General features: G+C 45.0%; 5 protein-coding genes across 5 annotated transcripts in view; all 5 read right to left on the reverse strand.

Moving 5' to 3' along the window:
* The window catches only part of LOC146190630 (alpha-tocopherol transfer protein-like), a 7973-nt gene extending 3450 nt beyond the window's left edge, over nucleotides 1–4523 (reverse strand). Inside the window, exons 1-4 of the mRNA XM_084600219.1 lie at nucleotides 4391–4523; nucleotides 3391–3642; nucleotides 2347–2540; nucleotides 439–549 (exon numbers count right to left, since the gene is read on the reverse strand). Of these exons, the coding sequence (XP_084456345.1) occupies nucleotides 439–549; nucleotides 2347–2540; nucleotides 3391–3642; nucleotides 4391–4523 (690 nt within the window). The remainder of the gene's footprint in view (nucleotides 1–438; nucleotides 550–2346; nucleotides 2541–3390; nucleotides 3643–4390) is intronic.
* A 23685-nt stretch (nucleotides 4524–28208) lies between these two features.
* Nucleotides 28209–45531, reverse strand: LOC146190631 (alpha-tocopherol transfer protein-like). The gene is made up of 6 exons (XM_084600220.1): nucleotides 45410–45531; nucleotides 41830–41982; nucleotides 39270–39521; nucleotides 34646–34839; nucleotides 32220–32330; nucleotides 28209–29183 (listed from the first exon to the last, which is right to left on the reverse strand). Exons 2-6 carry the CDS (start codon nucleotides 41969–41971, stop codon nucleotides 29010–29012), a joined length of 873 nt encoding a protein of 290 aa, XP_084456346.1. The 5' UTR covers nucleotides 41972–41982; nucleotides 45410–45531; the 3' UTR covers nucleotides 28209–29009.
* A 9616-nt stretch (nucleotides 45532–55147) lies between these two features.
* On the reverse strand, nucleotides 55148–76294 carry LOC146190632 (alpha-tocopherol transfer protein-like). Its single transcript, XM_084599820.1, has 6 exons — nucleotides 75921–76294; nucleotides 71774–71926; nucleotides 68376–68627; nucleotides 65279–65472; nucleotides 62687–62797; nucleotides 55148–56973 (listed from the first exon to the last, which is right to left on the reverse strand). Exons 1-6 carry the CDS (start codon nucleotides 75937–75939, stop codon nucleotides 56794–56796), a joined length of 909 nt encoding a protein of 302 aa, XP_084455946.1. The 5' UTR covers nucleotides 75940–76294; the 3' UTR covers nucleotides 55148–56793.
* Nucleotides 76295–80106: 3812 nt separating this feature from the next.
* On the reverse strand, nucleotides 80107–93506 carry LOC146190633 (alpha-tocopherol transfer protein-like). The gene is made up of 6 exons (XM_084599821.1): nucleotides 93452–93506; nucleotides 88445–88600; nucleotides 87422–87673; nucleotides 85557–85750; nucleotides 83482–83592; nucleotides 80107–80453 (listed from the first exon to the last, which is right to left on the reverse strand). The coding sequence occupies exons 1-6, from the start codon at nucleotides 93504–93506 to the stop codon at nucleotides 80262–80264; spliced, it is 960 nt and encodes a 319-aa protein (XP_084455947.1). The 3' UTR covers nucleotides 80107–80261.
* Nucleotides 93507–106521: 13015 nt separating this feature from the next.
* On the reverse strand, nucleotides 106522–117673 carry LOC146190634 (alpha-tocopherol transfer protein-like). The gene is made up of 5 exons (XM_084599822.1): nucleotides 117503–117673; nucleotides 114560–114811; nucleotides 110941–111134; nucleotides 108211–108321; nucleotides 106522–106764 (listed from the first exon to the last, which is right to left on the reverse strand). Exons 1-5 carry the CDS (start codon nucleotides 117639–117641, stop codon nucleotides 106561–106563), a joined length of 900 nt encoding a protein of 299 aa, XP_084455948.1. The 5' UTR covers nucleotides 117642–117673; the 3' UTR covers nucleotides 106522–106560.
* Nucleotides 117674–128572: the final 10899 nt, after the last annotated feature.

The following is a 128572-nucleotide window of genomic DNA, read 5'->3' on the forward strand; positions in this document are numbered from 1 at the left end:
CTTGTTAAGGGTGAAACTAGAAATAACTGTCCACTAAAATCGCATTCGTTATCAAATGTCTTACACAGGGCAGGCGTGGCGGAAATTTGAACCCCCTACATATGTGCCAACTAATCACATTGGAGCAGTTTTGCCCGCGCAGCGCTTTCCAGTAGCGTTCACGCTACAAAGCTTTTAAAGCTTCACGCGGATGGGTGGGGTGGGGGGGGGGGGGGGGGGGGGAGAGAAATGACATGTCAAATAAGGTGCTCAATTAGCCCTTTATAATTCTGAATAGCGTCGCTTGTCGTTGCTTTTACTCCGGAACTAAAAATATTTTTATACAATGTAGAACTGTACACTGATACGAATATTTTCTGCGTATATTGTCCAGATTTCAAATAACAGGGGGGGGAGGGGGGGTCGAAAGAAGCGAAACAATAAAGGAATCATACTCACCCTTCTCACCATTTTGTTCTTCATGCAGCGTTTGGCAATAGCAAGGAAGACGGTAAATATGGAAGGGTGGTTGATAACATAGATTGCCTTGATCCTCAAAGGCAAGCAATCCTACAGGAAAAGAGAGCACACGAGGCGCTATCCCTCAGCCCGTCCTTCTTCGGTACTAAGGGCTATATTTCGGTCCAATAAAGAGACACTCAGAGACATAGAAGTGAAAACATTATCTGTTTCATTCAAGGTATACTGATGTGCCCAGCAGCGAAAGCGTAATTTCTTTGTTGAGAAAATCGAATTCCAATTTTTTTTTTTCGTCGTGGTATATTCAAAATTGTAACGTCTACGCCAAATAAGGGCTCCGTGATCACCGTTTTGAAGTGAATGGCTGTTGGTTAACCTCCGAAAACCGCACCCAAGAACTGTGTTCATACGCTACACAGTTTACTTGCGAAATCGCTCCGGGATAAATATAGACCTCAATTTAATTTTTATGCCTTCTTTCTAGATTACACACGCTTACTTTTAGTTAAAGTAGTGTCATGATCATTAGAATTCAGTAACAATTCTATACAAGCAAATTTTAGTTTTTCCAGAGTATCCCTACACTTGTTAGTTCCAAGTCGTGACAATCGATGTCTATTCAGTAACAGCAGATAGCTGTACACTTTCCACAAGCGTTTGCGCGGTGTGAACACACAAACAGATTACACTGTGCACCACGCAGGTTTATATACAATCAGGAACACATTTTAGATGACCCTGCACTGAAAAGCGAAGGTCGTAATCACGTGGCCTCAGCACTCGTTCTCAAATTTGTTAACGATTTTTCGTACCATACAACTAGTGAATACGTGTAAGCGACTACTTCCATTGTTTGGAAAAAATATATAGTTTGTGAATTTTCTTTTACCCGCATAATTAAAATGCATTTTCCTCTCCGTTTTATTGCCTTGTTTTAATGATTTGGTTATTGTAGTTTCACAAGAATGCAGTTAGAGACGAATTTAAAATGGGTATAAAAAGAGAATACAGTTATGAAAACGTCCCTGGTGGTTACTCGTCTCATTTTATACACGAAGACTATATATAGCTTCTGGGTATGAAATTGTCCAGCCAACAGGATGTTTTCTGCTACCATCATGGCTAATTTTCTGTGGAAGTTACGTGGCAACATGTTGCCTCAACCATTTTCATTCGTGCCAATGCAGGAGCGCTAAAGTTATGCATCATGCGGCACATGAAGTAAGCCTCTCTGGGCTCTATTGATTGTCGGCTGCCTGTGGGTTTTCCGTTTTGTTCATATTGCGCACTGTTATCATTGCGAAGTTCACGGGTGTTGCAACATGCGGCAAGAGCAGCTAGCACCAAATACATTTGATGGTGGTATGGCTGGGCTTCGATGAAGAACAGTAGTACAATTAGCTTGGGGCGCTCAAAAGTAATGTCCTCGAAGCTTACCATCTTTATCTGAAGTTTTTGTTGTCTGGAATTGCAAGTTTTTCCAAGAACACAAATCAAATGATGCACAAATACCGGCTAGCACAAGACAATGTGCTGCCGTGCGCAGCTTCATGAACTATTAGTGACATTTCCGATTTTGGAGGTCTAAGGAGTACTTTATTATTCTGTTGAAACAACCCTACAAAAATAAGTTCCAAGTATAAGTTTGGTTTTCAGAAAAACACAGTATCCAGCGTATCTCAGTGCAGCCTAGATGCTCATTTGAGAAGTACCCCTTCGCTCCTTTAGGCCATCTCGGCTTAGAAAGCAGCAGCACCCAAGATTCTCAATGTGAGAACTTGCGAATTAAACTCAAATCAAGCGGCACGCGTATTTTAGTCCGAAGTGGCATGGTTTGTCAAGGTGAGGCTTCGTGTCACCGCGCGGTACGACACTTCATATACTGACCTGCACAAGTTTAATGTACGTTTTGATAACAGAAGGCGTGTAATGGAGGATATGATGCGGCCCAAGCCCGGCCACATCCAGTACCACCACGATACCCCTGATCCGGGCTTCTTCCTGCTGAAGAACGTGTAGGCAGATCACTACACCGACCCTGAAGAAGTCGGTGAGTGAGCATATGTCCGTGTTCCATGCACCTAGAATGAAAATGCGTAGGTTTTAAAACAAAAATAAATACGGTAGAAAAAGGCGCCCTGAAGCGACATTTTCAGCCGAAAAACTTTTTTTTTGTTTTGGTGTGCGGAAAACAGCATGGCAAGTAAGACACATGACATTGTACACAACGTACTTACACGAAGCTTCCGCTTAAACAATCATAATCAGAAAACGGAAGCTATTGGCTTCACCTGTTGCTGTATACCGTCGGCATACACAAGGCAAGGTGCACCATCCGCATAACACAGGGAGCAGTTTCGCGGTGACCGTTACCGCTTTGCATTTACAGATACGCGGACTGATTAGGAATTTCGAGAGGATGTCGCATAACACAAGTGTGCTGAAAGATATCAACCAAATGTATTAGTCAAACAATTAAACCGTTTGCGATTGGACTTGAAGACGCTCACTATCTTTCGTGACTAAGTGTTTATTAATGAAGGAATTATTTTTACTAGGGTAACGACTACTATCTACTCCTTTTGTGTCGGTATAATAGCTCAGCCTTCATGCCAAATTGCCTTTGGATCCTACAGAAGCTCTACCAAATACATAACTCAAAAGATTCAACTGTCTGTGATTGGACTTGAACACCCTCGCTCTATCCTTGACTAGGAAAATTATCTACTAGGGTAACGACTACTATTTCCTCCCTCTCTGTCCACATATTGGCTTCACCTTCAGGTAAAATTAACTATGTATGCTGCATAAGTTAGTTTTTAATGTTAAAAACCTAATGCTAATCAGCCTGCATTACACACTTCTCGTTCAGGCTAGACTATTGTCGAGACTTGTGTGCCATAACGTGAACACAAGTACAGGTTATCTCACCTATTCTCACCACAGTTGCATGCCTGCCTTGAGGGTCTTTTCCACGAGATGCTGTTGATAGACAGTACTTGCGACAGGCGACGTCGAAAGGGATGTGGTACGGATCCAAAGCGTTAAATATTTCCGGATTGTCTCTTTTAGTCTTGCAGAAGCGCTTGATGTTCTTGAAAGTACACAAGACGTCGTACTTGCGAGCTTGGAGGAGCATGATCAGAAAGGCATCCTCCGTTGGGCAGCAAAGCCGTGGTTCATCTGCTCAGTGCAAAATGATGACAAAAATGTAAATGTCAAATTCTCCTCCCAGTTACCCAATCCTCCACATCAACTTCCCCTTCCCATTCAACCTAAGAAATAGTAAAGGCTTTGCGCAGGGAGTAACTGATAAGATTTGATACTCCCAAAACCATCGGCTGCCCACTAGGTGGTTCTGAGGCAAGGTGAAACATCATTACGGTGAGTCACGCCTCTAGGCTTCAACTGCTCTATCGGTGGTGAAACATCACTTAGTTGGATGGTGTTTGCTATCATCACTGCACTGCAAGAAAAAAAAATCAGTGCTACTTGTTCGGCACATTAAAGCAAAGGCATGGTGCCGAAATATGCAGTCCTCCGAATAGTTCAATAATATATCTGCAAGAAGGCACAGTACCAGAACGAAAAATTTATGTCGATGTTTATTTTTTTTTTTCTCTCTCTCATCGTGACTGCTCTGATTATTCATAAACTACTGTAACGTAAAGCGAGGAGTGGGAGGAATGTTCAAAAATATCTGTGAATCCATGAAACTAGTAAACTGAAAATAGCAGAGTCGAGCGCCACCGCAAGTTTGCGGGCAATTTGGAAATAAGTCATACATATTTTCAACAAAGCTCGTACCGCATCAAAATTTTAGGGTGCAATTAACGGCATTGATAGGAGCACTTATAAGATTCAGTCACCTCAATTAGCTTTTCAACTTCTGACGTATGCGAAATATCATCGTCGGTTGCTGATCACTGACCTGCTATAAGTTGACGAAGTTCTTTCAGAGCCTGCCGTTTTACATCATCCGTTTCTCCAAGACGTGCAATCTCTCGCATGTCCTCCTGCGAGCCATTGGCCGTAGGCACAGCTTCACTGATCTTGCCGGCCATTTTAGTCGTGCTGCACGGGCTGGTAATCGTAACAGTGGCGTCTGTTAGAGGAAGCGTCTTCTGCAGACTGAACAACAAATTCTTATCGGTAACAATGGTTTCAAAGGAATGGGCATGTTATGAACTTTGCTCAAATAAAACATTCAAAGAAAGTATGTGCAGCCTCGTATTTATAGAGGTCTGTATCAGTTCATTGCATCGGATGAGATATATGTGTGTTTGCATTAAGATTATATTCTATCTACCTATGAGCTTTTCAGCAGTTATAAAGTCCGCTACTTGGCAGTTCTTCTAGTTTCACAGTGGGCAACAAAGTTAATATCAGAATGCCCTTGCCCATGAACCCTTTTCTAAGCCTTTTATCTCAGAAGAGCCCAACACTAGGCCGGGGGAAATCTTATACCGACTGAAAAACCTGTGGGTGACCGGCGGCACCAGAGATCGACCTTCGTGCCTCTCGAATGCAAGTCGAATGTTCTACCACAAGGCGACCGCTTCGGTTTTTGCTGTAAACTGATATCCTCCATTAGCATCAAGCAAAATTGAACGCTTGGATACATGCACAGTGCACGGAGATCAATGATGAACATCCCTACAGCAGTATATTTACGGCTGTTAGATTAACGTGCTGTGGTCTTATCTGTTTCCATTTTTTTCTTCTAGCTTTGGCGTAATGCCCACGGCTTTAATAATGTGACTAAACCGGTCCTCTCAGCGCCTTAGAAAGTTTACAGCTAGATACGGTTTAACCGTCATACTTTCTTTGTAAGGAGAGAGTCCTTGCACTGAACGTGAGCAATCAGTATGTCCTCTTTGCAGCAGGTTAGGAGTAGCGGGTGCTTGTCATGGTACTCATTCTCAGGAAATTTGTGTTATGGTTCGGAATTTATTCCGTATCGTAAAGGAAGTAAAGGCGCACGCTATATAACACACGTAGTTGCAAGCGCACTACGATAGGCGAGAGCGAAATGGGTAAATATATTTTTATTTCCAGTTGATATCTGTCTGAATTCTAATCAAAACCTCGTGGTTTACGCACCCTTCAGGTGCGTGTTTTTAGACTCATTGATGTGCTTAGTTAAGCCCTTCATTTGCTAGGTTTCGTGTCGCGCGTCGAAAGTGGCCAGAATTACCAGTGCTGCAGTGCTTAAGAAATCTTCTCATTTATTGTCCTACTTGGAATTCCCTCACCGGCAGCTCACATTTGCAATTTTATAGTACCTCCTACCTGAAATATTTAAAATGTTAGCTAATCTTACTTAATTATATACGTTAATTGACGCCGTTTAGAGCTCCCGACTTTTCTCGACACATACTACAATTTAAAAAAAATGCGCACGAACTTTAAACCTTCCTATTTTTAAAAATTGTGTAATGTCTTAGGTGCAACACTTTATATTTAACGTATACATTGAGCAACGGCGCACGCAGAGTTTGTAGGAGAGCGATTTTCTTTATCGCACTATATATGGTTGGTTGGTTCGTGGTTTAACGTCCCAAAGCGCCTCAGGCTATGAGAGACGCCGTAGTGGAGGACTCCGGAAATTTCGACCACCTGCGGTTCTTTAACGTGCACTGACATCGCACAGCACACGGGCGCCTTGCTTTTCGCCTCCAGCGAAAAGCGGCCGCCGAGGCCGGGATTCGATCCCGCGTCCTTGGGAACAGTAGTCGAGCGCCGTAACCACTGCGCCACCCTGGCGGGTTATCGCACTGTATGTCAAGGGGAAGCCCGTTATACTAAGTGGCATGGGCCGAGGCTCTTTATTTTTTCTTTCCTTTTCTGCCTCAACATAACATATGTATGTCAAGGGGGTTGGTTGGCTGGAGGGGGCACACAGATCTCAGTGGAATTATGGGCTCCCAAAACATTTAGCTCAACTCCAAGTAAAGCCGATTCGTTAGACAGCGGGGACTGCGGCTTTACCCTCTCGTTAGCACTGCAGAAGCCTTTAGCATATTGGATGTAGCCGCTAGCGCCTTTTATATTGCAGGTTTATGTCTTATCCTGTTAAGTATATTTAGGCGCAACATGCTTACCTTCGGGGACATTTTCATACATCATGCACACACGCGTCCTGAAAAGGTCCGTTTTGTAGCATAGTGGTGACCTATTACTTAAGCTTGTCGCTATCCGAACTTTGTGTAAATATTTTCGTACTTGAGCCTCAGAGGTCGCAATTTTGGTTGCAGGAAGTAACTATAAAGATTTTGTACTTCGAAGCTACCTTTAAATCTACAGAAATCGATGCAATGTGTCGTGGGAGGAAGACAACGCATGGCTTCCGCGCTGTTGACTGATCGAAACGCATAGCATCGTGCAACCGATGGTAGGGCTCCGTCAGCGGCCATGTTTTGTTTCATTATACCTTATGAAGTGAAGTTCTATCTAAGAACGATTGATAAACTACTTTTGCTCTGTAAGCGAAAAAAAAAAAAAGAAATTGAGAATTCTTCTATACCTCTCTGGTTTGGACGGGCTTACCGCTCTTTACCTGTACGTCTTGTAAAGCCCGTCATTTCAAATCGTGCCTGCTCACAATATCTCACAAACTAGAAAACAAGTAATACTGCCTAGAGGCAGAATGAAGTGAAGAAAGAAAAAATTAAAGTGGTACCGTTCAGAGGAGGCAACCCGGAGAGCCAGTCAAGCCATTGCTGTTTGCTGCTCACGTTAACCGTCTCTGCCACGTCTTTCTGCTCTGGAAGAAGCTTGTGTAGTATCGCACCACGGCCTAAGAATGATGCTTCGTTTATGGCGAGAAATATTTATATCCGGCGGACCCCCGTGGCAATGGCCCAGCAACAGACAGTGCAGATGCCAAGGCTTAGAGCTCGTATCCGCCTATTATTTCGCATCCGCTCATTGTCATTATTAATGAAGTAACCTGTATGCATTTTTACTTTTTGCCTTTGTCCTAAGGATATTATTTTTTGCTTCTTCTCTGTTGTCACAAAATCGTTGGGACGTTCATTTCCTGGTGGTCTAAATAATATGCAGCCTTCCACTACGCCATCCCTCATGGTCGATGACGATTTGAGAACCTAAGCACCATAATCCAAATGTGCCATTTTTATGATCTGTAACGTTCTCATCTTGACCTTCATACTTTTACCTCTGCTTTTGCAACGAATCCGACTGCTCTTACGATATGAGTTATTGTTTTTATTGATAGCAGATATTTTATCGCTGTTATAGTTTTGTGCCTCCAACTGCCGGTACGTTTACCTTGACTCTGCTTTTGCTACTTTGTGCAAAAATATTCCTTCGGGACTTTATTTTTAAAGATTCCATCAAGGTTTTATACGGATTTTCTTTTTTTCATCCTCATTTTGCCGCTTTTTGCTCTTTATAGCTGCCTGGTAGCCTGGTGAGTCAGTGCCTGGACACACAAACGTGAGCGGCGCGAACTTGTTTGTTTGTTTGTGTGTGTGTGTGTGTGTGTGTGTGTGTGTGTGTGTGTGTGTGTGTGTGTGTGTGTGTGTGTGTGTGTGTGTGTGTGTGTGTGTGTGTGTGTGTGTGTGTGTGTGTGTGTGTGTGTGTGTGTGTGTGTGTGTGTGTGTGTGTGTGTGTGTGTGTGTGTGTGTGTGTGTGTGTGTGTGTGTGTGTGTGTGTGTGTGTGTGTGTGTGTGTGTGTGTGTGTGTGTGTGTGTGTGTGTGTGTGTGTGTGTGTGTGTGTGTGTGTGTGTGTGTGTGTGTGTGTGTGTGTGTGTGTGTGTGTGTGTGTGTGTGTGTGTGTGTGTGTGTGTGTGTGTGTGTGTGTGTGTGTGTGTGTGTGTGTGTGTGTGTGTGTGTGTGTGTGTGTGTTGTAAGTAGTGCGCATAGCTTTCTTCAGTCCTTTTTCGCTGTCGCTGTTATCAGTAATTTTCCTCGCTGTTGTATTTCCCTTTCATTTTCCACCGCCTGCAACTCGAGCAAAAGCAGTTATTCTAACCGGACACATTTTTCCTTCCTTTTTTATTGTTTCATAGTTTTGGTTTGGTTTGTGTGGTTTAACATTTCAAAACGGCCCAGGCTATGAGAGACGGCGTAGTGGAGTACTGCGGAAATTTTGACCGCCTGGGGTTCTTTAGCGTGCACTGACATCGCACAGCATACTGACGTCTAGATTTTCGTCTCCATCGAAAAGCAGCCGCCGCGGCCGGGATTCGACCCAGCTTCCTTGGACACAACACTAGAGCGCCATAACCACTGCACCACAGCGGCGGTGCTGTTCCTTATTAAATCACTGCTAGTGCCGAGTGTCTAGGCGGCGGTATATGGTTATCGCCTTCCCGAGTACACGTAGCCCGTTCACTTCTGCGGCCGACTATACATGAACCGACGGTGCAAGTAAAAGAGTTAGCTGTCCGTAGGCTTTCATCCTCGTTGTTACGAGGGCCTGCGTACCTGCATGCGATAACCGAATATTTCATTAAATAGAAGACACACACACACACACACACACACACACACACACACACACACACACACACACACACACACACACACACACACACACACACACACACACACACACACACACACACACACACACACACACACACACACACACACACACACACACACACACACACACACACACACACACACACACACACACACACACACACACACACACACACACACACACACACACACACACACACACACACACACACACACACACACACACACACACACACACACACACACACACACACACACACACACACACACACACACACACACACACACACACACACACACACACACACACACACACACACACACACACACACACACACACACACACACACACACACACACACACACACACACACACTATAACAAGAATTCTTCTTAGGCAATATCCTTTCAATGGGCTGAAACAGACTTCTTTTTATCTGTCTCTGCCTCTTGGACAAGACATGAATGGCCTGAATTCTTTAGTACGAAAAATATAGTAATCTGAATGCGCCAACGTTACGGCGCGTGACTGAATGGGATATACGTTTTCTGCTCTTTATGAATGTCATGGGGTTTCCTTCCCAAGAACAAAACAAGAATTACAGGATTACACTTAGCTTCACTTAAAAGCTGAAATAATGATGATGATGATGATGATGTCCTCAGCACCAATAGCACATACCCACGGCGGGGGTTTGGCCAGTGTGCATTGCAGATACTAAAGCTATGGCGACAAGGAGTGGAGTATTTAGATGATGATGGTAAACTAAAATTTGAACGAAAAATCAAAAGGAAAACAAAAAGCAATTAATTCTCATTCTAGCACAGGAATCTACTGGATGAAGTTATATAATCCGAAAAAGAATCGCACACTGGTTGCAAGGCATATCCCTTGGTGCTTGCTTCGAAGGAGTGGGGAATGGGAATAGTTAGAGGAAGCCCTATTCTACGGAGAGAAGCGAACCGCCTGCAGAAGCGGAAAATATTGTCACGTAGATGTTTAGGCCCGTAACCATAACGTTGGTTTTAGTGGTGGTTGATACAACAGGAGAGCAGGTCCAGAGCAGCGAGAGACGGTCAGCACCAAACTTCAGCCTCTTCTAATCGAACGTCACGGAGCCACTTCACGTCAGCGCACGGGACATGCGATGGGCAGCTGCCCAGCGGCTGCTGTTGCACACGCTACATTACCCCTCCCCCTTCTCTAAAAAAAGGAAAAAAAAAAGAAACCTTGACTTGATCAATTCGAAAACAGAAAAACAATAAAGCAATCAAGAAACATTCGGTAAGGCGGTGTGCTGCTGTTCTAGGGCAGCTCTCTCGAACAGTACGGCTTTATGCGTACAACGTGAACAACCTCGGGTTTCTGCTGGCGACGAATAGTAGAAAAGCCTTCCGGAAGCACCTCGTACGTGACGTCACTCAGCTGACGGAGCACTTTGTATGGGCCAAAGTACTGGTTCAGAAGTTTCTCGGATAGTCCACGACGTTGAATCGGAGTCCACAGCCACACTTTGTCGTCCGGTTCGAAAGTCACCACACGGTGGCAGTGATTATAACGCTGGGCGACTCGACCTTGCTTGTTCCGGATGCGTGCCCTCGCCAGCTGTCGCGCTTCTTCCGCGCTGAGTAAACTCCTCGGCGCCAACTTCGAGGTCACGGCCGTCATAGGGCAAAATGGCTTCCGGAATTGTCGAAACTTCGCGGCCATATAATAGGGAGAATGACGTCATTTGTGTTGTTTCCTGCTGCGCCGTGACAGATTCCAGTAGCTTGGCAGTGAAAGCAGTGCCTCGGTCCGTTATTATAACTGTCGGGGCGCCGTGACTCAGGACAATGCGTTCGATGAAAACGTTCACTGCCTCGATTGCCGTGCCGCGCTGGAGGGCCTTTGTTTCAGCGAAACACGTGAGGTAATCTGTAGCGACAATTAGCCACCTGTTGCCCGAATCAGAATTTGGAAAAAAACCCAACAGATCTATGCCAACTTGTTCAAATGGGTATATTGGCACTTGAACATGATGCAGAAAACCGGCCGATTTCACAGGCCGTGTTTTTCCGCCGCTGACAATCATGGCATGTTCGCTCGTAAGTCGTACTGTGGCCGCAAGGTTTGTCCAGTAATAACTCTTCTTAATTTGGGCCACAGCTCGAGTATACCCCAGGTGACCAGCTGTAGGCTCGTCATGACATGCCTGCAAGATTTCTTCGCGAAGAGATTCTGGCACGACGAGGAGATTATCTCTTCCCGTAGGAGTGAAGTTGATCTTGTATAACACATTGTTTTGCGTGCAAATGATGACTGAGGTTTGGAGAAGAGACGGGGAATTTCTGTACTACGCGCTTCCAGAAACTCGATGAGTGGTGCGAGAGCCGGGTCGTCATGTTGCTGCTGCGAAACAGTGATCGCGTCGACGGCAGCTATAAGGGGGAAGTGTGATTCTTCGTCTTCACGCGCAGCCTCGACAAGTGAACTGGACAAGCAGTCGGCGTCGTTGTGCTGACGTCCAGACTTATAAAAGATGGTCATGTCGAACTCCTGGTAGCCGTAAATGCCATCGTGCAAGGCGTCCCAGGGGATATTGCAAGTTGATTAACCAGCACAAAGAGTAGTGATTGCTCACGACCTGAAAGTGCCGGCCATAAAGGTAAGGTTGAAATTACATCACCTCCCATACAACAACCAGGCATTCTGCTTCGGTGGTGGAATAGTTCGATTCGGCACGGGACAAAGTCCAGCTGGCGTATGCAATACCTCGCTCGGCACCGTCTTGCCACTGGACGACTCCAGCACCGAGACCCACGTTGCTGGCATCTGTGTGGACCAGAGTCTCGGCACGCGCATCGAAATGGGTAAGCACAGGTGCTGTCTGCAAGCGGTGCCGTAACTCGTCGAATACTTTTTGTTGTTCATCTGTCCAGGTGAAGGTAACATAATTTCGGGTGAGACGTGTCAACGGAGCGGCAATGCGCGAAACGTTTTCAATAAACCTGCGGTAATAGGTGCAGAGGCCCATAAAACGGCGAACTGTCTTCTTGTCGGACGGAGTAGAAAATGTTATGACGGCTGCGGTTTTAGCGGGATCGGGCCGAACATCTCGATGGCTGACAACGTGGCACAAAAGTGCCCCTTTTGGGGTTGTAACGTGAGGCCGGCAGATCTGATAGCCTGTAGCACAGCGGAGAGACGCTGGAGGTGTTCCTCGAAAGTGGCGAAAACACAACGTTGTCCAGGTAGACTACACACACCTGCCATTTAAGAGCAGAAAGAACTGTGTCCATCATTCGCTGAAATGCTGTTGGAGCGGAGTGCAATCCGAAAGGTACGACCTTGAATTCATAAAGTTCATCGGGTGTGGCAAACGCTGTCTCCTCGCGATCACGTTCATCGACTTTGATCTGCCAGTAACTGCTCTTTAAATCAAGCGATGAAAAGTAGCCTGCGTGGCGCATCCGGTCTAATGAGCCATCAATGCGTGGCAGCGGGTAGTAGTCTTTCTTTGTTACCTGATTGAGCTTACGGTAGTCCACACAGAGACTTAAATCTTCTGTCTTTCTTCTTAACGAGAACAACAAGTGAAGCCCGGGGACTCATCGATGGCTCTATGGCACAGTGATTTAACATCTGGTCTACCTGTTGAGCAATGACTTCGCGTTTTTGCGGTGACACTCGGCAGGGGTTCTGTCGGACTGGTCGCGTAAGGTAGTCGGTTATATGCGGTGCTTGGTCAGAGGCGTCGGTTTAACCGCGGAGGCGGACGAGAAGCAGTCTTGAAACTGAGAGCGAGTAGCCCGACGAGTCTGTCCTAGGCCGGCGAAAGAGCGGGGATTCACATCATGGTCGAAGTTGGGCGTTTGGCTGGCAGATGTGTTGGTCTCAACAACAAAGCAGTCGTGAGCTTCTTCTTCGACGCCTTCAATGTAGGCTACCGTGGTTCCTTAACGATGCGTTGACGTTCGCTCCCGACGTTTGTAATTGATACGTGCGCTAGACTGTTGGTCAGATGGACTATAGCGCGTGCAACACAGACGTCATGTAACAGAAACTTTGTGTTCTGTTCGACGACACCGGCAGCACAGTACTGGTCGTTGCACCTGACTGCGAAGGGGGCAGAGGAGCGTGGCGGCATGGACACATCCGCGTCGACGATGCGTAAAAGTACGCGGCGTCATTCGGAGTCTGCGGTTGTCGTTGCAGGCGTCGAAAATGTGACAGCACAGCGAGGATCATTATTAGTGGCACCATTTTCGCGCAGAAAGTCCATGGCGAGTACGATGTCCTTGCAGCAGTGCGGCAAGATAACAAATACAGCAACAAAGGTTGAGTTGACGATGGTTACTCAAACAGTGCACCGTCCGATCGGTGTCATAAGGTGACTGCCAGCAGTACGAATTTGCGGCCCCATTCATTCTGTTTTCACCTTGGAGAGCCGATCCGCGAAATTCTTGCTTATTATCGGGAAGTATGCTCCGGTGTCTAACAAAGCGGTCACTGGGTGCCCATCGACGAGAACGGGAAGGTCAGCGCTAACAATGCGATCGGCATGAGGTGGATTCAGAGTTTCGGATTCATGCGGCAGCGGCGGCATCGAAGTCACAGCATCGGGCTGAGTCGTCGCGGGGGGGGCCTTCGGGTCATCGATTTCGTTCATCAGCAACCTTCCCCCCTGAGGTCGCCGTCTTCACTTTCCCGGGCGTGGGCTTGACGACAGGCGGCGCATCAGTAAAATAATGGCGGCTGTGTGACGAGTAGCGCACTGGAGAAGACTGTGTACGGTCGGTCAAAGAAGCTGCACGGGTTGCCAGGTATTCTTCGATTTCGGGAGGACGTTCGCCGACCCGGGGACGCGGTGAATCACGAGAAAAACCTCGAAGACCGAGTTCACGGTAGGGACAACGACGGTATACAAGTGGTCGCGTTCTCCGCAGTGGTAGCACAGCGGCCGTTGGCGAGGAGTGCGCCAGATGTCTGCTTCCCGAACTGGTGGCTGCATGAAGGGGCTATGCTGGGATGGCGGCTGGTAGAATAGTGGCTGAGGAGCGGGCGGCGGCTGCGATTTGAAAAGAAGCTGTTGCGCGGCAAGCACCGCGGGCCGACGAAGGGCCGCTGCGTAGCTGATAGAATGGGGCTCCGACATCTACTTAGGCGCTAAATATGCTTGACGGATCTCTTCGCACACGGCTTCAGTGACAGCAGCAGCAGTCGGATTAGGCGGTTCAAGACGGAACTAGAGGAGCTCCACGCGAACTACCTCTCGGATCAGCTCACGCAGAGAGTGATGTTCAGTTCAGTTCAGTTCAGGCGTTCAGTCGTGTCCGACTCTTCGTGACCCTATGGACCATGTCACGCCACGCTTTCCGGTCTCTCACTATCTTCTTAACATCACATAGCTTCATCTGCAATGCCTCGAGAATGCCATCTAACCATCGCGTTCGCTGCCTACCCCTTCTCCGGCGACCCTCAACCTTTCCCAACATCAAATCTTTCTCCAGCGACTCCTCTCTTCTCATCAGATGACCAAAGTAGCTGAGCTTTAACTTTAGAATTTGACCCTCCAATGAGCAGTCAGGGTTTATGGTCGACAATATCGACTGATTTGATCTTCTGGCAGTCCAAGGAACTCTTAAGAGTCTTCGCCAGCACCACAATTCAAACGCGTCAATTCTTCGGCGGTCAGCCTTTTTCACAGTCCAACTCTCGCATCCATACATCACAACTGGAAAGACCATAGCACGGGTTATACGGATCTTGGATTGCAGACTAATGTCTCTGCTCTTTACTAGGCGGTCAAGGCTAACCATTGCTCTCTTTCCCAGAAGCAGGCGTCTCCTAATTTCATGGCTGCAGTCTCCTTCCGAGGTAATCTTGGCGCCCAAGAACAGAAAATCTGTCACAGCTTCCACTTCTTGTCCATTGATGCTCCAGGACTTGATAGGGCAAGACGCCATGATCTTCGTCTTTTTAATGTTCAGTTTAAGCCCAAACTTCTCACTCTCTTCTTGTACGCGCATCAGAAGTCTCTTGAGTTCCACTTCACTTTCTGCCATTAAAGTGGTATCATCCGCATATCTAAGGTTGTTGATACGTTTTCCAGCAATCTTCACTCCAGCTGAAGACTCGTCCAGACCGGCCTTCCTCATGATGCACTCTGCATATAGGTTAAATAGGCAGGGCGACAGTATGCAGCCTTGCCTCACCCCTTTCTCAATCGGAAACCAATCAGTAAGACCATGCCCAGTTCTGACTGTGGCCTCTTGCCCTTCATAAAGGTTCCTGAGGAGACAGATGAGGTGAATTGGAACTCCCATCTCTTGGAGGGCTTGCCACAATCTGCTGTGATCTACGCAGTGGACCCATACAAAGTGGCCACATTGCTGAAGGGCTGACCACAGGCAAACTCAGTGCACTGGCATCGTCGCTACAGGTCTCGCTCAATGCGGGTAGCTTCATGGATGAAGTCCGCGACGATTTGAGGTGGACTGCGAACCGGACCAGCGAAGAGGGGTTCTTTTACGCCTTGCATCAGGTGGCGCAACTTCGCTGATTCCGTCATGTCGGATCAGCCAGCCGACAAAGACGGGTCACGTCCTTAGTGAACAGGCAGTTGTACACGAACTTCTATGAGGCGGCGTACGCAATCACGGCGGTCGTGGCTGGCAAAAGTATCCCGCATCTGCTGGCGAAAGGAATCCCAGCTTTGAAGACTGGCCTCCCTATTCGCATACCACGGTTTAGCGCAGTCCTCAAGTGCGAAATAGACATGGCGCAGCTTCTGAGCAGGGCTCCACTGATTTTATTGAGCCACTCGCTCGAACTGGTCGATCCAGTCGTCGACACCTTCACCAGTACCGCCATGGGAACTGGGGGGTACACGAGGCTGCTTAAGCAGCAAGTGATGTTGGCTTGCCTGGGCCATTGCAGAAATCTCGAAAGGTTGGATGGATGGCTCTGGTTCAGGTAGAGGAGCACATTCCGGCGCCAGGCCCCAGAGGCAACGGCTGCAGCGATAGACAGGTGTTGACACGAGCGGAAGCCGGTCGGGACTCGATGAGCGGCTGTGAGAGGCTCGAGCATGGAGCTTAAGGCCGCACCTCCACCAATGTCACGTAGCCGTTTAGGACCATAACTAGAAGGCTGGTTTTATGGGGGGGTTGATCCAACAGGCACAGGAGGGCAGGTCCAGAGCACCGAGAGATGGTTAGCACCAAACTTCGGCCTCTTCAAATTGAACGTCACGGGCCACTTCTTCTTCAAGTCAGCGCACGAGACTTGAGATGAGAAGACGCCCAGTGGCTACTGTGGCACACGCTACAACATGGTTTATGGACTCAGTTTCGTCACATGAGTTATAACGTTGGTAAAAGATAGACGCGAACTGCACAAATCAAGCTTTCGTTGCCTTCTATAGTTAAGTAGACAGCATTTGGGACATATGGGACAATAGGTGCATCAAGGGCGGACTTTGATAAAAAATCTGCTTTCTCATTATATTTATTACCACAGTGGCCAGGGGCCCAGTCACAGACGGAATAAAGTAGTAAAGGGAACGGCTGGGCTGATAATCTCTAGAATTCTCGAGCACTGTCAAGACGGAAAGACTGTCCTAAAGCATAATAACGTTCGAGATATTGCAAGGGATCTTCATTATAGCCAACTGAATGGCCAGAAACTCAGCGACAAAAACAGGCGTATAGTCAGGGAGGGACTCGAAGTGAATATTCCAGTCAAGTGACCGGGAGTATATGCCAATAGTTGCCTTTTCATTCTGCTGGGAGGCATCTGTAAAATGGCAATATGGTTAAAAATATTGTACTCTTCTATAAGGCAATTTAATACATTCGCAGACAAACTCTTAGCATTCCCTGGGAGGGCGTCATCAAATGATTTACAGTAATAGACCATCGGTGGATACCTTGTACTAAACAATTTATTGATACGGAAATTTTTGACAGCAGGGAGTTAGTAAACACAACCTGAGGGAGTTTATATCTAGAGCAAATATTATCAAAGCAGTGAGATGAGTTCGAAGTAAATATGGGATTAGCCAATCCAGAAAGAGGCTCTAAAGACCCTAAAACGGTTCGAACAGCGAGAAGCTTAAACCGCGAACTTAGATTAGGCATCCACGTTTCCAAGCAGAGCACAACATTAGCCACTACTTTCGGCACACCTAAGCAAAGGCGCAGAGCTTGTCACTTCAAAGCAAGCGAGGATTCAAGCTTGTACCTTGTGCGCACCCCCCTCCCCCCCCCCCCCCTCAAAAAAAATAAAAAAGACAGGAAAAAAAGAAAAGAGCGGAGCCGAATTCAAGTTGAAGATCTTAATGGGGAAAGCCTGTCCTACTCTTCTAACTCTTCTGTCTACCTCTTCTCTTCTACCTGTACATTGTGTGTTTGTGTCCCTGTTAAAATTTTATTTATTTATTTCTTTTCTTTGGCTTCGTCGTCAGCAACATCGCCAGCACATGACTCCTACTCGACATTCGAGAATGAAGGCCTAACAACGTGAAAAGGGAAATTATGTCGACGTCAGAACCTATTGCGACGTCTCGCGGGCACATTTCGGGAACGCGAGATTTTTGCCATGAGCCTAGAAAGGTTTTCACCTTAAAATATAATATGTAGTAAGCAGCAAAGAACCAGTTTATTTGATCAGCGCATTCTGTGATGCTCTTCAAATTAGTTGTCAATTTTATGCCCTAAGAGGACAAGACGCAATTACATTGTTTTCGTTTTTTATGCATGGATTGTCACAAACCTCCACCACGAAACGCATTATGTCTATTCCAGAACTGCATTTTCGCATTTTTGCATTTGTAACTAAAGCTAGCGCTTATTGCTTGTGTGTAAATACAGTTATTACTCTCGTAAATTCATGAATGGGGCGTTGATATTACTAAGTTGGAAGTGATGAAGATGTTTACGTGTGCATGTTTCCGTCGCAGTATATTGGTATGGTTCAGAATCTATTCGTACACTGCGCGCAAAGCTGCGACACTTCATCTTAGTCATAAATTATGTCAAAGCCCACCCGACATCGATAAAAAGCCCGCCTTAACCGAGACGTGAGAACGTTCCTGCATGACCTAAGAGAGGCATACCTGACTGGGCATCTAAGGCTCTCGGTGGGATCAATTGCCATCTCACATTGACACCTCAAAGCGACTATCCAAGCTGTCAGCTGCTGCCATGTCACGTGGTATTATGACGTCACACGATCCGTCGGCTTATTAGTGTCCGGCCATATCGTAGGCCAATTACAACCTGTCAGATGCATGGTCGTGGTTTCGTATACTTATTCAATCCCTTCCTGCGTTTGCTAATGTAGCATTGCGTCGCTAGGTAGCGTTGATAGCGTTGCTAGGGCTACAGCTCGAGTACGCTCATCTGAGTACGCTATATCTGCGCCAAGTTGCCCTATAATGGTAACGCATTAAAATTTAAAGGAGGAGCGCTGCTCGATAGAGCGAGCGAGCGTGGCCAAGCCAGGCCAAACAGTATTGGATTTTGGGGGCTAAGCAGCTGGGCAGCAAAGCGACACCAGCTACGGCGTACTGCGCCGACTGTGTAGGGATGGTAAAAAAAATCTGAACACACATAAGCTGCCTACCTTGGTCCGCGTACGTATGCATACCTACTCGATTTATCATTGATTCTTTATTTCGCGGCGCTGTTATCGCACGAATTCTGAATTAGCATACAGTCGTAATGTACCCCATTATGTGAAAGACCACCCAACGCAAATGCACCCCGCTTTTTAACCAGGAGTAGCGTGTCTCATAGGAATAGGAAGAGATTGGCGCGCAATTTGAAAGTGCCAAAGACTAAAATGGGCAAACAAGAAGTGAATTAAGCAACTAGAAGCAACCAGAAGCAACCAACTGCAGCATCCGTGCTTTCGCATTACTCCAATACAGATTTTGCAGTGCTCTTCTATTATTCCTTCCTACCTTCCTCTTTTTTTCTTACGGAATGAATGTGCTTGCGTGGGCTATAGGAGTAACGCGAATACCAAGGTCCTGGCAGGCTTATTCTGATGTCACCCTCCATACGAAAGAAGATGCCCGAGTGGGTGTTACAAAGTCTCCCGTCGGCGGAATTTGTCCGCGAGATGTGTCAACGAGATTCCACGAGTGACAGGTATACTACGAATTTCTTTTCCCGCAAGCCAATTATAGAACGCCGGTGAACTTTGATGCGTTCAACGGAACACTGGTTGTTTTGGACAAGGGACGCGCGATGTACTGTGTGTAGCAGCAACATTCAGGCTTTCGCATTTCATCACTGCAGATTCTGCAGTTCTCTCGGAATTTTTTTTTTTTTCTGGACTCTGGAGGTGCCTCGTAAGAGTTGAGGCATGTTTTTATGCCAGTCTTGTGAGTGATTACCTGCGCCTAAAACTGGACTAGACGCTGGATGAACCATGTTGACAATAATTAGAGTGATTATGGCAGCGGCACAGTAGTGGCCATACGCATTTGGAACGGTCGTGGGGTCTCGTTTCGTTCTTGTAATCAGTTTCACTTCTTTCGCTAGACAGCTGGTTTCTAGTGAAACATAGAGGGTCCTACCTCTTCATCACGGTAGTCACGCCACCGATTCTCAAAAGTTTCCGCATATTGCCAGTTTCAAGCGAAACAACGCAACGATTCGCACTTAGCACCTCTTTTCAAAAAAAAAAAATATTTAGCGGGCATCTGCGAGCCGTTTCCCCATTCGCGACGATGTGCACTGCAAAGCGAATTGCCCCTTTGGAGGAGCGTATCTTCTCCTCCTTATTGCGGCTATATATTTCTATGCTACGTACGTGTAATGCACAATGACGTCAAGCAAGGGCATTTAGGGTTTCACAGCGCCCTTAAATTTACATCTCGGGAAGTTTTTCGAAATTCGCGTATTCTAGTAAAACTTCTACTGTAGGTTTTCCTCTCCGCCCTGATGGGTTGTACAAAATATGAGTACCGTGCGATAACTCATCCTCTTGCAACTCGATTTCAAAACCTGCAGCTCTTGTTGCTTCAATTCAGATGATTTCTGCGGGCAAAACTGTTTTTGGGACGTCACAAACATTATACCCGCGTTACTGCTCATTACCCGCGTGACCATGGAATTATGAGACATGTTTTAGGCTATCCCAGGCATTGACGACCTGTGTCGTGATTTCCAGACTGTTCCCGCCTTCTAACGCGCATGCGAGTGTTTTTCCAATATTTTAAGTGACGTCACCGTTTCGTCAGCAGGAAACCGTTTCTGGCCATCAAGTCAGTTTCGGTATCTTAAAAACAGTTCCACTTGGAATTTCTAAAAACGTTTATTTGTGTCGGAGTCAGGGCTCATTCTGTAATGCAATGCAATCAATAACTCGAAACGTTGAAAAAGAATAAAAACACCGGAGTTTCTCTTTAACCGCACCAATACATGTTTTTACTGGCCAAAAATACGTAACGCGACTCCGTGGTATGTCCCCATCTGCGTGGCATGTCAGCGGTCGAAGCTTCCACCAACCTCTCTGTAGGGTCTGTCGCATGCATCTTGCAATACCCGAGAGAACACCGTAAGAGCCAGTTATTTTTGACCTTCTAGGCCCGTTTTTCCGTTAATCTAGACAACCGATGGGTCATCATGTACGTCGCCTAACCCACTCGTTACTATGAAACTTCCGCCATGCTGTCTGCCACCAATGCAAACGCCTGTAGCTTTGTGCTTCATGCGGCCGTCCTCCATCACGGGCTTCCTCGCTTTATTATCAGTGGTTATCATGCCACTTTGTGTAAGATGTCGAAGAGCTCCCTTCGCCTTTGTTCTTGACATTTCCGCCACTTGATGTCGTATCACTCCAAGACAATAGCCTAATTCAACGTATAAATCGGAAACTTAGCATATGCTTTCATGCAGTCGATTTTCGTAAGAGCCGCGACGGCGTGCTTCCGTTCATTAATTACGCCTACAACGCAGGAAAACGTGAAACAGCTGGTTGTAGGCATTGTTTCCTATTCACTATCAGGTATAGCAGGCGGTGGTAGCGGCAACTCTAAAATGCGGAGACGCCATAACGTTGGGCGGTTCGAAACTAAAAAGCGCCTACGAGCGTCCTTCCTGCTGCGCGCCGCCGTTTGCAACGCCGTCCAACCAGAGCTCGGATTTCACCGACGCCATACCTGATTCGCCGTAGGCCCTCTCTCTCTCTTTCTTTCTCCCTCTCTCATGTTACGTTATGCGTTCGTCTGTGTGCTGTGCGATGTCAGCGCACGTTAAAGATCCCCAGGTGGTCGAAATTACTCCGTAGCCCTCCACTACGGCTCCTCTTTCTCTCTTTCCACTTTCATTCCCACCTTCCTCCCTTCCCTTACGGCGCGGTTGAGGTGTCCAAAGAAAACAAGTGAGACAGTTACCGCGCCTTTCCCTTCCTATAAATAAATCAGTTTAAATCAGTTATTCGTTCCATGGTTGCCAGGAAGGCTGTAATGACGTCAGGTGAATAAGCTCTATATGTCATCATCATCATAAGCCTGACTATACCCACTGCAGGGCGAAGGTCTCTCCCATATTTCTCCACTTAACCCGGTTCTGTGCTAGCTGCATCCACTTGACCACTGCGAACTTCTTAACCTCATCCGCCCACCTAACTTTCTGCCGCCCCCTGCTACGCTTTCCTTCCCTTAGAATACAGTTTGTTACCCTAAGCGACCATCGGTTATCCTCCATTCGCACTACATGTCCGCCCATGCCCATTTCTTCTTCTTAATTTCCACTAGAATGTCGGTAACTTGAGTTTTTTCTCTGACCCACTCTGCACGCTTCCTATCTCTTAATGTTACCCCTACCATTTTTCGTTCCATAGCCCTCTGGGTTGTCCTCAACTTAAGTAGAACTCTCTTGGTTAGCCTCCACGTTTCAGCCCCATAGGTGAGTACAGGTAAGATGCAACTGTTGTATACTTTTCTCTTGGGCGATACCGGTAAGCTGCTAGTCATAATCTGCGAGTGCTTGCCAAATGCGCTCCATCCCAATCTTATTCTTCTTGTTATTTCCTTTTCATGGTCCGGATCTGCGGTTACTATCTCTCCTAAGTAGACGTATTCGCCTACTACTTCCAGTACTTCGCTACATAATGTAAACTGCTGCTCCTTCCCGAGGCTGTTGAACATTACCTTAGTCTTCTGTATATTGATTTTCAAGCCTACCTTTCTACTTTTCTTGTCTAGTTTATCAATCATTATTTGCAGTTCATCTCCCGAGTTGCTTAGCAAGGTAATGTCATCAGCAAATCGCAGATTAGTGAGGTATTCTCCATCTACCCTTATCCCTAACTGCTCCCATTCCAAGTCTCTGAATACTTCCTCTAAGCAAGCTGTGAATAGTACTGAGGAGATTTTGTCTCCTTGCCTAACACCTTTCTTTATGGGAATTTTGTTACTTTCTTTATGCAGAACTATGGTTGCTGTGCAGCCACTATATATATATATAATCTTCCAGCACTTTCACGTACGGCTCGTCTACCCCCTGATTTCGCAATGCCTGCATCACCGCCGAGGTTTCAACTGAGTCAAATGCTTTTTCGTAATCAATGAATGCTATGTATAAGGGCTGGTTATATTCCGAGCATTTTTCTATCACCTGATTGATGGTATGGATATGATCGATAGTAGAGTACCGTTTCCGAAAACCTGCTTGATCCTTTGCTTGATTGCAGTCTAAGGTTGTCCTGATCGTATTGGTGATTACATTAGTAAATACCTTATACGTAACACAGTAAGCTGATTGGTCTGTAATGTACGTCTCCCTCAAAATTCTCACATCATACCGAAACGCTCCGGATGGGGCTGGGACAGGTAAATCACCGCCGCTTGAGGCGGGGGCCAGCCTGCCACAGAATTTTTATCTGTTGTAGGCCGTCATTGCACCCACCAACGTTCCGGTGGGGTACGAAGGCCGCTGTTGCGGCGCGCGTCTTTCTCTCCCTCGTCCTTTTCTTTCTTCTCTATTTTCTCTTCTGTCTGCACGAGGCAGCGGAGGTGGCTCAGCTACAGAGCCAGTGGCAGGCCCGTGCATTTTCTTTTCCTTCTTCCTCCAGCCACAACAACAACAACAACGACATCATCTTACCTTTCGTTCTACACAAAGCCTTCTATCGCAAGCACTATATAGTTTCCTCCACCGTCCATCAGGTATGCACAATTTTCAGCTTGTTAGGTACTGCACATTTCCATTCTTATAAACCAATTTACAATGGAAACGAAACATTTACTTCGCTACGTATAGCAGGTCTTCGAGGCTAGCCCCAGCCGCAAGCGGCGGTGACCAAACTGTACCAGCCTCATCAGGGGGGACAATGAGTTGTCTCCCCTGATGAGGCTGGTACAGGTTGGTCACCGCCGCTTGCGGCGGGGGCTAGCCTGGCACCGAATTTTTGTCTGTTCTAGGCCGTCCTTGCACACGCCACCGCTGGTGGTGGACGGCGGCTGTTGTTGCGGCACGCGTCTTTCTTTCCTTCTTCTTTTTTCTTCTCTATATTTTCTTTTCTGTCTGCACGAGGCAGCGGAGGTGGCTCAGCTACAGAGTCAGTAGCAGGCCCGTGCATTTTCTTTTCCTGCTTCCTACAGCCACAACAACAACACTAAACTTGCCCTTCAAACGCCCTTGACGTAATGAAGTGTGGGTGTCCACAAATCCGTGAACGCCCAAACTTATCGAAATGGTTGGTTGGTTTGGTTGGTTTGTGGGGTTTAACGTCCCAAAGCAACTCAGGCTATGAGAGACGCCGTGGTGGAGGACTCCGGAAATTTCGACCACCTGGGGTTCTTTAACGTGCACTGACATCGCACCGCACACGGGCGCCTAGCTTTTCGCCGCCAGCGAAAAGCTGCCGCCGAGGCCAGGATTCGATCCCAGGCCGTTGGGAACAGTAGTCAAGCGCCGTAACCACTGCGCCACCCCGCAGTATACCTAAATATGTACTACGCCTCTTTCCCCAAAACCTAACTTAAACAGAGGCTTGCCCCGCCGCAGTGGTGCAGTGGTAAGATGCCCGACTACTGTGCAGGAGTTCCCGGATTCGATCCCGACCGCCGGCGGCTGCCGTTTCGATGGATGCGAAATGGAGACGCGGCTGCGTTCCTATGGAGACGAAACGAAGAGGCGTCCGTGTACTGTGCGATGTCAGCGCACGTTGAAGATCCCCAGGTGGTCGAAATTACTTCGCGGCCCTCTACCGCGGCTCCTCTTTCTTTCCACTTTCACTCCCACCTTCCTCCCTTCCCTTACTGCGCTGTGCAGGTGTCCACAGAAACAAGTGTGACATATGCTGCGCCTTTCCCTTCCTGTGAACCAATTATTATTATTATTAATGGAGAGGCGTCCGTCTGCTGTGCGATATCAGTGCACGTTAAAGATCCCCACGTGGTCGAAATTACTCTGAAGCAATCCACTACAAATGGTTTAAAAGAACTTTTAGACGGGCTAGATGGTTTTCAGCTTCAGACGGCATCCTTAGCGCAAAAAAACACGCACACGAGAGAAAAGGCGGGACACGGGACAAGCGCTACTACATCTGGTTTATTGCACTGAAAAGACCTGCAATATATAGGAAAGATCACACATGCGTAGAACAACCAACACACCCCCCTTCACTGAAACTGCTCAAGAAATCGCATTTCTGCCCCCAACAGAGCGACAGACGTGTCACTAACACACCCTTCCCCCCTCTTTCTTATATGAAAAGCTTCAAGGAGTTCACGCGCCTTCTTATCTACGCTTCTGCCCAGAATCCGTATCTCGTTCAGCCGCGGCTCACACCCACTGCATCGAGCACAGTGCTCAGGGAGCCTAGCGCCCTTGTCATAGCTCAAGGAGCGAAAATGTTGCGCCGCGCGGTCGTTGACACATTTGCCTGTCTGGCCTATGTAAACCTTCCCGCAAGTCAACGGGATCTCATAAACGACCCCCCTGCGGCACTCCACAAAACGTTTCTCATGCCTAACACCGCAGGCGGGCCTTCTGTCTTCACGCGTGACACGTGAGCAGAGTTTTGAAAGCTTCTGGGGAGCGGAGAACACGACAGGTACACCATGTCTATTCGCCAGCTTTTTGATGTTGTGGGATAACTTGTGGACATACGGCACCACTTCAGGGTTAATCGCAGCCCTACTCCGCTCTTCCAGCTTTCCTGACATGGCTTTTTTTGTCTTTTTGACCAGACCTTCTATTACCGACGTGACGACCGCGCAGGGGTACCTTGCTGTATGCAGCCGCTCGACCTGTCTCCTTAAACTCGAAGCCATGGCATGCGGGCACGACTTCACGAGTGCGAACTCTAGGCAAAGGCTAGCAATGGCCCTCTTAACTGTTTTTCCCGCCTTTTCTCTCGTGTGCGTGTGTTTGTTTGCGCTAAGGATGCCGTCTGAAAATCCACTACAGCACCTCCTTTTTCTCCCTCCACTTTCACACCCACCTTCCTCTTCCCTTACGGTGCGGTTCGAAACCGACCTCGGCGGCTGCGTTTCGATGGAGGCGAAACGAAGAGGCGTCCGTGTGCTGTGCGATGTCAGCGCACGTTAAAGATCCCCAGGTGGTCGAAATTACTCCGTAGCCCTCCACTACGGCTCCTCTTTCTCTTTCCACTTTCACCTTCCTCCCTTCCCTTACGGCGCGGGTGAGGTGAGGTGTCCATGGTAAACGTATAAGAACCACTTCTCTCTCTCTCCATGGAAAACGAGACAGTTAACGCGCTTTTCCCTACCTATAAATCAATCAATCAGGTGTCCATGTTCATAGAACGCGTGTGACAGGTATTGCCCCTTTCCTTTCCTGTGGACGAAATTATAAGCGTAGATGGCAGCGAAAAACTATTTTCTGGCTTGGATATCTTTAAGGTGCTAGCCCTACGGGGCTGGGACTGGTACTCCACTGATGGGGCTGGGACAGGTGGGTCACCGCCGCCTGCGGCGGGGCCTATCAGAATTGTTATCTGTTGTAGGCCGTCATTGCACCCGCCACCGTTTAGGTGGTAGACGACGGCTGTTGTTGCGGCGCGCGTCAGTCTCTCCCTCTTACTTTACTTTCTTCTCTATTTTCTCTTCTGTCTGCACGAGGCAGCGGAGGTGGCTCAGCTACAGAGCCAGCAGCAGGCCCGTGCATTTTCTTTTCCTTCTTCCTACAGCCACAACAACAACTGGATATCTTTAACGTGCGCTGACATCGCACAGCACACGGACGCCACTTCGTTTCGCCTCCATCGAAACGCAGCCGCCGTGGTTGGGTTCGAACCCGGGAACTTCGACACAGTAGTCGGGTGTCTTACCACTGCACCACCCCGGCGAGGTGGTCGAAATTACTCCTAGTCGTCCTAGTTTGTGATGCGGTGGGCTTCCACCAGGTCGCTGAAGGTGTTGTGAACTCCCATGCTTAAGAGTCGGTAAGCCAGGGGCCGCCTTATACGCCTGTCTGATGAGAGCATCCACCTTGTCTGTCTTTGTTTTTGTTAGATATAAGTACGGCAGCAAGTAGAGAATGCCGCATGTGATGAATGCCCGTACTAAGCATAGGGGGTCATGCCCGCGCATTCCACGATTACGACAAAATTATCCGCTTCTTAAGAGATACCTCACAACAATGCCGAAGACACCTTTAATGAAATACTTAGGAGCCCAATACCCTGAATTAGACGAAAGCATCTCAAAGTGTGAAGTCAGAGCAGCCATGCTCCAACTCCTCACAACGTCTGCTCCAGGAACCGATCAGAGCACGAACAAAACACTCAGAAACTTTGATGAGAACTCCATCCAAGCAATAACGGAACTATTCAACAAACACTGGCAAAAGAAAACGTTTCCCTCAGAATGGACTCACGCTCAGGGTACCTTTATTTCTAAACCCGGCAAGCTGCTTACTCTATCGAACCTTAGACCTTTCTTGCTGACTTAATGTGCGTCTTGGAAAACTTTTTGACTGTCTTGAATCCGCTATATGCACACATGCAAACCCTCGACCTTTTTCCACACACAATTCTGGGTTTCCGTAGCCACCTATACACCCAAGATGTCATGCTACAGATATCCGAAGGCATCCTCCACCCCTGAACCTGCAAACGCACGAGAGCGTTGCTGGTTCTAGACTTTCAAAAGGCATTTGAGAAGGCCTATCAAACAGCTTCATTGGATGCATAATCCAATCTTGATGTGGGAAACCGAACACACGCTCACATTTCAGTATTTCTCCGGGATCGCACAGCAGGAATTAGGTTCGGTTGCCTAAACTTCCCCACATTTAGCCTTTTAATAGGGGCACCCCGCAGAGATCAGCACTTTCCTTTTTTTTTTTTAACATCACACTCATCCCAATGGCTCAAACTGTATCAGATCCCAAACCTCTCCCATTCTTTATATGCAGATGATATATCACCTTGTGGACCACCACTGGGAATATCGGTAGCATGGAAGAAACTCTTCAGGAGGGGGCGGACATGCATGGTGTTCAGATGTGCAGCCTCAATAGGTCTTGTACGTTTACTAAATCCGAGCTCCTGTAAGCCCCGGAGCAACCACTATGTTCATCACCATAGATGGTCAGCCAGTACCATAGGTACAACAACTTCGAATACTAGGTTTGTTTATGCAAGACAATGGCCTCAACATGGATGCGCTATACAGACTCACTACCACAACATATATCAGACCGCCCGCCTTGTCAAACGTATATATAACAAGCACCGTGGAATAAATGTAGAGGCAGCCCTGAGTTGTGCGATGTCACCTTGAAAACGGTGAAGGTCAAACAGATACTGGTCTTTCCTTTCTTATAAGCCAATGTATATTATACAGAAAAAAAATATGAAAACATGATATTGACCTGGTTAGGTGTAGGTGTCCACAATCGCTGACGTCAATATCGAGTGCTTAGCCACGCCACAGACTCGGAGTACGTGAAGTTCAAACCAATACGAACTTCGTTACGGATCACCGGTGTCTTTCTAGCTATAACCAAAGAAAAACTCCTGCTGAATAAATAGCTTTACCATGTGTAACCATACTTTTCGCTTCACACTAGATTTAACCGAAGCAAAACCACAGCCAATTTTTTTCTCGTTGAAGAAGGCTGTAGGCTCGCCAGGCTGCTCACCCTGGCCTCGCAGCAGCGTTCTAGTAGCGCCACGGTCGACGGCGCAGGTATGTCAGCTACGTACCTGATAATGTTTTTGGGCTGTGGACGCCTGTCTGTAAACGCGGTTTGTCCCAGGATTGCAGTTCTAACGTACGGGCGACACTTGCTGTGGCTTGAGTTTGACGCAGGTAGAGAACTACCGAGCGCTGAAACAGTGAAGCGCTTCATTCTTTGTGACAGCCTTCCTTGAGAAGCAAGTCATTTAATTATTTTATGAAACAGAGTATCTTGAGACAGTGGAGCATCGGACCACAAACGTGCCCACGTATCCAGAAGGAACAGGCCGAAATACTGCGAACACTATGTATAGCATGTGGAACGGTAGCGACCGCTTTAGTACTCGGGAAACGACCGCACTCTTTGAGAAACAGACTGGTCTAGTCACACTTCACATGAAATAAGATGGTATTAGTCGCAAGCACTAAATTCAACAATACAGTCACATTTTTGACAACTGTGAAAGCATTTTCATATGAAATGTATGTGTGATCCGTGGAGACTATGATCGCTATGTTCTCCACGTCAGCATACATTTGGCTGAGCTGCATGCAAAACTCCACAAGCGGAAAGCACTGAAACTGTGCTGCGATTTCATGAAGGCGATCAACAATAGTAAACAATCTGGCAACGTTGAGTTCACAGTAGGTATCGATGTATGATGCTGAGATCGGCACAATGGCACCATTCGAATTAGCGATTATGACGTCCACGTGTAATGCATATCGCGACCCGAGGTGGTCTTCACGGGGCTCTGAACTTCAGCTCGCTACAGTTGCACAGAGAGCTTCAGCGGCAGTCTCACTGTTAAACAGCTAAGATTAAAGTATTTACAGCACGTTCAAATAACTCCCGCATCATTCAGACTTCGGGTGGTGTTCTTAGTCGCCTTTAAATGTCCTCAGGAACTCTTGGAACCATTTTTCATCCTTCTTCAGCTGCATCTCCAGCTCGTCGTAGTCGTAGCTCTCGTGGGTACCCCCGTACTCCCTTGTAATGAGGTCATTCGGCACCAGGCCCTGCAGCTTGCTCGTGTCGTAGCCAAAAAGGTGGATCTGAAATTCGCACGCGCGTATACAGTGAGCATTCACCACATGCTTCAGAAAGCCATTTAACATTGGTGATACAGAACCTGTAGCATTTGGCGATCACTTTAAAGTGACTTCTATTGCCCTGTGGTTGCCGGGATGAAGGCATGGTTGCAGTGCCCAGTCGACAAGTTAATGATTGCGCCAGCTGAATTACATTTCTCTACAAGGAGTGACAGTCTCTGAGGAGCAGTGGAACCGAAATAAGGGGAACATATTGTGAACCGGCTTAGGTTTACCTTGTTTTTTTTTTTCTTCTTTTTTTTTTTTTTTTTTTTTGAGACAGCGCTTGTAAGCAGAGGCGGCATCGTATATGTACAGCCTTTGTCAAAAGTGTACAGCCCAGGGGGTCTACTTTTGAGCGATACTATGTGGTTCATAGTGCCTTCCAAGGTTTCCATACTTGCTGAAGGTAAAAAGATTTTACGTTCTATATACCCTCTCCGATGGCTAGGACTTCAACGGTTATTACAGAAGTCATATTATACCGCTTAAAAGCAAACCCTCTGGGCTGTAAACTTTTTATAAAGGTTGTGCATACATAATTTCAAGCGGTTACCGGCCCTATACTCCGTTTCATACATCAAGTGCAACACTGCCAAAGCTACAGCTCTTGTTTGCGCTCTCCGCATCCGCGATGAAATATAGTGCCTGCTCTTGACGAGAGGAAATGATAGTTGCTTTGTCTGCAAGCTTAATGCATCTTACATTTGCCATCAACTTCATGAAAAGCACCATTTTTTAGGGAGAAAGGGTCGGATTCGGGGAATTTGTATGTTTGTTATGTCATTTCCGTTCGTGCTGCGTTTTCGCTGCCCCGTAACCTTGCCAGCTGTGCCACTAGATGGCGCTGGCTGTGCCCTCCACGCTGCGCATCTCTTTTTGAAAAAATGATTCTTCGGTGCGCATTTTTTCTATAAGATCTGCACTGCTAAGATCTCTAGGCATGCGAAGCAAGTTATTGCAAACGTGTATGCTCGGAATAGAGCCCGTTTCCGCAGGAACCACTCGGCCACTGAACGAGCGCGTAGTGATACGCCTCCTGTTTTTTTTTTTTTTTTTTTTTTTTTTCTTGCGGACTACTTGCGTAGCTTTCGCTGCGTTGCACCTGATCTATGAAACGGAGTATAGGCAGGCACAATCTTTTGCCAGTTGCAATGCCTCGCTGCCTACTTGCGTTCCCGGAATGTTGCACATTACTTGAACAAAACGTTGCGGGCTAGTTGGTTGCACATTACTTTAGTTTTCTTCACGCTGATGATATCTAGTCGCAGTGTTCTACTTTGACCAATTCAGTTAGTTATTCAAGCAATACAGACGCTCAACACGCCCCAAAATGCTTGGCAAGCCTAGATAGATTCATGCTCCCAGGAGTTAGGCGAATGCGACAAAACCAGCAACACACATTCCGCCCCCTTTGCTCTTGTACTGTACTTCACACTGCGCTGTCGCCGTGTAGTTAGGGCAGCTTCTTTACTCGCTTACAAAGGAAATCGTGCTATAGTAGCTGTACTGCCGGCAGGAAAAGACGTATGAATTAACTAAACTGCTCTGCCGCTTCATTTTCGTTGGTATTTGCGGTTAGCAGAAGCCCAATATGCCAAAGTGAAACAACTGACATGACTAAAAAAATCCGAGTTCTCTCCTGCTACCTGCATGCTTGAGCCGCCGTAACTTGGCGGCACGAAAAGGTGTCACGACGTCTTTGCATGAATGGGTACAAGCAGCAGATATTCTTTACACGTAACTTTTCAGGGAAGCCTATAGCTAATGTTTTGAAAATAGGCTTCTAAGTTAAAAAAGAAAAAAAAAAAGATGACGTGGCTTCAGCGGCATATTATTACAAGTATTGGCGGACATTACAACACAGCCAAATAGTAAACTATTTAACTAATTGGCGTTAGATGCCTTTCTATTAAATTAGGCGCTCGGTTAAAAGATATACAGCCGGCGCTAACAGAAAATATCAGTGTTTAGAATTACGAATACCTTATTTGCCACCGTCCCTGTGGCTCAAAAAACTTCTGCCGACATTCCCACTTCTCTAGCCGGTGTATTCTGAATTCGCGCCTTTGGGGCGTTATGCAACTGACGGAGGGCGCTGCCATTTTTTACTGGTACCGTGAAGCACGCGCTCTTAATTTACTAGAACACCTTGCGCGTTTAATATCAGTACGCAGCTCTTGCAGATGCCTAGTTGGAAAACACGTGATGTTCTCCTATTCGGAGTGTTAGCAATGTAAGATTGGGTACGGTTCTCAAAAAATCGGTGTGGTTTTTCTCCTATTCTTCGGCCGTGACGCATCATTGAGCTGGAGAAGAGAGAAAAACTGGGTAGTATCTTTCGCTGTTTGAACTGCGGCTATTGCTACATAGGTAACGAATTGAATTCGCCAATGCCGCATTTGCATTGGTTGGTTGCATTTGGTTGGTTGGACAACTTCTATTTCCACCGGAAAAGGTCGTCCTCTTCCCCGCCCCCGGCCGGGCCGGGGAAGAGGCGGGGCGGGAGGGGACAAAATATAACAAGTAGAGAATACTGGGATACCCCACTGCCGCGCGCCCGGACGCAAGCGTGCGCAAGCTCTTACTCAGGTTGTTGTTGTTGTTGTTGTTGTTGTTGTTGTTGTTGTTGTTGTTGTTGTTGTTGTTGTTGTTGTTGTTGTTGTTGTTGTTGTTGTTGTTGTTGTTGTTGTTTTTGTTTTTGTTGTTGTTGTTGTTGTTGTACTTGCTTTGTAGCTGAGTCACCTCCGCTGCCTTCTTACTCAAGTGCCTCGATGCGCGTGCTCTCTTCCTCCATAGAACGGCAACGGGGGGCGCGAGCATCGAGATACCGTATTCTTACCATAAGGACCACACCGCAACAACTGACTGAAGAGAGGCGTACTGACGGCTCCTATTGCGAAGCAGGCGATTCGGTTGGAATTTTTAAATTAGGAGAGGCGCTGCTCTGGGTAAACCCTATAGATACTATGTAAAACGAAAATTTTAAGAGATACTTACCCTCTTTATTAGTTTAGGCTTTAGAAATGCCTTGGCAATTGTGAAGATAACATTAAACAATGCAGGGTGGTTGACAATATAGATGCCTTTGATCCGTAAAGGGCAGCAGTCCTGGAAGAAAAAAGAATAAACCGGAGTAAAGTTCACCTACTGGCCGTAGGAAAGTCTTGCTCATTTGGCAATGACAAATACATCTCGATTATAAGGAACTCGGTTTCCTCACAGCATACAACAACGAGAGCTCACACGTAAGTGTTTAAAGGCGACTGCATTTCTTAGAAAATTTGTGTGATTGGTTCGCACCACATATGAGGTCAAATGTGCATGCTTAAGATTCCTTAGTTTGTACGGGCTTTAGAAAACCGCATCTAAAATCTAACTTACGGTTGTCTGCCCCGCCGTGGTGGCTCACTGGTCAAAACGCTCGGCTTTTGTAGCGAAAGCTACACTAGGCTACTCAGCGGTGCATTTCGGTTAAGCGTCGCTAGTCACTACTGCGCATGGGCTGTAACCATGGCAACTAGTTGCTCGGAGCCACAGAAAAATGGAAGAGAGAAGAGGCAGGAAGAGAAGAAGCCGGTCAAATGGAGCAAGAAGAATCGGAATGCGTCAAGACGAAGAAGAATACGGGAAGGGAGAGAAGAAAAATCCACTTAAATGGAGAAAGAAGATTCGGAAGACAAGAAGAAGACGCGCGCCGAGTTGCCTACTATACCATACGGTTTGCAGCAGTGCATCGGCGTGCCATATATCAAGGCAGAAGAAGAAGAAGGAGAAGAAGAAGACGAGAACGTTCGAGTCGGACTTTATGAACAGTGCGTTTGATAGCCTTCGCTGCGCAAAAAGGATACGGGTTGAACGCCGGCCGCACTGGTCACAATTTGGTGGAGGCAAATCGCAAGACGCCCGTTGGGCTAATTAAATCTGCGTTGTTTTAAACTTGGCGCCGCATTCTTTGCGACATGTCCCCAGCGGGCAATGTGTTTGCGCCATACTTCCGGCGCTGCTCGTGCGCTCGGTTTTGCTGCGTGCGGAAAAAAACGTTCGATTTCCTGACGCTACTGCACGATAGAAAACGAGTTTTTCTTCGTTTCAAAAACTGATATGGCATCGCCTCGTTCACAGCATCGAACTTCCAATTGGAACTAACCACCCAATTATTATAATTTTAAAAATAATAAGTGTGTTTTGTTAATTACGTAAATAATTAGAGAAACTTTGCAGTATATTATGTCCCGGAGAGTGTGCTCCTACAAATACTTTTGTTTTTATTGTGCACCCAATCATTTCAGCTTATTTTTTTGTGTTCGCTGAAACTCGATAAATGCATGTGTGTGTGTGTGTGTGTGTGTGTGTGTGTGTGTGTGTGTGTGTGTGTGTGTGTGTGTGTGTGTGTGTGTGTGTGTGTGTGTGTGTGTGTGTGTGTGTGTGTGTGTGTGTGTGTGTGTGTGTGTGTGTGTGTGTGTGTGTGTGTGTGTGTGTGTGTGTGTGTGTGTGTGTGTGTGTGTGTGTGTGTGTGTGTGTGTGTGTGTGTGTGTGTGTGTGTGTGTGTGTGTGTGTGTGTGTGTGTGTGTGTGTGTGTGTGTGTGTGTGTGTGTGTGTGTGTGTGTGTGTGTGTGTGTGTGTGTGTGTGTGTGTGTGTGTGTGTGTGTGTGTGTGTGTGTGTGTGTGTGTGTGTGTGTGTGTGTGTGTGTGTGATGCAAGTGAGAGAGCATTTTAATAAAATCACACAAAAGCAGCACAGAGCTTTGGACTTGTGAATGTAAATTATGAATAAATGTCGTGTAGAACCCGAAAACAGTTTTAACATAACGAATTCTTTGTCAGAAGTCGCAGAAACAATTAACGCTAACGAAAAACCCTCAAGTAAAGGAAATTTTGGTGTACGAATATACGACATCTGTGTGATTTTGCGAATAGGCTGCTCAGAAAGACGGGTGCAGTTGTTGTCTGAAAGGTAACATTTCTACTTCACTTGGTCTTATATATTTACACATGCATTTTTTTTTTCACATAGCTCACCTGAAATGCGCACACCAAAATAAAGAACGAACATTTTTTGGCTAAAAAGAGACGCAGTCCGCAAGCTTTAAATACTAAAAGACCTGAAAGTTTTGGGGCTTCTTACTAAACATTCGGGTTTCTCATTGAGATGTTATATCATTCTAAGTAATGAGCGTCAAATTTTAATGCGGCTAACAGTAGTGCGATGGAAACATCCACTACCCTTCTATCGTAATTTTTGCTGCTATGACCATTTTCAGGTCACAACACTCCTACGGTTTCGCATCCTGAGGATGAAAACGGAAACATGACAATACCCACATGCAGCTTAGCTGACATTTGGTACCCAAGAGAAAATAAATCATTTTTTTGGCATGACAACGTGCTATCTGCTCTCCATGTATGTCCGACCCTCCACTCACCTGGACTAGCGTGATGAATTTTCTGATAACAGAAGGCGTGAATTGAATCAAATGATGCGGTCCGAGGCCCATGAAGTCCAATACATAGACTACGCCCCTTATCTGAGACTCTTCCTTGCGAAGAAGATGCAGAACTAGCAATATGCCCACTCTGAACATTTCGTTGATAGAGCAGATGTCAGTGTTCCACTTTCCTGGAAATAGAATACATATAATATACAAAATATGCAAAAATTGTTTCACCAAAAATATTTTTTGTTAGGTATGCCTACAGCATAACTAGCTTCAAGACTGAATATTCCAATCGGAAGTATGTAGCACTTTCTTCGCAAGGCGTTTACTGAGCGGTTGATGTAGCATGTGGCCACAACATACCCAGCAGAAAATCCTACAGAACCGTGTCAGAAATGCGGCAAAATATTCCGTATTCTGTCAATAAACGTCAGATTTTTCTGTAGTTCTGTAGTACTTTTCTGTAGTTCTGTAGTTTTTCTGTACTATATTTCTGTTGTCTGTAGTTCTGTAGCACTTTTTGTTGTAGCTACAGACATTTCTGTTGTTGCTACAGAACATTATGTTGTGACAACAGGTTTCCCGTCAAAAACCGTACAGGAATCCTCTCGTAACAGAAAATTTTCTGTGGTTTTTTCTGACTACGTAATGTAAGCGAATAGAAAAAAATACACGTGAAGGAGGCAGATGCGCCCAGAAATCAATATTTAGCTCTCTTGAGTGCTTGAAGTTTTCTGGCGGGTATACTAAACAGAAATTAGAAATGTTTGTTGGCGTCGATCGTTCGCCGGCTACATTTGCTTACATATGCAGTAGCATCCTCTTAAATTTCACTGGGTGGGGCGCGAGAGGAGTGTGGTCGCAGCAACATTCTCGGTAGTGTTATGCCCGCGTCTGTTCAAGCGGAGCGCAAGGCCTCTGCGTCCCCAGTAAACGGAAGTGTACTTCGATATCGCAAGCGCAGCTCCAGTTGCCGGTTTTGTTTTTGCAATCATAAGCGTCGGTGGCTCGGAATTAGGCAACTAATTACCTATACGCAATTAGTAGCCTCAGTAACCACCTTCAACTATATATACAGTTGCCTATGTGACTGGAGGCGCGCACGGCCGTGCTTTGACTGAGAGATAAAAATAAAAAGGCAAATTCATGTCGGTCTAAAAATCGTTGTCTTAAAAACATAACATTAAAACTGCAGCGGACCATTTCCCTACAACTCTTTGCACAGTCGAGGATACGCTCTGTCATAAGGCGGCGTCGAGGACGAAATGCAGTGATCGTCACTATGCATTTTCTCCTTGCAGAGCGCGGAGAGTGTCGTATTTCTTCGTCTTTCTGATGAACGTCTTGAGCTGCATGGAAGCACGAATTTAGGGCTGGACCATATGGGTGAGGCGTTTCAGAGGTCCCGTCCGCTTCCCTTCTACCGCAGTTGTCGATCATTACAGGTTCAACAAAATTCTTCTAAATATTTGTATGCTGTTTACCGTGTTACTTTTCCGCACGCACATAGCGCATGTGAGGCGTACGCGTACAAAGAGAAGCCAGTGGAGGACGTGCTTACTGGGACGCATAGAAATCCAATGCCATATAGCAAGCACCGAGACATTTAGCACTTGGTTGCTACTTATCTTCGTAAGAGATAAATTGGAAACGGGGACGCAGAAGAGTTCGTGCCAAGTCTAGCCGTGCACAGCAGCGTCGTCGTTTTTGCCTGTTCCTATCTCGAGGAAGGCACGCTTTTGTTCTCTCTGCTGCTTTGCGTTCGTTGGTCACGTCGTCAATTAACTTTTGTTGTGCCGAAATTCATCTACGCCCCCCAAGTCTTGCTCGTCCCTGTAGATATCGAGATCTCACTGAGTGACTGTGCTGCCTTTTTTGCCATTATGTTTTTATATATAAAGTGGTTAAAGACTCATGGAATTACGGAATTAGCCAAGGAAATCATCCATCAAGGGTCGCTAGAACATTTACTGCTCGCAAAAGCAGGAATGCGCGAGATCCGGGTTGCCAGACCATGCCAGCGCATTTCCCTATCGAAGAACGATCTTTCACATGAGAAAGACAAAGGTTTTGGAGGCAAAGGAGCTAATTGGTAATGCTACGGATATTGAAACGTTTGAGTAGTGATTAGATATGTTTTAGCTTGCCGAATAGATTGTCAAGCAGTTCCTGAAACTGATCGAGACACTCAACGGAAGGCACATTCGACCGAGCATGATAATTTATTAAAGACAGGCGGTTAGAATATTTCGCGTGGAATCGGGGCAGGGAACAGGTCGAAAGAGAAACGTCATAAAACAACTTCAGTAAAAGTGATTCCATGCTATATACTGGACGAAAAATAAATGCTCATCTCGCTTGCTTTCTCTACGATGTCGTCATCCTCTTCGCTTCATGTAACAAGCCCCATAGATCACGAAATATGCAGCACTTCTCACTTTCTTGTGCTCTATTTCAGAAATAGCGCACCCTAATTTAATCAGCGTCTATTAGGAATGCTGTTTGAAATTTCCGTGAATCTAGTTATTTGAAAAAGCTCCGATTGCCTTTTCTTAGCTGTTTTTAAAATCTTGCTTATCTATTTTTGTCGAAAATGACCAGGCTTTGCAAAACATGACACACCCCTCGGAAGACAAAAACAAAAGCAGAAAGCATTTGTACTACACCTATTCTGTAGTTTCTTGCGGCCTACGTGTCTTTCTTGCTGTTTTTTTAGGGCGATACCGCTGACATCCCCAATCCCGCATTTCAGAAATGCTTGTCCGGCCTTCATCATGAGCATATCTCCGGCAGGCACAGCCGAGCACTGATTAGGCGGCTGGTTTTGTGACGTCACGAGGCTCCTCGTCGTGGCCGAATTGACAGGAGCTTCTCACTTCGGCTGCAGCTCTTGTGCGACAGGATTCAAGCGAACTCACCGAAACCGTGGGATCCCGAGTCAGACTGTTGCTACTGCCAAGTCATTCAGACTGGTTGGTACGGCCTAGTTAAAGCGGGGCTTTATATCTATGTCAGATTTCCTTTCTCGTAACGCGATGAGCTACGACGGTATCCTACCGAATATATTCGCCCCGAAACCGAAGTGAAAAACTGAAATGCCAGCATACTTAATTCGCATTTGGCGTAGCCGCGCTAAGACGGCCTTCATTTTTTTTTTCTCTTATACAAACAATGCCAACTCGCCAGACATGACTGGCTCGCTTGCGCGTAAGGCCTACATATGTTCAACACAAGAAAGCGGAAGTCCCAAACCACTATCAATCGGCCGACACTTCCATGTAGAGAACGACTTCCTTTCCTGGCGACGTGGAACTGAGATGACCTGTCATTACAAGGTGCAGGGTGGATGAACAGGGTAGTTCTACTTTCATCTCTGCTCTTGCAGCCGTATCCATTCTGCTGAATAGAAGCACCGTCACGTACGGAAGCTTTTCGAGGGGGCCGCTTTTTAATCGTACATCAGCTGCTGCTATGGTTTCCTTACAAAACACTATCGCGAATCTCCAAGAGTAAAGCATCGAACAGCATTGATAATGCAAATGTGGCTATACCAATGTGTGGCCAGACTCTAAACCTGCGTTCGGGACAGGGATTAACTCGGTAAAGAAGCGATGTAGCTGGCGATAACTGTGTTAAGCTCTGAACGAGGAGTTTCCTTCTAGGCGAACTACACGTGAGGAGGAGTGGTGGTGATGGTGGTAGTGGTAGTGGGGAAACCTGATTCGAGTAACAAATGCGCTGCTAAAAACATTGCTCCAGTCCTAACATAAAATAAGGGTTCTGCTTTCGATGCTACAGGTCATGAACATAATTCATCATCTGAGCTATACACCACCATCCGTGGACAGCTGAAAATTTTCACGTTGCCAACAGTAAGCTAACGCAACTTTGACTGCCGTAAAGGGGGTAAAAAAAAAGTTTTTTTTTTTTTTCAATAGCCATGGCTATCTATACAACCAAAGTTTGATTTTATCAGTCCTGTTAGGATCAGCACTTAGGTTTGGTAGATTTGGCAAATTATAGCAGATTGATGCGATTAGTACTACCGTTCTGCAATTCTGTCCCGACAGTTATGAAAATTTTCGTGTCAGAATGTAAAGGTTATTCCAGAGTCTTGTCATGTGAAAAGCTAAAATATGAAGGTGGTCACTGCACTGCAGTGTAGTACCAATCTTTTCCCCTCAGAACTCAGACATATTATCAGAAGACGTTGCATTTCAAACCAACAAGGAACTTTAATAACGCGTTAAGAGGCCAGGCCGCGGTGCTCCCGCAAAGAAGAGTCCATCAGGTAGAATACGCGCTTTCTTTTTTTTTTTAATACAGTGCTGTTACCTGCGGTAGTCTTAAGCACTTTCCGTGCTCCCAGTATCCTATTCAACTTTCACTTTCTGCGTGGGCGCTTGCTTAAAATATGTGTCCATTAATGGGCACCCACCGCAGCTTGGCGAGCGTAGTCCCACCTCGAAAACATACAAAAGCTTTTCGTGTAGACCAGCCCCTAAGAAATTCATCAGCATGGACATCATTTATTACGTTACTCTTTACTGAGGATTATAGGGTAAACTTTCGAGCATTTCCACTGTGACATGAGGGAGAGGTTTCATCTTACCTAAGTGCAGCCTTGCTGCAGGTCTCCCTTGAGGGTCTCTACCTTGAGACACCGTCCAAAGTTTGCACTTGCGGCAGGTGATGTCAAAAGGGACGCTGTGGATGCCCAGATCTTTGAACATCTCCGGATTGTCTCTTCGTGCTTTAAAAGCGCCCTTCACCCTATGAAAGGCGCTCAGGGTGTCGTACTTGCGAGCTCGGAGAAAAACGGTTAGGAAGGCTTCGTCCGTGCCGCAGGGCAGAGAAGGATGTGCTGATAAAGGAAAGAATGCGAGAAAAGAAAATGTTATTTTTTTCTGCCAATAGAGACACTGTCTCATCCAGCTTTCAAAGCCAGAACAGCATATGACGTCAGTCCGAAAAGTACTCAGCCACAGCAGATGCTGCCGAAACTATTCATCTGATTGCCCTGGGTTTGCTACCTTATCCTCTATGACTCGGCATGGTCCGGTGGGACTCTAAACCGGGATAGACATAAAAGCTCGAGAGCTTTTTTAAATGGGCAGGAGAAAGGAGCGGGGAATTATTTGATTCGCTAATTTTGGCACATATGACTTAAATTGATACACGGCCGAAATTAATAGAGATGCTGCAATAACGCATGGCGAACATGTCTTTTTTTTGTTCTTTTCAGAAAGCAGAAAATATTGCATGTTCATGTAAACAGCAATGACTGACTTAAAATTTTTTAAATTTTTTTTCAGACTAAATTTTTTGTAGAATTCGATTAATGATAGTGACATAAAAATAACGACAATAATTATGGAATTATTTCTTAGTTCAGACTCTGCGCGCCGTCCGGGTTTATTCGTCAGGGAAAGGCTTCTCATACTCTGAATCATGTTATTGCACTGAGTTTTCTCACTTTATCTTGCTATCACGAAAAACAAAATAAGCTTCATGATAGCTGTCATGACTGCAGGGAGCGCAAGGTTATAAAAGCTCACAGAAGAAATTCTGAGATAAAATTGATGTGCACTCGGCCTGTGCTGGTAAATTTTACAAAATTAAGAAGTGAATTGTATGAGCAATTTCCTGGCAACCTTCGCGAAACGTTTTAGCCACACTATTTTAATAGTGGCATACATGCTAGACGACACAGTCATATGATAGCAAGCGCCAAGCTTAGTTCTCATAGCAACCGTCCAAATTCTGTCATAAAGAAGAATGAAGGGAAACACTACGTTCAGTAAAGCACCACGATTTTTTTTCTTTTTTTTTTCGAAGAGCTCTTTAGCATTTAAACGCGTGATCATATTGGATTGATATTAACTGACATGACCCGTCCCGTGGGCACTACTAGTCAACTTCGGGCTGGCATCGTTGTTTTTTTTTTTGTTGCTTTTTTCCCCAAAGAAAAAAACTTGACAGAGATTAGGTTTGGGTGAACGAAAAAGCAGTCTAAAAGGAGCGAAATTTGGGAGCCATATTTTACCATAATGTGCATTTAAACAAAAAATTTGTTCCCGTTACACGTAGTATTAATTTATGCAAATAGTTATTGGTCTTATCTGATGCAGAATTTTAAGAAAGTTTTTCGCAGCATATAGGCTAATCAATAGGGAATTACTTTAGCGGCAAACTGTAACACGACGTTTTGGCGTACTTCGTCCAATAAGGTATATATGAATAGTTTCTGTTAGCTTTTTTCTTGTTCGCGCATCCTCTGTAAAGTCTGAAGCTCCAAAGGAAAGATTCATTGATAATAGCCGTCATCAAGACATGAAGAAAGCACTGGAGACACCAGTCAGAGCCGCTGACACCGAACGTTTGGGTCTCTTCGAAGACTCCCTTCTCAATTGAATGAAGAAAGGCGGGGATTATGGTGGAATGCGAACAAACTAACTTTCTTTAAAACCTAAGGGTCGTCATTTTTATTTTACAAGCAAGGTGGACACTTGCAGAGCACATTTAAGAAGTGAACCAACGCTTCTCGGTCTGATCTAGTCACATAGCACAAAAGGTCATGTTGAGGTATTCGAAACAGAACCGAATAGCACATACATTTGACGCGGTGGAAGCAAACCAGTATCAACCTCTGTGATAATATTGGAAAAGGTGGGAATAAGGGAGAAAACTAATAATAGCCATAGACAGGCTACACTCAAAGCGTGGCAATAGAATGTGCTAACCCGTAACGGGCCATGGAAAAAAAATGGTGTCCAGGTTCTCTCTAGATTTAATTCATATCATACGGACAGCTCATAAAAATTGTGTTGCTGTCAGTGGCGCCAAAAATGAGTGCGCTGTTTTGTTTTCCTTAGAGTGCATTCACTGCAAGCTTGTGTAATATCTTGATTTTAAAATGCCGCTATACATTTCCCCCAGCGCAGGACCAAACTCCGGACATAAGTTCGGATATTTTAAACGTTCCAAAATCATAAACATGCACTGTGTTCTGGTTGAGCTGTGCATTTACATTACGCACTGAGTGGAATGTCATGATGATATAACACGATGTTTGTGGATGCCTAGCAACATTAAAAACAAAGCCATGATTTTCAATCTGTGTCGCGTTTGTACCAACGCTCAAATTGAAGTATGTGGCTGATAAGACTTACCCGCAATAAGTTTTCGTAAGTTCTTCAAAGCCTCCCGCCTTACGACGTCTGTTTCTCCTAATTCATGCCGTGCAAGGTCTCGGAGGCCGTGCGACAAGTCACCGCCAGCAAGTGTCGCCTGGCCATCCACAGCGGTCATCATAGCGGCGCACTCTGTTGGATGAAGCGTTTGATCGTCACCCTCGCCACTTATTGTTTTTCAAGGCTCCATTAAGACATAGCATAAGCGAAGAGGTGGAGGAAGGGTATGAAGCGATAGTATAGGCTACCAGCCTACATATAAAGCCCCGCTTTAACCAAGCGGTGTGAACGTGCCTGCGTGGTCTAGGGGTAACATGTCTGTAACAGAATGTAAGGGCCTTGGCAGGCTGATCTTGAATCACCCTTCCGTATGTATATAGGAGAAGTCCTAGTTGACAGCTCCTGCCAAACGTAACGTCCGGCAGCCCTACGAATAGTCAGTGCGCGGCCGTGGCAGCTGCCGTGCTCGTGAGTTTCCGCTCACAACACCAAAGCCTCATTTTATGGTGGACGGGGCCTTTAACACCCTCGCGTTAAAAAGCCGCAGTGCTAGCGCACTGGACTGGGCATCGAAGGGTGGTACTTCGAGTCATCGCGGGGACACGTTTCAGTTATTTTTCTTATTTTCTTTCCCGTGAGGGCACATAATGTCCCCGCCACTCATGAAGCAAGAAATGCTTTCGCATTAATAGATAGGTCAAATATGAAGCATGGGGCCCGTTTCTGGGTGACTTCGAATGAGTGAATCAAGAAAGTCTGGTGTAATTGATAAGTCGTGTTCTAGTTCATCGCGTATGTATGTTTTTTTTTTCTTCTAGTTGTCTGTTGTTTTAATTTGTGGGGTTCAGCGCCCCCAAGCAGCCTTAGATATATGAAAGAATATGTAATGAAGGGTTCCGGATAATTGATCACATGGGGTTCTTTAACGTGCATTGGCGTTGCAGAGTACATGAAAACCTTGCGTTTCATCTCCGCTGATCCACAGCCGCCGTGGCCTGCATCGACAGCGGGTCTTCCTATTCAGAAGTCGAGCACCCTTACCACTGATCGACCTTTGGAAATATAAACGCTGTAAACCGAATCTAACAACTAAGCCTCCAATGTGAATAGTTGTCGGAAGGGTGGGGAGGATATTTCAACCGCTCTTGCGATGAAGCCAAGGGATTTTAAGCTCCTATCAATCTTTCAGAGTACCGCTTAATTTAGAAGATATTTTATTTCTTATGGTTGTTTAACTATGCTGCATGTTAAAACGATTACGCTGGAAGAAATGCTACGGAAATGAACTCATACACACTCGCCAATTTTCCCCCTTCATTTCTGATAGTATCGTCTACAAAGTAACAATAGGTACCGTCCATTATTTGCCGATATCTTGATTTTAATAGGCGCCGCCGCTGCCGCAGCTCGTCATAAGTCAGCTCACGAGGACTGCTAAACTCTCGCCAAAGCCATTTTCTTGTCATCCCCAAAATGCACCAAAGGGTAATGCCTTTTGGCCGAAAAGATATCGATTACGACGCAATGTACGCGTTGAATGGGCGCCCTTCCAGCAGCAGTGTCAACAGGTATATTATCTAGAAATAGATTGTCATCAACGCCTTGTTACAATTAGGCGACTTAGCAGTGGTTTTATCGCTGTCAACATGCAGACGTGTGATTCCTCGCCCTCTCACTCGAGCTCACGCGACAAACGAACAATAACATGTTAAGCTATTGGTTAGCAGTGAAACACAAGTGCGTTTTGAATCAAGAGCTTTAGCTCTGCGGTTGAGCAGAGAGCCTACCGTCATCCCGTCGGCGTGCAGCATCATATCGCGAAAGCCCTGGTTGGTCAAGAGGGCGAAGACGTAACAGCTACTTGACTTCGCGCAGAAATTCCAAATAACCCGAACGCTTAAGTGAAACTTCACGTTATGCGCGTGGAACGGTAGCGATTAAAACATTACATGTAATGCGAATTAATATTCCTCATGACGTAAATGGTTTCTTTGTAAAGAGATCAATTTCACTTCAGTAAAAAGGTCCAAAAAATTGTTTCGAGATGGTATTCTAACCCGGAGCTTTTTGGTTCCGATTCAGACAGGCTACCGACTGCGCCTCACAAGGCCCACTTGCGCGGCTTAGGAAGAAGCGAGAGTTCTTTGTTGGTCCTGTATTTTTTGCACGTAAATTAATGTCTTATGTATTTGCTAATCACAATATGTGTAATCAGAGAGGACAACAGGCAACTATCGCATGCATCATATCATTAAGGCAGAGCTTGAAGGTCTCCCAAATGTTTTCCTTTTCCGGCTATCTCGTTTAATTTCCGTTGCCCTTGAAACGATGATAGCAATTCCTCCAGGAAGCACTTGCAGTTGTTTCCACATTAATTACTGACAAATACACTGGTCATGCTGGCAAAATACCGAGATAGACACGAAATGTGGCTTTTGACCACTCACGATTGCCTCAATAAATCACTGAAAATTCCGTCATTCCTTCGTCAACAATAATATTCGGCAAAACGTGCGTACAAAAAAAAAAAAAAAAAGTCCACCCAGTTTGCTAAAATTAAAAATTGAAAACTCCACCCTCAGTTTTTCTTCCTTCATTAAGCTATCAAGATTAGTAAATACAGGAAGTCTATATATACTGAAGCAAATATTTCGTGTGCGAATATGCTCACCCCTTTATGACTCTTGTGTTCTATTAAATCTAACAAGCGCATGTTTCCTTCGTTTCTTCCTTCGCCGCAATAAACTCTAGACTAACTGCTACCGGCCTTACAAGAATGCAACTTCGTTCAATGCGTGCCACCCCAAATAAATTGGCTGCTTTGTCGCAAAACAATGCCCCAGCAGTGGGCATATCGACAAGCCAATAATCAGTGAAACTTCAGCAACACTGTTTATGTGGCGAACTGGCTTCCTGTGTGACCAATCTAACCTATTTGCAAATATCGCAGCGTCGACCATATCTGATGTAGTAAATGGTGTTTTGGGATGTACAGCGCTGTGTTTCTACATAAAGGTTGGTCGGTTGTGTAATTTTCAAGTTTTTTTCCTCTTCTGGGTGCGTCTATTTAAGCAGGACTAATTGCTCTTTATTTTTCAGATATATATTTAGAACTACTGGAGGTATACGCCTTGTTTCGTTCTCAAAATTGAGTGATTCCACTGATATATTATCATAATATGAGCAACTTCGGCATACATTCAGCACATTGAGGGGAGAAAAAGTAATATATAAAGAAAGAAAGCTGGCGCATCACCTTGGAATATTACAGAGAGCGCGTGAGAAATTATCCAACCCTGCATCATGGTCTCCTTCAAGCCTGAGTTACACTGAGACCCTAAATGCCATAAACCATAAAAAAAAAAAAATGCAATGCATTTTCCTACAACAAGCACCTTTAACACCACACCCCCTTACAGAACAAGGAATAAATTCCATAATTTCAAGCAGACCTTCCGCGTCACAGTACCTCTTTCAAGTATTATAACTAAGAAACATAAATGATTTCTGTGCCAATCATTACCAGCCCATTCAGCAATGGAAGTGAATATGAACATACCTTCAATATCAGTGCCCGACTCGGTGCTTGGCGTTTTCACTCCAAAATTCTATCCTCAGGTCACATGAATAGTATTCCGTTTTTTGTAACAGAAGTTACTCGTGCGCGCCGCTTAAACACCCTTCCTAATGCACTGCCACTCTCTGTTTCCTCCCTCTTAAGCAGGTCGGTGTTGAATGCCTTGACCGGGCTGGTTTGCGAAACGGGCTCTAAACGCTATCTGCATGCGGCCATATCGGCGCAAAAAAAAGAAACATCTCTTCCCCTCCGGCCTTGAAATCAGTCTCCCTCCGTCTCTCAGCAGCAGGCTCTGAGGCCTCATAACAACGCATCAGCGTTCCCTCTCGGATAAGAAACAACAACACAGCTATTTTACGTACAACGGTTAAACAAAGGAGATCATTTTTCCTTTTGGTAACATAAAAGAGAGCTGTTGGAAGCCGTGAGATCACCAGGGTAGATAGGCAAACGCAGCAGGATTTTTAAAGACGTAGAAAAATAGATATGCACACATCTACGCGAGCCAGGATACATTTTTTTTTTTTTTTAATTCTATATTTGACGTGTAGGTGTTATAGGTGTAGGTGTTTATAGAAGGCTACGTCTGGGAAGGGTGCAACAGAACGAGAACGGAAAGAAAGGGTGGAGGGGTAGGTATGTTGATACACCAGGGAACAAATTGGCAAAGAATTAAATCATCTTGTAAAGAACATATCTGGGTTTTAGGAACCATTGCCGGCATAAGTACATGGATAGGGGTAGTTTATTTAGGAACAGGACATCAATGCAGGCAAGAAAACAGGGATGTTGTTGAATGTCTCAGTGACGATATAAGCCAGTTTAGAAACGGGGCCAATATTATTCTGCTGGGGGACATGAACGGCCACATCGACGATCTGAATGGATACACGGATTGTAACGGGAAGCTAATGCTAGATTTCTGCGAGCGACACGATCTAGTTATAGTAAATAGAGAAACAAAATGTGAAGGCCAAATCACGTGGGAATTCCGCAACTGGCAGACGACCATTGACTATTGTCTAATGTCGCAGGAAATTTATAGCAAGGTCACAAAAATGGAAATAGATGAAGAAGGGGAGTGTAGTCTGGGAAGTGATCATAAACGTATTAGTCTGCAGATGGGGCCCTTGATGAAAAGAGAAATGGAACTTAGACAAAACGTAAACGCAAAATTAAACGACGATCAAATAGCGCAGATAGCAGCAGACATAGAGGAAGCAATAGAGAAAAGCCCCATGGAAGACTGGAATTATGAACAGGTAGAACTACTCATAAGGAGAAGCCACGGAGCTGGTGGAATAAGGAAATCAGGGAAGCTATTGAACAACGACGGGCTGCTTCAAGGGAACACCGAATGGAAAAGAAAGTACAGGCTTCTCAGGAGGAAATCGACCAAAAATGGGAATCATATCGACAAAAGAAACTTCAAGTGCAGGCCCTCGTCCACAGTAAAATAAGACAGTCCACCGATCGCTGGATGGCTGATATACACGATGCCTCTAGAGGCGGAGCAAGAAAATTCTGGAACCATATAAGCTGGCTAGGGAAGAAGAATCAAAGAAAGCAAGATCGGATTCAAGATAACGAGGGAAATTGTTTAAAGGGAGACAACGCAGTGAACTACATTACATCAGTTATAGCCGAGTCATTTAAGAACGACGATAGGGTAATCTCCGCAAATCAGGAAGCAACACAAGGTAGCAGAATACAAAGCACCTTAGAACTGAACAATCTAAACTGGAAAAAGGCAGAAAAAAATATTCCTAAAAACACATCTACAGGAATAGATGGAGTTCCGATCAAGCTGATTAATGAACTCGGTCCAAAAAGTAAGGAAACGTTGTTAAAAGATTTGGAAACAGTCATAGCGAATAAGCAAATTCCGGACAGCTGGCGGCAGAGTAAAATGAATTTGATTTATTAAGGGAAAGGAGACAGGATGCACATAAAATCCTACAGGCCGATTACCATAACATCTGTAATGTACAGGTTAGCCATGAAGGCGGTGAAATTAAAGGTGCAAGCATGGGTTGAAAGTAACAAGATACTCGGAGAACTTCAGAACGGCTTTAAAAATGGTAGGCGCTTAGATGATAGCCTGTTCGTGCTTACCAAATGCATCGAAATATCTAGAGTGGGAAATAGAGCTTTGTATTTGGCCTTCCTGGACATAAACGGGGCGTACGACAACATAAGCAGGGAACTCCTGTGGAACATATTAAAAGAAGAAGGTATCGGTTATGGGATAATAGAGTTCCTACAGGAAATATACCGGGATAACAAAGAAGAAATTACGTGGGAAGGGATAAGAAGTACGGAGGATGTCAAAGTATGCAAAGGATTAAGACAAGGCTGTCCTCTATCACCGGTGCTGTTCATGCTTTATATGATAAACCTGGAACGGAGGATACAAGACAGTAACCTAGGTTTTAACCTGTCATACAGATTAGGTGGAAAGGCGGTAGAGCAGCGCCTCCCCGGTTTGATGTATGCAGACGATATTGTGCTGCTAGCTGAGAGTCTGGAAGAATTGCAAACTCTAGTTAAGTATTGCGGAGACGAAGGGGACGCTCTAGGCTTCAGTTTTAGCGCCGTTAAGTCGGGTCTGATGATTTTAAACGGCTCAACTGATCAGGGTCGTAAAATTCAAGGCCTTGAAATACCTAGAGTAGCAGAATATAAATATTTGGGGGTATGGGTAAACGAAGGTTTGGCATACATTGGAAAGCATGAGCAATCACTTAAGGCCAAAGGGCGAAGGAATGTCGGGATAATGAAGCATAAGGCATTGTGGGGATACAATAGGTATGAGGTATTGAGGGGTATTTGGAAAGGAATTATGGTGCCCGGACTTACTTTCGGAAATGCGGTTTTGTGCCTAAAATCAGAGGTACAGTCGACATTAAAAACAAATCAGAGATCCGTTGGACGATAAGCACTAGGTGCCCACGGCAAAACTACAAATGAGGCGGTACAGGGAGATATGGGCTGGGCATCTTTCGAAGTACGGGAAGCTCAGAGTAAAATATTATATGAGGAACGCCTGAGGAAATTGGACAGTAACAGATGGGCAGCTAAGGTATTTAAATACCTGTACCTAAACAGCGTTGACTCACAATGGAGGAAAAGAGCTAGGAAACTAACTAGTAAGTATGCTAGTAACAAGGACGGAGAAATAAAGAGCATTAAGCAACAGGTGAAAAACACAGAAGGTAAAAATTGGATAAATTCGATGAAAAAAAAAAAACAGAGTGTGGAATTATACCGAAAGGGGAAAATGCAGATCAGGAAGGAAGATTTCTTTGATAACTCAAGAGGCAGCGCCCTACTTTTTGAAGCTAGATCAGGGTGCCTTAGAACACGCAGCTACAAAAAGAAATTTAACAATGGAGATGACGCATGTGCTGTATGTGGAAACTCCAGTGAAACAATTGACCATATTATACTCGAATGCAATGGTATCCATCCGGAAGTTGATGCAGGTGCAATCACTGTTCCTGAAGCTCTGGGGTTTAGAGATAACAGTGGCCGGGTGAATAAACCGGCGGTAGAAACTAGCAAAAAACGGCTGGGAGATTGGTGGCTTAAAAGCAGAGAAGTGACATAATGTTAGTAATGTAGGAGCAAAATTTAATAAATAGAATGATGGTTTAGTTAACCATTCTAAATCAATAATTAAGATATATGGAGAAAAATGAGCATGATAACTACTGCTACCACCCCGTTTCAAAGGGGACGCTCCTATATTCCATCCATCCATCCATCCATCCATCCATCCATCCATCCATCCATCCATCCATCCATCCATCCATCCATCCATCCATCCATCCATCCATCCGTCCGTCCGTCCGTCCGTCCATCCATCCATCCATCCATCCGAGCGTTTTCATCCTTTTCCCAAAGCACTCTCGCGGCACATTAAATCTATCGTGGAGGATGCAAGGTGTCAAAAAGCTTTTCTTTCTCTTGGAATTTTTCCTTTACCTAATCCCGCGTCTTCGTCGTAAATATTGAGGGCAGGTGCGGTTCTGTCCATTGTACTGCAATCAGTAGCCTTCTCTGAGTGTTCTTTCCCGCCTTCTCTGTCCTTATGGATGCTGTGACGTTAGCACCCTTGTGTACCTTGGAGCTGCAGGGGTATTGACTAGCGCCATTTCACTCTAAAGTGCGTCTACTTCTTGCGCAGTCACAACACACCGTTACACCAGCGCCGCTTGCACAAACATTGGTAAATTCACTCTCACAGGAAAATGACGAACGGTGCGTAAAATTAATTAATTAATTAATTTATTTATTTATTTATTTATTTATTTATTTATTTATTTATTTATTTATTTATTTATTTATTTATTTATTTATTTATTTATTTATTTATTTATTTATTTATTTATTTATTTATTTATTTATTTATTTATCTATCTATTTATTTATTTATTTATTTATTTATTTATTTATTTATTTATTTATTTATTTATTTATTTATTTATTGATACTGCAATCCCAGTGTTGGGATTTTAGCAGGGTAGGAATTCAAACTAAGCAGTTTAACAAAACTGGAAAAAATAAATTATAATTACAGTGGAAGTTGAAGCTCTTCTGCACAATTAGGAATAAAACCAAACATATGCAACACAGCAGTGAAATAACAAATGCAATAAAAAGAAACTAGGTGATATGTTGCGAGAACAACGTCAGTGATGACTGCAGCACTTCATTGTTAGTGAGGTTATTCTAATCGGAAATAGTTCGGAAATATCTTCGTCAACCAAGCGCGATTTCGCTATCCTGCCTCTCTCGCGTAGCTGAAACAGGCTGGCGCCCGACGAAGCGAGAAACCATCCACTTTACGACGGGTGTGCCTTCGTACGCTTCCTTCCCATAGCGCTAACATGGAGCGTTGGTACAATGAGAGTTTTAGAGTGTTCGCTACGCTGTTCAGGTTCGTCAAGGTCGCTTTATTCCACAAAGTATAAACAATGACAGTCGCCATGGCAAAGACGCGAATTCATCGCATAGCAACAGCGCGTACCACGTGACCTTGGTTAAGAAAAGAAACATTTGTGAAAAAACATTGCTTCGGCCTAATAGTGCGGTTCAGGCGTTCACAGAAAAAGTGGGACAGATACTGCTGTTTTCCTTTCATCTAAGCCTATTATTATTATTATTATTATTATTATTATTATTATTATTATTATTATTATTATTATTATTATTATTATTATTATTATTATTATTATTATTATTATTATTATTATCACTACATTATCAGCTTATCATATTGTCAGGCAGCGCAGAGGCGAGGCCAAGGAAGTGCGAAAAAGAGGCTCGCAAAAGGAAGGACGAGAAAGAGGAAGCTCGGCAACCTTCAGTGAACGCTGGAGTCATCTCTGTAAATAAACTGAATGTTATCAGCTATTACAGGGGATTGCACTGCGGTTCACAACATCATGATGGCGCGAGAGTTCATCACGGATGATTTGGCGAATAATGTCTGATAAATTCGGAGGCTCATGACAATCCACGCTTGCAGCAATGGTAACATAAGGCCAACGGCCGAACTTCGAGGTTATGCGACGCAGCCTTAGAGCTTCGAACGTACGACAATGCTTGATCACAGCCATGGCTGAATCCAAGCTATCTTTTGTAATTAAAAAGTTATGTACGTCCTCCTCGATGCTCTTTAAGAGATGGTCAACTCTATCGTCTTCAGACATGCTCGGATTCACCGCTTTGCAGAGTTTCAGGACCTCTTGAATGTACTACGTTGTGCATGTTTCTCCAGGCACTTGCTCGCTGAAGTAAAGTCTGCTCAGCGCATTTCCGTTTTGCCGCGGTATCCCAGAAACAATTGCGAATCTCCTCTTCAAAACGATCCCAGTTCGTTAGGCACGCTTCACGGTTCTCAAACATGTCATGACTGTGGCATCCAAGAAAAAAAAAACATTTGCCAGCTTTACTGGGGCATCCCAGCGATTGTACCTGCTCACCCGTTGGTAATCGGTGAGCCACTCGTCCCCGTCTTCACCAGCCTTGCCAGAAAATGTCTGCGGCTCGCGGTTGTGCTGCGAAGCGGGTGACGCTGTGGCTTAGTGCCGTGCGTCGCTTTCCTGGAGCATGTTCAAGGGCAAAGATGGAAGACCAGCAAGTCCTCTGCTCCAGCGAGGTCGAGAAGGGTCCCTGGAGATTGTTCCAGCACCTACCACGAGGTGACTCCACTTTAGCTGGTGCGTTCACTGAACGTTGGCGAGCTTCCTCTTCCTCAACCTGCCTTCTGGCGAGCATGTTTTTCACACTTCCTTGTTCTCTTCTCTGCGCATGCCTCAGATTATTATTATTATTACTGGGTTCGAAACCTCGCCAGAACGGCGAGGCTCTAGAGCACTGGGCTATCGGCGTTTTCTTTGTTTTGTTTTTTGCGCTAAAAATATAAAAAATTTACACAAGAATGCTCAGCCTTATTAACTAAGGTAACATGACTAAAATTCTTTCAATTACTTTAATGTTAAATTTTGTGAGAACCGGTGTGGTGCTGGTGCGTCGCAGAAATCTAGACGCATGGCCAGTGAGAAAATACTTCAACGAAGCCGTTGTAAGTTCTCAAATCTATGCTATCGCCGCAGCCGATCACGCCTCGTGTGAAGCTGCAACACACCCTCGCGCTGTGCACTGAACATCGTCGTCATCATGAATTTCCATGTGCACTGACCCTTCATTTAATCCAGGTAAATGCGCCATAAACAGATGAAATCTTGGGTAGTTCGGTCGAGACTGTGAGGGTAATGTATAGGGTGAATCCACCAGGCGGCGTGACAAAAATAACCGGCGGGGAGTAGAGCAAGCCATTCTCACTAAACACCGAGACCGCATCCGCGCCAGTCAGACGGCCGAGGCCATCGAACAAGGAATCGCGCCAATCGATGGGCGTGCAATCGAGCCACGATCTAAACGGCAGCAGCGAATGCAGCACCGGCCGATGGCTAACGCTCGTGACTTGGTTCAAGGTTAGTTGCCATCTTTATTTATTGAGGCGAAAGCCTTTTTTGCCTCATCGTTGTCGTCAGCAAAAATTTCACGCTTTTGCGGCGGCTGATTGGTCGAGACGGGATAACGTCATGGATGTATGGACCAATCACAGAGCCCCACCACAGTATGCTCGAATGGGTGCTTTATATGGACAATCAACGATAAATTACTCATTAATGACTAAATAATCAATTGATACTAATTACTCAATAAATATAATTACTACATAATGCCTCATCGCTATTGCTCACTAATTAGTCGTAATTACATCATTATTTGTTATTTACTAATTAGTGCCATTTGCGTAATTAATAAATAATTACTAACCAATGCCGAGCACCCGGTAAAATCAACCACACAACAGTAAACGCAGAACTGCGAATATACAAGGAGCCCGATGTCGTCGCTGCCAAGCAGAATTCACTGCATAGATGCACTCGTATAATGTGAAAGAGTAATCGCTCGCTTTACTCGTAGCAGCATTCATCGCTACATGCGCAACAGTCACGTAGCAGAATGCAGCGCTCAGGCTTTCGCCTTTCATCACTTTAGTCGCCAAAGTGTCCTCGAATTTTTTTATATGAAATGGCTAAGGTCTGATATGTATTTCCCCTCAAGATTGCGTTTAATAGGATGTCAGGTACCATAGCGATGGAAACGATGCCTGAGAAGCACCGGAGTATTAAAATACTCTCTTTCTTCGAATAGTCGTTCTCGGCTTGTCGTCTCTCCTATGCAAAAATTCCTTAAAAACTACTTTGACTAAGCTAAAATCATTATGTTTAATCAGCGTCTAGTACTGAACCACTGAGAAATTGGCTATCAACATACTGGTAGAAATTGGTCAAGTGCAATTTTTCTGTAAGATTGTTCCTTTTTCTTTTTTTTTTTTTTGAGACAGTCTGACTGTAGCGTCAATCAATATAAAATTTTACATCGACAGATAGTTTTCTGACAGGTTTGGCTGCTGCAGATGTATTACTACATAGTCCATTTCTTACCTGGCTGTCTGCGTTGAGACGGCTCACAATAAGAGCTTTCTGCAAATAGCTCCGGCTCTCCATGAAATGCAGACTAAGACCCATGACAAAGCTGCACAACTTTTCAACATCAGAAGACAGATTTATGCGGCTAATGTTTAGCACCGTGCGGCCGCTGCACTTGGGGATAACGACGACAAAGCGGCTGTTCGTTCTAATAGCTGCATTCTTTTAATTTTTTACAATCTCGCTTTGCAACAAGCTTGTGCTTGTAATTGAGGCTGTGGACGACACCACACTTTGGCCATCCCCCATGGTGGGTACGTGTCATTTTTCAAGAGGCCAACAACAACAACAACCGAGAGGCGCGCTGGGGCTGAACTCTTACATCAGTGCTGCAAGCCGACATTATTCTCGGGTTCTCGCCTACGCGTCCTTGGGGCTTGAGTCGCGACGGTATAGACATTCCGAATGGTGCTGACGTAGTAGGTTACGATATGACAATTTTCACTCTGCCTGTGCGCTTTGCGATTTTTTAATCAGTAGATGCGCGTCTTTGTAGCTAGAGGCTGCAACGAGGAGCTGTGATCAAGAGACACAACTCAAGGCCGTCCAGCAGGTCTCGGCAGCTCTAGAGAGGCAGCGACCGAGCGAAACCGAGGAGAGGGGGGGCAGCACCCCCAAGAAGGGGGCGGCGGCCCTCTCGAACCCGCGGAAGTAGCGAGGGACGTAACAAGACCTCAAGGAGCACAACGCACGAGACTGACGTAGTGGCCGCGTCGCGGTAAAAGCTTGTCCTCCCTGCTTGGAGGGAGCCTAACCGATTCTGCAGGCATTTTAAATAAAAGTTGTTCTCTCTCTCTCTCTCTCTCTTTGTATCATTACGTCGACTGACAAGATGTCCCTGGGATTCATTTTCGAGGCGTAGTTTTGTTAAGGTCAATTGTTTAAAGATATCCCTGGGAGTAAACTCGAGGATGCGAATCATTTGACTAGGGCCGAATGAAGGGAAAATATCTCGCAGCTCAGACCGGAGAAAGCAGTGAAGAACGAAGAGTCGGCGCAGTACGGTAGATCCTACGAGACTTACTGAACTGCGCATATAGAGGAAAAGAAAATGCGCGTGTATGGGTGGTAAGGGGTGGCACTTAAGCTCCGCTTTTTAAGGGTGTGACGCGACAGCGCTAATTAATCCCGTCTGAGGCATCCCTTGCGGTTTATCGTTCGAGTGTGCGTGCACTTCTCTAATCGCTTAATCACTGATCACTTAATTTGCGCCTCTGTTATCTCGCGCATACTGGTAAGCACGCAGTGGTAGGCTACCCAGTTATATGAAAGACCACCTGGCATGCCAGCGTGGCCTATAGGAGTAGCGTGTTTTACTCCTCGCTCAAGAGTCCTGGAAAGTTCGATTCCCATATTGCCCTCCCTCCTCGAAGGAGAAGCCTGAGTTGGAAACCCCTACCATGTCATGTGGGCTGATGGCGTCACACAATCCACTGGACAACCAGCGCACGACCAAGTCACCTGTGCCAACTACAGCCTGCCAGAACCATATATCCTTGCTCCTGAACAACGCCGACAGCGCTCGATGTTCTGCAGAACGGTAGCATTTAACGTGAGCTCTAACTTTCTGCTTTGAAGTAAAAGGAATCGCGCAGCTCTGAGAAGGCGGGAGCCAGGAGAAAGCAGAATAACACTGCAGTGGGGTATTTTTATTCAACTCAGAATAAGCTGCAGAAAGGAAACAAAGGTTGCGACGCCCACATAGTGCCGCAGCCAAAAGCGATTCTTTACCATGCAGCATCCTCCACGGAATGACATCTGAGCATCGAAGCAGTGCTGTCGCTGTTCGTTATATATTGCTAATATTGCCAGAAAGTGTGTTACACTTTTAGGCCTCAGGAGATTGTTGCCAATTGTACATAAAGTGGTTTCCAACTATCGCAAAACCTACCGCAGCTCTTACCTTATAAAGCGCCCCATCTGACTACCGCAGTTTCCGTGCTTTAATCCGCGGTGACATTTAGAACAGCTTCGCAGCACACAGTTTGCTTTTATGCAGCATGTTCGGTCACAAAGGGTGCCTCAAAATGACCCAAATTTTCTGAGAAACGCTCCATTTGTCCTGATTATAAAGAACTTTGGATTGGACCACCAGAATTTGGAAAGAAAACGATGTGATGGGCAGTTTTCAATGTGGACATTTAAAATCGCGTCAACCCGTGTATTCGCAAAGCATTAAAGACAATTCGTTCATTCAGGTTTACACTGCCCGCCTTCCTTCTTTCCTAAATTTCGCAACAGGATATGGGCTGGCAGTGGGATATACGTTTTCTCAAAGAGAGAAAAAAAATGAGAGCACTGTGGAATCTACACTGCAGAAATGCGAAAGCTGGAGTTTTGGTGCTGCATACGGTGCATTACGTTTGCTCTCATCATTATTATCAACTAAACGCACCGCCATTATCAATGTTACTGCCATACAGCTGTATAACATCACAACACCTGTGGCGCTCCTGGCGGAGAGAGCGGTAGTTAGGCCGCCGTTCATGCGCACCGCCGTCTCTCACAGACGGCGCGAGTTGGTCGCCCAGCTTTGAGGCGTGACGTCATAACACCTGTGGCGCTCCTGGCGGAGAGAGCGGGAGTTAGGCCGCCGTTCATGCGCACCGCTAGTTCACTATAGCACCGCCGTCTCTCACAGACGGCGTGAGTTGGTCGCCCAGCTTTGAGGCGTGACGTCATAACACCTTTGGCGCTCCTGGTGGAGAGAGCGGGAGTTAAGCCGCCGTTCATGCGCCCCGCCGTCTCCCACGGACGGCGCGAGTTAGTCGCCCAGCTTTCAGGCGTGACGTCACACAGAGTTCATGCGAAAGGTCATTTTATGTGCACCGCCGTCGCACCGCAAAGGCTTGAAAGTGAAAGTAGTATTGCTTTCGCAATAAAAGGCAATATGATGCGACCAGCGAGCTCATGTTGGCTCAGCATCACCGTTATGACAGCTGAAAAGCGTGACACTGGTTCGTATAGTTCGTTGGAAACTACCTCGTAATACAGCTCGCGGCAAACGGCAACAAGGACAGCGCACTGGCACCACAGCGTTCGCTTTACTGATGCACGATGTTGATGATAGCTGAATACCTCCTCTTCCTGCGGTGAACACGACTTCAGCGAGCATTATAGTAACTGTCCGTGATCGTCGGCATGATGGTGGACATTCCAGCTGGGCAGCGAACAGTGTTCATCGCATTGCTTTTGGAGAAGAGATCCAAATGAGCGACCCCATGGCCAGTCAACAGCACAATTCAGGGGTAGCCCTCTCCGTGGAAAACACACGCTTGAATGTTCAGGTGGCGTTCACCGTTGTCTTCCATAGGTGTACGATTTGAATTCCTCGAAGAATGCCTGCATAGACTTCATCTCCATCTCTTCCTCATCACAGTCGTAGCTTTCATGCGTGCCCCCGTACTTCTCCGGAATCAGGTCGTCGGGAACGAGGCCGCGCAGCTTGCCCACATCGTACCCTAAGAGACGAATCTGAAAAATACGTGGGGATTTAGTCAGTTCTTGACGACCTATCAAGTGCTTGTACGTTTATTTAGTCTCCTGCAAAGTTCAGCGGAAAGTTAAGCAAATTATTCAAGCTCGCGCTTTCTGGTTAAAAATGAAGGTTAAAGTACGGAGGAACCATACTTCGTCATAACATGTGAATGATGCGACAAAAGAAATTTGAGGGTCGTATATAAATTGCTAAGAGCTCGTGCTACACCGTATGCCGTAAAGCCACATCACACAGCGTAATACTTTGCTTATACGTGTTTGCAGCTGTGAGATTCAAATAGCCTTCCTTTTTTCTCGTCAATTCACAACTGTAGCTCCGACAATTGGTAAGTGCCACTAGTATAGTACACATGCCGAAGAAGTAAGTTTAAAGAACTTTGTCACTCAAATTTAAAGCAAGTTTAGTCCTAACATATACACAGAATTTATTGAAGTTAATCTTTCCCCTCATATAGCTGGCCAGGATAAGAAATGAAGCTCTAGGGTTTCGGTGAGGGCACGCTTTCACGTGTTCAAAAGGCATATATATATATATATATATATATATATATATATATATATATATATATATATATATATATATATATATATATATATATATATATATATATATATATATATATATATATATATATATATATATATATATATAATGTAAAGAAGACAAAGAACAGAAAACGCTGCGGCATCGCCATCACCATCGCCTGTCTCCGGCGCCCATCTCGCTCGCGCTGAAGCTGTGCCCTGCGGCTGGTAATTCGATCCCTTGTGCCCAAAGTACTGCCAGCGCTAGACGTTCCAACCAACCATTAAATCCACATTACACTTGGTGGAGGTGCGGGGTAAAGATGGAGTTCTGCCTGATCCTGAGAAGCTGCGCGCCGTCGCTGACTTTCCGAAACCGACCACTTTGAAACAACTGCGAAGCTTCGTGGGCCTCTGCTCGCACTTTCGTCGTTTTGTTCGGAATTTCGCAACCATCATAGCCCCCCTTACACAGTTCTTGAAAGGCACCCCTAACCTCTCCTCTTGGTCGTCAGCCTGCGATGATGCATTCGCGACACTGCGCAATGTTCTGACGTCACCACCAATCCTTCGCCATTACGACCCTACTGCACCTACAGAACTTCACACCGATGCCAGTGGTGTCGGCCTCGGCGCCGTCCTCGTCCAGCGCAAGCCTGGCTTCTCCGAATACGTTGTCGCCTACGCAAGCCGTGCTCTCACCAAAGCCGAGTCCAACTACTCCGTTACCGAAAAGGAGTGCTTAGCAATCGTGTGGGCTGTAACGAAGTTCCGCCCTTACTTATACGGCCACTCCTTCGAGGTAGTTACAGATCATCACGCTCTCTGCTGGCTCGCGTCTCTCAAGGATCCGTCTGGCCGCCTCGGGCGCTGGGCTCTCAGGCTTCAGGAATACGACATCCGTGTAGTGTACCGCTCTGGCCGCAAGCACTCTGACGCCGACGCTCTTTCTCGGTCACCGGTGCGCTCGCCTAACTCATCGTCCTCTCCTCAAGCATTCTTGTCAGCACTCACCATTGAGGATATGCCTTTCGAGCAACGACAAGATCCTTGGGTTTCTAACCTGCTGGATATCCTTGGCACTACTTCCGCGGCTACGCATCCTCGGGCACTCCGCCGACAGGCCTCCCATTTCGCCATTCGGGACGGCCTTCTCTACCGCAGGAACTACAACTCAGACGGCAGAACGTGGCTTCTTGTCATTCCGCGCCACCTCCGCTCCGAGGTTTGTGCCCACCATCACATTGACCCTCAAAGCGCTCATGCCGGCGTCCTCAAAACCTATGATCGAATTCGTCAGAGGTACTACTGGCGGGGAATGTACAATTTCGTACGGCGCTACATTCGCTCTTGTGCCGCCTGTCAACAATGCAAGATTCCTCGCCACCCCGCTGGCCCTCTCCAGCCTTTACCTTGTCCAGCTCGCCCGTTTGATCGCGTGGGAATCGACCTTTATGGTCCGCTACCATGCACTGCCGCTGGTAATCGATGGGTCATCGTCGCAGTCGATCACCTGACCCGTTACGCCGAGACTGCTGCACTTTCCGCGGCCACAGCCCGAGAGGTAGCCCATTTTCTTCTGCACCACTTCATTCTTCGACACGGCGCCCCTCGCGAGCTACTGAGTGACAGAGGTCGTGTCTTTCTTTCCGAAGTAGTTCAAGAGCTCCTGTCGTCTTGCAAATCGATACATCGGGCTACAACCGCGTATCACCCGCAAACAAACGGCCTCACGGAGCGCTTCAACCGTACGCTTGGGGACATGCTCGCAATGTATGTTACATCTGAATCGGGAAGCTCCAACTGGGGCCAGGTACTGCCATTCGTAACGTTCGCGTACAACACTGCCACCCAAGCAACAACTGGGTTTTCGCCCTTCTTTCTCTTATATGGCCGTGAACCATCTTGTACTCTGGACACAATTTTGCCATACCATCCAGATGCCTCTGAGTACAGTGCCTTGTCAGATATTGCACAGAAGGCCGAGGAATGCCGTCAGCTAGCTCGCACGTTTACCTCCAACACTCAAGGCTATCGCAAAGATCAGCATGATACCGATACCTCTGCTCCCACGTTCCTGGCCGACAGCTTCGTTTGGCTATGCGTTCCTGCCACCAACAAACTAGACACCAAATACCACGGCCCTTATCGCGTCTTGGAACGCACATCCCCTGTGAACTACGTCATCGAGCCAGTCACCCCTTCTTCCGACCACCGCCGTCGCGGCCGCGAGGTTGTCCACGTTAGCCGCCTCAAGCCATATTACAACCCTCTGGTCGTCTCTTCTCCCTGAGTCGCCAGGATGGCGACTTCTTCACGCGGGGGAAATAAAGAACAGAAAACGCTGCGGCATCGCCATCACCATCGCTTGTCTCCGGCGCCCATCTCGCTCGCGCTGAAGCTGTGCCCTGCGGCTGGTAATTCGATCCCTTGTGCCCAAAGTACTGCCAGCGCTAGACGTTCCAACCAACCATTAAATCCACATTACAATATATATATATATATATATATATATATATATATATATATATAGAGCAGATCAATTAAGGGGAAATGAGGGTGCTCGTTATAATACATGAAGGAAAGAAGCCAACAGTCGGCGAGGCCAAGGAAAGCGTTGGGGATGGTACTTTTATGTCTTTTTTTTTTTTTAATGTTTGCTTAGATAATCACAGACATCAGTAATGTAATCTGTTTTGGGGAAAGATAATTAAACACAAAGTAGAAGAAAAAACAACGTGCCGATGGTGGGATCCGAACCCACGACCTCCGAATATCGCGTCCGGTGCTCTTCCAACTGAGCTACATCGGCCGCCGTTCCCCCTGCTACTTGCTCGGGTATTTATGTTGTCTGTATACTAACCTTGAGAGTGTTGTGGCTGAGGGTGGCGCTGGTGAACACTCTCAAGGTTAGTATACAGACAACATAAATACCCGAGCAAGTAGCAGGGGGAACGGCGGCCGATGTAGCTCAGTTGGAAGAGCACCGGACGCGATATTCGGAGGTCGTGGGTTCGGATCCCACCATCGGCACGTTGTTTTTTCTTCTACTTTGTGTTTAATTATCTTTCCCCTAAACAGATTACATTACTGATGTCTGTGATTATCTAAGCAAACATTAAAAAAAAAAAAAAAAGACATAAAAGTACCATCCCCAACGCTTTCCTTGGCCTCGCCGACTGTTGGCTTCTTTCCTTCATGTATTATAACGAGCACCCTCATTTCCCCTTAATTGATCTGCTTGTAGCTTACGGGGGTCTCGGTTCTGGCAGTCTTGAAGCCATAGGTAGCGTAAGAGGGTTCTAGCACAGCTTTCGCCCTCGCTCTTGATCACGTTCTACGTGACGCTGGCGGTAACAAAGGACGTTCTACGTCCGCCGCTATGGCTGAGGGTGGCGCTGGTGAACACTCTCAAGGTTAGTATACAGACAACATAAATACCCGAGCAAGTAGCAGGGGGAACGGCGGCCGATGTAGCTCAGTTGGAAGAGCACCGGACGCGATATTCGGAGGTCGTGGGTTCGGATCCCACCATCGGCACGTTGTTTTTTCTTCTACTTTGTGTTTAATTATCTTTCCCCTAAACAGATTACATTACTGATGTCTGTGATTATCTAAGCAAACATTAAAAAAAAAAAAGAAAAAGACATAAAAGTACCATCCCCAACGCTTTCCTTGGCCTCGCTGACTGTTGGCTTCTTTCCTTCATGTATTATAACGAGCACCCTCATTTCCCCTTAATTGATCTGCTTGTAGCTTACGGGGGTCTCGGTTCTGGCAGTCTTGAAGCCATAGGTAGCGTAAGAGGGTTCTAGCACAGCTTTCGCCCTCGCTCTTGATCACGTTCTACGTGACGCTGGCGGTAACAAAGGACGTTCTACGTCCGCCGCTATGGCTGAGGGTGGCGCTGGTGAACACTCTCAAGGTTAGTATACAGACAACATAAATACCCGAGCAAGTAGCAGGGGGAACGGCGGCCGATGTAGCTCAGTTGGAAGAGCACCGGACGCGATATTCGGAGGTCGTGGGTTCGGATCCCACCATCGGCACGTTGTTTTTTGTTCTACTTTGTGTTTAATTATCTTTCCCCTAAACAGATTACATTACTGATGTCTGTGATTATCTAAGCAAACATTAAAAAAATAAAAAATAAATAAATAAAAAAAAGACATAAAAGTACCATCCCCAACGCTTTCCTTGGCCTCGCCGACTGTTGGCTTCTTTCCTTCATGTATTATAACGAGCACCCTCATTTCCCCTTAATTGATCTGCTTGTAGCTTACGGGGGTCTCGGTTCTGGCAGTCTTGAAGCCATAGGTAGCGTAAGAGGGTTCTAGCACAGCTTTCGCCCTCGCTCTTGATCACGTTCTACGTGACGCTGGCGGTAACAAAGGACGTTCTACGTCCGCCGCTATGGCTGAGGGTGGCGCTGGTGAACACTCTCAAGGTTAGTATACAGACAACATAAATACCCGAGCAAGTAGCAGGGGGAACGGCGGCCGATGTAGCTCAGTTGGAAGAGCACCGGACGCGATATTCGGAGGTCGTGGGTTCGGATCCCACCATCGGCACGTTGTTTTTTCTTCTACTTCGTGTTTAATTATCTTTCCCCTAAACAGATTACATTACTGATGTCTGTGATTATCTAAGCAAACATTAAAAAAAAAAAAGACATAAAAGTACCATCCCCAACGCTTTCCTTGGCCTCGCCGACTGTTGGCTTCTTTCCTTCATATATATATATATGGTAGATGTGGTAATAGTCTTCGAAACAAAAGCTTGCCAATTTTTTTCTCATCGAGTACACAGCTGCCTTCTTTCACAATACCGAAGAAACCAAACCTCTTTATTCTTCGTACTGTTTTAACTTTATACTTTTTAAGTATAAATTAAAGCTATCAAGATTCAACTTAATTCTTTCTAAGCCAACCATTCGTGCTATGCGTTGTGCTGTCCGGCGATTTGTGAATCTTGCGAACGGCGAAGGAAGGACATAGTATACGAGTTGTCAAATTCGTGATCACAGGATATGTTCAAAAGCATATCATTGTTTTATTTCTACATTCAATGAAATATTTTCATTCTAAGCGAAATATGAGTGTGTTGAGCACATTCTCAATGTAGTCTCAAGTTCGAATAGTGTTTAGCACAGAACAGTTCTCACCCTTTTCACCAGTTTACTCTTCATAAAGGGCTTGGCAACGGCGAATATTGCGGTGAATATTGCCGGGTGGTTGATAACATACACTCCTTTGATTCGCATAGGACAGCAGTCCTAAAGAAAAACAGAGTGTGTGAGCTGCTGGGAATCATAAGGTCGTCGCGTCATTTAGTGTTGAATAATGCACTCTCATAAGCTAAGTTGTGGCTATCGACAACAAACGAGGCTTCGAAGTACTTGCAAACAGCACTGCATTGGTAATGTCTAGATGTCCAGGCCATCATTGAAAGCATTGTGCTCGAAAATGGAATATGTGCTAAAGTGATCACATGCAGATCGACAACAAGATAATTATTTTAATTGTATTTTTTTTAAATAAAGAGCTTCAAGACGAGCTACATTTACCATCAGCCTACTGGCCATAATAGGCGTCGAAGTAATGCGTGACTGTGCACGGGCGCCTACTTTCATTCTTTAAAACTCGGGCTGTTTTACTATTTTGGGGCAATATTTTCCATCCATTTTTTTTTTCTGCCAATGTAATTAAAACTGTCTATGAATTATATATGGTGTAATGTTTTATTTTAATAAAATTTGTGATTTGTGCTCTAGAAGTAAAATTACCCATGTAAGTTTGAAGATAAGAATAAGTTTAAAAATATTAAAATATCACCTTAATCTACTCGGCTCTTTTCGCAGATGAGGGCTAGTTGCGGGAATGGAAGTTCTAGGGATACTGCTAAACGTTCGGTCATTGCCATTGGTATTTGGGGTTATTTAAGACATATACAGATGTATAGAGACATAATAGAGAGATTTAGAATAGGCGTGCCCCAATCGGTCAGGGAAATGGGGTAATAGCGGGGCGCGAATGCGCATGCTCAGTGTGATTACCGCAGTCCTCACCTATACATCGCAGCACTCCGCGCGTGCGCACTGTCGCCCCTTTATTACCCTATCACCCTAGCCTGCTGGCTCTCCCTATTCTAAAACACCCTAATGTTTTACAACGTTATAGTTCCCATTCGTCAAGGTTATGTTATTCTACAATATGAATACAATGATGGTCGCCATAACTACGGTTCGAATCAATCGCATTGCAACAGTATGCGCCATATGACGCTTGTTGTAGCGAATTGGGGAAAAGTCATTTTCGAAAAAATACCGCGGACGGTCCCGACCCGCGCCAGAACAACCGAACAGCTTATCTGGTCCAGGCACTAGAGCACGATGCTATCGCCGCTCCTTCTATATTTCACTCAAAACATACATCTACAGCAGAGTCCTCAGTCGTATTTGACTGAGGTATATCTATAGATTGAAAACGAGCATGATATTTAATTTTACCTTGTAACGCCGTTGGCCCTGCATATTGTACGGACAAGTCGGATAACGATGTGTCACGCAGATCTTCACGCGCTGTCAGTCAGAGAACACTGTTACTGAGCCATTGTAAAATATTGTGATAAGTTATCAAATCTTTGCTAAAGCCATAGCCGATCACGACTTGCGTCAGTGAAGAACGCTCTCGCGCTGCGCAGCAAACATCGTTGTCTTCATCAAGTTCCAACTGAAACGCACTCTCTAACTGTACAGCGACCATATCGTCGTCTTCATAAAGTTTCATCTGCACCGCTCCTTCGTTTAACTAGGTATATAATACGTCCTCGCATGCGGCATCTGGGCGAATGCGGCCGAGACCGTGAGCACAGTGTGGGGCAAACCTATCAGGTGGCGCAAAATAAATTATAGGGGTTCAACGCTGCTGAACCGAATTTGGAGCGAAAGCTTTGGCTGCGAGCGACCGAGCGTTGCATCGAACATAACCAGCGTTCAGTTGAACGTATCAAAGTTCATCGGGGTTCTATTCAGCACCCACTTTCATGCCTGTTATGAACGTCCCTGCGTGGCATAGAGGTAACGGGAATTCAAATGTCATAGCAGGCAGATTCTAATGTGGCTTCCCGCATGAAAGGAGAGGCCCGAGTTGCCGCTCTTTCGGGCATCGCCGGTCTTTTTAAGGCACCGGCGAAATATAACAGAGTATACTGTGGGACCAGTTAGTCAGATATAGCTCAGCGAAAAACGTAGTTAGCGTTAAGATAGGACTAGAGAGATGAGGGCAGGATAGAGCTACAACTGCAATAAGGCTTGCACAGAGCGAGCATTGCTCATGGATAGATTGCAAGGGAAAGAAAGCTTAGCAGGGGACGGAAGAAAATTAGGTAGTAGGATGAGTTAAGGAAGTCCGCACGGTTTAAGTGGATGGCATAGGACCAGGTTAAATGGAGGAATAAGGGAGAGACCTTTCCCTTGCAGTCAGAATAGTCCGGCTTCTGCTGATGGTGATGATGACTGCAGTTCACGGCTACATAGTTCATGCCAGCATGTCCTTGTGAGCTCTGTTAGGCTGGTTCTGATAACCTCGACAGTTCTAAGGATAACATCGTAGCACTTACGTCTTTTCTACAAATGTGTGGTAAAAAAATTGAGGTGGGTTGCAAGTCATTTGGCACTCGATGTTTTGGTCCGGAGCGACGTAAGTTGTCAAGATTGAATTTCGTGTCACAGGGCAATGCGATTTTTTAGTCTTACCTGCACAAGTGTGATGTACTTTTGGATAACGGGAGGCGTGTAATGGAGGATATGGTACGGTCCGAGGCCGTTCATATCTAATATTATCACGTTTCCTCTTATTTGAGCCTCTTCCCGGTGAAGGAGTGTCAAGCAGCTCACTAACCCCACCTTGAAGAAGTCGGTGAGAGAGCATATGTCAGTGTTCCATGCTCCTGGAAAGAGAGTACGCAGATTAAAAACACCCTACTCAATGATGAAAGATGTGTTTCTAAAACGAATTTTGATATAAGAGATCACAACTACCAAGGTAATGGTGAACATGATCTTTTGTAACAAAAGCTACACTGCTACAATGATATTAAATTTTTAGTAAGTCAGGCAAAAGAAGCTTCCGCCGTTGCTTTCGCAATTGGGCTAGGTTAACCAGAGCTAAACCACAACTATTTTTTTATTATTATTACCGACTTTGGCATGCAACCAACGGCTGGCTCGGGCTCCATGGTGGCGTGACAGCTGCCGTATCGCGCGCTTCTGTGGATGAGCTCTCTATAATAGACAATAAAACGTTAGACTTTTCGCATTAATCAAAATAGCTTATTGTCAATGACGACCACTAGGTACAGTAGCTGTCCGAGAATTTTTTTTCCCTCCATCGCTCCATTGGTTGAAGCAGCTTCATGAACGGTCTTACACTGTTCAGCTGATGTACAGTCTTTGTCGAAAGTTTAGAGCCGAAAATGTCTGCTTCTGAGCAATGTAGTGGCGCCCCTTTACCTTCCTGAAAATCCTCCCTACTGAAGAGGGTAGTACAAAAAACATCTTCTTACAGTGAGGAGTTCTGGAATTCTGGAAATCAAGATCCACACGGTGTGGCTCAGAACAGACCCTCCTTGACTCTAAAATTTTGACAAAGACTGTACACTCGGCCAGTTCTTTAACAACATCGCGCGACCATCAACTGTCCGGCGCTGCTGCGCCGGAAGACGTAGGTAACAAGGAAAGCGAGGGCAAGAATATACCCACAGTTCCTACTGCTGCAGCGCGCTTCCTCTGCTAGTTTTTTTCCGACTAGTGTGAAACAAATGCCGGTCGCAATCGACCAGTATGCATCGGCGCACCTAGAAGATATCAATACAACTATTTTTTTTGCTGTAAATAGTGCGGATAATAGCTGTAAACAACACACATTTGCAAGAAACAGCTTAGCATCCGTTAACTATTTGCAATCATTATGCTTCTGGGACAAATAATTGTCAAGGACGTTACCTTGATATCGTCGCATTAATTAATATCAGAACAAACCTTCTGGAGATAGTACCCGCAAATGCCACCGAAGACAGGCTACACTGCTTGGAACGTTTGAAGTTCGCACCGATTAAAGCTGCAAGCATACAGTAGATAGAACAAGCCTTCTCAGAACTCGGGCATGAAACATGACTCAGGGGGTGGCGTCCTGTGGAGCCGAACCCAGAACTGCCAAGCATACGGCACTCGCTCGAGCAGCATGTTTCCGCCCCCACGCTCTTTCCCTCTCCCGATTTCCACTCTGCTCCTCCACGGCTCCGCTGCTCCAGGCAGTCAACGGTCGAGCGATATTCTTAAAGAATTGTCTGGGTGTACCTGTTTGTTTTGTGAGCGATTTATTTGTTTTGCTAGAACACTGTCTGTGAAATAAGCACAAGGCCATGATTCGTGCCCAATTTGCGTATTGGGCATCATTATAGAAGAAAATTTTAAAACATTTGCCTCCTAGGTCTCACTGTCATTTTCTTTTAGCGGTAAAACTATGCACAAACCTGCGAATTGCGGCCACTCCTATCGCGTGTCAAGTTTTGCGCACCAACTTAGTTAGGCTATAGACTATGCGAACCTAAAATCGTAAACGCCGAGATCGAGAAGCGAAAAGCCGTAACTGCAAGGTTACTGCTGATGGTTGTCTGCAGAGGAAATAACACCTCGGCGCAGGCGTCACGTTGCAAGGCGAGCGGGTTGTGTAAAATACGCTTTCCTTCAAAGAAAACCCTGCATTGCTGCTTTTAGATTCTCCTTCTCTCCATAAACCCTTGCATCGTGTGCGGACCGATCAGGTTACAGCTTTGTCATATCTTTACCACTTCTCGGGGATTTGAGTATATGTGGGCTTTAACAACTCGATGTGACGGATTGGCTATGAGAAAGGCCGTAGTAGAAGGCTCTGAATAAATTTAGAATGTCTCAGTTCATTTTACGCATTATGCAGACATCGCACAGCGCTAGGGTGCTTTGGATTTCGCCTCCATCGAAATGCTGCCGCCATGGCCTTGTGATCAGCAGTAGACTGCCAGAGAGTAACATCCACTTCGGCATGGTAACATTTTTTCTTAGAGAGAAGCGCGGTTAAAGGGGAAATTACAATTAATGTGTGTTCGGTTGAATATGGCTTTTCTACGCTTAGCTATCCTGAAATGAAAGGTGAAGCTCACAGTTTTGCCTGTCTTTTGAGGCCCCTGCCGCAGAGAATGCAATAAGAACAGCTCCATAGAACTGGGAACATTTTGAAGTAGATTTCGAGGTCTGAAAACAGATATAACACGCCGGTGGTTCAACAATTCAATGAATGAAAAAGTTTGAGTAATTAGACGGCCAGCAATTGTTTTCGCATAAATATGCTTGCTATCTACAGTAGTCAGAAGTTTGTGAATTTCATTGGTTAATTAAAATGCTTACGGTCGCTGTCTAATCACCTCCTTTCGGCATTATGGCATAACATATAGGCAAGAACAGCTTTGGCGTTCTCAATGTCATTGTTTGTCTCGTCTCTTAACTCTTGGAAACATATTTTGGAACAGCTGGTATTTTTAACCTTTCCATGCCATAAGGTCCCGTTGTGGTGGTGCAGTGGTTAGGGAGCTCGACTACTGTTCCCAAGGATGTAGGATGGAATCCCGGCCGCGGCGGCGGCTTTTCGATGGAGGTGAACAGCAAGGTACTTATGTGCTGTGGGATGTCAGTGCCAGTGCACGTTAAAGAACCCCAGGTGGACGAAATTTTGGAGCCCTCCACCGCGGCGTGTCTCATAGCCTGAGCCGCATTGGGACATTAAACCCCATAAGCCAATCATACCTAATTGTCTTACCTAATTTCAGCAGCACAGTATGTCTGCCTTCAATGTCTCTTCCACGAGAGACTGTTATCAGCCGATGTTTTCGGCAAGTGGCGTCTAAAGGGACGTGCTGCGGACCTAGAGCATTGAACATTTCTGGGTTATCTCTCTTCATCTCCAAGAGCGCCTTGATGTTCTTGAAAGCACGCAGGGCGTCGTACTTGCGAGCTCGAAGGAACATGATCAGAAAGTCTTCCTCCGTTGAGCAGTGAAGCAGGGGTTCACCTGCTCAACGAAAAACAGTGTAAAAGGGGAGAGTTAAATTCTCCTCCCACTACGCAGCTTTTCCGTCATCAAAGAGTGGGTACATAGTTGAGCAAGAGTCGTACCTATGGCTTCCCGCCGCTTAATCCACAGCAAAACATTACTGAACTTGATTATGTGCAACATCGCTGCTGCAACTTATATGACCATGGGTCTTGATTTTATTATTCACGCCAAGGTCTCCACCCGGCTTGAGTATTGATCTAAATAACTTCACAATACATTCGCAAAGGTTGTCGAAACGTGTTTATGCGGGAGAGGAACAAAACCTTACCCTACTGATCCTTCGGAAAACAAGAAAACAAGTACTTTTCCGTGCCTGCTGATTTTGTAGCTTATGTTAACCATGAACTAGGGTCTAGCCAATGGCTATGGGCCCATTTTTAGTGAAAAAAAAAAAAGAATGTTTATTTTTACCCCACTGATCCTTCAGAAAAGAAGAAAACAAGCGCTTTTCCGTACCTGCTGATTTTGTAGCTTATGTTGACCACGAACTAGGGTCTATCCAATGGCTATGGGCTCATTTTTAGTGAACAAAAACATGTTTATTTTTCAAGATGAAAACTCAGACTGTTCGCTCTAAATGGCCTCTAGCCCGCGGCTGGCGGTGACTTTGGCCCACAAGGCGACCAAAAGTTGAATGCCCGGGTTCAAGCTTATATCAGAACGGCCTCCTATCGCTCAAAATTTGTACTAAATCCTACGCTAAGGGCCCAGCAATTATTTTTTTATATTAAAATACGTGGTATAAATAAAGAACACTAGCAAAACCTCCCGTCTGTCTGTCTTCTCGGGCTACAGAGGCATTGTCATGACCCGCTACAATTTGCCTTTTAGTGTACCCGCTACAGCCGCACAGGAGACTTGATAAATATTCTCAATACCTATCAGCGGCCAAGCGATCGAGCAATAATGGAGGAAATAAGGTAGAGATTCGGCGGAAAACCAGTATTTGTACTGCGCGCAAGAACAGTGAAAATCATAGCTCGTAATCGCCCCAGATCGTTAAAATATAGTATCCATCGGCACTAGGAGAGCAGTTATGAAACCACAGCACAAGTGGGGGTATATTGGAGGGAACTCTCCAACTCCTCTCCAAAAAGGCAAGCGCTTGTAAGCAACATACCAAACAAGTGCAGGTATCTGGGCAATTGTCCATGGCTTATGAGCAAAACAAGCCGAGGAGGAGCAATGACGGAGGGAAAAGTTAAGATGGAAAGGACTCATTGAGAAAATAAAATGGCAAGGAATTAGACCAGACAAAGCGTAGCCCATTACTGCCTGACCATCTTTCGCATGCGCTGCGATCAAAAGTAAGCGAGAGGTATACGATGGTGTAAGCAAGCCACGTATTGGTGCCGAAGACGCCGCATTGTCCACAGACTCCTTTTCACTCACTCTTGAATGAGCTGGTAAAAAGTAAAGACAGACATCATGAGTTCCTGCGAGTCCAGTGTAAGAAGCGACCAAAGGGCCTTAAAGAAATTGCAGCTGAAGAGGCTTTAGAATCAGACGAGCCTAAAGGTAGTTACTGTATGAAACTTTCAGGTAAATAACGCGAAATTATTCTTGTCTAGCATTTGAATTGATCTTTGCAATCGCCAAATATAGTGAACTAGACGTTCAAACTTCTCTGTAGCGCACAGCACCGGGCTGGGGCCTCAACGATGACGTCATGTGTAGCGGCGCTACGTTTATAGTGAAGGACCGTTTGTTGGATGGAAGAAAACCAATGCCATCGAATGCATAACTCATGAAGCGTATAATGTATAACTCATGAACAGCAAGCGGGTGAAGACAGAGAAAATCTAAACTTTCGCTAACAATGACGTCACGAGTTCTTGTGCACTTCTCTGTACCATTGAGGAAAAGCTTGAAGTTAGTCGCAGTTTGAATCTGTGCTTACTTCATCATTTTATATGGTAGCTCAAGACTACTTCGTATACAGTCTTCGTACATTCGACTTATTCGATTTCGTCCAACAGTTGGAAATCATATCAGATTTCCTTAAAGAAGAGAGATACAGCTCGCCAAACTAACAAAACTAATAAAATGCCGAGAATTCCGCCTATTTAAATTTACAATATCATGCGAAAGCGGTGTTATAGAGTTTGGCCGTCCGATTTGGTTTGCTTTATGACGTTCAACGTACCAAGTCCACTCAGGCTACGAGAGACGCCTTATTGGATAGCTCTGCAGAGTTCTACCATCTGGAGTTCTTTAACGTGCACTGACATCGCGTACCACAGGGCGCCTTGCTTTTCGCCTCCATCGAAAAGCGGCCGCCGAGGCCGGGATTCGATCCCGCATCTTTGGACATAGTAGTTGAGCGCCCTAACTACTGCGCCACAGCAGCGGGGCTGGTTTTGCTCTTCCGTCGCCTAACTTTGTGTACATAGTTGGCTGCATTGGTACAAACATTATCCACCAATCAAATGCCTTCTTTTTTTATTGGCTGCAGGACTGCAGCGCCATACGGAAGAACAGCCATTGCCTCATCAATACTTCGTTATGCAGCTCGTATGCAGTTTGCAAACGTAGCGACGCATTGTTATATAGCTCTATAAGATTGCTGTGCAGTTCTTATGCAAATGTTGAGCAGTCGAAGCTTGTCCACAGGCAGGTTGCCCGAAATAGCAGACTCTGATTATTGATTTCCTACTGAAGGGTCAAAACCTCAAAACAGCATGCGCCACAGCCGACGGAGAAATGAAAATGGCCAATGTATTTAGGGAAAAATAAAGAAGATACAGTCACGTTCGTAAGCCGCCTCAGTAGAGAGAAAAGCGAAAGACCTGTAGGTGCGAGCCTGAGTACCATGCAGACACGATTGAAGTGGAGTTAGCAAGGGTGTACACGGTTTAATTGGATGGGGAAGGTATATATTGAAGAAGGATAGTATAGCCATGTACGAAGCAGAGAAAGGCCTATGTATTCAGGAAATGTATGAAATAAGACCAAGGCCGGACACCTATTTCCTCGTCCTACTACTCGGATGCGCAATGCGAATTGAGGTACCTACTAAACCACGGACAAAATTATGTCGCCGTCATCAGATTTCTGATTTATCATGTGTGACATGCCGATGCTGGTTCGTGATAGCTTACCTGCAATGAGTTTACGTAGCTCCTGAAGAGCCTGCCGTTTTGCGTCGTCCGTTTCTCCAAGATCTCGGCGTGCAATCTCTCGCAGGCAGTCCGGAAAGCCATTGACAGCAGGAGTCGCATCGCGGCTCATGTTGGTCGTCGTACAATCAGTGTCTGTAGGAGAAAGTGCACATGGCTTCTTTACGTCTTTTTGAGGCGGCATTTTTTTTAAGGCGAGCCAAGTACCGAATATTGCGATACTGTTAGGAGCATATTAATGACAATTGTGCAATCTTTCGATACAAAGTAATGTTTTCATTTTAATATTTGAAAAAAAAAAAAAGAAATACCATAGCTGCGTGTTGCACATTTTTGATAATAAATAAAAAGCACACACAAAAAAAAAGAAATCCCCGACAAAAAATCTGCGGATGGTTCCATGGATTGTCAAGGAAGGATCAGGATTGGGAGGACGGTTGGTTGACGGCACACAATTGGTAAGTTATTAGGAAAAGGGTGCATGCTGGGGCTCTCACGGCGAAGGTCCGATACTCCGTTTCACAATCTGTTTGCTGCGCCAAGTAGAGACGAAAAGGGCCAATCAAGATGTCTCGCACTACATGATTCTTTTCTCATGCGCCTGTCGGCCACAATATTAGAACACAATCATGTGCGGATTATCCTCACTGGCTCATGTCGTCATTGGCTTTTTAGAGGAGCAAAGCAGCCCATAAGTGCAAATGTACTTTCTTCTTCACCAGAGTTTCCGGCAGTCAGCACTGCATCTTCTACGATGAAGGAAATGTGCTTTCCAAAGGGGCCATCAAGCTTCGCTTCTCCGCTTCCGCTTCGAAAGCTGTTTAATAAAACATCGTATTCTTCGCTTTCGTACTAGATATTGCAAGCCCCTGCCAAATACCTCGGGGTACATTATACGAGTTTTGCTGAAGACAGCGTCTCTCAGTGCGGGCTACATTCACAGTTTGCTCAGCTCTGTCTTTCTGTAATGTGCGCAGCCATCGCACAGTAAATGGGTTTTAGAAACACAACTACAATCCAGTCTTACGTCTCTCAGTACCTTTACAGGGTAATTTCTGCCTTCGGGAGCCAAGCTACCACGCGCTAAATGTGAACCACCGCCGAAATCAAAGAGTTAAAAGTGTCCTATGTACTCGGAGGCACTCAAGAAGCCCACCTGCCATGTAATATCAACATATTGCATGTTTATTTGCCACCCCGGTCCCGCACCTTCGCATCAGACTCCATACTCGTGACACAAGTACTTCAACATGTCAAGGGCGGGACGAGGTAACAACGGGCGCGCACTTCGGTATAGCAGTCTGACAAAATGGTGACAGGTTTATCGCTTCCTGCCGCGACAGTTCAAAGATCGTGCTCGGGCACAAGTTTCTTTTTTTTTTTGTCTCTCTTTTTCAAACCAGCTCCGGTCAAAAAAACATTTCAGTTCAGAGAACTGTTTCCATGCCGCTGACGTTTTTCTGACGCCGACTTCACCGCCAGCTACTGTTGCTATGCCCCTTCAGCAGCAAAACGCAACCAACCATAGCTGAGCTTATGGCCCCTGCAGGAGCCACTCTGTGCATAAATGAATATTTTCTGACTCTAAACTTGTACTGCATATTTTATAGTGTTTGATTTGTTTTTGTTTTTCAAAGCTACTACAAGTAGTTGATTTTCTAGACATCGCTGATCTGCACTCATTCACAAGAAAAAGGGACACCATTCTGTGTTTCTGTGGATTCCATAATTCTGTTGGCTGAATGAAAACGAGAATACGGACGCAGAAGCCAAAAGCACCCTTGGCGATGCCGGTCAGAATAGTGGGTTCTTTACAAGGTAGGGCTCCGCCTTCTTTCATTGTGTTTTTCTGAAGTGTGAGGCAACTACACAATGCGCTTTTTTACAGACTCGACATATGCGTCTTAAAAAACAGGATTCGATCCGTGACCTTTTCCGTTGCACAAGACATTGCGTGCCTCCATAATAGATCCCAATATAGAGAGATTTTGCGTCGTTTCAACATAATACCTGCATTTATTAGGGTTCGGGCGCGTGAAGGAGTGGTACTAGCCGCCTCCTTGGCACGTTTTGAGACAGGGGCAACCTCGCTGGGCCTTGTGGTGGGCATTTCACCGTAGGATTAGAGCGCCCTTAGCTCGTGCGCCTCTTCGTTTCTGTGCCACAAAGACCTCGACCCGTGATTGTGATTAGGCGTACTCGTGATGTCGCATACGTTTCCACCTCTTCTGCCCCTATCTTCACCGATAACCCACTTTTTTCTTGGTTACCCTTCACAAGTGCGGAGATGCAGGCGCGACAGTGGACCTCGTGGCCGACCTCTAGGGCATTCTGTCAAATAAACCCATCTTCCTCTGTCGTGTGCAGAGTCGTACTTTTTAAGCTATTTTTTCCCTTTCCTTCTCCTTCATCAATGCCACATCGGTAACCGAACCGGCTAGCTGCACCACATGCACGCTGTCAGTTCTAACGCGACAATAATAAGGGTACGAAAGAGAGAAAAAGTGAAGCTGAAAAGTAGGTCATGGGTCATTACGACACGTGGGAAATGAGGTCGGTTAAGAAGAAACGCAGAGAGGACAGATCAGTACATGTGCCATCGTTTTATTGTTGTTGTTTTTTTGTACAACTCTCACTTTCGCTTTTCGCTTTTCGCACTTCCTGTTTTTGTATTTCATGATATGTAGCCCACACCAATATATTAACCATTTCTAAAACACGGTCCTTAAGCTTGGCTTGGCAAGTTCGCGGTTACCCTATAGCAAGTGTAGAGTCGGTTTCATCCTTGGGTGGCAGAAAGAGTGGCGGCCCTACTACCATCCACTGGATCGCCGTTCCTCATTAGATATTTGTAGAGTCGGCAGCATTAAGTTCCTGGGCATGATAGTACGAAAAGAAAATTATTTTGCAGCCATAATTTGAGTCAGTTACGTATGAGTGCCTCCAACAAAGGAGGGAACTTGTGTGCCATATTTGATGGTATCAATTCTAGGTGACAGGGCTCCGATGCATCCCCGTGATAAATTTATTTCCAAACGCACGCATCCCAGAACCATTTTTTTGTGCCAATAAGTTCAACTTGGCCATTTTTCTCTTTTTTTTTCTAAACATTTCCTCGTTGCGAAGGCTCATACAAATACTTGTGACAAAAAAGCACTTTGTTAAATGGGACCGTCTGTTGCCTCGGAACATATTGGCAGGCTAATTGGTGAAACGACTGAGAAAAAAGCGAATACACATACAAACCCATTAGACAGATTTCGTGGCGGAATAAAACGCATCGAACCAGCAGGGAACATTTTGTTCTTTCGCGGAGTTTGCGGCGAAATTGATTTCGTGTTTTTATGCTGGATTTATGATTATTTTTTTTTATTAAGGAAAATAAAACCAATAATTGATAGTCAGCGCTATATTTGTCACTCTCCTTGTCTAGCGTGCTTGTATGCGTTTGCACTGCTGTTTCAGAACCGTCCACTGAGTGTCGCTCAACAAAAGAGCAGAAGAAAAAAGTGTGTCTGTCAGTTGAGGTAGCCGACCGCGAAGCCAAAACTCGTTACATCCTCTAGCCTGAGTCAAAAAATATATATATATTTTTTCTCTATACATCGTGTGTAAGACGTGAGCCATATCTAATTTGTATATGCATTAAAACTCTAACATTTCAAATTTTAGGTCAATTTCCGAATTATACATTTGTTAAATGCAAGGTAAAAAAAGATGCTGATTAAAGTCCAAAGTGTAGCGCGGCTTAATGGTAAGAAACGTAGCCCTGCCACAAATCGTCCGCCAAATCACCTAAGGGAACGGTTACTTGGTGTGCCTGATTCCACTGTTGCGTTTATCGCTAACACCAGGAGTTCCTGGTCAAGGAACACAAACGAATTGCGTAAACTCGACGTTTAATGATCGCACGTGCATCAGTGCTGAAAAACACGAGGAATATATCTGAAAACATTACTGTTCCTCCTATCTGAAAAAGCAGATGGCGCTCTCCTGCGATCCTCATGCGATGGCATTTTGTGGGACAAGATCCGGAGTTTAAAACAAAGCCTAGGTGAAAATATTTTCCTGAGAACCCTCTTGAGAAAAGTTGGCTGTGATGTGATGATGCAAATGCATGAGAACTTACCGTTGACTACGGTATCCATTTCTTCGATTCACGTCACCTCTCGACAGCGTAGAATGCTTCACGGATCAGAAGGACTGCATGACTGGAGTGGCCGCCAAAGCAGTCTGAAAGTGCCCGCTTTGCTGTAGGACAAGCACTCGCAGAGACCGGGATTTTTCTCTCGCACGTAGCACTCACCACTGTTAGTTGTTTTTCGCCGCAAGCTCCTTAAAGAATGCGAGGCGTAATGTTCCCAGCTGGCGCGAAGACTGTTTTTTCCTCTCTTTGATCTTGAAATCGGTCACTCACCGGCTTCGCCTCTCCGCCTGATTATGAATGCAGCCTCTCTCCACGATATACCAACTTCCTTTCCTGGCGATGCAGACAACACAACCCTCGTGCATAGGTCGGCAGCCGCCCTCGTTGATAAAAGCTTTACATGTACGAGGCAGACAAAGGAATGTTCAAACGGCCTTTTTTTTTTTTTTTCTTTTGAGTCATACAACTGAGCTGGGCGGTACCGTGTTATGTGGAACTTATTATTTTATGGCAGTAAAACAATGCGGAGCATATCACCGTTACTGAAAGTTCCAACCCGAACTGCAGCTGGCTTTGGTTTTTTTTTTTTTTTTTTTGAACGAGCAGCGAGTATTTGAAAGTGCGTTACTTGGTGAAACAGTTATTTTGCTTTCACCTTGGGCAGACTATACGTGTGGTCACGGACGCACTTGTTTTGAATTTATTATTCTACTCTGAAGCGGTACGGAGCAAAGGAGAAGAAGCAAAAAGTAAAATGAACTCTGGTCGGTTTCCTCGTTCTTTCTTTCAACTAAGGAGACTTCATACGTCGACAATTTTCAGAACTGCAGTGCTTTAGGGCTAGTGAGCGCTGAAAATCTGCAGTAATAGAGGCACATAAGCAAGCTTGTCACTTACCTCTATAGATGAAAGACGGAATAGAACGAGTGCTAGTCTAAGACTTATCAAGCTCTGGAGTGCGATGTTCACAAACCAGTTTGCCAAATATCATCCTGCTGATCTCTGTAATGACGTAAGAAGTTTTCCTGAAGGCTTCAGTTTTGACGGTGAGATAAGTCTATATGCGCACAGAATACATAGCCCGATTAATCGGACTTGTGTTGTGGCCGCCACCTGCGCCGTCGCTTGTGCGTGCTTGGGTGCTTTATTTGGGCTGGATAAACCCCTCGCAAGGTTGGCGGACGCTACAAATAAAATCTTATCGGTTTCAAGTGGATTCGGCACGGGGAATCGCGTTCGCGACAGATGCACTTTCTTGCCTTGGCCCCGCTTGGAAACGTCCAGAAGTGTTCCTACGCAGGCGTCAAGCTGTTGGTCGTTTGTTGCTGCTTTTTGATAAGATTTTGTTACTCGATGGTGGTGCGAGCTTATTTGCATGTGAGAGAGGAAAGCATCGTGCAGGTGCGGACATAAGTAAACGAAGCGCGTTTTTCCATTCAAATTGCAATCACCCTTTTGTATTGGAGATAAGAAAATGCTATTTGTATGGCAGGAAACAAAGGCGCACACTATATGGCCTCCTTTTATTATCGATCTTGTCAACACCGCGGAGTTTGGCGCTGCTCAGTAATGCTGAGAATGTCAGCTGTTTTTCTTTCTTTTTTTTTTTACATGTGCGGGTTTGTCGCCTAGCTTTTTCAATACAAAATTACGCACTACGTGGGCTTTTATTATAGAGGTACCTTTCGGCCGTACCTCCCTGTCTCTACTTAACACTGTACCAGTAATGAAAATGGGCTTACTATCTTAATGTTTCTACTCTCTTTGTTGGTTTAAGTCGCAAGTTCAGCTTTTATAACCACTATAATGAATACAATCAAGAGGCAGTACTCGTACATTGTACCGGTTTGGTAACAGTAAGACGACGACGATTATCACGCCTCTCAGTAAGTGCAAACTGTCAGAAATTATAGGAACCAGTTTCCTCGCTTTGCCAGAACAGATATTTCAATGCGGGGGATGTCACTTTCAGGCATGTCTGTATACGTTCAACAGGTGGTCGCTCTTTTCTTTGAATTGGTATATCCGGCACCGTCTGAATGCAAATCAAAATATTTTCATTACTTTTATTGAGCACTCAGAACAAATGTGTGCACCCTTTGAAAATATATTTCCCTGTTTTTTTTTTTTCTGTTCGTTTTTTTTCTTTGTTTCTCCCACTTACCAGGCCCCTTCGTGTCTGTCGCAGCCACAATACCTTGTTCAACGATCCAAACACTGACAAAGCCTTGGTGTCCGTGAGACTACATGCGGTGGCTGAAGTTAATACAGGGAAGCTATTTTAGGTTCCAGAGCGTCGTGTACGTTGAACCAGTGAGAAACACATGTGGCTGTTCTCTTTAGAAATTACATGCTGTCGCTTGCACGCATAACGCATCAATGTAAAATTTAGGGGAACGTTCAGGTACGTTAACATCGCTTTCTCGTCTTTTACCTAGCTGTAGTTAATCCTTACGAATTACTGTAATATTTAGGGGAACGTTCAGGTACGTTAACATCGCTTTCTCGTCTTTTACCTAGCTGTAGTTAATCCTTACGAATTACTGTAATGTTTAGGGGAACGTTCAGGTACGTTAACATCGCTTTCTCGTCTTTTACCTAGCTGTAGTTAATCCTTACGAATTACTGTAATATTTAGGGGAACGTTCAGGTACGTTAACATCGCTTTCTCGTCTTTTACCTAGCTGTAGTTAATCCTTACGAATTACTGTAATATTTAGGGGAACGTTCAGGTACGTTAACATCGCTTTCTCGTCTTTTACCTAGCTGTAGTTAATCCGAACGAACGATAGAGTACGCAAAGCAGCACTGCCTTGTAATGATAGCGGTTCGCTGACACAATGCACGTCTCTCAGGGCAGACTATTGATATAGGTACAAACAAATAACTCAACCACTTCCGCTGGCTTTTTCCTCCATAGCAATCATTCGTGTGGCAGACAGATATTTGACATACGAGCTTAAGGTCCTTCGTTTTTATTTTGTTTTAAAATAAGAGGAACTGTTTCCCTTTCTGCCGCAGCTGTTGGCTTGCGCAGCTGGACAGTTGTTTACTGTCCATGACCCAACTTTGAGTCCTTATTTCGCGGCCGCGCATCGGCTTGTTCTTGTTCATTCTAAGCCATATACTCGACTATACTCCACACAGCACGGTCAGATACAGCAAATGCGATAATTTGCATTTCCAAAGGCTGCTCCTCTTTTTTATTTTTTTCGCATAAGCTGCACGTGAAGATATTTTTCTCTTACAACGTTAGTAATAAACGCCGGTTTCATGCGCATGGCATGAAGTGAGCACGATTGATATGCTTACTCCTGCATGTAACGTGACTTTAATGAGTACCGTCCCCTAATTTTGATTCCGATTTGTCGTATCCGTTGTAATTCGCAAGACGATCCCTTTAACGAGTCGCCATGCATGTGATTTCGCCTACGGGCGCTCGATATTCTATTACCAAAGCTCCTCTCTCACCTGTTCTGGCTTCGCTTTAAACAACCGAGCGATGGCTGTAATGTTGAAGGTGTGTGTTGACCGCGTGATATATGTTAAAAAGAAAACGCGAGATTTTCCCTGCTTCATCGTTTCGATTCACGCCAACAGTAAAGTTAGCTCTCTTTCAGAGTTTGAATGACAACTTGTGAATCGTAACGATAATATCGGAGGTTTGTTCTTGTCTCACATATATATACATAACTTTGTAGTCTTAGCCCATGGGCTGTTGAAACCGAAGCCGAATCAGACAATAAATAATCATTTAATTATAAATTAATGAGTTGTGAGAAAGGAGTGCAACTTGGAGATTAATGTGCAGCATTATGTTACGCATTATTAACCAGAAGAAAACTAGCAACGGGAATTCGATGTCAGTACTTTTTAAAAAAAAGCTTTTCGTCTCACAGATATCGCAAAAAACTGTACAATCTGACTTATTTCTCCAAGGTCCTAAGTGCATGGAGTTTACAAAAAATTGCATTTCAAGCAAACACAGCAAGCAGATAATATATGTGCTAGAATTTCAGCCTAGATGATGGCAAAAACAGCGCGCTCGGAGTCTATGGCTATAAAACACGCCACTTATCTGTGATGCTAAATGAAAAGGCGACATACGTATGTCGGCTTTTGTCATGGTTCTATGTTATACCATTGAAGACATTTTAATGACCCCTTTCTTACAAAGCGTGTACAGTGAATCCCCACGAGATATTATATGGATTGAAAGCAGCTAAAGTCGCTGGTGCGCGACTCTGAGAGAATGTCATATCACAGACTCTTCATGCGATGTCATGCTTTCCGGTTTGTGGACGGTCAAGCAGCGGCGTAGAGTCATCTTCCGCGCCTGCTCGTCTTGCGATAGCCGTAGCGATTCATGTCGTCGTAGTACTTGGCTTTGCTCTGCAGCTCTTTTTCGAGCTTGTCGTAGTCGTATGACTCATGTGTTCCGCCTGCCTGCTCCGGTATCACGTCATGGGGAAGCAAGGCATGCAGTTTCGTCACGTCGCGCCCAAGAAGACAGACCTAGATGAGGAGAAAAAAAAATTACCTCAGCAGGCGTTTGTGCAGCGTAGGCACTTGTAAAACATTACGCATGACTTCCAATCAGCTTATTTCTTGCACTAGCCTGCACTATAGATCATCACTAGCCTATATTCATCCGCTACAGAGTACTGCATCCTGCGCCAGCGGCCGTCACCTTGTCATTTTAATCTCATCCGTGGAACGTCCTTAGGAATTAATGCATGCTGCCCATCGTTACCCTACCTTGCCCTTCAGGAACATCTATGATCTGTCCTTCGACTGCATACTGTGTCCATGTCAATTACTTCTTTACGTTAGCTATGATATTATTAACTAGTGTTTCTCCCTCAACAGATTTTACTGTCTTCTTGTCTTTTAAAGCATATATTTTTTTTCTTTAGCTCGACACTGGCCTTAGGTTAGTGTTGACCCTTTTCGCCGGTCTCCGTGCTTATGTCCGATAGATGAGTACTGACTTATGCTGTCCACATGAGAGGCACTGCTATTCATGATGGAGGGCATCTACGAAACGCGCCCAACCCTGCTCTCCTTCTCCAATTTATTTCGTGTTACGGTCTGGAGCGACCAGCGATCACTACTGCGATATATATCTCTCTTTTCTCTTACCATTCCCAATGCTTCGCTGCATATTGTAAACTGTAGTTTTCTCCTTGCAGTGTTGAATATTTGTTTTCTTCATATCAAATTCTATACCTGCTGCTTTTTTCTGACTTCTTAAGTCCCCAGTAATTATATTCAGTTCATCTTAAGAGAGAAAGGGGAAGTGCCAACGGGAAGTCGAGGAGGAGGAGGAAGGTCAGGAGAAAAGGCACGGATGTAAACTAGTAAAAGAAACCGGTTTGCTACCCTGCACTGAGGGTAAGGGGTGAGTGGATATAAGATTGCTTGAAACATAGTGGCTGGCTAGTTGGTTTTTAATTCTGAAAATTGCAGTGCAGCAATAAAAGTGACGAGACGAGAAGGACGCAACGGAAGCACTTGTGTTTTGTGTTCTTCACGTCTCGTCCTTGTTACTGCTGCGCTGCAGTTTCCAATAAGTCGATGGTTACTTAGTCATTCGATAACTTTTATCTTCAACTTTCCGAACCAACTTCTCGAATAGTTGCCACAAGTATGCTATGGATATCATTCGAGAATAGTGTCTTCCTTTCTAGCAGTCCTCCTAATTTGTATGTTATCACTGTCCGTGACGCTATTCCTAGAACCATTTCCCACCTCTTTTTACGAACGCCCCTCCTACACGATTAATACCCAATGCATTCATTACTTCTAAGGGCTGGACTGAATCCAACACTTTCTTGAAATATAAACATGCCATAATGTGTAGTTTCTTAGGGGCTGCTACTTTTCCGAGCATTTATCGGATGTTTGAGACTGTTAATGTGGTTTAATTTAGATAACCCTCTCTTGCAGCCAGCCATGCTCATCCTGTCGCTGAAGTATAAGGCTGCTTTATTTCTATTACTGATTTGTTACCTTAACAAGTACATGGTAATGTGAGAAACGTAGGGTGACAGGCCTGTAATATTTTTCAATACCCATACGTCAATACTAGCCTTCTTACAAGCTTCCGGTATTCTCGCGACCGTCATTGCAAATAAGAAGAAACATTTTTCTGGCCCAACGTATTCACCTTGCATCAAGGGATGTGCAGGTACTTAATCCTCACCTGCAGCTTTTCTGTTCTGCATAGCTCGTATGGCTTTCTTTGCTTATTATTTGAGCCCTGGCAGGATACCCAACTGTTCCTCACAAAAGTCTGTTACTGGCGTTGTGCAAAACTGTTTCGGCTACAGTAAAAATGTCTGTATAATTATTTAGTTACTTTCATAAATATACCCATACTGATCATGGCATTGCTCTCTTCACCTCCTAGTGAGTTTATCGAATTTTCGTATATGCCTAATCTTTGTAATTTGCAGTTCTCTCACTAAGAAGAGTTCTGTCTACGGGGTTGGATGCTTTCATGCTTTCGCACTGCTTCATCAGATATCTGGTTCCCTGAGGAAGCTTTTTATTGCTTTGTATATGTATCCTACCCGGTAATTATGACAAGTACATTGCAAATATGTCATAAGATTACTGCATTCTTCAAAGCTAATCTCAATGCTCCTGTTAATGAGAAAAATATCTGTTCCCGAGCAACATCGTCAACTCATCTGTTTTCTTTCTTGATGCTAATTCTCTCTATTGTCTATTCCTGTTTTATTTTCAAGTCTAGGCTGATTCTAGACCTCGCAGTGATATTGTTGTTGCATATCACCTCTGCTATTATCTGCTTTTATCCACTACATCGATATCTAGTGTGCATTATGAAGGCTTTCTTATTTTAATTATCCCCCTTCCGATTTTACACTCCCCTCTCCCCTTTTTTTTTTATCGGTAGAAAGTATTCATGCAATGCACAGGTGTCTTGGGATCGGCGTATGCCTAATGTAATTTATAAAACGCTTCTTTTTTCCAAGGCGTTGGCATAATTAGGAAGCTCGTAATTACTGCACTGCGTCTAATGAATACAGACAGACCTGACCTTCTGCGATGTACTTAGATGTGTACGAGCTCTCTGTGCATTACGCACGCTAAAATTATTGTCATAAAAAAAAACTATCTTTTATTACTATCTAAACCTTATTGGCCGTTTCAATATTTTCTCTGATAAACTTGATAATTTATCATTTTGGCTTCGCCCCTTATCCCATTACCTACATAATTGTCAATCTAACAAACTAGTATTTGTATCAGTGAAATGCGCAATGCTGTGCGGGAGCTATATATTTCACAAAGTACCAATCACTACGTCAAACACTTATTCGAAACGCAAATGGCTTCTATTGCGAAAACGCGCGTCCTGTAAATGCAATTCAAAATTCATGCTCCTTAAATAATGCACATATTGGCCGAAGTTCGCAAGCTATTCAAGAATGAAACAATCGGCACAGCCGTAAGGGCACTCTTAAAAGCCACACAGGAAAGCTCGGGCGCTGCCAGCACCGAACTTGGTCCTTACCCTTTGAAGCAATTTGGGCTTCATAAATCGCTTCGCGGCGGCGAACAGTATGTCAAATAACGCCGGGTTGTTGATCACGAAGAGAGCTTTGACACGGATGGGATAACAATCCTATAAAAGAAGAATGGGAGAATAGATGTGAATATATCAATTTTTAAACAATTTTATGCGGTGGAAATTGACAAGAATAAATTAAATTTTCAACTGGTACGCGTGGTAAAGTTTACCAGAAATAAACAGTTACTCGTGGAACCTTTCACTCACACTGTATGTTTTTCTTGTCCGTACTGAAGAAATATGCCCATTTGTTTTTCACCTCCCTTGAGAACCGCATGGCATAAGTCATGACTATTTTGGACTTCAATTAACATATCCGCAGCCACGAACTTTGCTCAATTCTTAATCAGTGTTACGTTTTTAAACTTGCAAACATGGTGTGATTTTAGTGTGAGAGGGGGCGCGGGGATTTTAAACAGGCCGTTATTAAAGCTATCGCCAAGTTCTCAATGTTCATAGACGCGCGATTACCTTCTGATGTGACTACCATGGAGCCCAAAGAAGACTGCTGTACGATTTCAAGACATAGAATTATGATAATTTCGTGCTGTACAAATATTGCCGACTAAATCAATTTTGCTTTTGGATGCACAACGAATCTGTCAACAAGGAATGTTTCGCATTTTTGTATGCCAAGATTACCTTGAACTTTTTGCGCATGCATTAGTTGTAGTTTTTGTAGTTCACACAATCACCTCTAATCTACTGAGACATGTACAGTCGACTCCTTTTTCAAAAGTGTCGCGCGAGCGTCGATTTCCAAGTGGAGCCGCGCCGAGGCGAAGCAGCGCGGAAATCGAGAGAGAGAGAACGAGCCTGCACATCATCCATGCTGCTGGAGCCAGCGTCGTCTGCTTGGCTGTTGTGCTTTGTGCGAGTCAACCCCCCCTAACAAGTTCGATTGCCGAGTCTTGAAACTTGTTTCATCTACAGTCTGCGTTGCAGTTGATGGATTAGTGCAAACGAGTAACGTTAGCTGTCCGAAGCTAGGCACCGGTCATGTTGGCGGGTGGTGCCTGGAGGGCGTTCCTTTCACTTAACTGATTCGCCGAAAATGAGTATCTACAACTAATAGGTTTTTTTGTTGTTCTTTTTGAAAGCCAGTTCCTTAGACACGCGCAGGATGTTTTTCGCAGATGTGTGTTCGATATAGCACCCAAAATGTACTCACTAAACAAAAACTAGTTCACTACAGTTTCTTACGACTCAGATGAATAGCTGTCGATAATGAGCAGGGGTTGACTAGCTCTAATCAGAACAGCCTAGCAGGCGGCTCTCACTACAGCCCTCTCTGTCACGTGACTTCTTTTCTCCTCCGTCTTCCGACGCAGAAGCGTCGGGCAGTTGATGCTAGCGTGACACTTTTAAAAACGTCGCCTATTGTACAGCTTGAAAAGCATAAAATCATTGTAGCAAATAGCAGACACCAAAGCATGTTGCTTGTAATTAACAAAGCATTTTAAGGCTATGGGCACAGCGATTATACTGCTCAGTGTCAGGAGTAAACAGCCGGCTATGTATATCACTAGAAAGCAAGACCGAAGCATACAGAACTGTTCTCTTGGCATACGATCGGACAGGTAGAGTTACGGCGAGGACATCTACCCACGAAGCGCTGTTCATAGCTGCCACATTTACTTCGTTAAGTTGTCCTTTATTTTGATAACAGTTACAACAATACTCCACACAGCAGACTATTGCGTCTGTGAATTTGACGCTTGCCCTGCATTACGGAAATGCAGCCTTAGCTGTTCATTAACTACGCGGCCAGAGATATTTTATTACGTAGTGCCGTCTGTGTCTAGGATCAATTTTCTTAATACCGCTGCCATGCTACAGATATCTCTATGACGTAAAAGTCGTCTCTTAGGATGACCATTGGATAGGTTCCATGACCTATTCCTCTATCATCACTATTTCGGCCTCAACAAGCAGATAGGTGCAAAGTAAATATACCTAACGATGACGCGAAGAGTAAAGCTTTTTTTCTTCCCAAATGTTTAGAACGTCCATCTCACCTGCATGAGGTATAAAAGCTTGCTTATGAAGTATGGTGTGTACTGCGTTATGTGGTACACGCTAAGGCCTTTGAAGTCGAGCACGAAGACGACACCCCGGACCTGCACATCTTGGTGAAGCAGTAGCCACTCGACCTGGACCAGTCCAGCTCTAAAGAAGTCGTTGAGGGAGCAGATGCGGCTGTTCCACGCGCCTGAAAGCCGATGGGAAAGAAAAGGGGCAGGCAATAATGAAGACTATTAGCACTGGCTTTATCGTGAATAATGAAGCGAAAAAAGTATTTTGCAACATGCCTTAGGAACGAGATAGGAATTTGGCGTCGATATAGAGAAACCTCACAGCGTTACTGAGAGTTTCCCGTACCTTCACATCAATGCCCGGAATTTTAAAGCATTATCTTTTCTCGAAATCCAACCACAGTGCGAGATTGTGCTTCGTCTCTGAAACTTGCAAATGCAACTTGGAACTGCACTGGGTTTATGGTTTATCGGTAATTGTTAGTGGTTTACCAGGTTTAACGCCCTAAAACAACTCAGGCTATGGCGCCGTACTACACTGGAAGGCTCCGGTCAGTTTCGGACCCCTGCGGTTCTCAACGTGCACTGGCATTGTAAAGTACCCAGGCGCCTTGAAACTGCACTTGAACATTTCACGATTTCAGTGCTAGAGATATGTGCATTGACACTGTAAAGCACACAGGCGCTTGGAACTGCACTTGAAAATTTCATTATTTCAGTGCTAGAGATATGTACATTGACACTGTAAAGCGCGCAGGCGCTTTGTAACTGCACTTGAACAGTTGTTTGGTGCTAAAGATATGTTAAAATGGCAATAAATGAGTTCCAATGAAGCCTGGAAGCATGTCTAAACGAGATTATGCAGAGGATGTCATATGCCTTCCAGCACGTGAATGTCAGGCAGTCATCGTGTTGATGCATGAATCTTGGCGGTACAGCGTCATTTCAGAACTCAGCCATAGAAAATAGCTTACTTCCAGGACCAGAATAGACACATTTGTTAGGGGGCCAATTTCATCACGATGAAGCGTGCTTACCTTTACGCCTTGCAAGCCGCTTAAGTTGGTACGTCCAATGTTGACAGAGACTGCATTTCCGTTTCCCGTAAACGGCATGATATATTTTGCTTGACACCGGTTTCACAGAAGCTCAGATGATGCAGAAACCTACCATGGCATGTACCGCGGGTACATCATGCCGTGAAAATTTGGTGTTATTTCTATTTTGGCCAAAAGAAGCATCAAGGAATTCTCTTCTGTCTAGTTTAGATAATTTATTGTAAATGTGGCCCATCGCACGAGTCTAATGGCTTTTGGTTTATCACAGAAAAACGCAGTCTTAACTCCGGAAGATGTCGCATGTTTTCGCAAGCAGTGAGGGTTCTTGCCTTTTTTTTTTTTTTTCTTTTGCTTTTCCATTACCCACAAAACGCAAATTCATTTTCACGTCCCTGCGGCACCCTCCCAACTCTTGGGTTATTTTCAAGAGCCCACAAGCTACTTAAGGTACCGCAGAACCGGAAGTTCTTTTTCTGCTGAAAAAAGAAAGAAAGGTGAAAGATCTCTTATAAGCAGTCATGGTGACAGCGTTTGCATTGTCCTAAGCGGCTTTAAATATTCTTCCATGCATACACTTCCATAATATTACACTCTTCGCGATATCCTCTATTGCTCTTGCAGCAAGGGAACCTGCGATTATACGTTAAGATCTCCTGCTCTCGTCCAAACAGCAATCGAACGCTTGAAATAAATGCAAGAGCAACATCATTTCTTAACTCTGCGCCGCAAGTTCTTTAACTGCTCTGATACGGGTAAACGTTACCACACTGCTGACGTTCGACCTCTTACCTATTTTGAGTAGCACAACACCCCTTCCTAGCGAATCCCTCATCCGGGACACGGTAGCCAAGCGGTGTTTTCTACAGGCAGCGTCGAATGGGATCGTGTAAGGATTCAAGTTTTCGAACATCTCGGGAGTCTCCTGTTTGACGCGAAAATACTTCCGGACATTCTTGTAGGCTTCCTCCACGTCATACTTTCGAGCCCGGAGAAACTTCACTAGGAACTCCTCATCAGTGGGGCATTCCAGCCAGGGCTCCTCTGATTGAAGAAAGTGCAAAAATGCGAGATCAGGGCACGTGTGAATGTAATAGAGGCGCTTAGACATGTGCGGTGTTTCTTCTAGACAGACGGGGTCTACAAATTTTTAATACTTCGAGTATTCATAGTAGTTGACTATTTTACTTATAGCTTAACTGTATTGCACACAACACTACTCTCTGAATGGAATTAGTGCATTCACAAAACGATTAAACACAAAATTGATTGCAAATGAGCCTGCTTTTAAATCAGTTATAAGTCAAATCAGTTATAAGTCGTCAGCTGCTTCAGGCATGAGAGATGATAACAGCCGCTCTAGAGATGAGCACACTGGCATACATGATGGCTACACGACAGAATAAGAAAAAAAAAACACAATATAGTGTAGTGCTGCGTCAAGATTCTTCGGATAACTTTTATTTAAATGCCATTTTTTGGAAAACGTTTGTGCCTCCCCCTTCCCTTATCTTCACAGAGAAATAAAGGTACTACTCGCCTAGAATTTGGTAGCAGCAGTAACCCATACTTCGGGCTTTTTTTTTTTTCACCTTCTCATGCTCCCCTTGAACATAAAATGTCAGTAAATTTGTTGTCAGCATCTTCCTGCTTATGGCATCTGCGTATGTTAAGCGAATTCCAAGCCGAATGACATGTTATGCGACAGTACGTTATCAGTTATGTAGAGACGCCCTTTTGCCTTCAGAAAAGGGACAGGTATCGGGAATTCTATACGAAGACTAGTACAATGGCGGTGACTTCCTGAAACCTTACCAGAAACGTAGCGGCGAAGTTGTTCTATGGACTTCATTATCACTTCCAGATTTTCCCCGAGTTCCCGCCTGGCCATTTCATCAAGTTCCGGTGTCATGTCGCCAACCATTGTTGTGGCAACGCCTCGGTCACTTGACATTGAATGGTTTGTTATTCCTGCAAGAGCACGTGAAATGACAAGGCAAAACTTGGTTGTGTTTAGTGTATTCCTTAGGAGGCTAAAATTATTTTCAGGTTGTAACTTGAGCTTTCCTGTCATTTCACAGGAACGAGAGAAAGAAAGAGGGGAAGGGTAATGACATGGCGTATAAGCCAAAAAATGCAACCACATCAGTAATCACCTCTTTGGAAAAAAAAAAAATCACCACATCCTCGCTCTTATTATAGGCGTTGTAACCATGGGCAACGGAAATATGCAAAACAATGTGTACATCACGCTTTCGGATTAATCTATTTATACCTCATGTGTCAAAAATGAAAATAATTAGCACCAATCAGACCAACTGCGTGTCTTGCTTTTCGATCAACTGTGGCCTGAATTACCAACAGCTATAAAGCAAATGGGCCACGTGGCGAAGGTCTAAACTTGAAGCTAGTCCCTCAGTATGAGCGACAATTTCAGTAGGTATTGTATATGGACCAAATATGCGATAGCTATCACTCTGCGCCCCCCCCCCCCCCACTCCTCCTCCCAACGTTCCTCATATTAAAAAAAAAACACGGGCGAATAAATTCTCTTGCTGTAGACGTGATCATCTCCTCCCACCGCTTGAATGTCGTGAGCGGGCTAGAATCACTGCGTTAGATTAAGTTTCTAGGACGCTGCCCGGAAGTAAAGGACACTAAGGCGCTCTTGCTTTCATCTCGGTGCACGCATTATCAATGCTCTACTTCGGCACTGAGGCCCAGAGGCGGGTTCGCGTGTGTACGTGTGATGTCATCACAACTACATATGTTGAGGCTGATGATTGAAGCAATAGTTGGCTTTGCAATCGCGCCAACCCCTGAACATATCCTAGGCGATCTCATAAGCCGTCTATTGTTTCATCGAATCGTACTGCCGTCCTACCGCTCCAAGAGTCATCATATACACACCAGCCTATTTGCCAAATAAGTTAAGTCACAGCCGGTTTAGAGCAGAAAGCGCGCTCCCCTATAGAGCGGCCTTGGTTAAGAAAAATTACATAAGCCACCGCCGTGACACCTCTTGAATGCAAATTGCATAGGTTCCTCTTCGCAGCTACTGATAATTTTAGCAGTTCTGGGACGTAGGCAGCGAGGTTCCTTGCGCAGAAAACATAGCTGGTGTATTATATATTCAAAGAGGTTTCTTTTTTTAATATTGAAAGCAATCCTATGCGAATGCCTAGACGATTACTCAGTTCTTTTTGTTTCTACATTCTTCCAGCGCACGAACTTTAAGTAGTGTAGGCAAGAGCGCATTTAACATGGAGAAAAGGAAAGAATGACGCAGGACAAGTGCAGACTTTAGGGCGAAGTACATATGTCACGAATGATTAGATCAAAAAAAAAAAAAAGAAAAGCTTAGTATTCATTATTGACCTGTGCCCTGCCTTGTTCGTATGCTGAGCTTTTTGTTTTGCTTTTTTGGCTTTTATACAGTCCGTGATGTAATGTACCGCTCGTTCCGTCCACTTTCGTCTCTCGTCCAATCTGAAGTCGCGGTTTTTCCCTCGCGACAATATCGGATCAACTGGTCCAAAACTTTCCCTCGTGATGTATAAGTCGAGACGTTTCTGTAATAAAGCTCAGTAAAGGCTAGCACTTGTCCACCACTAATCCTTAATATAGTGCCTAACTTTCTTAAATAATTTTATTAACAGCCTAAACGTTCGTTTTCCACCTTAAGGATATTTCATTCAAGCAACCGTTACTTGTCGCAGTGGTTGACTTTCCTGCTACGCAATACGACGGGGTCTACTTTGTTCTATGGTGTGCCCGCTAGCAAGATACGATGACCTTCGTGTGAACGCGACGAACGAGAACAGAAAAGAAAACGCGCCAACCAAGGAGTTGCGTACAAGCGTACCCTGTTCCGCCTTGCCCCATGTCAAGACGAAAGCATGCCCTGCGGCGTAAACAGTTGGATATTACCAGGGCGCTGTTCTCACCGAACACGTAAAGGGGGCGGCAATCCGGATGGCAGCCCAGATCGCCGCGTTCGACAGCGCTTATCTCCAGCGGTAAAAATGTTTTGCGCAACCATCTCCGCGAAAGTAAAGCCTTCTGGTTACGAGGTCTCTCCCTGACCGCATAAAATGTTGCGAAATAATGATCAGCATGCATTGAGACCTGACTATAAAGTACAGGAGCAGTGGTATTTATACTTCAAGAAATTAAATCCCGAATCGGACTTGCCCCCTAAGCTTTGTTAGCAGTCATTTAATGAGATGCTGAGGGCAAATGCAAGTTAGCCTGCATCAACAGCTTACTACGTTATATCAACAAAGGAATTATCTGATGGCACAGTGGAGCTTTCATAAGCTCTACAATACCAAACAACGAATATACGGGTGTCATTGTACGCATTTTGGGGGCGCGGATCTCAGACACTAAGCTAACCGCAATTCACTTCAAAACGGTTATCGCGCAGTCATTTCCCGTCTAGACGTGACATGCTTGAATCGGATGGCAAAAACACTTATCAGCGTAATTTTCTCAGTAATTAATGTGCCTTTCGTTGTCTCGCAAACACCACAAACCCATAAAAGTCATAGAAAAAATTCTTCACTAAAGATCTAAAATTTTATGCAGAGTTACAGTTGCTTTCTACTCGGGGTCTGTTAAGTAGGGTGGGATTCGACTTCTGTGAAATAAAATTTGATATAGTAACAAGTCGTCTGGCACTCCCTAATTCGGGAATCACATTGTCTATAGCTTTTTGGAATGGGGATATTGGCTTCCTTTTCGCGCGTTGCTCATCCTGCTGTCCTGCTGGCTAACAGTCACAAAAACCGAGGTATGCACGGAATAAGTGATTAAATGTTTTTGTTGTTGTTATTGTTAACTTGTAGTGTTAGTGCGAAATTATTCTTGTGCCCATTTGTATTCAGAATATCATTGATTAAAAAGTAAAAGAACAGATAATCAAGAGCTGCCGGTTGAATTCGAACCCCCACCTCCGCATCTCTCCTGTGTCATACTGATGTTTTGTTCCTGAACTTTCTAACCAATAATTTCAAATAACGGGATCGGTGCCTTTATAATTTCCCATTTACCTCCCTACAAACCAAAACATAAAGATCGAAAGAATTTTCAATATGTCCTTGGTTTTAGCCACTGTCATATGCTGGCATGTTTTCACATTCCTTGTTCCTGTCTTATTAAGTTCCCTTAGTATAAAAGTATTAAGTATAAAATAAATATTTTGCCGTTAATACCACTTCATAGTGCCAATACCTACCTCCCTATTCTGCCCACCAATCTGAGTTCATTTTGTATTAGCACAGGATGCTTTATATGTCACTAGCAAACGAAATTTCACTTGTACAACAAGCATATGGTGCGTCTAGACATACCGTCGGTGCAATCTGTAACAAGCATTAGCGTGAACGGCTGATGCAAACGTTTCGTATTAGTGTTTAACTTGCTTATATGAGAAACAGGTTCAATGGACCTATATAGTCTGAGTAACCGTCGTTATGCAGACCGATAGAGTGGAATGCCGCAAACTATCAACACTAGTTGACACCAACGCATTGTATTATACGTGCTATTAACACAAACCTTAGGGTCAGTGTGCGCAGTGTTCACACACAAAAAAAAAAAAAATGCCACAAGCGAAAATCGAAGCATGGAGTCCTGGAGGGTGCGGCATAATTGCGTGACATACATTGTACAATAAATTCATCTCATTGGCTCTTCTGTTTACTTTCTTTTTTCAGTTGTGTTTGAAAAGTTTTCTCTTTGACTAACTGATTCTTTAACTACCATGTTGTGAAAGGCTGAAGAAAGAGAACCACTGGTATATATGCGAGCTACCGCATTCACTTCGAAATATTTACTTCATAAATTTCTTCGCGCTAGCTGCAAGTCAACGAGTTATTTTGAAATTTCGAGACGTGGGGCCCAAGGTGCCCGATTTTTTCTTTTTTTTTTTTTTTTTTTTTTCACGCAGCTAGTCAGTGTTATCGAGACTAAGCAACGTGAAAGACACATTCCTGGGTAATGTTCTTAATAAAAGCTGTACTTTAAAAAAAAAAACTTAAAATAGCGTTTCCAGCAACAGAAGTATATTTGCTCCACTGTGCAGTGATTTCCGCTTTGTCACTGTTGTAGCTGTGTTCGCTTGGATTTCACTTGAAGCATTCTTCGCCACTTTCACAAAGGAACAAATTCAGAGTAACGTCCTCTTTGTCATTTTCTTGTCGTTAATTGGCTGCACAGCGCCAAAGATTGACGCCTGCGGTAAAACGTGCATGAAAACTGGTTAGTTGTTAGAAAAATGTTAGAAAAATGAAGCGTCACGAGAAGTGGCCGGCAGCAGGAGACAACACTATCAGCTTCTGGCCGAATCAGCGCACGTGACATGCGAGTTTTATAAGATAATAATAACGTTCAGCTCTTGTTTGCTGCGAGCAAACCTAGAAAGAAAAGGTGTTCAGTATATGCAGTGGCTCCCCCGACGGGCACTTAAAAGCGAAAGCGAAATCTCATAAGAAAACGTTCCGACTCCTCTCCTGTCTTGTCTATTACCCACTTCAGTATGAGCACCCTATATAGGATACACGTATCTCTCAGCATTTGACAAGTTCTCCCCACCCCACCCGCCCGTCCGCCGCGTACCCCCGAACTTGGTGTGGTGTAATAATATTCTGTAACATGGCCTTCAAACATTGCCTGAACTTCGAACATTTGGGAGTTGGCGGCAGTACTGAGCTCCATATGGGTGGTCCCTGTCTCAAACAGTATATCTTTGCAACACCCAACTAGAAATGCCACTAACGATAGAAAAGATATTGGTCTGCCAAACAATGTCCCACGTACCTTTGAACAGCGTCTTCCCGGAGGTTTCCTGCTTGAAGAGGCCGACTAGGAGCATTCAGGCACGCTGGGCACTGTAATACCAGTTGCGCTATCCTCTTGGAGCGGTCTGTTCACCGAGCAGCCGCTTCAACTTCCGGTTTCGCTCGGCAAGAGGCCGGAAGAAGGCCCGCAACAGCTGGCGCCAAAATGTCGCTCTTGAAATTCACGCGGGTTAACAATGCCGGCTACTATGTTTCACTGCACTAATGGCCCTGGGCTTGTCTCCTAATCCGCTCATCTGCGCATGCGATGTTACGTACTCGGCAGCGCGATGTTGCTAGCCAGCCGCTAAACGGTTCCTCGTCCGACAGCCAAACTTCCGTCCCGCGCACGCTCGCCGGACGGCGAACTCATTTCCGAACGCTCCTAGCAACGTAGGAAGGGAAAGGAGAAGTGGCCCACTCACTTTCACCCATGCGCGGTTTGCTTATTCGGTGCAGCATTCCCCGGGCTGCAAAGTGAGCCAGGGTAGTAATATACCGCGGTGTGCCAAAAAAAGGACATGCTACGCTAGAGTTAGTATGAATCTCCCACACTTCGCACCCCACACACCGCCTCCGCGACTCAGCCAACTTTAAGGCAAGGCTGGCTGACGAGACAATTTTCTCTTTGCCAACGTCACCCGTTATTCAGCCCACGCATTCCGTTCGTCTAAGGACCACTTGGACAACATTGTCCCTAGACGGGCTTTTGAACTGGCCCTCGAAACTAGATCCGCGCAAAAGTTTGGAGTTTTCGGGCTGCGCCATCGCACGACGGCAGCGTGATTTAACTTTGAGGATAAGCACCATAAAAGTGTCTGTGTACAAAACGTATTCATTCATCAATGGAACCGAAGGGCTTTTCACGGAACAATATTAGCTACTGCCATTTGTGGCAACGCAAGTTGCTTGTCGGCGACCTTCATATCTGTTTTTAACCGCCGGGAGCCCTTCTCAAAACTTTCTCGTATTTGTCATTGGCTCTGTTCAATGAAGCATATCGGTTAAAATTTACATATGCTCATCGAAAGTGCCGTGCTCTCACGTTCTTTCTGCGCTAAGTCGTTTCCTTGCGTTCACTAATAGCCGGTGGCACGTAGGATTACGAGTATGGGGCTGCGAGTTAACATCTCCGAATTATTATTATTTTTTTTTTTTTAAAGGTATCAGAAATCCCACTCTGCTTCTCTGCACGCTGCAGCACTTCTGGGGAGCCAGCGCACGACCTAGCTACCATAGTGCTGCACGGTTGCTCTGAGGAAGAACGAGAGCGATGACGATTGTTCTTTATTTTTTTTTCCTTTTCTTTCCTTCGCGGTGGCCTCACGGCGGGACGGCTTTCCGCAACAAACAAAGCGGGTTTTCCGGTTTCCCGTTACCTGGCTCCCCTTCCTCTAAACCCTCTCTCTTTTTTTTCTGGCGCAACTGCTTCGTATCTGGTCGGTATGTCTTTCTGTCACCTCTTCAGCGGTTGACGGTGCACTTACGGCGCGAAGCAGCTTTGACTCGCCACCATGGTCTCATTTCGGGAAACCCCGCAGGATGTTTGAAGACATCGATGCGGCCGCACTTGCTTGTTCTTCACACTTCGGGCCGTACGTCTCTTCATTCGCTTCTTCGCTACCATTAACACCTGCAGCGTTCTCATATGAGCAGCAAGTCAGAAGGGGACCGATTGCGTGCAAAGCCATTAAAGTCGATAACTTTATTTGTTTCTATAGTAGATCGGCAAAAGTAGGGTATGAAGCGCGTTCTTTCACGCGAGTTTCATTATAGGGTTTTTGGAAATTTCTCGGTCTCTCATCTTTTTGTATTCTTTTTATCTTTTACAGCCGTCAATATTAATCTCTTTTGCACCGTGCCGCTGTCCCCCTTTAAATTTGACTTGATATGTACAGATTGGAAGTAAAAATTTCGTTTTGAACCAACTCAGCAAGAAGTATCGTACAGCACCCCCATACGGCACACGTTGCATGAAGTTTCCGTCCATTACATGATGGGCTCATGATACGCTCTTCCCTGCAAAGTGATCGCCATGACGCAGCTGTTCAAGTAGGAGTCGGTACCATGGACCCCGATGTTCAACGGAAGTTGTAGCTCCTTCAAAACGCACTACATATCCCCGATGGCACTGTGCCACCTGACGCACAGTGATTGTTTGATCAAAATAATCCGGTTGCTTCCCGAACAGCTAAACCGCGCATGGCAATGCAAACAATATCATAGCATAAGCAAGACATCCAGCATAGAAGAAACGGGATAGGGGTGGCCTGAATGCCCTCTTTTATCGCTATCTTCATATCTGCAATGCAAGGCGCGGCCGACAGCGCCAAGTGCAACGCCGCCTATCGAAAAAATCTGCTTGGCTGCCGGTCCGCAGTGCCTCTGGTCGTCGCTGCTGTGTTTTTCTGTTGCTTGGGCTGCGCGTATTGTGAGCGTTTCCTCGTAGTCGTCGCCGGCTGGCCGATCATAAGGAAACAAGGTTCGCACGGCGGCGTGCGCTCACTTCCTTCCTCCATTAGTTCCGTGGGCACCATTACGGGCGGTCTCACTGCGCTGCTTCCTGTTTTTATTGAGATTCCTGTTTGGTAAATACCGGCTCCGCTAGAGAGCTCGAAGCAGCACGAAAAAAAAAACAGAAAATTCTGATGATGTCTGCATTTGAGTTTCTGGCAGAACGGCAGACTTATTTCAGTCTACCTTGCAAGGAGGCCTAGGTGTCATTCACTGCTTTTTAAAACAGAGCGAGATGATGCTTTCTCGTGAAAAAATAGCCATTTTGCCTTTCACTAGAGAGAATTTGAAGGGTTTCCGACTCTACCTTAACGCTCAACCTTTAACGTCTAGTAGGCAGCACCGTTTTCTGGGTAGTTCATGACAGACAACTCTCTTGGGCGCCTCATATAAAATCTATCGAAGACCAAGTGAACACTGCTGTGAACGTGCTTCGCAGGCTTGCAGGTACCTGTTGCGGTTCTTCGTCATCTCTGCTCACAGTCCACAATGCAATCATATAGAAATAAAATTGCGTATTCCTCGCCGATTTACACGGTCTGTGGCGAACCTCAGAGGAGCGCCTGCAAAGATCCTTAGCTAGAGGCCTCCGTGTGTGTTTGGGAGTTCTTCTAGCGACTTCCAGCAGTCTGGTAATTGCCGAGGCAAGGCAGCCTCTTCTTTCTTCCGTCTGGTGTTAATCCAATACGAAAGGCATCCATTAGCTTCCGCGCTTCATGACCTAGATGGAAGTCATAAACATCAGGTGTTTCAAGAGCACATCCAGCTTCGTCTATGTTATGAATTTTGGAAAGGAGACACAGAATATCCCCCATGTCTTTTAGTTGCCCCTACACTACAGCTGTCTGTCGAAGAGATCATTAGGAAGCGTGACACGGTAATATTTGCCGCTTAGCAGTTAGCATGCGCTTTACCAGATACACATGCGGTATCCCGGTTGCATTCATGTGTATACTGACGGTTCCAGTCTAAAAAGTTCATCAGCGTCTGCATTTCTAATTGCGCACCTGAATGAGCGATGGTCGTGCAAACTATCTCACGCGACAGAATCAACGATTGCTGAGATTTACGCTATTTATTTGGCTCTCCAGTTCATCTCATCTGTGCACGACCCGCGTATACGTGGGCAATCTTTAGCGACTCTCAGTCTGCACTGAAATTTCTTTACAGCGCTAGTTCCATACCATGGGCGGCTAGACTGGAATACGCCAAGGGTACCAAAAAGAAGCACATTATTGCGAAAGCAATACTATTCCCATTTTCAGCCCTTCGCGTAGCCACGGCGTAGTCACGTGATGGCTATGATGTCATGCCAGCTGCGAGAGATGGGCTACCAAGTCGAGTCGTCGGGTGGCGGCGGCGGTCGGTAGGCACGGCGCGCTGCGGATGAGATGATGACGTCACTGTGACGTCATACCAGCTGCGAGAGATGGGCTACCAAGTCGAGTCGTCGGGTGGTGGCGGCGGTCGGTAGGCATGGCGCGCTGCAGCTGGAGCCGCGCTGCTACCGAGTGGAGGTGCTGCTGTCACCTGTTCTCTTCCTGAGGCCTTTGGGTTTAGAGATACCAGTGGCCGAGTGAACGAACCTGCGGTTGAAGCTAGCAAAACACGATTGGAAGATTGGTGGCTTAAAAGCAGGAAAGTGACATTATGTTTGACAGTGACATGCTGAAAGCATGATAGCAACTGCTACCATCCCGTTTCAAAGGGGACGCTCCTATATTCCATCCACCCATCTATCTCAAAGTTGAGAGGAAGAGGTGGAAAACGACCTGTAATGGACGCTTTGAACAGTGCAGGCTCTTTGTCGACGTGGTCACGCAGCAGTCAAGAACGTTGGAATGCAACAAGGCGGCAACGACGAGGAAACAGAACAGGAAACAGAAGAAAAACGGCAACAACGGCTTGAAAAAGAGCGTGTTGGTCGTGCTGCTCGACAAGTAAAGTATAACGAGACCCGGAGGAAACGGCGTGCAGAAGAGATGTCGCAAGAACGAGCTGTACGTTTGAACAAGAGACGGGAAGCGTCACTTATGAAGGCTGGTTTCACTGTGTCAACGAGGGACTTGGAAGAGCAACGAAATTCAGAATATGCAAGAAGAGTTAGTGAATTTGACTCGGCTACGCGTGAATTTCATAAACGATTCACGAATTAACCCTTCAGAAGTGCGTGCTCGGTATGTGATATCGCCTATGGCATAAAAACTGCTTGACTCCTTCCTGTAAGCGAGCTCAAGTATCCTACTGTTCACCTAGCTAATCCAGAATGGGACGAGGAGACTATGAGATGTACTGTGGTGTGTAGAACGTGTCGAGCGAGCCTTAAAGACCGCAAGGTCCCCCTCTACAGTCTGATGGCTATGTGATTACTCGTTTGGAGACAAAGTCTCACTGCTTGAGTGATCACCGAAGTGTCTTCATAGATGTATGTCCTTTGTTAATCGTAATCAACATGGTACACTACAAGTGGCTACACTACGAGCAATAGTAGCCATACTATTATTGCTTTCGCAGCCTACCGGGCTTGACTAAAGCTAAGCCTCACCTAATTTTTTTTAATAGTTTTCCAAATGGGGGGGGGGGGGGGGGGATACCCGGACATTGTCTTACCCCTGGAAACACAGAAGCAGGTATGGCGGCTAGGCAATCGTACTGACATCTGACCTTCCGTTCTCGAGAAGTGCATTGCACCGCTTTTTGAACTCCATGAGCGATGAAATCAACGAAAAGATGTGGTTTGCGCCAAACCATAAAATTTCAGATCTACATTTCATCGATCCTTTGTTGCGGTTTAATATTCCTATTTCTATCAGCAGAACGTTCGAAATGCTCCTTCACAGCTTGCGTTTGGGAACGACTTACACGAAGCACTTCCTTCGTTGAATTGGCTGTGCAGACAAAGTAAGGGTATGACTCATCTGTTATTGGATTGCCGGGTGCATGACAACTTCTTGTCCCGATTGAATAAAGACTTGAGCGTCCTTGACAAAAGACCTCTAAGTCTATGAAAGCTATTAGGCCCGTAGTATTTTTGGAATTCAGTGCTGACCACCAGACAGTGATTCGTACTGTTGTAAGCTGCACCTCTTAAGGTATAAAGGGGCTGTTCTGGGGAAGCTAACAAAACACTGAGGCAGTGATGCTCCCAAGACGTCTGCCAAATCGCGATCTTGTGCTCTTCGCCTGCGCGACGGTGCGTACGCAGAACGAAAGGTCGCGCGCCGACGAATTCTTACGAAGCCCCGAGGCAATGAAGCCATATGTGATGCACGCATAGTAACCAAACATATAAAAGCATACGGCCGTGAACGGGATTCGAACTCACGGCAAAGCGCGCAGGTCACCTTTCCTGGCCTCTGCAATAATAAGCCATCGCCGCAGCCCGATGTCTCACGTGTTTAACAGTCCTTTGTTGTTGTTTTTTTGCTTTGTTTGTTTGTTTGTTTGTTTGTTTGTTTGTTTGTTTGTTTGTTTGTTTGTTTGTTTGTTTGTTTGTTTGTTTACTTGTTTTGTGTGCTGAGCATCGCTACCTTCCATATTCCATTCGCGTCTATTTCAATCCAAGATCAAGACCACGCATACACTTTCACCTTAAAACCGAAATTTGAGCTCATGTGGCTTGGTTTGGTTTACGGGTGGTAACTTCCCGAAGCGATTCAGGCTATGAGAAACGTTGTAGGGGAGGGCTCCGGACAATTAGACTACTTTGGGTTCTTTAACGTGCACTGACATCGCATAGCACACTGGCGCCTTGTTTTTCTCCTTCATCGAAAAGCGTCTGCCGCGGCTGGGATTCAATCCAGCATCACCTGCTACACAAACAAAAGTGCGTATAATGCCCCTTGTGGAGTGCTTTATGGGAATCCTGCAAGGTGAAGCAGATTTCTAAAAGGAGTGATTACTCTACCATCTACACGATGACAGTCGACCGACTACAAGGGAGGATGTGCATCTTTCTCAGCTACTAAACTTCTAATAAAGCTGCATAGCTTTCCTTTGTCGCCGTTGTTGTGACCGTGCATGGTTCGCGCTTGCGCGCACTATTGTGCGCCCGTGGGCATGGTATTGATATGTGCTGTTTGTGCAAGGGCTCGAAGCGTGTCCACATGATTCTTTTTGTGTCAGCATGCTTTGCTTTGTCGTGATCCTACAACTGCCAAGTTGGCCCTGTCAAGGGAACGTCAAGAAAAATACAAGGAAACGTCGCCCTGTGAGAAATAGCCGGAAGTGCTTTTGTTCAACTGTTCACCCTTCCCGTCGAGAGGCGCTATTGTCAAGTGAGGAATGCCTATTGTCCAAAGGAGACGATCAGAGTGACACGTCCGCTGACGTACAGGAGAAGAAAGGAGCATGAGGATTACGGCCATTAGAGGATTTCCCGTGAATGCAGGAAAGAGTTGCAATTGCCGGAAAGGGACAATGCTGGGAGCAGTATTCGTGGCGCGCACGTACACTTGGGTTTCTGAGAAGGAAATCCACTTGCCGGAACCAACATAGCGGATCTTTGCAGAAGAATCGAAATTTACCTCCTCGCCGTTCCCAAGCTCTACCCGACAACAAGTGACCACACCCGACGAAACAATACTGGACCAGTCAGTGCATCAGACCATCAGTGCAGTGATGTGTTCGATTGGTTGCCAATATCTGAGGGGTGTGCCCTGGAACTGATTGGTCAGCATCTTCAGAGAAGGGCTGGACATAGGGGATTTAAGGACGTTGCAGAGCACGAAATGAGGCGCTGAGCCCTGTGTAAACGACTCATCCAGACGCTTCTCGCTATGAACTCTTAACGCTTGCCATTTTGCTGATATACCCTTTTTTTTTCATGTAAAAAAGTTTTCTCAAAGTGCCATTACACCTGCTTGTATATATTTTACCAACTTCGAAGATTCAATCCTTCATCAACCCGGAGTCTCTGCACGCTACCAAGTGAAGGCCGGGTCGACTTAGTCCCAGCGTCACGACACCGTGTGGCTCTGGTCGGGAGGATGCTTATGAATAATTACTTTCTTATTCCAACTGTCGTGTAAGTCAGAGTGGAAAACGGAAGTTGGCCGCACCAGGTGCTTCCATCAGTCGAGCCCTTAAATTAGCCCGATCCTCTTGGGTAGCCGTGCGTGCCGCAGGCGCTAACGACTTTATGGACTGCTCTACGTCGTTGCTGCGGAAAAGAGCAGAGACATAAAGTAAAGCCCACCATCCGTACTCCCGGCCGATAGATCCGCAGCTTTCTATCCTTCCACACACTTCGGCAGCAAATGCCACTCAGCTCACATTGACTTATGCGCTAAGTCACTAAGCTTAGTTCTATCAATATTTTTTTTTTGCGAATATCTATATACCTGTATCAGGCAAGTGTATGAGGGTGCGTCTGTATCGCTGACATGCTCAGTGTGGCCAGCTTGCTACCATTGCGGGCTTTATAATATATAAGAGCACTGAACATGGGTAGAGGGGGGAGGGAGGGAGCCTCAATTTGCAGCTCGAGCCAATGTTTCGACAAGTGACTTGTCTTCGTCTTTTTATAAGGCTAATAATTAACACGGTCCTATAAACCCCTGTCCTTCTTGTTCTGGCCACCATGCTGTTGTCCTATCCTTACCGGCCCGGATACATGTGACAACGCTTACAAACTTTAAAGGTACCGAGTGGCTGAAAGTTCCCAGGCCACGTTGGCTGATTTTGAACAGTATAGCACACAAGAGTAGCACCCCCGACGTTCAAGAGAGAGAAAGCCAGAAGAACGGAAGGGCGGGGAGGTTAACTGGACAATGTCGAGTAAGCTGTACTACACTTACCGAGGGGAGCACATGGAAAAAAAAGTGAAAACAAAATGAAAAAAAAAAAAAGTGGCAACAAAATTAGTTTTTCACGTGTGCATGGGCCTCTATAATAAAGGGACAGAGGACGCACAATTAAAATGTATAGTAGGCAACTTAACCGTTAGTCATTTAAAAAGTTCAGGAGTGCGTTCACCGCTTTCCTTTGTGATGGCTTTTTCCAAGGACCCGGAATGTTTTGCTTGTTTAAGAGTACGAGAGTCCAAGCGGCCGAGTGTAGCAGCCAGATAAGCACCCCGAAGCTCAACATAGGTGCTGAGGGTATTAGGAGTAGCATTCTTGCCTCCAACAGCTTTCAAAGCTTTGTTGGAACCTTAGATGCAAGGACATACCGGTGAAAAACAGACCCTGTACTCTGGGAATCTGACTATTCAGTGCCTAAGCAAGGCGCCCGTGTACTGTAGTGTGCAATGTCAGTGCATGCACGTTAAAGGACCAAGGTAGTCGAAATTTCAATGTTACTCCTCTACGGCGTCTCTCATAGCCTGAGTCACTTTGGGACGTTAACCCTACAAGCCAAACTTAATCCGTCCGATCTGTTGGAAACACTAGCTTTCGAAGCACAAACTGTGACCATATACCTCTCTTTTTCGCGTGGCTGTACTGCGGCTGCACACTTTCCTCCGAACATAGGTAGCATGCTTCCTTCGGCAAGTCTTGGCTAAGGTGAAACTAAAATATAGTGTATACATTTGGCGCTCTTTGAAATGTTACATTTTTTTTTTATGCATATTTATGCGCTTCGACTTTCTTAGTATAGGTGACTCAGCGCAGAATAAGAACTAAACTTGTGTAATCCTAACAAGAGATCATAGCAGTGCCTCTGCCGAGGTTACCCACAAAGCGGCATCGTGCATTTCCTTCGTACAACTATTTCTGGACTGGCCACAGGCAAGACTCCTCACCTTACTTCCTCACGCAAGAAAATCAAGTAGGGAGCTTATCTTTGGAGGATAATTCTTAGAGTTACGACATCGTGTAGCGTAAAGAGGATAAAATACACAGACACCGAAGACTTCCCTTTTAAGCGATTGTAAGCGTCATTTAGACATTCAGTTAGCGTAAGAAGGCCTACAAGCATGAATATGTGTCGAACAGGACAAAAAAAAATAATCCGATCGGCATAACCAGGCATTTGGACAATTGCTGAACTCTGTTACAATTATTGTGATGTGTGGTCGCTGCTCGTAAGTAATGGAGGTTTTCTGCAGAACAGCTGGCATATCACATAGCACGTAATCCCCTGAGAAGCTAAGGAAACGGAAAAAAAACTGTATATTCGATCTTTTCTTCTGTTCACGACTGATAAGTAACTGTTTGTTTCGCTTGATAAACAGATCAGAACTGTCCCCAAGGCTTGCTGCAAATTCTAAGCAGGAAATATCCTTTCTTCGAGGCCTTTCAAGTACACCACGTACAGCGATCTACACAGCGCATCGAAGAAGCTGCCTTCTCTGCCAAAAGACCGGAGCATTGTAAAGTCTATTGTCCGCGCAATGCATGCACATAGAAAAACATTTTCTTATTTGAATGTTCAAGAATGCATACGCACGTACTGCGTTTAAAGAGACAGAGTACTGACCAAAATATTTAATGTGATTACGGTGGAAATGAAAAGATCTTGCCTCGCATGGTACAGATCGAGCGCTGCAGTATCGAAGAAACCAGGGTTTATAATTTTAATCGGGCACTGAAAGTCGCATGAAAAGACTGGTGTCGCCTCTTGCGGCGAACCGCTGTAATTATCACTGCAGCAACCCCCGTTACCCCACCTTGGGAAAACATCACTGATTTTCGTAAGAGCACAGAGTGCTCGCGTGGCTTTATACTTTCCACACTTCCCGCTGCGCCCGTCAGAAAAAACAGCCTCCTTTCTCATCGCCCACGATGTGCTTTTAACGTTTGTCATTAGGTGGCGCCACAGTATCTTGAAATATTTGGATGAAGCGGTGACCGCGGCCCACTAAAGCTTATGTTGATATGGCAACATGACGGCTTCCAGCCAAGCGAAGACCATTCACCTCAGCATTCATTCTTCGTTACCGCTACATGGTACCTTACTTTCACGGGAAACGAAATGCGTAAGAAGCGTTTGTTATATTTGGTATGCCACCAAGTTTTGCCGATAAAACATGCCAGACTTTATGGCTGCTTCCAGATTTAGCCCACTGCTATAAGCTTAGCTCGTTTGCGTCATTTGGTTGCCATGGAGGTAAAATACCGGAACTCGCGGGAGGTTCATAATACTGCACGGAGCGCCTTTGTCCCGTCCTCTGTCTTGTGGTGTGTTTATTTCGGCGCAGTTTTTCACAATAGGTTCATAATAGGTTTTCGTACTCAGTAGTTCAGAAATAGGAAACAATGCATACAAATCTGAAACAAACAGTAGTTCCTCGAACAAAAGTCCGGATGGGCCTCTGAAAGAGCAGCAGCAGCAGCCTACATGCATGTGCAATACATCACATAGGCTGACACAAATAGTTAGGAGGAGTGCATGCTACCAACACAGTCGAGGTTTTCTCTATTGCTACTCCAAAATAGATTACTTCACAATAATAAGAAATTTTGGTGGAGAAAATAGCGCGGTTATATATTCTTTAAAATAAATTTCTCGGTTTTCCGTAATGGCCCTACAACCGAACGCAAGCCTACACCTCTGTTTAAGGAAAACCGTCGGTCGACTTCTTTGTGCAGAGGTGCTCTCTTCCTTGGGTGCCTGAAGCCTTATGAACCTTTTTAAGACGCTGCAATATGATATTGCAACTACATCATCCAATAAAAACGCAGCGCCTTTGACCGTGATCACTGTGGTGTCAACAAAATTATTGAACTTTGACCTGCACATTTTTGTTGAACTGACTTTTACCTTTCGAATTTACAGCTCTTTTTGAAGCAAAGAAAAAGGAAATCATTTTTATTAAAGCTTCTGTTACATGCACTTAAAGTGTGGCGCAACGTGAAGGGATGCGTCCAGAGAGGAGGAAAGGTGTAGAAATATAAAAAAACTGCAAAGATTACACTTGCTCTAGTCAAATACCTCGGTTTTACTCAAAAGTCTAAGCATTGTTATTTTTGTGAGCCAAGCAGAAAAAGTAAAAGACGCTACAAGATGAGTGTTTTGAACCCCGGTGGTCATTATAAAGCACCCGACCACGGGTACAGGGTTGCTCTAATTTCAGCGTACAGTAGTCGAGCGCCATAACTACTGCACCACCCCGGCGATCCGGACTTCATATCCATGAGTCAACCAATCAGGCCAATGTATCTACAACCGTTAAAGTTTGCAATCAGCTTACGCATCTAGTTCGCCGCATAGTCAATAAGCACGCCGGGCTACGCGAGGGTCAAGTCAGGCAGCTTGTCCACGCATTAGCACTTAGCAAAATTTTATATACGATTCCTTACCTTACACTAACTTGTCGCCAAAGACATCAGATTGAGGTTGCGCTTCACATATTGTACAAGGCCGCCCTTAACGTCCCTGTACATACGTCCACGGATCGCCTATACTCTACGGGGCTGTTCTTGCCCTTGGGAGACCTCATACAACAACATCGCGACCGGCAAATGGCACGTCTTTCTAGCACCAAACAAGGACATTGGATACTACAGCAGGTTGCACTCAAACCTATAGACCTTCCTATAATTACCCCTCCTTCTTCGCTCCCGGATAACCTCAGAATAATCCCCATTCCAAAAAACGTTGCACCCGACACTAACACAGGCAGACGTTCCGCTCGCGTTTCCAACCATGTTCACCCGACAGATTCCACGATCATCTACACAGATGCATCACGAACTAACGTCGGAGCGGCTGCTTACTCAATTCAGAGCTGTAGCGATGTATTGACGCATACCCTCGGTCCTTACATAGATCCTCCTCCTACAGCGACTCTCGAGACCCTACCAATAGTTATCAGTATTCAAGACCTCGCACAAGCACCCCCTAACCCTTCAGGATACATCACATACACTGATTCAATACAAGCTATACGCGCCATTCACACGGGTCGCATTCCTGAAGAACTACACGATGATCTACACAGAGCTCTAACCAAACTACGTCCCCACACTGTAACACTGAGGTGGATTCCTGGTCACGCTGGAATCCCAGGCAATGAGGTAGTGCATCGCCTCGCCCGCGAACTTCAACACCGGGCGCCTGGGATTCCCTGGCCTTATCCACCAACGTGGGACACTACTCTTCACTACAAAAAAGAAATGAACGTTCACTACGACAACATTAGAGAAACACTCCGTACACTTCCTTTTCCTGATAAATCTCTCACTACCACGCAAATCCGCATTCTTAGACGCATACAACTAAATACACTGCTTACTCCTGCCCGATCTTTTCTATACAGAATCATACATTCCCCTGCATGCCCAAATTGCCCAGAACACTATGCAAACTTGGAGCATTGCATCTTTTCATGCCCTGTTGCCCTCCAATCTCCTCACTTTCCACACCCTCCTCCCCCAACGTGGCGGGCTTGGTTAGCCTCTGACCAGCTGCAAGATCAGTTGGCCTTGGTGACCCTGGCCCAGGACATTCTTAACGCTTAATGCAATGCGTTAAATAAAGTTGTTTCCTCCCTCAGCGTACACAAGCGTTTTTTTCTTCCACTGCACGACGATCCCACACACTTCTACTAAGTCCGCCGAATTCAGCCCAACCGAAAAGTTCTCATTGGTGCGTCTCGGTCAGTGTGACGATTTCTAATGCGGTAGATCACTATAGTTTCGTATATTCACAGTTCTGTTCTTTTGAGTGATAACCAAACTGGTTGATGTATTCGAAGTAGGCGCTCTTGCTTTCAACTTCCTTCTGCATGCTGCTGTAGTCGAAATCTTCGTGCGTGCCGCCATACTCGGCTGGTATCACGTCGTCCGGAATAATACCGTGCAGCTTGCTCAGATCATGGCCCGTGAAAAAAATCTGAAAATACAAGCCAGCGTATTTCAAGTACACCAGTTCATTTTGTCGGCGATTCAGCTAGCCGTTTGGCAGGGTTAATTTGCACGTGGAGCATTAATGTACCCACGGATCGTTTTCTAGACCTAGCCTACGCTCGCGTATGAGTGGATTGAGTGCAGCAAAAATCGTCAAAGAAAGCATACGTTATATACAGAATTAAATACGGAAAAGGAACGTTTCACCTTGAAAAGCAGCTGAGACCTGTTGCGGACATACTTAGGCATGTGTGAACACACGCTGTAAACAAAAATAGCTTGTCTTGTGTTGTTGTTTTTTTATACATAACCAATATTTTCTACATAACCAGCCTGTAATATTAGCTCGCTTGTTTGGACGTTGTGGTTTATTGTGTTTATGTTTATTATGCAGAATTATTCAGAGTTCAGAACACATTATTCAGAAGAGGCAGAATCGCTTGCGAATAACGAGCGTTGGTTGTGTGGCAGCTAGGTTTAATATTAACAAAGTGAATTAAAGAAAGAAAACTGTGTTTATTATTCTTGCTACTGTTCGAAACACAACACACACCCGTCACATGCACCCTGAATCTCAATAAAATACTCATTGAAAAAGTACAAGCTCACAAGCGATTGGAAATAACTACTTAAAAAAGAAAACACTGCAAAGGGGGCTCCAGATAGATGACGTGCGCAAGTGGCTAACCTCTGACTGCTAAGAACTAATTAAAGCGCTGGAACAATTAGACAGGCAAACAGCACTCATGGTATACTTCACAATTTTTCATACACATTTAATCAATTGTCATATTGTGCCAAGTCTGGGCGTTTCATTTTCACGTCACAACCAACAAAAGTCAGCGCTGCCCACTAAAGGACTACCAGAATAATGTCGCCTGCCGCCAGAGGTCCACCGTGTTCATTTTTCATAAAATAACTAACCGGGCTAACGTCTTTACAGATTGCCTCTAATTATACACCGTCATTTCAGTCCGTCGAATAATTAATAATTGTGACAAACATCCCTCAAACTTAATCTTTTTTTTACCTTTCCCAAATCTGACACTAGGCAAACACAATAAAATAATTTAAACTTGCATTTAGCTCATAACATGCGCCAAGGGCACCTATTGTATTTTATCACGGCTAAATTATGGAACAACACTGCTTATGATCGAGGTCAGTCACTGAACTTAGTGCTTAAATGCGCTTTCCTAGTAACAACTTTAACGTACCCGACTAAAAATACCGTTTTTCATAGCAACAGAAAAGAAGTTTTAGAATATTATATTCGGTTCTTTATTAGGTTCAATAAAATAAACTTTCTGGGTATGGTTGATCAACGCTTTAATACCAGAAATTGGCACCAAGCTGTCATTTCACCATGTACACAAAAAAAAACAATGAAATTGCACAAAGTTTCTGTTCGAAGAAAAAACCAATTCCTCACCCGTTGCAGGAGCTTGGACTTCAGGAACGGTTTCACAGCAGCAAATATAATCTCGTACGCAGGAGGATTATTGATGACGTAAATGGCTTTGATGCGGACAGGATAGCAATCCTAGGGTGAAAATTGCGAACATCATTCCTGTGTTGCCGCACCACGCAGCACAAAGAAAAGCATCCAGTTCAGAAGTTGAGGGCGGTCGGTGTAAGCTATACGGGCGCCGTACCTTTTTGTCTGCTGATGCTAAGGAACCAATTGCTCTCCCCCTCTCTAGTTTACATAAATAATGAATGGCCAGGGCGCATGTCAGAGAATGATGCTTTCTGTGGCCCACATGAAGCGTTGCTTAATTCAGTAGCCATACATCGAAGTTAAAGTTTGCACTGAATGATAGTAACAGCAGTGATTATAGGTAAGTGAGTAACAGTAATAAAAAGCGGCAATACTAATCAATGGTAATGCGAAGTATGAGATGATAAACGCATTACGTGTAGTAGATTGGTACCTCGATGAAATCTAATAGAAATTAAAGCACGTGATAATACATAACTGATTTTCAAGAAAAATTGCTTGTAGAACCCATGTTCGTGGGTTACAAGAAAAAAAAAAGAGAGAGAAACGTTGCTTGAATCTGCAGCTGGACATTTCCCGGCGTTCCCAGTCGCAAAATAAGTTAAAGCGGGAGCGATGACGGCTAAAGCAATTTTCCATTCTTGCGAACTCACCTAGATCCTTCTAAAGAAGTTCGTAAGTTACGTAAGGGTAGCATCAAAAATACTATATGTTTTTCCTCTGTCATATGTTGTGGTTGTTACTAGCGTAATGAAAATGGTGGGTGACTACGTATTCTTAACATGAGTGAGAAAAGAAGAATTGTGTACGGCAGTTATATCATGCCCTCCTTGAGCCTGCCATCCTGATTGGACTTCGCGGCCGTAATAGACTAGAAGGCAGTCCCTGAATACGAAGGAGAGATAAGGACTTTAATCAAGCACTAACTCATGAGGCCACAATCCGGCATTGAATCTCAAGCAGTACCAGTATCTTTTATCCAAAATAATTGAATGTTCTTCAATCGCAGCAATGCGTAAGCTTAGAACTAAAAGAAAAGGATAACAGTACTAAACTTACATTCTGAGCTCCTGAATTAGTGAAAGTTGGTATAGATTTTATTTGGACACGTAGCCCTGTGTTCTGACCTGTAACTGCCCACAGGTTGCGCAACCTCCCAACTTCTTGACAGTTTTCCGTGAGTTTACAGGTAAGGATACTCAGCGAAGGGCAAAAAATTGTCTGTCTTAATCGTTGTGGTCGTCAGAATAAAACTCCGGTGAAACTTCACAAACTGATTTAATGGCTACATGGAAGAAACTTTACAGAAATTCAAACTGACGACCGTTTCCTTCGGCGTCTTGCAAGCTACTTCGAGTACGGTTGGTCGCGTTTGTGTCTTCAACGGCGCCAGTGAAGCGGGAGGGACGCTTTGAGGGGCGACAAGCCACTGGTCGACTGGCCGGGAATGGCAAAGAGCAGCCGTGCCCTTTCCCAAAAAGCACTGCGGCGCGTACACATACACACGCAAGCACGCACAAACACACACACCCGCAAGTGGCCGCTCGGCCGGCGATCAGGGGAACAAAACAGCCGTCTCCTGACACGTCCCTCTGATCTGGTTTTTGTCCGTTTTTGTCCTCGACAGAAATGGCCCTTTGTGCTCCTGCAGTGCGGAGTTGCCTGCCTCAGCACCATCGCTCCGAATTCCCCTTTTTATCCTTCGGTATCCTTAAACCGCTTTCGGCGTCCCTAAACCGAACAGCGAACAATTCGCTCACCAAGGTACGACGGCAATAGCCCGTCGCCTTCACTTTACTGCGTATCCTTCGCTTCAAAGCCGCAAAAAAATTGTATCAATCTTTTCCCGCACTTCCCTCTTCCTCCCTCTAAAAGTGGAAAGCGGGATTTCCCTCTTTCCGCTTTGTCGCCAGCCTCCCATTGCAGGGGGCAACTAAATTAAATCACATGTAATTCCGGATAGCATTGTATATTCTCTATAGGGTAGAATGCAGGGTTATATGGCTAAACCAATCATATAACATCTCTCGCTGTATAACAAACCACTGACGATTTTTCCCACCTAGGTCAAGCGTGAAGCAAAAGAGCTCCATTTGTTTTTTCCGTGTCCTTATTATGCGCGTAAAATGTCCCGTTTCGCAGAAGAGCTAGCGTCGTCGGTGGTGGTGGCGGTGAGCGAAAAATCCTAGCCGATGTCATGATCGCACATCTGCGTCACATCCCACGAATATTTCAAGCCCACAGTGCTCATGCTAAACGTGGCACCATGCGTCGAATGAGGGCGATTATTACGTGGCAGGCAATGCGATTCGAAGGATGCCGCATATCCCAATTCACTAAATTTTGTAGATGACTTGACTAGACAAAGAAAATTCCTCTTTTCGTTCGGATTCGAACCCACGAGCCTTGGCTTGCGTTTCAGCCACGCAAGGCATGTTTGTACTCAAAGGGAACATGCGGGGAGGTGTCATGCTGTCCATTACGTAAGGTGGTATCTTACGACGGCATGGTAAAGAGTATACATGAGTGATTAGAAAGGACCACAAACTGCTATCGCATCATAGACTTAGGGTAGAGCTCCAGTGCTGTCTTAATTTCTTGTGCACTAGTCCCTAACTTGCCCAGCAAAGCATTTTGTCTGTATAATGTGAACTCGCTCACCTGAATAAGGTGCGCCACCTTCTTGATGAAGACCGGCGTAAAATGCGTCATGTGCATTATGGGCATGTCCTTGAGGTCGAACACGCATACGACGCCCCGGATCTGAGTCTCCTCATCCAGAAGAGTACACTCCGCCACTATGAGCGCCACTCTAGCCAGGTCCATGAGCGAGCAGATGCCAGTGTTCCACAGGCCTGGAAAGAATATAAATATCGTGCTTTGATGAGGACTTAAAATGACGGCTAAACTTCATCTTTTGTTGTTTACGATATAGCAATCGTCTGATGCCACCGATTCATGGTGATCTGTCTGGGACAAGAACCTCGCTCGTAACCTCGTAATCACTTAACGGCTGGAGAATTAAGTACTGGTTTCAACAACGCCATCGTCCTCACCAGCCTGCTCACTGTCAGTGTTTAGAAGTTCAGGCAATGTAACTTGCATCTCAGCCGCTGTTAAATATCTGCATTGTTAAACTCCCACACATCCTCATGTAGCCCCAAATCAAAACGAAGCATTCCATTAAGTCTCGTCCTTCTCAGCCGAGTAACCTCACTCGATGCAAGAAGATCCACTAGCACTGTTACTAAGGCGAAGCGGACAAAATGCTCAGAAAACACAAACCCAGATGCCATACCCTATGCGCAGCGTCATATATTGTTATGCGAATGGCGCGTCCCGCAGACCATATTGTGAAACATTTTTTGTAACTTAGGCAGGCAACAAACCTAGGCGCGGCTGCGCGCTGCGCCGGCAGCTCTTCAGTATGCGCTCTGGGTTTTAGACAATTTCGTACCCTCTTACGCATCGCTGCGGTCCAACAAGCACGACGAGTGATGTTAGCATCCCTTTGAAGTGGACAGATCTCCATTTAAAAGCCCCATGATTGCTCAAATGTCTAAAGACTGAGGCTAAACTGCAAATCGTACTTGCATGCATTTAACAAGATTGACTGAAATCCAAGGCTATATCCAGTAGTTTTTCTATTTTAAAGGACATTCTCATATTCTCATAAAGTTGGCCGGTTACAACAGCAGAATAAGAACACATTTACGTTTCTTCCGGCTGCCTATACTACACAATTCGTGCCCCACGATGGGTGCTTCTCCTGCCTGCATGACCTCAAAAGCAATAAAATGGGCAACCACGAAAAGAATACTTCAAATTCTTCTGCGCCAGTACATACGAAAGGAGCCAGCATCCACTGGCACTGAGGAAAGCATATGGTGTGTGTGTGTGTGTGTGTGTGTGTGTGTGTGTGTGTGTGTGTGTGTGTGTGTGTGTGTGTGTGTGTGTGTGTGTGTGTGTGTGTGTGTGTGTGTGTGTGTGTGTGTGTGTGTGTGTGTGTGTGTGTGTGTGTGTGTGTGTGTGTGTGTGTGTGTGTGTGTGTGTGTGTGTGTGTGTGTGTGTGTGTGTGTGTGTGTGTGTGTGTGTGTGTGTGTGTGTGTGTGTGTGTGTGTGTGTGTGTGTGTGTGTGTGTGTGTGTGTGTGTGTGTGTGTGTGTGTGTGTGTGTGTGTGTGTGTGTGTGTGTGTGTGTGTGTGTGTGTGTGTGTGTGTGTGTGTGTGTGTGTGTGTGTGTGTGTGTGTGTGTGTGTGTGTGTGTGTGTGTGTGTGTGTGTGTGTGTGTGTGTGTGTGTGTGTGTGTGTGTGTGTGTGTGTGTGTGTGTGTGTGTGTGTGTGTGTGTGTGTGTGTGTGTGTGTGTGTGTGTGTGTGTGTGTGTGTGTGTGTGTGTGTGTGTGTGTGTGTGTGTGTGTGTGTGTGTGTGTGTGTGTGTGTGTGTGTGTGTGCGCGCGTGCGTGTGCGTGTGTGTGTGTGTGTGTGCACGCGCGCATGTGTGTGGAATAAGGATGTAATGTTTGAGATAATTGATCAGAAAGCAGAAAAACAGCAGCCACGCCGATTTCGTGAATCTAGCGTAATTCTCAAAAAACCTGGCAGCATTTAGAAGAGAGTTCTACTTAAGTTGAGAACAACTCAGAGGGTATGGATCGAAAAATGGTAGGGGTAACATTAAGAGATAGGAAGCGTGCACAGTGGGTCAGAGAAATAACTCAAGTTACCGACATTCTAGTGGAAATAAAGAAGAAGAAATGGGCATGGGCGGGACACGTAGTGCGAAGAGAGGATGACCGATGGTCGCTTAGGGTAACAAACTGGATTCAAAAGGAAGGAAAGCGTAGCAGGGGGCGGCAGAAAGTTAGGTGGGCGGATGAGATTAAGAAGTTCGCAGGGGTCAAGTGGATGCAACTAGCACAGAACCGGATTAAGTGGAGAAATATGGGAGAGGCCTTCGCCCAGCAGTGGGTATAGTCAGGCTGATGATGATGATGATGATGGTGATGATGATGGTCTTAATACATGACTTTAGCATGATTACATTGTTACAAATCTGCATACTATGAGGAGTCATTTCCTTGAAATGAAATGACGCGATACTGCCGAGAACCTAACCGAACGTTTAGGATACTTGTAAAAGAGGGTTACCGCGCATATGCGGGCACTAGCACACCCTTAGCACACCCTTGAAGACCCCACTCCGAAAACAAAAATCCGGCGTTTGGTTCGGCGTTGACGGCGTCTGTGTTGCGCGTGCCTCTGACAGGTCAAAGTGAACAGGTGACATGGCCAGGCACTGATTGGTCGGCGGGTTGTGTGACGTCACTAGATCGCATGAGGTTGGCAGGCAGCTTCTTCGAGATGGGAGTCTTGGATCCCGAGTTACACTACTCCTAGACCAGGAAGGCACATCCGTATAGGGCTTGGTTAAAGCGGCGCTTTATGTGTCGGCTCGAGTGGCATTTAACATAATGCAGTTGCTTACGAATATACGCTAATGAGCATGTGTGAGCTAATAGGGGCACGATCTAAGGGACTTGTGATTAAACCAGTAACAAAATTCGTGCACACGAACGTTGATCTGCGAGGCGCCATGCACTTAAACGCGGATGTTTTTGTTGCCCAAGTCAGCCAATAACAAACGGGAGAAGTATCTTGGGTCAGGATGTCTGGCTAAGCTGGTATAGGCTCGAATGTGGCTCTTTGCCAGAACATTGTTCTGTAGCGCCATTATAGTGAACGCATATCTATGAGCCTTGCAAACTTTTTTTTTTTCCTCGACCCAGCAGCGAGACCTTTCGCAACAATATTATGGTCGCTACAATGCCATTTTAAAATCTATTCACAGAACTCTCGGATGCTGTTTGACCTAATGTCATATAAATTAACTATATCATAATTTCAATTGTGTGTAAGAAAAAAACATTGATAATGCTGTGTGTGCGGCTTGTGTCGCAGAGCGGAATCAGCTGCATTTCAGAGCACTTATATACCGAGCTGTAGAAAAGGACAAGTATTTTTATGACAGGCTCATATTTCTAATAAATAGCCCCGTCTAATTACCACGAACTACAACTTAACACAGTCTGCAGCCGACGACTACGTGGCAGGTGTACAACATTTGCACCCACGTGAGCCGAAGAAAAAATATCGCCATTCGAGACCATACGCACATTTAAAATATGAATATAGGCTTTAAATATGGCTCTGCCCTTCTAAACCTTTGCACATTCAAAAAACTGAGAGTTCTAATCGTTCACTAAAAGGCAAAATGGTCTTACCAATCCTGATCACGCCTACAGTTCTCCCTTCGGGGTCTTTCTCCTTGGATACCATCATGAGCCGGTTGTCAGCTAAGACAGTGCTGAGAGGCGCCGTGGCTGGCGAGAGATCCTTGAAGAATTCCTCTGAACTTCTCTTGACACGGAAGTACTTCTGAATGGTCTTGAAAGCCTCCTCCTCGCGATACTTTCGAGCTCGCAGGAACTTTATAAGGAACTTGTTATCCGTGGGACAGTCCAAGGCCTCGTCTCCTAGGGGTCACATATGCGCAAAGAGGAAAAGAGTTATATTTACTTGTAAACAAAATTCTACATTATTTTGCCTATTTCATACACACTGCTAGCCTTCTCGCGGGGGCTGCTGCATGTTTGGGGCATAAAATCGAAACAGATAACGACATGAATATTCAAAATCCACACTTGTCTAATTTTTATATCATTCTATATGACAGTGTGGAACAAGAAATAGAAAAGAAAAGAAGGGTATGATACAATACAATCACCCTGAAGACACATGTTTTACAATATTTGTACCCGGGTCAGGCTATACATATATAGGGTACTAAAGCAACAATTGTCAGCCGTGAGTGAAACTATCTAGTGATGAGGAATTAACCGCTTTATCAGCTAAATCATTTCATTCGCGGACCACCAGCGGAAAATAACAGAACATGTCGTGTTCTTTCGCTTCTGTGTGGTAACAATAAAATGCATCTATTGCGGTCATTACATTACTGCAATGAACCATGATTATTTCGGTACATTACTAGTTGACTATTTATTAGAAAATTTAAAACTTCATAATGACGACAGCGCATTTAAGCAGCGTATAAGGGCGTATGAATTAGGTAGGTAAAGAACAGTTGATAAAAGTAGACGCAGAAACAGGTAATTTCTCTGCCAAAGGCGGATAGTATTATTAGGAAATAAGTCCAAAACTTCCAAAAGCAGATGTTATATAAAGGCGCCATTTCATTAGCCCCTTGCAAGATAGAATTTCGGCATATCACGACTCGCAAAGCATTTTTAGAAAATGACGGAAGTTTGTAATACAAATAAATGCCACTGACAGCACTTCATTGACACCTCATAGGTCCTTTTGTGATGTATTACAAGAGGCATTTCAAAAAAAAGTTGCCTCCTGAACAAGCCAGTTCTCACCGGGAGTTCAGTGCTTCTGCAAGAATAAAGCCCGTACTCTGTGTAGACCACATACGTCAATATATTGAGGCCCCTTTTCTATCTGTCACTGGCGCTACAATTAACTTTCACTTCAGTGAATACGATCGTGATGGTTCATTCGTTTGAATAATGCAATCTCTGACCAGAAACATTTGATATTAGGCAGTTAGCACGGGGGCAAGGTTTTTGGAAATAAAAGATTGCAATCGAACCTGAAGACGATCACTACAACTAGCTAATCTGTACTTATAGAGCAGTGGATGTTCACGTGTTATTGAACGCCCAAGACAACACGCGGGATCAGACTAAGCTTTCTTTTTTCTCACATGATTACAAGAGGAAGGTGATACCTGTTCAGCTAGTTTGACGCCGAACACTCTGCTTATCCCACCATCTTAACCGGTGCAAGTAACTGGAGTAATTGATAGCGTTATTTGTGTTTGGGCAGTTACGTATAACTGTCGCAAGTATTTCGATTTGATATCAACCCTTTTGCGCTAGGCATACGTGATGGGGTTTAGGTAGCTGTCAAAATTATCTACTTTTTGCATGTGGAAAATTTTTCAGCGTTTACATGTGCGCATAGCAAAATACAGCAGTCAGCTTAACACTGCACATTGCTATTTTGTTTTCTCAAACACCGTTGTTTCAACCTCTAATTCACCGTGGAAGGCAGTCTATTATAGCGTAAAATATGCATTCTTGATTTTGAAGCACCGTGTTTCAGGACATTAAAGTTGAAAATGGTATTCATTATTTTTTTTAGGCGGCTGTCTCCATTAATAAACAACAAAGCGTGTCGAATGAGCCGTTAGGTCTTATAGGGCGTTCGGTCTCTCAGTACAGCTTTGGCGTTTCATATTAAAGCTTATGCACGATTCATTTGGTCATCATTGTTACATTTCTCCCTTATGAGTCCATGAAATGTATTCTGTAGGGAAAGGTCAGGACAACGAAAAAACACAAAATACACTGATCCCAGTGGTACTAAAACGTGGAGAAAATGAACACAAATGATGCTAGCGTAAGAGCAGCACCGTGTGCTGTGCGATGTCAGCGCACGTTAAAGATCCCCAGGTGGTCGAAATTACTCCGTAGTCCTCCACTACGGCTCCTCTCTCTTTCCACTTTCATTCCCACCTTCCTCCCTTCCCTTACGGCGCGGTTCGGGTGTCCACAGAGCAAGTGTGACAGATACTGCGCCTTTCCCTTCCTGTGAACCAATTTAACTGAAGAGCAACACGAAACGCATGCTCAAAGCACATGTTCCAGAGCTTAAGGGAATTCCGCAAGGTGGATCAGATTTGTAATGAGGGAGTGATAACCCTTTGGTGAAAGAAGGCGCACCAAAATATTGAAGCGGAAGCATCACTACGCCAGCTAGCTGGAGCCTTCAGAGTCAGTGTCGGTTTGGCAGAAGCTCCTCAACACGGGCCTATATCCTCAAAAGAAGGTTCCACTTCCATCCATGTTTAACCACAGCTAAGCCACAGCTATTTGATTTTATTTTTATTTTTTTGCACTCTTCAGACTGTATGCTGGTACTATTCCCATTTTTCTAATTCTCCATGTTCTCAATCTCAGCTCTGAATTTTCACACGTGGCAGTTCAGTACATATACTCCTTCTTAAAATGACGCTTAGACGAGGCATATGTGTAACGCTACGACGCGGGAATAGTGTGACGTGTCGCATCAAACGGAACTTGCCTTCAACGGCCGGTTGTCATAGAAGCAGTCATAGTGAGCTTAAGACGACTCACCGGCAATCAGCTGCCGTAAGCGTGACAGACAGCGCTGTTTGGATTCCGTCGTCTCGCCCAGTTCTGTTTCGGCCACATTATCAAGGTCAGGAGATGAGGAGGCAGCCGATGGGTCCCGTGTTGAGTCCGCGTTCGTCATGGCGTCTCTCGGCTGCGTTGCAGACAGGGGGCAGTGCTATCGTCCCACGCTCGCACAACATCCGACGAAGAAGAGCGCGCTGAAAAACGGTCCAGACAACCAGGCTGAGCGCTGTCACCGAAACAAGGAAACAAAAGAGCAAAAAAAGCGAGCAGCGCTTGTTCCGGCCATATATTTAAAGGCAGTGTCACAAGGGCATCTGTGCAGAAACGATAGCAGCATGAGAAATCGAAAAATATTAGCTGTTTCCTATAAGTGCTCTCGGTGTATTTTGCATGCTCTCTAACTGTCGAGGCTGGAATCACTAGTATAAAACATGCCTTTGCATATTCTAGATCCACCACTATGCCACTGCCGTTGTAATTATAAAAGGGTGGTTAGTTGGTTGGTTGGTTTGTGGGGTTTGACGTCCCAAAGCTTAATAAAAGGGTGGATTCCCATCCACCGTTAATAAAAGGGTGGATGGAAATTATAAACCACGAATAAATTGGTTAACGCGGTACAGCAGATGCTTGGGCGTGTGGGTCGAAAATATTTTACTACTTGCAAAGTGGGTGAAAAGGAGGTGGTTTACGACCTCTGATGTAATATTTCGCCCGCGTGTCTGCGCTCCCTTCGAATTTGATAAACTAGATACATACACGCACGAAGTTTTGAGCTCGAGCGCATCAACGCCCCATTGCCAGCTGGTATGCCTGAGCGGATATGCTTCAAATATGTAGCACATAAAAAAAAAATGTTCGCAACAGGTGGGAGATGCGATTTTTGAAGTCTCGGGTCATTTCTTCCTTGATGCAAACCAAACGGAAATCGCAGATGTAGAAATAAACGCGCGTTCGTTTTTTTATTTTTGTTTTTGTAAGCATTCTTGCACTCATTTAGTACTGTTCGGTAGAGTTGCTTAAAAAGGGCATGTTCAAGCAAGTTGTAACACTAATGCCGGCCTCTCTTACAGGCGCAAAAGTTATTAATACCGAAACTTGCGCATGTTGGGAAGCATTTGAAATCGCATTTGTCAGCGCTTATTACGGCGAAAGCCTTTTTCTACGCTCATGAAACGAAATCCCGTGCGCGAGAGTTGTGCGCGAGATCTGTCATATCGGCGAGATTCCACGAGATGTGTTCTCCTTGTCTAGCGTTCCTGCCATCTGCAATCCCACACTTGAACGGGCTCCAAGCAACGCCACCCGACAGGAGTGATCGCGTACGGTCCAAACACACTTGTAGGAGAAAGTGTGACAGATACTGCGCTTTTCATTTTCTGTAACCCAATTATAATTATATGTAGCCCTGCAACGAACGTCGATAAAAGGCAAACAATGAGAGGCACATGATAGGAGAGGAAGGGTAGGCTTTCGTCACTCTCCTAAGAGATATATGAGACCCTCTAGTTTTTTGAACCAGTGAAAGACACAACAACACAAGGAAAGAAGTACACAAGACAGCGCTGTTTTTTTTTTGTTTTTTTTTCAGCGCTGTCCTGTGTACTTCTTTCCTTGTGTTTCTGTTTCTTTCGCTGGTTTAATGTATTAGGCATGCAAGTCTGCCGCGGTGGTGGTAAAAACATTTAATGTCAATGATATGAATAGTGGGGGCGAAGCCCCCTACATGGCACTTGGGTGCTCCCTCACTGTGAGGAGGGCACCCTTACAAAGCGAAGGATAGCCCTTGTAGCGCTATCCTTCTCATAGCACTGGAGATGATCCGGCGCTGGTCTTGAGCAGAAGTGCTGGTCAGTAGAGTTTCCCAGTAAGATTCCGCCACGGTCGGTGATGGGGGATGAGGGAAGATGGGGCATGTGAGGAGGGTGTGTAGGAAATCTCCTGGTTTGCCGCAAAGTTTGCATGAGGAGGGAAATTGGTCTGGGTATCTGGCATGTAGTAGTATGGGGTATGGAGCAGTGCGAGTTTGTAGTCGTCGCCAGTGTGCGGCCTGCGCTATGGTAAGGGCTGCGTCGGGACCAACCAGTACGTAGCAGGTGTGAGCACAGGAGCCGAGCGGTAGCAGGCCACGGTGGCAGATCGCACCATGCTATAATTCTCTTTTCTTTTTTTTTTTCGAATGCCAGCTTGGCTCACAGCGCTGGCAAACCGGGCTGAGAGAAGAGCATCTTCATGGTGATCAGTTCCTTTGTTCAACGTATCCTACCAGCTGGCATTTTCTGCACGCCATCCGACCAAGCTTTCGTGGCTGTTGCTGATTTTTGCTTCGTCGCTTGAGTCGCTGGCGAGCGGGTCGAAATCTAAGTTCCTGGTAATGTCAGTAACATCCGCACCTTCAGGTGAAACAAAGACTCGGTAGCAATTGTGCTATGCTGGAGCGCTGCTGGACGACGATATTTTCTTGCACGAGCGATCGTAATAAGACGAAGAATGCTATCCGTATGCGTCATCAGATTCTGCGTTTACGTGTTCACCAGCCTTGCCAATTTTGGCAGCTACTTAAAGCTTCTGAGGTGCTCTAAAGGGGAAAGACACATCATCATCATCATCGCTAATTCTCGCATCTTTGACGTCATCGCGAGCTCGTGCTCGGAGAGATCGAAACCGGAGCTGGCATTGGTAATTTCTCTCATAATTAACTAATTGATCTTTGCTGGGGCCTTTTGGGGCACAATCCCGCTATTTTGAACAATCGTGGATCGATTAAAGCGAAAATACCGAAACAGAAAATGTAGATGTCTAACTCCGTTAACAGACCTTACAATACATACACTGCAAAGCATTGCAGAAAAAAAAAACGCCAACTCCTATGAGCATGGCTAGCTGATCACGACTCGTGTAAAACGGCAACACACTCTCGCGCTGTGCAGTGAGCATCATCCTCTTCATGAAGATCTATCTGTGTCTCCCTTTATTTAATATAGGTAAATACGCCATACACACACGCCACGCGGGTGAGCGCGGCCGAGGTCCGCTAGCGCAGTGTAGGGCGAATCCACCAGGTGGCGTGAGAGAACTCGCAATGCTTTCGCATTACTGCACCTAAGCAGACTTAAGTGCACCCCTTAGATTTTTTGTTTCGGGAAATGAGCGTTTGCCGAAGGCAATAATACACTCGTATATGTTAACTTATTGAAGGAGCTATATTGAGCGAGGCGGCCTGGGTCACAGTGATGCAAAACTATCGGTAAAATGACTATCGATAGTATCGATAGTTCGTTAAAACAATCGATACTGTAAAAACTACCGATAAACTATCGATAGTACTATCGATAATGCAATATATAGTACTGTCGATAGTACAAACGAGTTTTACTATCCATAGTGCTTTTGCGATAACCTATTATTAACAATAGTGAGTTCGTGTATTTTATTAACAATTCATTTGCCAGCAAGTCAACTCGAGATCGTTCGACGCCATTCATTCGTTTTCTTGAGCGCCTGTTCCCACTTTCATAAACGCGCTCGTCACCCGCTTGTCCTGTCTCTTCCCTTTTAAGTTTTATTTTGTGGACCGCGAATTCTCTCCCTTTAGGATTTCGCTTCATGCTGATAGGGATGCTTTCATTCCTTCTGGGAAGGCGTACCTCATCACACGACTGTGTTCTATTATGCCATATGGCGCGCAAGTCTTATGTACTATTGCAATGATATTGAATTAATTTGTTGAGTGTACGGAACAAAAAGTAGCTGACAGTTCTTTATTTTTCTGAGCACTAATGGCTACCTTTTATGCATGTTCATCTGCGGCGAATGTTATTATATGCGATAGAAGCAAAATAATATGAAAGTAAGTTGTTGTGAGCTCTAACAAATCTGCTAGTCTCGATTACCTAAGTAATCAGGCTCGTAAATGCGACTGCAGTGTGACTATTGTGCCTAGAATATAGGATATAGTATATTCTAGATACTATAGTGTGATTAATAACGTTCGTATGCTTCCCTTGACGTTTCTTGCACATAGACAAAATAGAATGCGAAAGATAGGTCTCTCCCGCACCAACTATGTATCGATGCACGTAATGCCTTTCCGACTGAGGCTCCAAGAACAAATAAAAAATAACTGCCATCGCGCACCACCACTGTATTTTACCAAAATTGTCTTGTAACTTATATATACATTTATTTATTTATTTATTTATTTATTTATTTATTTATTTATTTATTTATTTATTTATTTATTTATTTATTTATTTATTTATTTATTTATTTATTTATTTATTTATTTATTTATTTATTTATTTATTTATTTATTTATTTATTTCGAAGTAACATGCGAAGTAACCTGCCACCAGCCACATCTTGCGAGACAATTACTCGAACCTGCATTTAAAGTATCGATTAGTATACTTTGTGAGGAATCTCGTAAGGTTGAAACACCCCAGGAGAACACAGGCTGAAATGTCAGCTAAGAAACTATAGAATCGGTTTTGAACAGTACTGCTCTTACTAGTTTCGAGGAGTTAACAGCTATTAGACTACCGTAATCTACATATATTGTCTGCGTCCTGACTCTCAACGTTCTGTACAAGCTTACCTGGCAGAACCGGCCACTGCTATTGTATTGAAAACAGCAAGCTATATTTCGCAGAGCACCGATCTCTTCAACCATACCTGCTCAGGAGCAAACGAGCTCAGCGGTGCGAGGTGTATTGAAAACAGCAAGCTATATTTCGCAGAGCACCGATCTCTTCAACCATACCTGCTCAGGAGCAAACGAGCTCAGCGGTGCGAGGTCGCAGTTGCTAGCACAACTGATACAGTTGCGACACTTTACGCTTTATCAGGCAAAACTACCTAGGATACAGTTGTGTTGGAAAAAAATTAACACAATGACGTCACTAGTGCTAATCTTTTTTTCTGTACAACTTTCGATGTCATGTGGACTGTTATAATGGAGAGTCCGGTCATAGTTGCCAATACAACCGTACCTCGCACTCAGGGAACTAACATTATGCTGCAATGAGTTTGGGCGGTCAATTTTATAATAGCAATATTAAAATTACTATCGATAGTATTATCGATAGCGTCATCGATATACTGTCAAAATTACTATCGATAGTACTTTTGATAGTATTATTGATAGATAGATTTTTTGTCATCAACAGTTTTGCATCACTATATGAGGTCATTTAGGTTTCGTTTTGAACTGATTGGCGCTATCATTTAAGTTAGAATATAGTAAAATAAATAAAACAGAATTTTATTTAATATTGCTCCCGTAGTCAATAATGTTCAAAGCATGAGTCGATATTACGCCCTATATACTATAAGATTTTTGCCTACAATGGAAGCTTCTGAGATTCCATGCGATTTTTTCGCACTCAAGGGACTGTTTAGCCTGTGGAAGAGCCGCATGACAGATCGCCACGCAGAGCCACCACGTTCATGAAAGTTTGTGTTCAGAGAACAGTGCGCTATGGTGCGGGGAGTATGTGCCCCGCAGGATCGACCTCCTGCCTCATTACCTTTCCTAGATGCATGTATTTTATTGTGTGGGAAAAGTCAGAAATCGATGCTGGTGCGACGGTGTATAACAGGATGCGGGATTCGACCTGCAGGTTAAATCGGGCTTGAAATATTTCCACGCAATAAAAAAAATAGCCTTGGTTCAACACTTACGTTCGCTATTCACTGTTCAACAACAAAGCGCGCTAAAATTTGTGTACATATAAGAACTAAACAAATCATATCGTTTCTATTTTTCTTTTTTTTTTTATATAAAGAAGCCCGTCTGAACCTCCCTATAACCAATATCTTTGACTGTCGCTGGTTCTGTTATGCACAAGTGGTATCTTTACAGCCCCGGTGAAGCGGCTGTCCCGAGTTCCAACTCCTAACAAGAAATTTTCCTTGAACTGCGAAGTTCCTATGGAAGCTTTATGTGCTTTCTTTTGGAGATATTTGGCTGCGCTTGGGTGGATACCCGTTAGTAATCACACCTTTATTAGCAGAAACCCACTCTTCCCGTGTAGCGCACTTACCATTTCCTTGTAGGTCAAAGAAAAAATCGTAATAATATATTTTGAAATATATCAATTTCTGTTTCGAATCTCCCCCCTATCCACCCCCTCATTCTAACTCCATGCCCGTCGCGAAAGACGGTCGTCACGTCAGTGAAATGAAGTCCATTATAGACGAGTGCACTATGCAGAGTCCGTCATAGTTCCTGCTTAACAAGTTTCAAATGAGGCAGCGAAGTGAGACTCGCTCAAAGCTGCATGTCACTCGGGCTGGCCAACTATCCAGCGAAGCTTGATACAGCTGGACATGTCATTCTTACATCCTCATGGTTTACTGCAACCGGAGTTCTTTTTTTTTTCTTGTCATTTAACTGCGAGCAAAAGAGAAGTAGCCAAGTAGAAATTTAAGTTATTTATATTCCTCAATTTTTTCACTTCATTAAGGGGCTGTAATTATGATAAGCTGCAAGCCATTCATCAATTCATAAGTTTGCCTGTATCGCCCTGCCGTGGTTGCTCAGTGGTTACCACGCTGCGCTGCTAAACGGGGAACCCGGGTTCAAAGTGGACCGCCGAGACTGCATGTCACGCAAGGCGCTGTTTTATGTCAGTACACGTTAGAAACACTAGCTTCTCGATATTTTATTTCACCTCCCACAACGGCATCGTTCATAGCCTGAGTCGTTTTGGGTCCTTATAAATAAACGCAATAAACAAAGTAAAACATTTTGCCTTTCTCCTTCAGCGGCTGTCGCTAATTCGACATCAGTCCTGGCGGTAAAATGAAAGCAAAAATGATGTGTTGAGATTTCGAAGCATGTTAAAAGAGCTTAGCCTGCCATAATTAATATATTATTCTACAGCAATGTACCAACGTCAAACCCACTTTCTGCCACCTTTGTAATCATGGGATTCGTTCTCAAAAAATAGAAGCTTCCGGTTGCCCTTGAAGAATGTGTCTGTCGGCGCAGTCCGCCTTTGAGGCTACGCCACAAGACACCTATGTGGTGCAGTTTGTGAACGATACCAAGCACTTCATCATTTAATGTGAATTCAGTTGGCGCTGGGTGCACTGCAACACAAATGGTCACAAAGAAAATACTATGAGATTGTTCTTCCAGTCATCTGCCACTGTTACATATCATTCAGGCAAAAACCTGCCGCACCGTTTCACAATACGGGGGGGGCACCCGCTCTGGGAAAAGTGGCCTTTGTGTGTGTTTTGCCCTGCAATCGGTAGAGCCGCACGTTTTACAACCGTGGCCTTGGCCGACGCGACCTCGACCCCCTTTACGGGCGTCTACGCGCTCGACTACTTTGCGTGAAGGGTAGCTGACGCAGGTGTTCGAAATCAGCATCAGACTGTGAACGCGACTGACGTACACGGCGAGTTCTGATTGCACGAAGATGTCGTTCGCACAACAGAACAAGCAAATTTAAGTTTAAGGGAAGGTAGGTCTGCATCCCGGTCACCAGAAATTTGGAAAGTTCCTTTTTTACGCACACCCTTTAGCCGTCATATGTTGGAATTTTCACTTCCATCGTTACTTAATTATCTCCACACTCACAATATCATGGTAGAAAATGTTAGTATGTCAACGTTGAAGACTTTTTTTGCATCATAATAGAGATGGTGCCTTCGTTAAGAATTGTATAATGATGACTATTTCTTTATCTTTTTTTTTTGTTTGTTTTTTGTCCTTACTGTATATATGTATAGTGTTCATTACACTGATTGAGCAATTTTTTAACATGCAAATGAAGCTTTTTTATTTTATTATGTTTGCTTCAGTTTACGCAATGTCCTTGCACATTTACTTTTTTTTCTATAAAAGGTTGTCCTGCAGATTATGCACTGCTTATCTAAACATTTGCGACCGCTGTATGCTGCATTGTACGACCGCTGTATGCCTTGTACGGAGGGGCTTGAACCTCGTCAAGTCGTGTTTTTCACTTTTGTTCGAGCCGCTGCCGCTTTGACGGAAATAAACTGAATTGAATTGAATTTACTTTTGGCATTGGACAGGCCGCATGGCTATGCAGCGGTAGGCTGCTGATCCGCGGTCGTGTAATTTATAACCCCTTCCATACAGGCCACATTTAAGTTCAGTGAAATGCAAAAGTTCCCCGGTGCTGTACGGTGGCAGTGCATGGTAACTGAAAGAAGGTAGCCGCAATCAACTCGGTGCACTGCATTGCCTTTGAGCATATTCGGACCGGAAAAGATACGGAGGGTAAATCTTAAAGGCACGACGCGATAGCTTTAACGGGTTTCTTCAGAGACGTGAGGTGATCTTTGCTTATCACTTTGCAGACGCGGATATTTTTTATTCTTTCAATATTTCATAAGACGCACAAGGCCTTTCTTTAACCAAGTCTAGCAAGCATGTCAGTTTGTATAAATACCAGCTTTGTACTTAACCACATGTAATATATATCATGTACGAAAAACATTTCCTCGGCAGCCCAGGGGTAGCGTGTCTGAGTCACGACCCACGGGAATTAGGTTCGATTTCATCCTTGGTCAACAATTTCAATTTTAGCGAAATCAATTTACATTCCTGCATGTCAGAGTGACGGTTGAGTCATATTGCGACCCTATAGTTACTTTATAACCTGGTTTTTAAATCGGTTTTAGTCCCGCGGGATTCCTCGAACCTCACGACCATTCTGGATTTTCTGGACAAGACAACGACGACCGGTTTTCAATTGTGCGGGACTCTCACCATTAATGCGTTCAGAACAACGCGCCGTTTACCTGGCTTTTGGCCAAACTGTGAACGAAAACGTTACTTTGATAGATATAACCTCGAGCACAACTATATACCTCCTGCCACGGCTAAATTGCCTTGAAATTAGGCTTCTGATCCAAGGCCTTTGGTTCGATCGCAGCCCCGGCTTCTGCATTTAGGTGAAGGCCAAGTACACCACTGCCTGTGTTCTGTGTCGCGTCAGAGTACGTCAAGAAAAAAACCCGTTTGGTCTATACTAATCTGGATCCCTTCATACGACATTTTTCATGCATGTTTCACAGCGGGATATTAAGCCCACACCTTTCAACTACACCTTTGTTTATTTATTTTCAAAGAGAACATGTGTATACTTCTCGTTTTTTCAAGGGAAATAATTATGCGCCACCTCGGCTTCCTTTCCTTATTTCTAACTTAAGGGGGATAAGAGCCTTGAGAACTGTATTTTTTTTTTCGCAATATCTTGTTGAAAGTTAGCATGCAAGTGCAGAATAGAATCTTAATTTCAAATATTTCAGCTCAAAGAGAAGATATAAAAAATAACTATTCTAATTAGGCCTTTTCTTACGGGCCACTTTGGTGATTTCTCGTTAAAAATACCTCTTTTAGGAACACATCCAGTATTGAAAAGGTCCAGAGCACGTCTTAAAGCTCTTTTCTTATAATTATGATATCAATTAAACTGAATTCCGGCTGATTACTACTACCTCATACTTTTCTCTTTCCGACTTTGTATTTATTTATGATCAAGAAAACGACGGTATAGGAATCTGCTTACTTCTAGCATGTGAGGTGCAGCTTTTCAAATGTGTTCATGTACCTAAAAGATGTTATTTTTGTATTTATTCGGAATTACCACAGCGGCACGTAAAATTCCTTTTTTTTATTATTTTTAGCCGAAAGCTTCACTACGCTAGGTAGAGCCGGTCCTCAAATGGCACTAAATTCGACCTTCAAGTGACCATGACAGACACTGCACCTTTCCTTTCTTATAAACCAATTTACAAGACAAAATATGACATTGACCTTCTTTGGTGTAGGTGTCCACCACTCCTTGGTGTCCACTCAAAAGTTTAAAGCGCCTTCCTTTCCCCAAAAATTAACTAGTAGTCCCGACCGCGGCGGCGGCGTTTCGGTGGAGGCGAAACGAAGCAGCGTCCGTGTGCTGTGCGATGTCAGCGTTGTAGTTGTGACTGTAGGAAAAAAGAAAAGAAAATGCACGGGCCTGCTACTGACTCAGTAGCTGAACCACCTCCGCTGTCTCGTGCAGACAGAAGAGAAAATAGACAAGAAAACAGAAGAGGGAGAGAAAGACGCGCGCCGCAACAACAGCCGTCGTCCACCACCACCGAAGCGGTGGCGGGTGCAATGACGGCCCACAACAGATAAAAATTCAGTGGCAGGACAGCCCCCCGCCGCAAGCGGCGGTGACCCACCGGTCCCAGCCCCATCAGGGGAAGCCTTCGGACGTTAAATATCCCCAGGTAGTCGAAATTACTCCGAAGCCTTCCACTACGGCCCCTCTTTCTCCCTTTCCACTTTCACTCCCACCTCCCTCCCTTCCCTTATGGTGCGGTTCAGGGGTCCACAGAAACAAATGTGACTACTGCGCCTTTCCCTTCCTGTGAACCATATATTATTATTATTATTATTATTATTATTATTATTATTATTATTATTATTATTATTATTATTATTATTATTATTATTATTATTATTATTATTATTATTATTATTAAATATTGATCACGACAGCTGCCGGCTGCATTTCGACAGAGCCGAAATGAAGAGACGTTCTTTGCTGTGCGAGAATTCATTTCTTAAATAAAATGAAAACATTAGCATTCCTACTATCAACCACAGTTCCTTTTTTGCAACGTTTCTAAGTATTTGACCACAAAGAGACTAGCCGCTCTCACAAATGTTTTATCGACGTCTTTTCGCCCTGGGTGGTCTTTTTATAAGTTGGAATAATGCAGCAGAAATGTTGTGGGCCAAATGCATTTACGATTGAAAATTTGAACATGTAACCAATGCCGCAAAAACAAATAAGGGCACGAAATTGACGTTGGCTTTCGGAAGACGTTGACTTCCCCTATCACCTAAGCATTATGCGGTTTAAGGGGTTCAGTCGTGTTTCCCGCTGTATTTGACGAGTTAGATCATTCCAAGCTTCGCAAGGTAAACTTAAGCTTGTATTGGGCTACAAAACCTGCGCATACGGGATCGGTAGTTCCAATAACTGCAGTTAACGTACATGCTCTACGCTAATCACA

The sequence above is a fragment of the Amblyomma maculatum genome, chromosome 4, assembly GCF_055883805.1.
Source record: "Amblyomma maculatum isolate TAMU_Amacu chromosome 4, ASM5588380v1, whole genome shotgun sequence".
Taxonomy (NCBI): Eukaryota; Metazoa; Arthropoda; class Arachnida; order Ixodida; family Ixodidae; genus Amblyomma; species Amblyomma maculatum.

Coding starts and splice junctions, on each gene's coding strand:
- LOC146190634 (XM_084599822.1), bottom strand. CDS start 117,641: ATGACGAACGCGGACTCAACACGGGACCCATCGGCTGCCTCCTCATCT. Junction 108,322..110,940: donor AGGTGGCGCACCTTATTCAG/GTGAGCGAGTTC, acceptor TTTTCACCCTAG/GATTGCTATCCTGTCCGCAT. Junction 106,765..108,210: donor AGTCCAAGCTCCTGCAACGG/GTGAGGAATTGG, acceptor TTGTATTTTCAG/ATTTTTTTCACGGGCCATGA.
- LOC146190632 (XM_084599820.1), bottom strand. Junction 68,628..71,773: donor GCTACGTAAACTCATTGCAG/GTAAGCTATCAC, acceptor TTCGTTGAGCAG/GTGAACCCCTGCTTCACTGC. Junction 56,974..62,686: donor AGAGTAAACTGGTGAAAAGG/GTGAGAACTGTT, acceptor CGTATTTTTCAG/ATTCGTCTCTTAGGGTACGA.
- LOC146190633 (XM_084599821.1), bottom strand. CDS start 93,506: ATGCTCCTAGTCGGCCTCTTCAAGCAGGAAACCTCCGGGAAGACGCTG. Junction 88,601..93,451: donor CGGGAAGACGCTGTTCAAAG/GTACGTGGGACA, acceptor GTGCTCTTGCAG/GAATAACAAACCATTCAATG. Junction 80,454..83,481: donor AGCCCAAATTGCTTCAAAGG/GTAAGGACCAAG, acceptor CTCCTCATCTAG/GTCTGTCTTCTTGGGCGCGA.
- LOC146190631 (XM_084600220.1), bottom strand. CDS start 41,971: ATGATGACCGCTGTGGATGGCCAGGCGACACTTGCTGGCGGTGACTTG. Junction 32,331..34,645: donor AATTCATCACGCTAGTCCAG/GTGAGTGGAGGG, acceptor TTTTTCTTCCAG/GACTGCTGCCCTTTACGGAT. Junction 29,184..32,219: donor AGCCTAAACTAATAAAGAGG/GTAAGTATCTCT, acceptor TGCGAATTTCAG/ATCCACCTTTTTGGCTACGA.